Source organism: Phoxinus phoxinus (genome assembly GCF_949152265.1).
Source record: "Phoxinus phoxinus genome assembly, chromosome: 2".
Classification (NCBI taxonomy): Eukaryota; Metazoa; Chordata; class Actinopteri; order Cypriniformes; family Leuciscidae; genus Phoxinus; species Phoxinus phoxinus.
Genome location: NC_136877.1, coordinates 17488851 through 17633029, shown reverse-complemented (window position 1 = coordinate 17633029; position 144179 = coordinate 17488851). Strand labels below are relative to the sequence as shown.

The window sequence follows — 144179 nt, the reverse complement described above, 5'->3', positions numbered from 1 at the left end:
ACGGAGTTAAGCTAGTCACATTCAAAGCAATATCTAAAGCCCTAGCATTCTTACTATCCTCTATTAAAGTTTGGATGTGTGTCTCTAGTTCTGAAATATTTTCCATCCACCTGACTATCTCCCTGAATATATTTTTATTGGGCAGATTAGTGCAATATGTGATTGACAATATGTGCATGGCATATATAAAAAAAAACATCACAACCTGCTGTTTTTCTTTTTTAACATCCATATAAATTAATAAAGAAAAATTATACAAATATACAGAACACTTAACTCTACCCATCCCAAAGTATCCCACAAAAAATAAACATAAGAAAAAAGAAAAAAAGGGGAAATCAAATCTCCAATGAAGGTACAGTCTCAACAATTGTTTCATTATTTCATGATATTATAGAGCAGATATTATTTCATGATAACTCACCTGCCTGTATCTATCTAGTAATCATCAGAGAATGTCTAATATGAGGAGAACTGCCACTCTCAGTAAACGTCCAGCTTCTGAACTGGTTGCAGTTCCACTCTCGTTCCATATGAGGGCGCTCACAGGACGAATGCAGAATGAATGCCTATGGAGCTATACCCCTCAAAATCCACTTTTCTCAGGATACAATTTGTCTAGTAATTTTAATGTTGTATTCGAAAGGAGATGCAAAGAAATTACACATTGCTGGGTGATAGATTTTTTAGAGTCACTTATTTGCTTTAAAAAGTCTTTTAAAATGTCAATGACATCATACACATCGTACGACCAGAGATACTGCTTTACGGCAATCATTCAGTCACTTTGGTACTTTTGCACTCTGCACTTTCTTTTCTCTCGAGGCATCGACAACACAGCTGACACAGGTAAATACACGTGCTAGAAGAGTTTTTGCTTGAAGACATTCTTGTCCCGCTTCGGATGCCACGATGCCATCAAACGGTATCTCTGGTCGTAATCAGTCCTTCACTGACCAATCAGCGTTCATTAGCAGAATGCTAGCGTGTTATGGGCAACAACAACTCAACCTGTAAGAAATAGAAAGGACATAAGTACTCATTCATTCAACTTTCGACCTATAACCCATGTTGAACTTGCAAAACCTACAATCAAATCTGAGATTTCTCAACGGCAATCGGGTGAAAGAGACAAATTTAACCGTCTAGCTCCATAGACTCCCATTCATTTTGCACTCGGGCGATCGAGTGGAACTCTGGTGGAACTACAACCAAAATTCGTTACAAAAGGGCTTAATAGGGAGTGGCCAGACTCGGCTCTGTAATCCTGAAAACATTGATTGCCTTGTCCAGGTGTGTTTGATTAGGGTTGGAGGAACTCTGCAGGACAGTGGACCTTCAGGAGCAGAGTTGCCTATCCCTGATATAGAGTATACAGAGAACAGAGTATCTATAATGTAAATCATAGTTATGTGTTAGTGTCCGAGTTCTTGAAGTAAAAACAAGTGAAAAGTCGACTCATATAGGTTCACTTATAGAAGTGTAGTGAAATCAACCTAAATAAGGTGGGGCCTGGATTGGATTTGTTGGTACAGCATAGACTCTCTCATGGATGGATTGAATTTAAAAGCCAAGGCAAAACGTTGAACACTTTGTCATGATCCTCAGGCCCCGTTTACATGATGGGAAAACGCAGATATTTCTCTGCGTTTTGGACTGTCATTTACACGAAAACGCCGTTTTTATCCCAGAAAATATTTGTTTCTCTAAATACCCGGCTATGTGTAAATGTGGCCTCAAACCATTCCTGAAACGTTTTTGCACCCATGCCACCTCTTCCCCAGGTAAATGATGCACATGCACCCAGCCAAACATCCTCTGACCCAGGTTTCCAACCATCACTATTTAACCCTTGTCAAATTCTTAGATCTTTTCTCTTGACCATTTTCCAACACAAGAAATTCAAGAACTCAGTTCACTTGCTGCCTAATATATCCCACCCTTTGGAAGGTGCCATTGTAATGAAATAATTATAAAAAAATAAATAACTTAATGTTGTGGTTTTAATCAGTGCTTATAGCACCTTCCCAAAGCTCAATGATGCTTTATTACAATAATACCACAGTAATACATAGACAATGAACAATTGTAGGCAAACAATATTTTGATATCTCCACCAACCTGATTTCATGAGAAAACATAATTATTTTATGAGGTGGTAAGCTGTATGAATTCATACAATGGGATTGGCTAAAAAAAAACGTACATTTCCACCCCTAAACCTAATAATAAAAAAAATCAAAACATCATATTTAAGCACAAATCATTGTATAGGCTACTGGTGAAAAGAGACAATAGATCAACTAATTGTTTTCTACTTTACCGTTGTCAAATGTGCCTAGGTGCTCCAACTGAGATTGCAGGCTGCATAAGTGCTAAATGCACTCCTAGATCTCTAGTTGAACTCTGCCCGGGTCTGTAGTGAGAAATAGGGAGAACAAGCTACATTGAATTTGTGAGTATGTGGGAGCTATTATTTGAATGAGGAGCACATCATTGGTTAACCTCTGTTTGTTAATTGCGCCATTTTGGACATGGCTTAAAACCATCACTACGTAGTCTATACTGAAGTGAAAGATAGCCTGTCATATATGTGCTTATGGTTGTGCGTTTATTTGTGTTCTGAATAGGCTATTATATTTATTATGAAGGTGTGCATTTAAAGATGATGAAGAGTGTTTCAATTAATCTATATGTAGGTCCGTACATGTCGACAGGTGTGTGTTTGGATTTGTTATGTGAATTCGTGTTTTCTCCCCAAGCCGCAGCCTGCAACTCTTCCCCACCTGTGATGCATTAAGTACCTCAGGCAGCATAATGAGCTGCAGGTGCGCGCGCTGCTGGTCAGAGCTGAGTGGCACGAGGGTCACCTGCTGTTTGTTGTTTGGCGTCAGCGAGAGTGGGCAGCGCGCGAGTTAAAACAGCGCCTGGCAACAGCTCAGCGCTTTACTCGCGTTTACTCCCTTTCCTCCAAAACATTAAGATCCCCATGGTAAAAAATAAAATAATAATAATTCCAGCCTAAACATTTCTCTTTTCTTTCGTTGAATTGCCGTAGGCCTACTGGCGTTTCGCAGCAGGAAAATGACTATGAGACGCACTTTTAGATGTAAGAGTAAATGTGACAGTTGGTAAAGAGGAAATTGACGTTCACGTCCACCTAATTGCTTGATGAATAACTCGAGTTATATACACTGTCACCCACATATTGTGTTTGCCTCGATGGAGAATAATCTGTTCAGTAATTATGGTTTATGTTAGGCGGCCAACTTCTGCTTTTATACAATTAAGCCATTCAGTAGACAAAGTGGGGTGTTGCGTTTTGGAAAATTATAACCGCCTAGTGCTGCGGTTTAGACTGAAAATTGAAGTTTAAGCCTGTTTTCATCACCGTAAGAATTATTACAGATAGGCCTACATGAGGTTTTCTCTGAACAGCTTGCAAAACTCCAAATGGTGCCTCATGTATTTCCTTCATTTTTATCATCCTAGAAAAAAAGGGCACCACTCCAAAAGTCTTGTGTAAACAGCCCCTAATTATTAACTGCTCATATGTCAAGTCAAGTCACCTTTATTTATACAGTGCTTTTTCCAATACATATTGTATCAAAGCAGCTTCACAGTGGAAACATGAAAATAATACAAGTTTGTTTCTAGAAGAAAATTGCATCGTCATCATCATCCACCTGCAGTAAGGCAGATCAATAATATTGTTGAATATATGTCCCCAACTAAGCAAGCTCATATGATGCTTGCTTTTCCAGTTTATGCAATTGATAAAGTCTGAGTTAGAAACTAGCTCCAGAAGTTGAATACATTTGAGAAAGGTTTTAGACCACAATTGTTAATTAGATATTTAAGACTATCAACATCCTTTTAGCCATATCTCCTTTGTATGTAACTTTTTCACTCTACCAAAGCATAAAAATACCATCATATGTCTGCATATATTGAGGTAACATGCCAAGTTCACATACTAGGCTAATTCCTCTAAAAAACAGGGAGAAATGACTATCTCCGATATTTTGAATTGGACTGCAGCATCTATTTTGACCAGTTGTTATTCTTACAGACTGCACCTTCAAACAATTACAATGGATCACAACTTTCTATTGGCCTCCTTTAGCTTGATATGTACTTGTAGAAATTCTGTAGGAATTTGAGAATGTATTTGATGCTTGACATGAAAAAATAAATGATCCTCATGTAGCCTATCTTCAGTAGTCAATAGTCCTCGAATATCTTTAGCTAAATTATCCATTGCCCATGTAATTCTCCGAGTGTGAGCCAATATGGAGGCTGAAAGTTCAGGAAGAATCTACTTTTGAATACTTATTCCCAATTGGAAGCCCATGTGTGAAAGCACTTGACAGTTTTCCAATTCTCTGCCTTTCACCACACAAATCTCTGTCTCTGAAGAGAAGCTGACACATGATTGCGGCTCCGGTGTCCCTGACGCATGCACAGGTGCCTCTGGCTCTAATACTACAACCCTGTGCCAGATGTCAGATCCATTCAGTTGAGGGGCAAAACACGCACCTGTGATCGGTCTCTATCTGTCGACTGACATTGTCATGGTGCTGTGTGAAATAATTGAAGAGTAATTGTTGGTCTTGCCACAGATTAAGCAAATAAACCAATTAGTTAGCATCATTAATTATGTTTAGAGGTGAAATTATATTTTTAGTGGATCTCAAAGTGTTAAGAAAGGTTAGGAACGTGGTACATGCTGAGCTACCAAAAATGTTGACATGCCTGTTAATGCCATGAATGAAGACATTTTTAGTAAGTTCTCCAGTTGAATAAACCTCCATACAGTATTATAGTAATGTCATTTTACTTCTGTCATTTGAGCCTAAAATCACGATAAGACACGCAGCAACCATCACCTGTCAAATGCCCGTAATCATTTCTATACCATGTAAATGGAAGCCCAGATGTCCTTATGGCCATGCGTGAAGCAGAAAGTGGAAGAGGACCCTTTCTAGTGGGTTGTAAAAGCCATTTTTTTGCAGTCGTCTATAAAGCTCAAAAATACATCTGTGGTCAGAGCAGAAAGATTGTCAGTGTGCATATGTGCACCTAGACATGTGTTCATCTCAATGGAGTCACTGCTGGAGCTGAGGTATACAGAGAAATGAATAAATATTATGGTGATCAACATTTATTAGAGGTTTTAGAATCACCCCGTTTGGCTGTGGCACAACGATGTATTGAAGAAAGCATCATTATCATCTCATTATATCCACACATAACTATTAATGTCATCACGGTGACATGTTATAAAGAACTTCACTTACTGTATGTTACACATGTTTTAATATCTAGGATATTTCATTTATGTAAAAAGTAATAGTATGAAAAAAGATGTTGAGCAGTGACTACGTGTATTATTAGTAGCCTATTATCAATGTTAAAAAGTGACATTTTGAAAATACACACAAAAAAGTTCAGAGTTCAGACCAAGAAGAGACTTTTCACATATACATTAATAACATACAATTTATTATAGATTTATATTCTTACAATATATATTCATTTTAGACTGTTGTATGACGATATAATATTGACAATTTTATGATAACATTTATGAGAATTTCTCATTGAATAGTACTACAGTATGTCATTGGTGTTATCGTGATTCGTTATTGGTATCACCCTTCTTTATTCATGAAATAAAAAATAAAATGAAGAACAAAAGTCAATTTGTACTTTACAAATAATGTCAAGATGATAATACATACTAAAAGGGGAAAACTAAAATGCATTCAAGACTTTATGTACGAAAATTAAAACATTTTTAGATGACCTTTGTATCTACAGTTATTAAGACATTAGATTCACTTAAAAAATGCAAAACTATGGAAAAATTGTTCACATATTAGGATACTTGCCTGATGTAACTGCTGTAATGTTTACAGTTTCATGCATTCATGCTTTATCACCTTGTTTTTTGTATTATTTTACCCTCGTTTCATGTTTACATATTTCAGGCTTAACCATCCCGAACCAGTCCCTTTATAACCATTATCATAATAAAGATGTGCAATGCTGAAATAGAACAACAAACTCATATGCATCATATGAACAAGGGTAAAAAAAGACTGCCAGTGTTAAAAACTTCTGTTTTCGGTCTACCGTGAGAAATGACATTTGTTCCACGCTTGTTTTGTCTGTGTTGTAATTGAAAGCAGGGAGCAGAGAGCGAAACACATGGCACAAAGACAGTGAGTGTGGTAGCCAGCAGTCAGGCCTCTCTGGCTTGCCTCTAGTGTTGGCTGTCCATTCCCATCACGGCCCTGCTGCGTGGTGTCATCCATCACTCTGCCCCTGTTACTGAAAAGATGTGGGTGTAAACACATATTGCTCTTATACGCACAAACTTCTGCTGTACTATCACGTCATCTCTTTGATTCCCCTCTCAAATGAAACAAAACAACCCAAGCACGAATAATAACATGATGGCTGTATTGAATTTTAAAGATCAGTTCTTTCATTTTATGGATGTGAAACACTATGTTACTGGATACCCTTTGGATTACAGTAAATTTGTGTAACAGCACAAGAGAGGCCATACACTTACATATCATGCATCTCTGGAGATGTGAAGCTGTAGACCAGAATGGAAACCATTCTTGTGTCTTATTCCCTACTTACCTCTGGGGAACATCACCAAATCCCATGTAGCTAAGCCTCACTTTGCTTCCCCCTATAGCGTAGGTTATTTCATAATGGTCCGCATCAATTCTGCATAGGAGTCGGGAGAAAGAGGAATGGAGAAAGGAAACGAAAAAGAGGGAATGGAGCACGCCTGCAAACGTAGCCACATGTTCGACCTCGAAGGCCCCCGTATTGCGCCTGTCAGGTTGTGGGGTTCACAGGATGGCGTCTTGTTCCCACAGCGCGTTAGAGGGTGAGGGATGCCTGCAGAGGTTCGTCCAGCCCCATGCATGTGATATTAATACTGAACCATGAGGGGTCGAGGCGTTAGGATGACTGCACACCCATGCCTAGAAAACCACAAATAGAAAACCACTGATTACATACTCTCCAAACGAAACCTCTAGGCAAAATATAGGTATCACTCTGTTCAGTCTTGTTGGAAGTGTTAGGGACTCTCAGCATGTCTTCTGTACTTGTGTGCTGTGGATTCTTTTCATATTCTTATATAATTTGCAGCATACCTCTACTAAAGGAAGTCTTATCACCGCTTACTGTAGATCCACCTTAGACAACTCCCATCATTCTCTGAGCTGCAAAGTTATTCTTATCCATCACAGTTCACCTTAAACCAACTCTGACTCTCTTTCGTTCTCTTTTTCACATTGGCTCATAATTGGTTCCAGAATCCTGGAACGGTCTCCAGCGAGCTGCGCTGCATCATAACGTTGTGAAGGTCAGTGGTCCCTCCCTTCAGACGGCTGACTTTAAATGACTCCATTTAAATACTCTTTGCAACCCCCCAAAAAAAGTTTTAGGAGGGGGACGGACACAAGTTCAGCTACAGAGTGATGTGTGACGACCCATCTCTTGTCCTGTTCGCTTAGCTATATCAGGCTTCTGTGATTCTGGAGAATATCCAGACTTTCCCTTTCAATTTAACTTTAACAGCCATCCAAATATACACACTTATGCAACATAATATATTATGCCTCGTAACAGCAATAACGCAAGCCATATTGTAAACTACACTCAGATTTTTCATAACATTACGAGTCTATGTTCCATCCTCCTTGTGGACAGCTGAGCGTATATTACCCACTCAAGATGCAATCCCTAAAAAAAAGATAAAGCAACACAGCAGTGCTCTGAGGCAGCTGTGGAGTGTAACCTTGGCTTTCATGAGCTCACGGCAGAACCGGAGCCAGACCAGTGGGATCTTGGCTCACTCCTGGGCTCTTGGACAGAGTGTTCAGAATGCGTTAGGAGCTTCCACACTCTCACCCACTCCCATATGGTGTGCGAATCTGGCCTAAGCGCATGTTTGAGAACTAAAAAAACGTCCCATATGTGTGTCTGTTTCTTTTCATTTGCTTCCAAACCCAACAGAAGCCCATCTTCTGTGAATTTAACAACGTCTTATGTTTCCCCCCTATGTATTACCATAAAGAAAATATAGATAAGATAAATTTAATCAAATAGATTACATGCCTTCTGTATATTGTAGACATAATTAAAGAACATGCAAGCAGTGTTTTACATAATAAAATATTTGTATACAAAGTAGGGTGAATTAAGGTAAGTGGCCTAATTTAAATGAATTAATACCTAAATATAAATCTGTATTAGGTCGATTTTGCTTCTTTTTTTTTTACTGATCGGTATTGATCTTTTTATTTTATTTTTTACATAAGCTGTCACACAGCTGTATGCGCCCTCAAATGGGTTTGCCAACCAACAATAAAAGGAAAAGAAGAAGCTTAATGTAAGTGCATGAGTTTTGAGTGCATCTCAATCTAAATCTGCACCCTGGTTCAGTAGTCAGGGCACTGATCAGGGAGTTGGACATTTAAGGGCTGCCTCAATCGTGCCTCAAACCTTCCAGTGCATTGATACGTTCGCTACTTAAAAAGTCCCACATTACACAGTGAAAACCAGGGAGCATCGATGCTCACTATGTTCCCTTAATGGAAGTTCTGAAGCACGAAACCATGTGAGCCAACTCACTACACAGAATGACATGATGGATGTTTTTATTTTTTTAAATACAAACCATTATTTAATTCCATTTCAGCTTAAACATACATCTAGACATATAATGAACAATCTAGCTAACAGTGATGTTTTACAATGAGGACACTGAAAGAGAGTCAGCAGTGTCCCAAAGTAGTGACTGGCTCACTACACATTGGGGCACTGATGACTCTTTTACCTTACTGGAAAAGAGGGACACTCATTACTTATTGTCCTCACCGTCCTTACCAGTGGCCGAATTAGTGTACACGATAGACTGATTCACAACCTCGGAAGCTAGAGAGCTAATTGAGACGCACCGGAGGTGTGCGTCTCAATCAGCTCCCTCGATCCCAAGCTCATGAATCAGCATATCGTGTACACAAATCTGGGCACTGGAAAGAACCCTGGTTCAATACACATTGGGACAGTAATTACTCAATTTCTGGCGACATGATGTACAACGTTGTAGAACATTACCACTGGTATTAATCAACAACAGGTAGAACATTTTGTGAGATTATTTGTTGATGCTGTTTAAACACATTGTTCTGTAACACATCCTTACAACATTTAAACCAAATATTAATTACAAATGTTAAATATATGCTAACATAAAATACAAAAATAATTCATAGAATAATGGGCCGTAATAGGTAACTATGCAGGAAGTAATGCAGGACTAATGAGTAGTATCACATTAACACTTCAGCTACTACTGTTAACTATTAACAAGATTACCTAATCAGTTTATATCAAGTTCAGGACTGAGATTGGCACAATTAAGAACTAATAAGTAACGATGAAAAATTATAAAGAATTACTAATAATTATCAGAACATAAAAGTTTCTGAGATGTGAACAATTGTTTTCTTTTACTCTCAACGTGGTCATAAGATGCATCACTAATTACTAGGCTATTAGTCAATCTGCAGGAAATACTAGTAATGTGGACCATTATTTTAAAGTGAAAAATATGTTTAAAATAATGGTCCAGATCAGTTCCTGTAGAGTGACTGTAACACTTAAGTAATTAGTGATGCATTTTATGACCATATTCAGAGAGAAAAATATGATCGATTAAGTCTCAGAAATACGATAATGTAGTGATAAGTAATTCATTGGTAACGGTTAGGCAAATCTCATTTATAGTAATTATTGATTACACACAGTAATAAGGAACGATCTTAGTCCTAAATTTTAAATTACTTACTGATAAATGAAGGTCGATTCCATCGTTAATAGTACTAACTGAAGTGTTGATCTAGTTCTTCTCATTAGTCCTGCATCACTTCCTGCATCTGTTAATGACAGACCATGATTCTAAAGTGTTACTGATTATTTGTAAACTTGTGAGCTTGTAAATTTACAGATAATTTTTATCTACCGTCATCAGTGCTATAAAGTCATTGCCATAACGAGTTGTCTTGTTTCTCTGCACAGCCCTGTATAGACAGGATTGACTTTAATAACTTTAATGTAGGCTACTTGTGCATCAAGCCCTAGGAAAATCCAAGTAGGACTCAGTATCGGCAGATACATAATTGATGACTCGGATCTGATCAGTGGCACAAAAAAGATGATTGGGACATATAATATTAAGATTAACGCGCACACACACACGGAAAATCCAACACGAGACCCTCTAGTAATTTAAAGATGTACTAAATCAGCTATAGATTTCTCCACCAAATCATTCAAGAGAAAATAATGTACACTCACATGATGTCACATGTGTAAACAGTACGAAGAAGATTCAAAACAGTTTTTAATAACAATCAGGAGAATAGGAAGATATGCAAACTACTACACACAACATAACACTAACGAGAATGGACAGCGAATGAGGAAGAATGCAGGGTATAAATCCACAGGGACCCAGCGAGTTAGCTAATGAGACGACAGGTGAACTAAATGACTATTCAGACAACTCAGGAAAACTTCAGTCTCATCAGTAGCCTATATAGGCTATTAAAAAGCAAATAGGCTATATATATATATATATATATATATATATATATATATATATATATAGACATACATACATACATACATACATACATACATACATGCATATATATTTATTATTATTAATTTATTTTTTCTTATTATTCTGTTTTAATCTTTTGGTAAACTGAACATGATACAGTATGTACTTTTTGTATGTACTTCAGTATGTACTTTAAAAAAAAAATCATACATTACAAGGATTATGAAATTGGTCAATAGAAAGTTTTGCTTTTTGGTGATGCCGCTGTTATGACAGTAACAGTAACTGTAATACAGTATCACAAAGGAGGTATGTGATACCTGGATGAAATCTATTAGCATTGCCATTTATCCTAGAATCATGAAACATAGACTATAATGAAATACTTATGATTTTAATTAATTGTTTTTCTTTTGAATACACAGCCACTATTGAATGGCTGTCAATGGAGAAAGATGCATTTTGGCAGCAGAATAGTGTAGTAATGGCATCTACCAGCAGGAGTTAACTGGACCATGCTAACCAGCTTTCCATTGAGTGAAACATAAATAAAAATTACTCTGTGCTCTTTTAAATATTCCTTAGCAGTTCAGCATTTGCTAATGTTGTATTGGCAATAAAGCAAGTGAAATGGCATTATTGCTGTCTCAATTGAGAGAGGAATGGTCTCATTCACCCATTACCCGTGTTCATGGAGAACCAGGACAGATAAGCTGAGTCAAGCATTTTACTTAAGATATTCACTGAACTGTACAGTTTGACCTTTTCTCCCTACCATAACACTTAATCCATAAATAGTTAGATATGCCCTCTGGCCGGTGCCAGACCACAATCAATTAGCCCATCCTCATATGACCACATCTCCAATCACATTCTGGAAAACTCCTCAGGGGCTCTTTAAAAACCACACAGTGGAGGACAAAAGGCACTGCTCAATCTGTCACCGTGCACTTACTGAAAGAGCTCTGTGGTCGGGAGGCTCATAAATTTACTAATAGAAGGCTAAAATTCAAGTGGAACTTCCAAAGTGCTAGCAGACATTTTGTCCTGATCATAGTATTTACCTCTGTAGCCTGGAGGAAAAGAGTGTTGTTGGATTTGAGCTCTAAGTAGCACTATAATGTGGAGGTTGTGCAGATTATACATTGATCCTGTCAGCCCAAGGTCCTGGCCAATGTGGTTACGGTCAGAGAAAATGAGCGAATAAATTAAAACAGTTAGAGTTTTACTTTTTAAGTTTTACTTAATTTACTCACACTTCCCCAGTCTCATCCATGCCTTTGGTGCAGCTATGCATTCTTGTTTTCTTCTTTTTTGTGCACTTTCCCTGTTTGTAACACAGACAGGACATCAGTGTGGAATAGGTTAAACAATCCGTTTTTTTGGGGGGAGAGAATATGATTATCCGCTTGTGCTTAACCCCTTCTTAAATTAGAAAGGCAGCAACATGTTTTAATGTAGCCTACACATCTTCGACAGAAACGTAAAGTTAAGTGTTTTGTTAAGTTTTATGGTATTGTATAAATTGTATTGTATTCCTAAATTACATTATTATAATTTATATTTTAACTGCACTGTAGCCACAAAACACTTGATTAAAAACTTATTTGGATTTTTTTTATTTATTTGTATGAACACATTTTCAGTTTGCGCCATGTACAGAGGGTCTAAGTAAAAATAAGTGGAAATAAAGTGCCAAACTGGTATACAATGGAGGCAATAAAGTGTTTAATAGGTAAAGATAGGAGTATGTATAGGGGAGGGCTTTGGGATCCCAATAAGAATGCATCCATTTATGATCTTTAGAAATTTTATAATTTACATTGTATGTGAGATTATTGTTATTATTGGATATGGTTTAAAAATGAACTATACACTGATGTGCAAATAGTGTCTGCGCATTCTCTATGAGACCAACCGTTATAGAATACTACACCCTCTAATAAGAATATAAAAGGAAGAATGGACTCACTAGCAGTCCTCCTCCTCCTCCAGAGTATTTATGTTGGATGCTCTGGGATGGCGGATTATCCCTCACTGCCTACCTCACACCCGTCACGCAGCCAAGCCCAGCGCCCGGCCAGCCTTTACCCTGCACCCAGCCAGCCTTTACCCTGCACCATAGATACGAAGCGAGAGCCCACCTCAGACAGGGAGCTCAAACTTGCCTCGATGAACAAGCCATTGCCAGAGACTAGGACTGAGCCAGCCTTCGCCCCAGAGCCCCACAGAGAGTCTGACCAGGTATGAATTTTGACCACTGCCAGATTAATACCCCCCTGATTCCCCATTATAGGATTTAGGATTAGGTGTGGGGTTAGGATTAGGCAACCAGGTAGTAGCCACAACAAGGGCGGTAATAATTTGTCAGGGAATTAAAATTCAGCAACACCGTACATCATCATGGGACAGCTAGTGGAGTACGATGGAATGGAGGAAGACCCCGACCACACTCCCACCACTGAGGGAGAGCTGACGCTGACCTCCATAAATTGTTTTTATGACTTTATGAGAAGAGGATGCTTACCTCACGTCCCCGCTGGTGCCGTCCAGTTCAAAATCTCCTGTGTCCCCACTGGTTCTGCTCAGCCCGATGTCTCCTGTGTCTCCAGAGTTCCCGCCCAGCCTCACTCTCCTGTTCAAAAGTCAGCCAGTCTGTCAGCCCCGTCTCCACTAGTTCCTTTCAACCCCTCGTCTTCTCCTCTAACGCAATTATATTGTGTGGATTTGCATCGGGTCTTCCAGTCTCCAGCTCCACGTAGGTCAAGTCACCTTCATGTATATAGTGCTTTTAACAATATAGATTGTTTCAAAGCAGCTTTACAGTGATAATAGGAAATTAAAGTAACAGTGTTATTAAAGTAATTGTTTTGGCTTTACAGCAGCTCTAGAATAAAGTTATTGTCCAGCTAAAGTTACATTTGATTGATTCACTTACTCACAACGATCATTAGTTATTAACTTAGGGGTGTGCAAGTCATCACTAACACAACACCGTTCTAACAGAAAACTCCTAATGCGATCCGGCCGCTCATTTGCACAAAACAGTGTCCGGTGGCTTGAGAATGCAAACCATGAAATAGGTTCCAAGGTACAAGCCTTGAAAAATGTATAATACAGAATTTTTTTATCGCTTCCGCATAGCCATGTGAACCGGAATTATCCCGACAACATTTATCTGTACAGAGGTAAAGGAAAGGGAGGGAGTCCTTCACAGAGGAGAGACTAGTTGACACTTCAGGACTGCGTTGTCGTCGTGTGCAGGCGCAGGTCCTTCATAAGATCTGGATATGGCCTGGATCCAAACAGACTAACATTAGCGTAGACTGGCCGATCTAAACTATGCAGACTAACATTAAGTTATAGAATTCTATTATGGGTTATGTGTATGCTAGGCCAAAGAGATGTGTTTTTCGTCTAGATTTGAACTAAAAAGGAAGATTGTTTTTAGGAAGATTGTTTCAAAGTGTTGGTGCTAAAAAGGAAAAGGATCTACCGCCAGCAGTCGATTTTGATATTCTAGGTATTATCAACTAGCCTGAATTTTGAGATCGCAAAAGACGTGAAGGACTATAAATCGTTAAGAGCTCGCTCAAGTAGGCCTACTGGGGAGATAAACCATTTAGTGTTTTGTAAGTAATCAACAATATTTAAAAATTCATACGATATTTAATAGGTAGCCAATGCAGAGTTGACAGAACCAGGCTAATATGGTCATACTTCCTGGTTCTGGTAAGCATTTTGGACCAGCTGTAGTTTCTTTATTAAGCGTGCAGGGACACCACCCATAATGGCACTACAATAATCTAGCCTTGATGTCATGAACGCATGAACTAATTGTTCTCCATTTTTCATTGAGAGCATATGACATAATTTAGATATATTTTTAAGATAAAAAAATGCAGTTTCTTTTCGAAAGGGAACTCGCATTGCTTCAAAGCGCTAGGTAAACACCTTCGCGTGAACTGGTGTCTGAAACGCTTATCTAATCACGGCAATCCTATTGGTTAGCGACAGCCTATGACATCATCACTAGTGCGATCCGGAAGTATATAAGGGGAGTCCCTAAATCCATTCGTCTTTAGGGACTGTTTTGTTTGAATGCTTAAACCTGAAACTTCAAATTATGGCTTGTGAAAATCGCTTCAGGAAGTATCAATATCTAAGATATTAATACTTGACACACAACTTGTGTGTTTATTGTTTGGGCTCAGTGCATGCACGATCAGTTCCTGAGGGATCAGCTTGTGCCACTGAGAGTTTTTTTCCCCCTTGAGATAACTCCACTCTCGTCAGCTCTCTTCTTGAGGACAGAGGGACAGACATCTGTCCGAGGTGGTTCGGGTCCCGCTCACGCGGAGGCTTGCTGAGGAAGTTGAGAGAGTTGTTAATCTCTCACGCCCTTCAGAGACTTGCGAGAGTGAGCTGCAGGATGAGGATGTGTTTTGTTACTAACATCCTCTTATCCAGCAGCGAGCAGCTGATGAGGGTGAAGAGGATATACAACCCAAACCCTCACAGCCACCCTGCACCACGTATGTTAAGCTGTTGAGTGTTATAGAACGCGCTTCAACAAAGCTTCTAAAAAGAAGCTGTCGTTGGAGTACGTGAGGGAAGAGACCACTCGTGAACTTTCCATTATTGCCGGATCTACACAATGAGATCGGAAAGGCATGGAAAAACTTGTATTCAGCGCGCATTCATCGCCATCAGCGAACTACGCTGATGTTGAGGGGATGCGCGAAAACAGGTAATGTGTCAATGCCCCAATTGACGAGATGTTCGTAAACTTTCTCACGGCATGGAGAGGCATCGGCACTAAGTGCTCCGGCCCTGCCTCTTAAGTAAGTGCGCTCTTTCATGCTCTTATGGTGACAAGCCTTCGTTTTTGTGAAATGTCGTTTAGGCCATCGCTCTATGGACAGCAGGTTGAGCTCTCTAGGTCTTCTGCCTTTACGGGAGTTTTTAGTAAGGCTGAATGATAGGCCACGGTTCCCTGTTAGGAAGTATTAAGGGGGTGTTAAATAGGGTTTTCATAGGATGGTGAAATTAGGGCCCTGAAGTTCCCATATAGGTAGGCTATGCATACCCTTCCCATAGGCCTCCTCTTCTGTTAGAGTCGTCAGGCTTATATAACGGTAGTGTCAATCTGTAGTAGTAAACAGGTTGGCTGTATGGAAAAATATCTAGTGAGGACACCATTCATCCGAACACCTAAAATAAATTTGTGTGAGATGGCTTCCTCCCTATCGGGAGTTATTCGACTGAGGCCACTGCTCTGTAAAGCTCCAGATAGAACCACAGAGTCAATCATTGGTCCTCTTCGGCCCACCTTGATAGCCACCTTTTACTAGAGCAGCAGTTCTCCTCTCCCTTTAGAAAGTCGTTGAGATTATAGCTCTGAACTGCAGTCACTTATACTCGTGTGTCGGCCCTCATGGGGCTCCCTCAATTTCTGGCTTAGGCTTCATAACTAGGAAATTGGTGGCGGTTTGCTAAGCATTATTGACTCGAGCCTCTCAGTTTCTGAGTATAGGCTCCTCAGAGCTAGAGCCCATCAGGATAATTTATTCCTGTTAATCTAGTTGTTCCTAGTACTGGCCTCCTCTTACCACAAGAGTTGTCTAGCCTTTTGTACTAGGCGTAAAATGCTAGTGGTGTTATAGGGTAGATAGCAGCATGACTAGCAGGCCAGCTTCAAAGGCTCCCATGCAGATATCCCATGGGCGTTGTCAGGCCTTTTCTCTCTAGAAAGTAAGAAGCAATATGCTCAGGCCTCTGCCCTTCAGAGCCGAGTATGGTAGCTAGTTTATCCAGCTAGGCCTTACAATTTAAAAAAGGTTGAATGTCGTGGGCCGCTTATTGTGGCCTCCATTTCCTTGCGTTTAGTAGAGAATGTAAAATCTGTCTTGTAAAAATACAAGATAATAGGCCTCGACCCTGATACTTTTCTCAGGGTCATGCTGATAGTACTCCCCTTGTTAGGGTCTTTATTAGAGTACTTTGCTACCCATAGCTCGTATGATACCACCCTTCACCACCCAGGCTCAGGTAGAGACAGATTAGTTACTCCCTCCCACTGTAGGCCTCCTCGATAGTCCGGTAGCGCAAGAGTGTACTCCCCTTGCTTTAAAGGGTCGATAGCACTTCTGCTAAGTACACTGCCTGTTGGCAATGTAAACTTAGAGCTGGAGGCACTCCCCTTATTAGGATCCCTTCAGAGTGCCCAGCCTCCACAGGGCTCTAAAGCACTGTGTAGATCCAGGATCGAGTAGAGACTCCCCTCTTTTGCAAGGGTTAGTAAGCGATATGCTGAGTTCTACTCTCCAGGATGCCCGTCTCTATGATCCGGTCTGTGAGTGGTTACTGCCACTATCTGCAGTCATCCCTATCGGATGCCTCCACTAGTGAGGCAAATAGTGTTAGGGACTCTGTTTAGGGAACAAAGCAATGCCCGGGCTGACGTCTGTGAAAGTCGAAGCTGTAGGCCTTATAGTACAGTAGGTCTCCTCGATAATCCAGTAGCGTAAGATTGTACTCCCCTTGCTTTAAAGGGTTGATAGCACTTTTGCTGAGTACACTGCCTGTTGACAATGTAAAATAAGTATAACCAGGCCCACAGAAATGCCTGTGAGAGCACATGACTTAGTCAAGTAGTGATAGGCGTTGACAGGCCTCCTTGAAGACGGATCCCCAACGAGTTGTCACGAGCAGTCACGAGATTCTGGAACACTATACTCAAAACCTTATGAGGATCGTTCTGTATGAATATGTGGTTCCCCAAGTCTGGTCGGAAGGTCGAAGGACTCTCATGTTAGATTAGCCCTAGAGCTGGAGGCACTCCCCCAATTAGGCTCCCCCAGCCTCCACAGGGCTCTGAAGCACTGTGTAGGTCCAGGATCGAGTTACTCCTCTCGTTCCAGGGTGCCTGTCTCTAGACCATTTCTACTATCGACCGTCTGGTTGACATTTGGCTACATTTAATTTTTGAGAAAACTAAATATGTACCCATCTTATCTTTGAAGAGTTAGATATCTGTATATAGTATTCAGCCTTTTCATCTAGATCGTGTTGACTTGTCTGATTGATCTTTGGCTGCATTTAATTCTGAGGAAATTGTGAAATTCCTGGGGGGAAATGAATAAGGCCTCATTATATGGTGCCCATCTCCTTTCTGTGCCCTCAGGGGCCGTTCTGCCAACCCCATCATCTCGTGTGCTTCGGAGCGCAACGGTCTCCAGTGAATTCTAGTCTCAGGGAAGCCCTTATCTCAGTGTCCGCCCGGAAACATAGCGGCGCTGGGATTCTCGCACCCTCCGAGTAGGGTGTCAGAGCAATCAGTTCGGCTGTTCCCGGCCGGTGTGCCACTTCAGGGTACAAAATTGGTCGCTTGAGTAATACCAGAGACCAGTCTCGAGAGGCTGGTTCTCAAAATTTTGGGAGTGGTTAACACCTCACTATACAGTACCCATTTCCCTTCTATGCTTTCGAGGGGCAATTCTGCCAACCCCGCCACCTCGTGTGCCTCGGGGAGCAACAGTCTCAGACGAGCCCATATCTCTGTGTTCACCCAGAAATGTAGCGGCACTGGGATGCTCGCCCCCTCTGATGAGTGTCTCAAAGCAGTCAGTTCGGTTGTTCCCTGCTGGTTCGCTGTACAGGGCACCAAATTGGTCACTTGAGTAACACCTAGACCAGTCTTGAGAGCCTGGTTTTCTTAGTATATTTTTTTTAGCAGCTTGGGAAACTTCTGTCAATCATATCTCAACAGAAACAGAGTGTCTGATCCTGAGTCCCCACAAAAAGACTGGGGTTGGGTTGGCACTCTCGACCGCAGCCTTCAAGCGGTAAGACGGATCTGAGGACCGTTATTATTTCCAAGGCGGCTGCGGGGGAAAAGTTCCTGACCCCCGCACTTTCACATAATGCGTAGATGCAGATCTGGCACCACTGTGTCTGCAGGGTATTTGCATCATGAACTAAATCGATGATTGGTTGATTCTAGCTCAGTGGCAACAGTTGGCAGTTCGGCATCGAGATGTCGTTCTCGCCCACATGAAAGAGTTGGGGTTACGGCTGAATGCCTAGAGTGTGCTTTCTCTACTACAGAGGACCACTTTTCTAGGTGTGGTTTGGGATTCTATGTTTATGCAGGATAAGGCTATCACCGGCACACATAGAATCTATCCTGTCAGCTGTGAAAAGAATAAAGCTAGTCACTCACTGTCAAACAGTTGGGTTTGATTGCAGCAGTGTCCAGTGTGATACCTTTTGGCCTTTTGCTGTACATGAGACCCTTCCCTGAGGGGCAACCCCTTTCGCATGATCAGGGTTAAGAGTAAGAGTAAGAGTAAGAAAAACCTTTATTAGTCCCACAATGGGGAAATTTCGGTTAGTAAAAGGAGAGAGATAGATACAAATAGTATTTCATAGACAAGAATAACTGTACAATAATAAATAAGACTAAAATAGACTATGCCTTATACAATGTCCAGCAGCACAATAAATAAATACTAATAATATAAAAATATCGTAGAAAGGCACTGCACATAAGTCTGATATAGCAAACTGTATGGCACATGTGATATATGGCCCAGAATCAACAGTGATCATTATACAGTCTGACGGCCGCTGGTAAGAAAGATCTGCGGTATCTCTCCCTCACACAGCGGGGATGGCGCAGCCTGTCACTGAAGCTACTCTCCAGGGCTGACAGAGTATAGTGCAGTGGGTGTGACTCATGGGCCAGCATAGCTGACAATTTAGCCAGGACCCTTCTGTCTCCTACCTCCCTCACTGAGTCTAGAGGACAGCCCAGGACAGAGCTGGATTTCTCTATCACCTTATCCAACTTTTTTATGTCCCTCTCAATAATGCCACTGCTCCAGCAAGCCACAGCGTAGAGGATGTCTGACGCCACCACAGAGTCATAAAAGGTCTTTAGAAGGGGCCCAGACACTCCAAAGGACCTCAGCCTCCTCAGGAAGTACAACCTGCTCTGACCCCTCTTGTACAGAGCATCAGTGTTATGAGTCCAGTCCAGCTTGTTATTCAGGTGAACCCCCAGGTACTTATAAGTGTCCACTCTCTCAATATCCATTCCCTGGATGTTCACCAGAGGGGGGGGGGGGGGGGGGGGACACAAACCGCCGTCTGCGAAAATCAACCACCATCTCCCTGGTCTTCCCCGCGTTGATCAGGAGGTGATTTCGCTGACACCAGTCCACGAAGTTCTGTGTCAGTCCTCTGTACTCCGCATCATCATCCTCAGTGATGAGGCCAACAATGGCAGAGTCGTCCGAAAACTTCTGCAGAACACAGCTGTCTGTGTAGTGTCTGAAGTCTACCGTGTAGAGGGTGAAGAGGAAGAGGGCCAGGACAGTTCCCTGGGGGACACCCGTACTACACATGAGACGGTCAGACACGCCGTCACGTGCCCTCACAAACTGTGGCCGGTTCGTGAGATAGTCCAGGACCCACTGTGACAGCAGTTGATCCACACCAGTCCTCACCAGCTTGTCCTTCAGAAGCTTCGGCTGGATAGTATTAAAAGCACTTGAGAAATCAAAAAACATGATTCTCACAGTGCTGCCGGGCTTCTCCAGGTGGGCGAGGGCATGATGCTGCAGGAAGATGACAGCATCCTCCACCCCGATGTTGGGCCTGTAGGCAAACTGTAGCGGATCCATGGAGGGGCCCACTGTGGAGCGAAGATGTTGCAAGACCAGTCTCTCCAGCGTCTTCATCAAGTGTGATGTAAGAGCCACTGGCCTGTAGCTATTGGGGTCTTTATGGCGCAACGTTTTTGGCACCGGTACCACACAGGAGGTTTTCCACAGTTGTGGTACCACTCCCAGCTTCAGGCTCAAGTTGAAGATCCTCTCCATAACTCCACTCAGCTGGTCTGCACTGGACTTCAGAAGCCTGGAGCTGATGCCATCAGGACCTGCTGCTTTCCTCACCTTGATCTTCCTTAGCGCCTGTCTCACCTGTACTGCTGTGAAAGACAAGGGTAAGCAGGGGGGATCAGTGCTGGGGATGTGAAGAAGTCCATCTGAGGATTGAGTGGGTGAGAGGTGAGGTGAGCTGAAGATATGAGAGGCCGAGTAGGTGCCTTGTCCTGATGGTGTGGAGATGAGGTGGAGATCAGGTGGTTACGTGGTGATGCTTACGTGCCCTGGTTATGGGGAAGAAACCATGGTTCCTGTCCCAGGGTCTCGTGTTGGGAGCTTCTTGTCGTTGCAAGATACTAGCGACAGATGTCTCTCTCTCACGGGCTGGGGAGCGATCATGGATGGTCACTTGGTGCCCATGGATGGGTCACCATCTCACCTGGCACTTAATCACCTGGTGATAATGGCTCAGGCTCTACATCCTTGGGCACCAGATTCAGGGAGCAGACATCCTGTCGAGGCAGGGGCTGAGGACCAGGGAAGGGAGACTCAAGGTGGTGGAGCTCATATGGAGTTGCAAACGTGGTTGTACTGTACAGAGTTATGGAAGTGTGGGTTTGGCCTCCGTGGTGCGTTGGAGCAGGTGGAGTATGGCGGCTTTGTAGCCTTGTGTCAGGCTGTTCCTTTCCACACACACTCGTCGGGTTTACAACCTAGTTTTTTGGGCTTCACTTCTGGGTGCCAGGTGATTCTGTCTTTGTTGTGCTCGCCTGATTTCACACAAGAATGGCACTGGTAACTATGGTGGTGTTGGTAAAGACGTTCCCACAGCGTCATCTCAACGCAACGAGATTTCACTTTAAGGGGAATGCCTTCGTTACGACTGTAACCTCGGTTCCCTGAAGAGGGAACGAGACGTTGCGTCACCCTGCCATACAGGATAAAGGATATCCACCAAATCAGAATAAAGAATAAAATAAAAAAGTGTAAATAAAAAAATAAAAAAACTTTAACATGTAATTAATGTTTTGATTAATTAAGGGCCTAGAATAAATTTGTTTCACTCTCATAATTTCCAGCAGACCCTCTAGCACTACTTAGCATACCTGGCGCTTGCATTGCGCTAACATGGCATGAATACATAAAACCGCAGGGGACTTCAATAACGAAAGTATTTCAGAGTTAAGAGTGTATTTTATAAGAATGTAGAATGTATAGCATACATTACTTTTATACAATGGGAACTGATTGAATCATAAAAAGTTGGCTTTACATAACCATACCACAGTGAGGCCAGGTGATTTGAGAGCAGGGGTTGAAAAAGTGATTTGTTGCATCAGCCAATGAGATTTTTTTTTTTTTTTTTTCAGAGACAGAGTAAGGTATTACATTTCCATTAGAGAAGATAAATTAATATGATTCAAACAATATTTTAATCAAATGCACGAATGAACTGTGCACAATAAGATAAGGAAAATGAATTAAGTAGGGTTGATTTTGTCTTGCAGCAACAACAAAACAAGTCAAACAAGTCTAGCCACATTTAGAAGGTTGTGTCTGCCTGACTGTGGTGTATTCAAAGCTTTTCCTGGAAATGTTGGTCATCTTTGATTAAAGGGAACCCCTGGGCTCTGCAATTGCACACTAAGAAACACATTTACACACCAACATCTCGACTAGGCCAGGGTCCGGTCTCAGTCAGGAATCGCCCCCTTTAAGCCAAAAGCTACAGGAGTGTTGTGCCAAAACCAATGATTCAAGCCATAGAGAGCTGATCCGTTTGAGCGATTCCACACTGCTGCATCACACGGCCAGATCTGAGCTGTGAGTACGGATGGATTAGAAACAAACGCCCTGGCCATACTCACACAGTACTGATTATCAACAGAATAACTCTAATAGGTTTTCAGATTTTCACAATTTCCAAGCACAGGTTTCCTTTAAAAAAAAAAAAAAGGTTTGTTTGTCCACAAATTATTAAACTTTTATGATATAAACGGTTTATGATATAAAATAAAGTTCCTCTCATAGCAAAGAGGATTTGGTTTCTTCAACATCACAACGGGGTACGCACAAGGGTGTCAAACATCAGCTTCAACATTATTGGTATCTTTTGACATTAAACTATGTTGGCATGGCTGGTGTCAAATTCAGGTTTAATAAAACTCCAATTTAGCGAGAATGTTTTAGAGAGACAAAGCCAAACACTTATATTTGAATGCAGGTTTCTGGTTACCATGTGGGGCTCCAGTTTCTTATAATCCTGCTAAAATATTAAACTAATCATTAATTTATAACAACAAACAAAGAAATAAAGTACATATGTAAAATAATATCAAAATATTAATATCAAAGACCTAAGCAGTAGAAATGTTTTTGGAATCTGTTACATAACGGAATGGAACAGACAGGTAAGTGGATTAATAGATGTTTATTTCAGTAGAGGGTGGAACAACTGGAACCAGGTGAGTCTATGACAGCAGGAATTATCAAATTGTGACTTAGCTGGATGTTAATGGATGATTGTCTCTTTGCAGATGGATGAAGTCGAAGGTTGACAAGCTGGATCTGGACAGAGGATGACGGCACACAGGAAGTGGCAACATCATGCGAGTATGGCTGGTAAGGTTTGTAGTCAGTGCATCTAGGTAAATGACAAGACCAGGCAATGATGTGATGGTGAATATGGTAGATATAGGGTGTGTTGATGAGGGAGTGCAGGTGCAGTGAATCGGTGTTCAGGTGATTATCTGCAGCAGGTGATGATGGCTGACTGAGTGCAGATGTGGACCAGGAGGGAAGCTGGAAAATGTAGTGCTGAGAGGTTACTGGGCTGGTGACTGTGACAGAATCATGTCTGAACAGTTTAAGACAAATAGTTATTTGAGGAATGAAGCAGATAGAAATTCAAGATCAGGTTGCATCAGGTTCCTTTTTGTTGATGTATTTTGTTGTCTATGTATGGCTTTTTGGGGGCTTTTTGCTGTCATTACTTCAGATTCTTATACATGAAATTATTTTGTTGTGCTGAAACTAATGGCCTCTAAAGCTCATTGCACTGCAAACTTACATACAAGCGGTTATTGCCAGAAAAACCGCTATAGTTATGATGATAACTGGCAATCTGTTTCATGTTATTCATGTTTGCGGGTGCAATTTAACAGTGCGTTGATTCTTAATTTATTCTGTTATTTTGTGACATCCTCAGTGGAAATCATCGAACTATTAATTTTCCTTTAGAAAAAGATCACTTTTTTGCTTTACAGCCATATTGAAACAGTGTACTCTAAACAGAAGAGACGAAACCATCTTTAACTATACATGGTGTTTCAGTAATAAAAAAATAAAAATAATAATAATAATTTTACAACATGCCAACATCAAAATGCCATTCCCTCATAGAAGTAAAAAGTTAGTCACCCTTGTCTTTCTTAAACTCATTAAAACAAAGTAATAATTATGACATCTTGAATTCACATTTAAAGAACATGTTAACAAGTCATATTGATTGTGCCTGTTTTTGTACATTTTTTGGCCCCTCTTTGATGCATCCAGAATCACCAAGGCAAGTGCATATCTACTTGAGTGGGTTGTGATTCTCTGCACACATCTTTTTAAATTAAATCTTCCTTCATTTATATATGTGCATCTATCTCAGAACTGACTCACATTTACATTTATTGTACTTTTTTTTAATCACTGGCCAGAGGTATAGACATCAGAGTGAGTCAACAACTGTCCCATTTCTAGTTATACTATAAAAAATGATAATACTAAATAATCTTTCCATTTTAAAGACGCTGTATGTCTTATTGCTTTGCAAGAAGGTATTAGATGCACTATGAATGGCTGATGGTGAAACATATATGAATCCAGGGAAGAGGATTTATGTATTACAATAAGGACTTATGAAACTAATCTCTCACAGAAAATAAATGATCAAGACATTTGCTCTTTGAAACATAAATTTAAAGAGCCTGGGATTTCCTATCGTTTGCAATAGATTATTAATCCTGTTATAAATGTAAAATTAAATTCGGACAAATACATAAGCTTCTGTGTGCTTGTGATTTTCGATGCTGTTGCTCCTTTACATGCTGGTCATTTTGTGAAGGTCTTTAAGAAGATCAGCTGTTTGGTCATTCCACATGTCAACAGATGGAATGTTCTCTCTCCTTTCAGGCTTTCTGATTTAAATGCCGCAACACAAGCGCTGAGTAAAAACAGATCACACACACATGAAAGCCAGGATCAGCCATCAGATCCACTGCGTTGCTGCCTCAGCCTGTACGCAACTATTATAAAGGCTGATTTTAATACCCCCTCCCTACACGCACACAAACGCCCATGCCATATGAGGTGAGGTAGTGTACGAGGGTGGAACTCCCATCTGCTGAAGGCCTGTTGTGGCAGAAGGTGCTGCTAATGAGGCCTGATCTGCTGCTGCACCTGCCACTGATTTAAACACACTTATAAGCACACATACACACACTCACACAGACTCGCTCCCACACTCTCCCCTCCAGGTGTAATCATTGTTTATCTTAACGGGAGAGCCCAGGATTCCGACCTGGGGAATTCATTACCGAACGTAGAAGGCTTCCAGTGAAGTCGAACTCTGACCTACCTAAACCAGCACACACACACACACACACACACACACACACACTGCTACTATCCCCGTGAGAAAGAGAGAGAGACCGAGAGACCTACAGAAACTCAGAGACATGGGACATGTGGGGACATCTTTTTGTGTTCTAAAGTTTTGATGGAGCCTATTTTTCGCTTCTTGTAAGCAGGTCCAGAGGGAACCTATGACTGATTTTTGGGAAAATCTGAGGAATAGATTTAAACATGGTGAAATTTGTTAACTGGAGCTGAAAGATAAAAGCATATCAAATTAGCCAAAATATTTAATAAAACTAATAATTTAATAGAACTGCATGAATGTTGGCTGTTTCAGTTCTGTAGAAATCTGCAGACCTTTCTGGGGCGTCCTGCTTGAAAAACTGAATAACAAAAGTTATACAATTTCAAATAGCACCTCTTTCATATTTTGAATATGTTGTGGTCTGTGCGTCATGCTATATTGTGCTGAAAGACTTTTATCAGACTGTTTATGAGTGATGTCTGCAGAGTTAACAAATAAACATGTTTATTTATTTGTATTCGTGTAAACAGTGTTGTTTTTATTTGTCAGACCATCCCCCAAACAACAAAACTAGTGGTTATCCACAAAATCCTCATAATCAAGTGCTGCATCTACAAATAATATTCAAGTTAGGCTACACTTAGCACAATCTATAGACAAAAATAAACCATCTGACTCGTCTAATTCTGGTAATTAGAAAATGATCATAGTGTCAAAAAAAATAAAAGATGTTCTGACCTCATAACATTATCAGCACATAAATCAAACACCTTAAACAACGGCACACACAAGCTGTGCTGAAGCCGCAGCGAGAGCTTGAGAACAGGGCAGCAAAAGACAGCAGCAGGTCTCAAATCAGCTTATTAGCTCTTAGTATTTAAATTTCTCCCCGTCTCACCTACTCACTGGACACAAAAACAATGTCAGTGAGTTGTGTGAGTAGCAGTGCCAAGTGTATGTAGAGATGGGGACTGCCCTCTGCTGGAATAAAGTATGTAGACTTGTGATCCCTGCACTGGGTATTTAAAGAGGCTTATCTAATAATACAGTTCAGAGAGACTTTGTGAGGTTCCGGGATATTTTTGCATTTGTACACTAATCTCTACCATGCCACAAACACAACTGGGAAATCTCAATCTATTACACAACATTAAGCTGATTTACTCTGATGAGAAGTAGCCTATTCATAATGAATGTAAAACTGTGCAGGAAATTGTGGGGAAAGTATTTATTTTATGTCATATCATGTTCATATGTCTACCACAGTCTTTAATTTAATGCATTGCTCCAAACATTGTTCATTTTTCCAGCTCTGTGACTGTACTATAGACTGTGAGTTGGTAATATTCATGCGGTGAGCTCAGATTTTGGCATGCTGTGGTTTGGCTCCTGAGCGCAGTGTTAGAGATGCTGACAGTGTGACTGAGCACTTCTCAAGGACAGAAAGGACAGACACGTTAGAACTGGCATAAATCTGACCATTGAGGTCTCTACACCTCTCTCCTTTAAAATTAATGGCACATTTGAAATACAGAGTTGAATAACTGCCTCAATGCAGGTTCGTCTTAGAGACCTTTTAATTAATTGTATCAATTGAATCAATTTCTTGACCTTTACAAGCGATAGAGTAGTACCCCCCAAAAATGAAATTCTGTCTTCATTTACTCAACCTTATGACTTAATTTATTGACTATTTGCTGAACATATTGACTTCCACTCCAGCACGCAGAACTAAAGCTTTGTCAGCAAATCCCTTATTTTAGTCAAATCTTTTCCATGAATGATTCAGTCACTAATCATTTTGACCCAGAACCGAGGCACTCATAATTAGGTCACAATGGCAGTTTATTGAATAGTGACTAGTTTGGTCTGTTCATCACACAAAACATACATATCATGGTTCCAGAATACTTGAAATTTAGTGCATATTAACAAGTTTTTTAACAAGACATTTAATGGTGTTTTTGAATTTTTTTTATAATTTTTTTATTTTAAAAAAGTGACCAGCATTCAATGATTCACCTTTTTTCACCAAAGAAGTCATACAGGTTTGGAACTACATGAGGGTAAGTAATAAAGACTTATTACTTTTTGAGTAAACAATCCTTTTAAACACATTCATTGACTAAATTAGGCGTGGGGGGGGGGGGGGGGGATCTATTTTAACATACTGCGATATTTTACCTCACTATACTCAATCACTTTATATCAATATACAGTGAAATAATCGAAATATTTTAGGTTCATTTTAACATTAATACTTCTGATAAAGAGGAGGTTGCCTAGCATTCAGAACAAGAAGACAAAACGCATCGTAACATTAGGTCAGTGCACACAAAATTATTTGAATAACGCAGAGGAAATTATCCACTAAAGAATCACTATATTTTTGTATCATTATACAGAGAATAATATAATATTGATGTCAGGTGCCTGCAGATTCCCACCCCTCAGCCAAACCCTCCTAGACGCCTTTGTATTATTAAGTATGTGATCCTGAACCACGGTGAAGGGACGAGCCACTGGAAGCACTAAAACTCCAACCCATGGCAAAGCACGTCCCCTCACCAAAGAGCTCTTCAATTAGAACCCAAAGCCCATATTCATAATCAGCTGCCGCTTGGTGAAGAGGAAAGAGAGAGAGACACAGGAGGAGGGGGACCAGCTAACGAGCCCTTTGTGGAGCCTGATCTGCTCACAATAAAACAAGAGAGAAACGTATGACTTCTCAGGGCCCAAGTCCTCCATCCAGCGCTAACGTGCCTCCAGGCAGGCGCTCGAAGAACAATCAGGCCTGATTTCCAATTCTACGCTCATTAAGATGAGAGTGCGTTCGCACAGAGGGGAGGACCAAGGGGGAGTATCTGTGTGTGTGGGACAGCGGCTGCGTTTGGGACTCTTGAAGGCCTGGGAATCTTGACTCTCACAAGGTTGAGTGATTAGTCTTGGACCTCAAAGCCTGGGAGCGCACGGGTACAGCTCGAAAATCATAATGATACCCAATATTCCCACCAGCTGTCATCTACCCAACCTGGGGAATAAATTGAATACACTTAGTGGTTTAGTGCCTTAAAATTTTTAATTCTGTCATTATTTACTCACACTCATGTCATTGCAAACCTATTCGGTTATCATCGAAACACAAATTATGATATTAATAATGACAGAATTTTCATCTTTGCAACAAGAACACTTTTATTTTACGGTGTCCGTGATTCCATGAAGTAATATGCTCTATGCACGAACGCTGCATTTCCGGTAGAATATCAGCCAGTCGCCTTTACTTCCGCATAACGTGTTCTATAGCAAAGTGTACCGGTACTAGTGGCAAAACTTTAATAAAATTCATTTTCTCAGAAACGGAGACAATGATTTTAGAAACTGATTCGCTAGCCGGATTTCGCATGATATGAGAGAATACTCACCCTAAAAGTTGTCAATGTAGCTCGAAATATATAATTTAAAGCCCTTCTCTTTCTTACTCTTAGGTGTGACAGCTAACCTCCTCACAATATTGTTAACATCATTCACGTTAACCGCTGGAAAAGTTTTTGTAAACAGCGAGTGCCATTTGCCATTATCTGCACCTAATGCAAAAACGGCTTCTGACGCAGCACCGGATGTAACTGGGCGGGCTGAGACAAAACGCGGAAGCGATCGTGCATAGAGCCTATTACTTAATTAATTACTTAGTAGTGGAAAGTTGGGTAACACTTTATTGGTAACACTTTATTTTACAGTGTTCGTGATACAGAGCAATTACTTAATTAATTACTTAGTAGTAGACGTTGTAATAACATGCAACAAAATGTAATTAACATGTAACTAAGTTATGGAACAGCCTGTACTTACAGATTGTAATTATGCACATGTAATAGGCAGCTACTGTTACACATATGTAACAAGCTGAGATGAATAAGGTTTATAGATATAAGTACACTTAAGTACAATCTTAATACAATTTATTTTACGTAGCTTATCCCTGTGTAATATTATGTAATTTTAATGTAATTAGGAAATTACTGCATGTATTAAAGCTGTGAACTATTGAGTTAAATCAAACTAAGGCACAGATGGATAAGGTATGTATATACAAAGTTCACTTAAGTACATTCTTGATACACTTTATTTTACGTAGCTTATCCCTGTGTAATATTATGTAATTGCAATGTAATTAGGAAACTACTGCATGTCAAGTCAAGTCAAGTCATCTTCATTTATATAGTGCTTTTAACAATGTAGATTGTTTCAAAGCAGCTTTACAGTGATAAATGGATAATTTAAAGTAACAGAGATTGTTTTGGCTTCATAGCGGTTCTTGAATAAAGATATTTTCCAGCTAAAGTTAGTTTGGATTGATTCACTTCCGTCGCAACAATCATTAGTTATTAAATTAGAGACTGCTAAGACGACACCGTTCTCTCTACACAGACTTTAAACGCGAACCTGTGAGAAACGCTGATGGCGCTCACGTGCGCATTAATAATTAATTCTATAGTTATGCACATTTGAATATGTGCCCAGGTTTGTAATTCCATACAAACCAAGCCTTAAGAAACTATTTGTCTGGCCTTAAAAAGGTTTAGACAGAATTTTATCACTTCGGGGTAGATACACGAAACCGAAATTATCCCAACAACGCTTTATCTGTAGAGCATGTGTTTAAGTTGTGAACTAGAGAGTTAAATCAAACTAAGGCACATATGGACAAGGTAAGTAGATACACATGAAGTACACTTAAGTTCATTTTTGATAAACTTTATTTTACGTAGCTTATCCCTGTGTTATATTATGTAATTGCAATGTAATTAGGAAACTACTGCATGTATTTAAGCTGTGAACTACTGAGTTAATTCAAACTAGGTGCATATGGATAAGGTAGAAATTAAGTACACTTAAGTACAATCTTGATACACTTTATTTTATGTAGCTTATATTCTGTGATTTTAATGTAATTAAGAATCTATGTATTTAAGCTGTGAACTATAGTGGGTTAATTTAATTAAGATGGATAAGGTATGTAGATACACATGAAGTGCACTTAAGTACAATCTTGATACACTTTATGTTATGTTACTGTACATACGTGTAATGCTACAGAACGTACAAAATTACCATGTGTAACTGCAGGCTTTTCCTGACCTTAGTAGCCTAAGTACTTGTTGTTATATTGTGTAGTACTAAGTACTTTCTTATATAATTACACTGTACCAAGTCTGTAACACATATGTAACCGACTCGGCTTGTTACATATGTGTAACAGTAGCTGCCTATTACATGTGATTAATTACAATCTGTAAAAATTACAGGCTGTTCCATAACTTAGTTACATGTTAATTACATTTTGTTACATGTTATTACAACGTCCACTACGAAGTAATTAATTATTTAATTACTCTGTATCACGAACACCATAAAATAAAGTGTTATCAAAAAGTCTTTAAAAAAAGAATATATTTGTAAATTATTACAGTCTCCAGGGGTTAAATAATTTTGTAATAACTGTATGTTACACTTATATAATATGAAATATATTAACTGATTCCAAATGTAATAATTTCCTGTTTTATGTTGCATTTTTATTTATTTTTGAATAAATGATAAAGATGAGCACCATGTCACTGACCCTACATTATACTACTGTATTATTCTATATATGTGACCCTGGACAACAAAACCAGTCACATGGGTATTTTTGTTTAAATTGAGATTTATTTATAAAATATATAAGCTTTCCATTGATGTATGGTTTGTTAGGATAGGACAATATTTGGCCGAGATACAACTATTTTTAAATCTGGGGTTCTGCATTCACTCACAAAAATAAATGTTTTACATAAAAGAAAAATCGATCATTTTGACCCATACAATGTTTTGTTGGCTATTGCCACAAATATACCCGTGCGACTTGGTTTTGTGATCCTGGGTCACATATTATACTATATAATATTAACGATATTTCAGTAAACTAAGCTAAGAAAAAAAAAATTCTAATTGTCCCTTTGATTCTTACTTTAAAATAAAATTCAAATGTAGTCCATGTTTCACCATAATGTGCTATTTATATACAAACAAAGCTTAGTAATTACACAAAGACTTTAGCTCCGAATATGATTTATCCCAAATACAGCTTATAGCCCTCACCACCACATGGCATGTGATGAGACATTATGCATTGCTGTTACATTTGGCCTGTCTGTGGGTTTCATTTACATGCATTCTTGTCTTTGGCAAACACTTTTTACATTTTTTTTATCTCACCACAGCTGCTGGCCAGCGATACCTGAATGTCTCTCACTCATAAACACAAAGACAGAAGGTGGCACAGGCTGCCCATGTGGCTGACCTGGTGCAAGAGGGCACATGAAACACTTCCCTCCGATTGGATGCTTTCCTACACTTCTGATATGTTGTGATTGGCCATTCATTACCAAATGATGTAAGAGGTTATAGGAGGGACAGGCAAATGGAGAAGAGGGAAATGAATAGCTTAGCAGTGGACCTTTGCTAAGGTCCATTAGAGATGAGTCCCAGCGAGGACCTATTGTCATTCATGATATGCATTCTTAAATACACATTACCATTGAAAGCTGATTATTTAGGAAAAGTGAGATCATTGAATATACTTGACCTCTTGAAGGACAACATTTGGTCCTTAAAAATGCATCTGTGGTATTTTTTTTGTCAACTATAGGGCTACAGAGGTAAATCCTTTCCGTATTTTGGTATAATTCACCATATCAAATCAATCTAGACACCAAACAGTAACTATCACAAAGCTGTACGCACCGCACGCAGAGAGAGTCAACGGTCAAACTAGCTGAAAAGGAAAGTGAGAATTTAAGGACTATGATCCCTTTCCTCCCACCTCAACGCATGTTAGAACGTCTTGGAACTCACAAGTATTTCACACGCTCTTTCATGTGTAGACAGGAGAGGACCTTTATCCCCAGTGGGGGGCTGCTATTGAGAAGACACCCCCCTCCCGACGTCTCCATATGATTGCTGGATGGGGTCCTCGGCCATTCAGAGCTGAAGGGAAAGATATAGGCCTTGACGGGACTGAAGAGGGAAAAGGGCAACTGGGAGCGTTTAAGGGATCTTAAATGGAGGAGCGTGGGCTCACTTGCGAGGCTGGCATAGGTAATGGACAGATTGGTGTGAGGGTGTGTGTGAGTGGGACGGGGGGAGGGAATGACAATATGTTGAGTGGGAATGGGAGAGAGAGGGCCAGATGGCTTCGGCGAGGAATCACACAGTGAGCGGAGCAAGTGTGGAGAACGAGTACTGGGGTCAAGCTTGATGTTCAGTGTTCCCCTGAGCTATCTCATTCCATCCCTTCAAGTAGCCCCGCTCGCTTGCCCTCTTTTTTCTTTGCAGATCTCCCCAAACACTACAGACACCTCAAACGTGTCACGTTGCTTTGCTTTCACCTCCTTCTCTAATTCCTGACATATGTTATCAGATAATGTGGAAAACTCATACACACGTACAAGGACACATGTGTCTACTGCGCTACTCAAGCCATTGAGAATTTCATAATTCAAGGCTAGAGCTTCATCAAAATGGGGATATGGACAGGGAGAGAATGTGTCAATAGATTTTTTTTTTTACGTTCTCACTTCACAATGGACATGTGTTATCATAGTAGTTTCACAGAAACTCAGGGCCTAAAAAAAAAAAAAGGGAAAATAGAAACGTGCACCTGTCTTTCCAATGTGTTAGGCTGTAACTCACACCAGATTTATAGCCAATTATATTAGAGACAGACTCGGACCATCTGGAAGGAGAGATTAGGGTTTGGAAAAATAACTAGAATTTGGAATAAAAATATGCTTTGAAAGTCCTGATTAACAGCAGGGCAAGTGAGAATAATCCTTTTGTCATATCCATAGAACAAATCGCTAATTAACTTAAAAAACGGGGTGGGAAGCAGAGAATTCTGCACCTGTGTTTGCTAGGTTTTACTGATAGTGATCTCATCTATTACATTTTTAATAAAAAAGGGTCAGCGATTTCAAATATATACCACGGTATTCAAAGGAAATGATGTCAGTCTCAGTTTCAGTCTTTTTTAAAGTAAAAGATACAGCACATACCCAAATCTTTTTAGGCTAATGTTGTATAGAAATGTTGTGGGAGGAAAGCAGAAAGATGTTTTATAAAATAAAATAAAAATCTAAAATAAGATGAGGATGCATAATCGCTAATGAAAATTAAACGATGCAGAATGCAGTGCCAGTGAGTCAGTTACAGAACATACCTGCAGGGTCACAAGGCTGATCAAACCATCGCCCTCTAGTGGCTGAATCACACCATAACCACACTGAAGTGATTGAAACCATCCCTTCCAGTAGGCCTATATTACAGTATATGCCCTCCAGATGTTAGACAAATCAATATTGAAACAACTAATATTCCCTTCAGGAAATAATTTTGTAAATTCAGAAACACATAATTTTCACTACTACAGTAATTCCATATATTGTCCCTTTGGTTGTCAATCAGTCTTTGTTTAGATAATCTATTTCTACTGATGTTAGGCGTTTCCATGATTCCTGTGCTTTATAAACTTTAGTTATAATAAAGTGCAAGAAAGCCAATTAGAGAACACTTTTAATAACCACATTTTTGAACTTTTTGGTCATGAAGTTTTAATGGTCTTAACGAGTCATTGTGCATTTTTAATCAAGTACTAATTGTGTGCATTTATTCATTGCGCTTCCTTATAAAGCTATTGATTTTTTTAATTACCAAAATAACATTCCTTTGGGTCAATTGTAAAATTAAAGCCTGAAGCTTATACCATAAAGTGTGACAATCTGTAATCTAATATTTGGAAATCAAGCAGTAAATCACATGTTATTATGTATGATATTAATGTGACTACTGGACTCGATCTGAGAGTGATTAAGGTTACCCATATGAAAGAACAGCCATGACCGTTTCATCTCTCTCATTTCATTTCTTAAAGCTATGTTTCCTTGGGAAACATAGCTGTGGTTTGTAGCTGGTCCAGCTCTCAATCCTGCAATTCGTATTCAGGCTAAAATGCCATATTAGCTCAGATTAATTGTCCATCTGTCAAATTGGCAGTGGTGCCAGTCTTCCTCATCTTGCATATTCAGATTAGCATAGAAAATCTGAGGGGCATCTCCACTTCTGCTGGACTCCATTGTAATGTGGAAGTCTTGTTGTGACTGGTGGATTATCAGATGAGAAAGGTGGGGGGAGAGTTTGCGTGTGTGTGTGAGTGGGATTTGAGGGTGTATACTACAATGTCAGAGAGTGACATGTGCATACACAACTAAAGCAGAATACAGAGATTAGTTGCATTATGTTTATTTTATAACATTGTTATGTACTGTACTGCCATCTATCAACATGGACAAGGATGATCGTCTCAAAAGATGTAAATTACACTGATAGTAGTCAGTTTTAATGATGACCTAACACATGAAGAGACATGCCAAACCCTGCGAGAACTTCAGATGACGCCAACTCTGAATCAACACACAAAACTGCCATATTATTCTTTGTATTTTAATTATTATGTTCGCAACTGCTTTAATAAACTCACATTTTTTATGCTGAAAATTAATACATAATGTGTGCTAACTGCATGATTTTTAATAACTTTAAAAACTGTACATTTCTGACACACGGGCATCACTTTGACAGTCGCATGCATCTGATAACAGATTTCTCTAAATCTTTCTATAATCTTCGGAACTACATTTATTGTGAAAAGTGCTGTACAATAAATGTGAATTTAAAATATCAGTTAAAGATCGGTCTACACAAATAATGATCTTATCTGTGCAACGAAAAGTAAGCAACTTGCTGGTATCACTACCTAGGATTTTATGGATATTCATAAAAATGTGAATCGTGTCATACCGATGTCTATTGTTGTTGTTTTTTGTCTTGGTCAAAAAAAAAAAAAAAAACCTAAGAAATGACATTCAGCCAGAGATTTTAAATTGGCGTTTATAAACATGCCTCAGAAAAAAGACATTATTTGTGTGCATCTTGAGACAAAACAATATTTTAAGATATATATCAGTGCAAGTTACTTTCAGTTAAAACTGCTCAAACCATCTGGGACTAAAATCAGACATTTTTAAGTGTCAAAATACTTCATAGTCAAACCGCAGTTTCAGGTGCATACCACAAAGTGTTTTTAAGCAGCACACGGTGAGCACATGAGATATTATGAGCAAATTATATATAATTATATGTGTGAACACCAATTTATGAGGGTTTTGGACAGTTTTGATGCTGAACAACAATACAGCTGATTTGCATCTATACTGGGTTCAACAACTCATTCTGAAACACACCAAACAACAAAAGCAAAAACACATAATCATTGCCATAATCATTATCAGTACCTCTTCAATTGTAACAGAAAGACTATACGGATAATTATGAATAATGAGGAAAGAGTGCATTGTGAGGGGACAAAAATTCATTTGGATGGGTTTGTGGCGCAAGTCAATTATGTGAATGGAATCACTGGCAGCAGTTCAGCAGCAGATAAGACAGACTTGTGGTTTATGGTGAAGGCACGTGCGTTGTGCTCTGCTTAATATCTCTTTGTTTTTTTAAGGCAGCAGAAATTTTCATTCGGATGTATGAAAAGCCCTGATTATATAAAATGGAAAAATATCTATCTAGTCTGCAAGAAAAACTTTAGCATTCACACTTTCTAAATACTGCAAAACAAGGTCTCGTACAGAGGATCCTGTGTGAGTATGACTTTATTTACAGGTGGGCGTTAGGCCAGAAGAACCATTCCAGCCCTTGAGCTCTCACCTTATCTAACCTCAGTACAGGCAGGCAGTCTGCAGCGGTGCCTGTCCTCCCCTGCAGTCTCACATGCTAAAACAATCAACATCAATCCCATATCTCCATCCCAACAGGACCTCTCCCGAGCCCCAGAGGCCCATACAGAACCGGCCTATGGCTGCTGAGAAAATCTGGAGTGGAATGGTGAAGAGTTTTAAAACTACATATGGTTACCAGTTAAATCCCAACTTTCTGCTTTTGTAGTTTTTGCCAAATACTTAGAGGGACTCAGAATCACACTTAAACTGTTATTAAAACAAATAGGTTGTGTTCCTTTATAACCCAATGTATGCATTGACTTTCAACCTAAACCATCACTGAACATATTGGAACTTTCCAAAGACGGCAAAACCTATGAAGGTGGCTTAACCTGCACTCAGTATCAGTATCCCATCCATGGCAAAGTTTAGTATTATGTGCGTTTGTGTCGGGTGTTTGGTCTCTCTCCATTTCTTTCCCCATTGTGAGTTGAGGTTTTGGGGCTCTGCCCAGCACAACATTACAGTGATGAATAATGGCTGACAAGGGGAACGCCGCGAAATGGAGAGCAATGATGGACGCAGCTCACAGGAAATGGCTTTAAAAGCTCATTCCCAGCCAACAGTGGGCTCTCTTCACCACTCCAACCAAAAGTTGTTTAAAAGAAAATACTCTTGTCTGCATCGTGTGTTTACTGTACAGCTAATAAAGATTGAAGTTAAGTATCTTATCTCGTGCTAATTTTTTTTTTACAGCGTAAGGAACATTAGGATATATTAATTAGTGTTATATGTGAAGAATATTTCTAAACTCTTGTCCAAAATACCAGGAATATGCCTCTAAAATGTAGTAACTCTTCCCCTGATTAGAAGCTAATCACATTTCCTTCATGTCACTTATGGACAAGGCAAGCATGATTAAGTTTGTTTCAAGAAAGTGAAAAATACTAAATAATCAATTGTAGTTTCATTGAATGAAGATCAGTTTATCAGTAACGAATGATTAACATATGACTCCCTCATGTCTAAAGGCAGGGAGAAACCAGATTCTTAATATTAATCCTAAACCTTTGGCGGCAATGCAATTTTTTTCACCCATATTTCCGGAATGTTCTTTTCTTTGTGACAGCAAATCCGTAGGTGGATCTGTCTAATGTTGGGCCAAGATTGTAACAAATGAGTATTGCTGGCTGAAAATATCAGGGAGAGAGATCGAGAGAGCGAGAGAGAGAGAGAGAGAGAGAGAGAGAGAGAGAGAGAGAGAGAGAGAGAGAGAGAGAGAGAGAGAGAGAGAGAGAGAGAGAGAGAGAGAGAGAGAGAGACTTGACTTGTTAAGACTGATGGCGGATTTAGACCATTGTAAACTTATATTTAAACACAATTACTTTTAAAATTCTTCTCTCATCAACACTTTCAATGTATTTCATGACATCTTTGAAGATAAAAACAGTTCTTAAGCTCTTGAGTTGTACTCGACTTGGCTCTCATCTCCTCATCCCTCTATTTCAGACAAATTCATCCCCCTCCTTGTCAGGGCACACACAATACCTTAACTGTACTGCAGTGGCCCTCCACCCCTTCGCTGCAGATGGCAAACGGGGCATAACCGTACACACACTGAGATCACAGTGGCATGAGAACATACATTCTCAGTCCATCTCACCTAACACATTAGCATCCATCACACAGTTATTATTCATAAGGGCAGTGTGGGTTTAACACGTTAATCCTGTCAGAATTTTTAGAGGTTATTGAGACAATTCACTTTTTAGCCACATTCACTTATAAAAAATTGTTTATGCACTTTCTGCAAAAATAGGGCACAATGTCCATTTACCATATTGATTTTTTTACAGACATTTATTAAACCCTACTGCTTTGGGTAGTGATATTAGCAGCTGAAATCTTCGAGGGTTTAATTGCTTATGTTCGAAGAAGCTCAGTGCTTTTCCCATTATGATGGAATATGAAATCATTTTTCCTATCGGTCTTTCACAAATGTTTTTCCCTTATTTTGAATAGCAGATTATATTCGATTATATTATTAGATTGATAACACTAAATTACCTAAAATTACAGAGTGTGTTAAAGATATAAAATATTGGATGACGTGTAATTTTCTTCTATTAAATTCAGATAAAACGGAGGTATTACTGATTGGTCCAAAAAACTGCCCACAAAACCTCTTACAATACAACCTTAATCTAGAAGGACGTCCTGTAACTTTATCCTCTACAGTAAAAGACCTGGGTGTTACTAGACCTTTTGTCTTTGTCTTTTGAAAATCATATTTCAAATGTCACAAGAACAGCCTTTTTCCACCTTAGAAACATTGCTAAGCTACGTAACATGCTATCTGTTTCTGATGCAGAAAAGTTAGTTCATGCATTCATGACCTCGAGACTAGATTACTGTAATGCTTTATTAGCTGGTTGTCCTGCATCCTCAGTAAACAAGCTACAGTTAGTCCAAAATGCAGCTGTTAGAGTTCTTACTAGGTCAAGAAAATATGATCATATAACACCAATTTTATCATCTCTACACTGGTTACCTAATAAGTTCCGTATCAATTACAAAGTATAGCTACTGACCTATAAAGCCCTAAATGGTTTAGCTCCTGTGTATTTAAGGGATCTTCTATCGCCCTACAATCCATCGCGCTCTTTAAGATTGCTAAATTCGAGGCTTCTGGTCGTACCTAGGATACCTCCCACTAAAGGAGGGAGGGCGTTTTCACATCTAGCTCCTAAACTCTGGAATAGCCTTCCTGATATTGTCCGAGGCTCAGACTCGCTCTCCCAGTTTAAAACTAGATTAAAGACGCATCTCTTTAGCCAAGCATTCACATAATGCATCTCATACCTTTTATACTACAGTTAAATCAGATCAAATGCATTCATATTATGAACAGCAGCTACGCTAATTATTTCCCATCTGCCTTTTTTTGTTGTTATCTCGACGCCACTCAAATAGAGTTCGTCAGCTCCAGTTATGTATCCAGCCTCTCATGGAGACTTCAGATGCCCCAACGTCTGTGAAGAGACGACTCAACGCCTGTGAAGAGACGACTCAACGCCTGTGAAGAGACGACTCGACGCCTGTGAAGAGACGACTCGACGCCTGTGAAGAGACGACTCAACGCCTGTGAAGAGACGACTCAACGCCTGTGAAGAGACGACTCAACGCCTGTGAATAGACGACTCGACGCCTGTGAAGACACGACTCGACGCCTGTGAAGACACGACTCGACGCCTGTGAAGACACGACTCGACGCCTGTGAAGAGACGACTCGACGCCTGTGAAGAGACGACTCGGCGCCTGTGAAGAGACGACTCAACGCCTGTGAAGAGACGACTCAACGCCTGTGAATAGACGACTCGACGCCTGTGAAGACACGACTCGACGCCTGTGAAGAGACGACTCGACGCCTGTGAATAGACGACTCGACGCCTGTGAAGAGACGACTCGACGCCTGTGAAGAGACGACTCGACGCCTGTGAAGAGACGACTCGACGCCTGTGAAGAGACGACTCGACGCCTGTGAAGAGACAACTCAACGCCTGTGAATAGACGACTCGACGCCAGCGTATGTTATGCCCTAAATTTATACATGATTAACTAACAGTATTTTTCTATGTACATTTCTGAAATGCATTTTCTGTAAAGCTGCTTTGAAACAATATGTATTGTGAAAAGCGCTATACAAATAAATTTGAATTGAATTTAATTGAATTATATTGTGATGTGTTTCAGCGTTAAAATATTGTTCATAAACTTAACGGGTAATGTCCTGAACATTACCAGTACCTTTTCCATTTTTCTACTGATTTTTGTTTTTTTCTTATAGTTTGTACTAAGCAGCATGTGATATGTTAATGGGCTTCAGGTAGTGATATTAGCAGCTAAAATCTTCTGGGGTTTGTTTATGTAATTGCTTATGTCTGATGAAGCTCAGTGGTTGTCCCACTATGCTGTGCCAAGAGTAGCGACTTAATTAAAACTTGGGCAGTTTGCAACCCCCTGTCAAAACACACACAACAGTGTCTCCAGGGACTCTTATGCACACACGTGAGAGTTTGTACATATGGTTTCTTGCTGGATTAAATGTGTCTTTTAACATGCTTATATGTTCCTGTGTACACGTCTCTTGCATTTGGTGCTGTTGACATAAATTTCTTAATCAAACAATAAAATGAAAGATTATTTTGATTTCTAGTTGGATTGAAATGGACACAACTGAAGTCTCTGGATGAAATGACAAATAATGGAGGCTATTAACAACTGTCTGTAAAGATTATACTGCTTGGGATAAAAGTGTACATGTTTAGCCACATTAACATAAAATGTCCACACTTACATATATACAGGTGCTGATCATATAATTAGTATATCATAAAAAAAGTTGATTTAATTCAATAGTTCTGTAATATGGATCCACTGGAGGCAAGTTTTAAGAGAACCCAAGTGCAGCTTTAATTAAACAAAACATAACAATAAACATGGCGTGGCATGAAAATATGACATGGACAAAGACTTACTAACAGTGGTTTACAGGAAACAATACTTGACCAAGACACAGGCAAACATGAGGGCTTAAATACATACAATACTAACGACCAGACAAGGGACACCTGTGAACAATGATCAAACAATCAGACAATAAACTCATGACAAGACACATGGCAGGATCACATGACTACAAGGGATCACATGACAGACAAGGAAGCAGACATGACGTGAACAAAACCGTGACAAGTTCCATTCAAAAAGTGAAACTTGTATATTATATTCATTCATTACACACAGACTGATATATTTCAAATGCTTATTTCTTTTAATTTTGATGATTATAAATGACAACTAATGAAAAGTCCAAATTCTCAGAAAAAGAATATTACTTAAGACCAATACAAAAAAAAGAATTTTTAGAAATGCTGGCCAACTGAAAAGTATGAACATGAGAAGTATGAGCATGTACAGCACTCAATACTTAGTTGAGGCTCCATTTGCCTGAATTACTGCAGCAATGTGGCATGGCATGGAGTCGATCAGTCAGTGGCACTGCTCAGGTGTTATGAGAGTCCAGGTTGCTCTGATAGTGGCCTTCAGCTCTTCAACATTGTTGGGTCTTCACATCTTCCTCTTCACAATACCAAATAGATTTTCTATAGGGTTAAGGTCAAATGAGTTTGCTGGCCAATTAAGAACAGGGAAACCATGGTCCTTAAACCAGGTACTGGTAGCTTTGGCACTGTGTGCAGGTGCCAAGTCCTATTGAAAAATGAAATCTGCATCTCCATAAAGTTGGTCAGCAGCAGGATGCATAAAGTGCTCTAAAAATTCCTGGTAGACGGCTGCGTTGACCTTGGACCTCAAAAAACACAGAGGACCAACATCAGCAGATGACATGGCACCCCAAACCATCACTGACTGTGGAATCTTTACACTGGACTTCAAGCAACGTGGATTCTGTGCCTCTCCCCTCTTCCTCTAGACTCTGGGACCTTGATTTCCAAATGAGATGCAAAATTTGCTCTCATCAGAAAAGAGGACTTTGGTCCACTGTGCTTTATTAAATCCAGAGTTAACGCAGCTGTCTGCCAGGACATTTTCACTTCATGCTTCCTTCATTTTCCAGCAGGATTTGCACCTGCCCACACTAATTCATCTAAATCGACAACATGTATGTTAGACCCTATACCGTCTAAGCTACTGAAAGAGATGCTTCCAGGTGTCATAGATCCTCTTCTTAATATCATTAATTTGTCTTTGTCTCTAGGATACGTACAGTACCAAAAACCTTTAAGCTGGCTATGATTAAACCGCTTGTTAAAAAAACGCAACTTGACCCTACAGAATTAGTAAATTACAGGCCAATCTCGAATCTGCCTTTTCTGTCAAAGATATTAGAAAAAGCAGTATCCTCAGTATCCTTAATACGTTGTACGTATTAAGCGTGTTGAAATATATACATATATGTGGGTAGTTGTGTGTGTGTGTGTGTGTGTTGCAGATACCATTGGATCTTCAGCCTGCTAATCTTAATCAAGGATGATGACGTCTCTGTTTACCTGGCCAATCACATTACGCCGCCTTCCTTAAATGCCCGTATCTTCAGCACGTCAGGAGCTTTTTGCTCACTTGTCTCATTTTGGTGTTTTTGCGCTGTTACAGACGCTAGAGTGAAATAGTCTGTGTGTTTATCGAAAACCAGTTGTCACACTGTGGCTGTGAACAATGTTTTGTTTTCCTGTTTATCCTTGTTCAGTAATATGTTGTTGTGTGTAAGGCTGGGAAGGAGGAGGCAGGTAAGTAAGTCGCGCGACTTACATTGCGCACCACATAGTACTGGTTTGTTAATTAGACACACTAGGTTTAGAAGAGAGTGCCACCCTCTGTAATTTTGTTTTGGTAAGTTAGTGTAGATTTAGTTTGGGCGTTTTTTGACGCTGAATACTTTTCTTTTCTACATTTTTCTTTGATAGTTAGTTTAGCTGAATTAATTCTAGTTAGTTTGTTTTGTTTTATTTATTTATTTATTTTATTTGGCATCTCCCCAGCTCGTCTTCCCACCTTATTTAGTATGGTTATTCGAGTTGTTTGTTTTTCTAATTATCTGTTATATTGTAAATAAATTTGTTCTCTTTATTTTCTCTTTTTCTTGGCACGGTAATAATCAACACTTTTTGAGAGGACTTTTGAGTAAAATTTGGATTTGTTCCCCTGACCTTCATGTTGAGTTAAACACACCTAATTATTTATATGTTATACTCCCTTAACCCCTAGCAAATCAGTAGTCGATCTAGGGGACGTAACACCTCACAACTGTGTTCCTTTCTAGATAGAAATGATATCTGCAAGGATTTTCAGTCCGGATTTAGACCGTACCATAGTACCGAGACAGCTCTCGTTAGAGTCACAAATGATTTGCTCTTATCATCCGATCGTGGTTGTATCTCTCTATTAGTGTTACTCGATCTTAGTGCTGCATTTGATACTATTGACCACAACATTATGTTGAACATTATGTTGGCATTAGTGAAATTGCACTAGCATGGTTTAAATCATACTTATCTGACCGTTATCAGTTTGTAGCAGTAAATGAATAGATGTCTTATCGATCTCAAGTTCAGTATGGCGTACCACAAGGCTCAGTACTAAGACCGCTGCTGTTCACTCTGTACATGCTACCATTAGGAGATATAATTAGGAAACCTTCACTTCACACACACAGCTTTCACTCTTATGCCGATGATACTCAGCTGTATATTTCTATACGAAACCTACCAATTCACAAAATTAACAGAATACATAGCCGATATAAAAAATTGGATGACTAGTCATTTCCTACTACTAAATTCTGAAAAAACAGAGATTCTAATTATTGGACAAAAAACTTCCTCACAATGGCTGATGGCTGCTCTGTTAAGTCTTCGTCATCGGTTAGGAACCTGGGTGTGCTCTTTGATACCAATCTTTCATTTGAAAGTCATGTGTCTAGTATCAGTAAAACCGCATTTTTCCATCTTAAAAATATATCTAAATGACGCCATATGCTCTCATTGACAAATGCGAAACAATTAGTTCATGCGTTCATGACCTCAAGGCCAGATTATTGTAATGCTCTACTGGGTGGTTGCCCTGCACGCTTAATAAACAAACTACAGCTAGTTCAAAATGCAGTAACTCGAGTTTTTACCAGAACCAGGAAGTATGACCATATTAGCCCAGTTCTGTCAACACGGCATTGGCTTCCTATTAAACATCGTATACATTTTAAAATATTGCTGATTACTTACAAAGCACTAAATGGTTTACCTGTAGCTTTGCAGTACTTGAGCGAGCTCTTAACGCATTATAGTCCTTCATGTCTATTGCGATCTCAAAATTCAGGCTAGTTGATAATACCTAGAATATCAAAATCGACTGCTGGCGGTAGATCCTTTTCCAATTTGAACCAAAACTTTGGAACAGTCTTCCTACCATTGACCGGGAAGCAGACACACTCTGTCAGTTCAAAGCTAGATTAAAGACCGATCTCTTTGACCTAGCATTCACATAATACATTATAGACTTCTATAATTCAATGTTAGGCTGCATAGATTAGGTCAGCCGGAACTGGGAACACTTCCCATAAATCCTGATGTACTCGTTACATCATAAGAAGAATGGCGTCTACGCTAATTTTTGTGTGTTTGTTTATCCCAATGTTTTCCCGCAGCCTGCCGGATCCAGGCTGTATCCAGATCTGACGAAGGACCTTCGTCTGGTCCCAATGACAACGCAGTGCTGAAGTGCCAACTAGCTTCTCCCTATGGAGGATCCCTTTTACCACTCTACAGATAAAATATTGTCGGGATAATTTTGGTTTCGTGTATCTACCCCGAAGTGATCAAATTTTGTCTAAAAATGTTTAAGGCCAGATTGTTAGAGATGTTCGAATGGTGAGAATCCAATTTAGCTCTGTGGTTCTTACCTAATGAAGCAGCAACTGATCCCAGTTTTTCCCATCCACTTCAATCAGTTTCCTCAACATTTGCTTTAAGGTCTGATTAAACCTCTCAACCAACCCATCTGTTTGAAGATGATAACTAGATGTACGAATCTGGCTCACCTTTAATAGTTTACACATCTCTTTCAGGACTTTGGACATGAAACAAGTACTCTGGTCTGTTAGAATCTCCTCTACAATGCCTACTCGGCTAAAAAGTTGTAATGTCTCTGGCCACCGCTTTAGCAGTTGCTGCCTGTATGGGGTTTGGCCTTTGGATACCGGGTGGCATTATCCAGAATTACCAAAATGTATCGATGGGCCCTGCTGGATCTGGGCAGGATGCCCATAGCAATTCTGTGAAAGGGGATATAGATAATGGGTAAAGGAATCAATGGGTTGCGGTGGTTTACCTTGGGGCTGGTCTTCTGGCAGATTGTACAGTGTCTGTCTGCAATAATCTTCAACTACTCGCTTCACCCCTGGTCAGTACAACCTCCTCAGTATGCGTTCGTATGTCTTTTCTGTCCCCAGGTGGGCACCCAGGAGGTGGAAATGAGCCAAGTACAACACTTTGGAGATATAGGGTTTAGGTACCAGCAGCTGTTCAACAAGCTCATCTCCAATCTTAATGACCCGGTATAGCAAGTTATTTTTAACAGAAAAATGTGGATAAGTTAGTTCACTTACCCCCTCCAGTAACTGGTCGTCAACGACCTTGATGCTTCTCCACGCCTGTTCGAGGTTAGGGTCTTGTCTTTAGGGTCTTTAGGTCTGGGGTCAGCTGAGCGGTTCCAAACTGCCCCGGCTGGTCACTTTCTATCATTTATTGGGGAACTCAGAAAAGACTTCACTATTGGAGGGATTCTTTGCTACATTTTCGGATTGGTCATTCACTTCTCCTTTTTCTGGGATTACAGACTTGCTCTCTGATTCCCGGCCTGAGGGTGCCGGAAAAGCCCAGAGGAGCTGAGGTTTCTTGGAGCTTGGCACTTGACTTTTAGGACTTCCAGGGGGTATTCAGTTGACTAGAGGCCAGTAACGTTCATACACTGGGCAGTCCCTACCTATCAGGACTGGAACTGGCAGGCTGTCGACCACCCCAGCTTGGAAAATGCACACTCCTCTGGGAGTGACCATCTCCACATGCATGGTGGGGTAGCTTTTCTGATCTCTATGAATGTAAGACACCACAATGGGAGGACCTTTCTGGCCCAGTGCAAATTCTGAGTCTAGTAGGGCTTCTGTGTCTCGGTTGGCCAGTCTGACTGGAAGCCCCTGACGGGCCCAACAAGTTGTTCCAAAGTGGCAATCCTTACTACCAGAGTCGGCTGAGGGCATGGATTCTTCTCTTCCCGGGCAGCTCCAAGAGAGATGACCTTCCTGTCCACATGAGTAACACCTTCGTGGGCTCTGGTTGCTGAGGGGCCGCCATTGATATGGGTTCTGGCGCTGGGCTGGTGTGACAGACCTTGTCTCCTGAGAATCACCCTGGTTCTTCAGTGGCCCCCCTCTTTCTCCTCTGGTGCTGGGGCGGCCCATTCTGGGTGTATCCTGACGATTAACTTTTATTACCTCAACTGTCACTTGATGGTTTTCCAACAGCGCTATCAGAGTCTCAACATTAGTAGGACTGATTTGCACCCAGGACCATCTCTCTTTTGAGTGAAGCATAGATCCCAGATTTATAGTGACTTCCATGGGCCATTATTGGCTACAGCTGTGAGTGGTTCCATGTTTGAAGGGTGAACAGGTGGAAGTATTCATAATTTATGATTTTTACCAGCTGGGACTTACTTCTTTGCTCCAGAGCTGCTTTCTCCAACATTGGCGTGCCACAATATATATATATATATATATATATATATATATATATATATATATATATATATATATTGTATATATTGTTTTATATAATTTCATGACATACTGTTTATCACTTTATATTTCATAAAAACTATTTAGTTTGAATTCATTTTTAGTACATTTAAACAATATAATTATTTTATGTTTTGTTATTTTAAACCCCCAAAATGTCAGGTGGTGCAACTGTTCGAACAACTGAACAGACTAAGAAAACTATTTAAAAAAAAAAGCTAATTAAAACTATTAAAACATGAATAGACGCGCTTTGATGGATTTCCAAAGACAGAGAGCCATTCACTGCCATTATCAAGCTTGGAAGAGCCAGGACATTTTTTTATATAACTCCGATTGTATTCGCCTGAAAGAAGAATTTCATATACACCTAGGATGGCTTTAGTGTGAGTAAATCATGGGCTAATTTTCATTTGTGGGTGAACTATCCATTTAATGAGTAATGGGTGTGTTTTGGGCGTGACGTGAAATAAAACAACCAGAGTCTCATCTCCCAGTCCCTTTAAGAGCCAGTTGTGCTTGTGCCATTGCGGCTTGCTATTTACATGATGGAATTTGCAAGCGGAAAGACTGAACGCAAACTGCTGAACTACTTTTTGTGCTGCAGCGCATGTGTAATAAGGATAATGTACAAGCTTTGTGCACCCGCCTATGGGTGCACATTACTAATGCGCCCTTTAAATAAATAAATGTGGAAAAAAAACTGCGCTACTGACTTTAGACCAGGGTTTTTTTCAATGGCACAGTGTATTTCAGTGTGTTTCAATAGCAACGTGCCAACAATGCGTCTGAACACATCTCGATTTCAGACCAGCACGCCCATGGGCGCACAAATGGGTGCAAATGCATTTGCTATTTAAACAACGTGGCGCAGGACGTGAAAATGACAACTGCGTCGGGCTGAAGCTAGCAAAACACACTTGCGTCGCGCCTGGCACTGCATTGTGCCAGGTGTATGATAGGGCCCATAGTGACCAATGGTGCGGTAAACCCTAAAGAGTTACAAATTAGAAGTATGTATATGTGTTTGTTAGACGATACATGTGGTGCATTATTTATCTTCATGACCCTAGGCACAGTTGTCTTTACATGTCTCATAGCTGTCATTAGAAAAGCAAAATAGAAATGAATAAAAACAAAACATCAAACTATAGAACTTGATTCATTTGAATACACGACGATCAAATTAATTAATTACTAAACAAGTGCATATTTGTTCTGTGGAAGTTGCGCTAAATGAATAAACACTGTTACTGCCTTCCTGACAGGTAAATGACTTCTCACATCCCAAATACAGACAGTGGGTGCATCTTATTCATCTCCGTAGCTCCATAGGTCATGAATCAATATAGTATAATCACTAAGGAGAACGCTGATGGCTCTTTTTCCGGACAGGCAACGTCTGTCAACGTCTGTCAACGTCAACGTCCTCAATGTACAACGTCTCTACTGGCATTTTTTAACAACAGCAGATCCTTGCAGTAGATTCCAGGCAGCAGAAAGTTGATTCTGTGCTAACTTGATCTGATATTTCATGTTTTTTTTATGTTGTATATGTATGTATAGCAAATGAGAAACAATGAAATTATTGACTACATTTTGAAACAAATGTCTTCTTTCAATAAACTTTGTCAGTTTTTCAATAATGGAAGAATATGTAAAAGTATATGGTATTTTGGGAAAAATGCATAATTAACATGATAATAAACATTTGGCTGACTATTCCATTTGTTGACATGACATTGTTAGATTCAGATGGTAAATATCATATATTAAGTTGGGTGTCCACCTTAGAGATAATGGTAAAACTTTACAATTAGGTCTCATTTGTTAACATTAGTTATTTTATTTAACTAACATGAACTAACCATGAGCTATACATTTGTGCATTGTTACTAGCCACGTTTCCACTGTTGGGCCAGGGCCGGGCGTGCTAGTGCGTGCCAGGGCCAGTTACGTTTCCACTGTCACTTCCGGGGCTTGATCGGGGCTTACTTGGGGCCAACGGCCAGGATTTCTGGCTCATTGAATATGTTGGTACAAAGTGGCCAGCTCGGGCTAAAGGAGTGGTTACGAACAGAGGCGGAGTTTACCTGAGTCTGGAAACGGCAGCGCCGGATGATTCTGTCAGCATTTAAGACTTTTAAAATAATTTTACTTATGTTCATGTTTGAATGCCTTCTGTGTGTGATCCGATGTGGATTCTGATCACCGTATAGGTAGAAATATTTATACGCGATGCAAAAGACTATGCACGGTAACCATTACCATAGTAAATATGCTTAAGGATACCCATAGTAAAAAAAAAACAGAAGATTTCAGACAAATCATAAAGGCTATCACAATCATGTTTTTATTTTATCTGTCAGAAGCCTACGTCTCATCTCTTTATAATGGACTATCATAAAATAAAGCAAATTTATTTTCGGGAGCTTCCTCTGTTTCTCTGACTGAAAATATAACTGTAGCCTACTGGGAGTCGAGAGAGTGCTAAAGCTCCTCAGGTCGTATTTTAGGTGGCATATATTTGTAGAAATGATCAATTATCAGTAATGTAAATATGTCCGGTTACTGTCAAATAAACAGAAAAAGCCTCAACTGAATGAGTAAGTGTGTCCTCTTTCTTTTGTGAAATAGACCTAACAGTAGGTCTACTTTCTTTTGTGACTAATGTGCAATTTTTACATAAATTAATTAATTATGATCAATGTATCACTTTTTATTGTAAACCTGTTGTAAAACATCAATTATTGGGTTTTAAATATTCAAGTAAACGACAAAAATGCCAGCAAACGGTAGCTTTTTGTTTGTTTTGCGATCACGCTGATCACGTGATTTCTTTCTGAGTCGTTTTCTGATAAAACTTCCATTTGTTGGTGAAATGATGTAACCCATCATTTCACCAAGTGACGTAGATCCAGAGATGCATGTTACGGGCATGTTTTAGTGAAGCGCTGTGGAGCTTCTGGCCAGTGGACAGTGGAAACGCAGCAGATTTTGGGCCCGGTGCTACTGGCCCGAGGCTATTAGCCGGCACGGCCCGTTTAAAGCCCTGGTTCGCACTGGCCCCACAGTTGAAACTATTCTTTGTTAGTGTTAGTTAATAAAACTACAGCTGTTCAATGTTTGTTTATGTTTGTTAACATTGCATTAACTAATGTTAACAAATACAACTTTTGATTTTAATAATGTATTAGTATGTTGAAATTAAAATCAACAAAGATTAATACATTCTCCAGAAGTGGTTCATTATTAGCTAATGTTAACTAATGAAACCTTGTTGTAAAGTGTTACCTGTCACTGTGACACCTGTCTTGAACTTTCTTTTGCCTTCTGTGTTTGTGCGCCATGTGTTTTCTTGTTAATCAGTTTCACCTGTTACCTGTCATTATCCTCATCATAGTCATCATCACTCTCCGTGTGCACCTGTTGTCACTTAGTCTCCTCAGTTGTCTGTGTATATAGTCTCCCTAGTTTCAGTTCTCCTTTGTTGGTTCTACATCTACAAAGCTGGCTTAAAGGGATAGTTCACTTTAAAATTAAAATTCTGTCATCATTTACTCACCCTCAAGTTGTTTCAAACCTGTATTAATTTATTTCTTCGCTGAACACAAATAAAGATATTTTGAAGAATGTCGGTAACCAAACAGTAGACTGTACCCATTGACTTCCATAGTATTTTTTTATCCTGCTATGGAAGTCAATGTGTACAGTCTACTGTTTGGTTACCGACATTCTTCAAAATATCTTCCTTTGTGTTCATCAGAAGAAATAAATTAATGCAGGTTTGAAACAACTTGAGGGTGAGTAAATGATGACAGAATTTTAGTTTTAAAGTGAACTATCCCTTTAAGTTTGGTACCTGTCTTGTTCATAAATAAATAAATCAATCAATCAATCAAGTTTAATTGAATTCTGTCTTCCTGATCGTGCCTCAAGCAGCCCAAGCGTGACAGGAGAACCTACCACACCCAAAAAGTAGTGGTGGGCAGATCGAGGCTTCGTGAAACAATGAAACAGTTGAAGCAAATGTGCCATATTGTGTCAAGGCTTCGAAACAATCCGACACCCGTCTTAATGGTGACATCTAGTGGTCACTTACAGGTGTTGATCTAAAACAACCTTGACAACGAGCCATTAATTTATTTATTTTTTGTATTTTTCTAATATGTGAAGCTTGTAACCTGTAGGCTTTTCACTGTGCACTGTGCATCTATCTATCTATCTATCTATCTATCTATCTATCTATCTATCTATCTATCTATCTATCTATCTATCTATCTATCTATCTATCTATCTATCCAACTTAATCTATCAGTCTATATATATATTTATATCTATGCATCTATTAATGTGTCACTATATGTATACTCTGTCTGTCTCTAGCCTATCAGTCAATGTGTAAATTTAAATGTAAGCCTAAATATAACTAAACAAATCGCACTATAAATGTCACTATATCACCAAAAATCCGACCCTGTCAATCAAACGCTGATTCGGCGGACCATGCCACCTGTTGAAACACTTGTGAAACACTCCGAAGCTTCATTTAGCCGTAGTCACGTGACATGGGTGTTTTGAATCACGATTTGGATCAGTGTTTCGAAACATCTGCGCTTCGAAATCTCGAAAAGCTTCGGAACATCAGTTTCGCATCAGCCATCCCTACCAAAAAGTTGTTTTTATAGATTGACTATATTAAGGAGAACATGGGCATTCTCTGTACCATGCTGAATCCTGCATATCAGCTTGTAAACTATTTCCAGGATGGCCAACTGATTGAGAAATATGTCGAGAGGTTCTCTTAAATTTCTCACCATGTAGACTGGGCAGATGACATCCTAAAAATTGTCTTCTGGTACGGACTGGACGAATATATCCACCAGCAAGCTTCCGCAGCAGGGATCCCTGGTACGTTTGAACAATACCTGGATCATGTGCTGTATTCTGACATTACCGCTCAACCACGGTCTCCAGCCATCTTCATCGACATTAAGAATTAATATAGTTGTGCGCATTTGAATATAGGCTATGTGTGCAGGTTTGTAATTCCCTACAAACCAAGCCTTAACAAACTACTTGTACTTAAAAAAAATTAGACAGAAATGTATCACTTCGGGGTAGATACATGAAACTGAAATTATTCCAACAATGCTTTATCTGTAGAGTGGTAAAGGGATCCTCCATAGGGAGAGGCTAGTTGGCACTTCAGCATTGCATTGTCATCGGGTCCAGGCGAAGGTCCTTTGTCAGATCTGGATACGCCTGGATCCGGCAGGCTGCGGGAAAGCCTCGGGATAAACAAAGACACGAATATTAGCATAGATGCCATTCTTCTTATGATGTAACGAGTACATCAGGATTCATGGGAAGTGTTCCCAGTTCCGGCTGACCTAATCTATGCAGCCTAACATTGAGTTATAGAAGTCTATAATGCATTATGTGAATGCTAGGTCAAAGAGATGTGTCTTTAATCTAGCTTTGAACTGACAGAGTGTGTCTGCTTCCCGGACAATGGTAGGGAGACTGTTCCAAAGTTTTGGTGCTAAATAGGAAAATGATCTACCACCAGCAGTCGATTTTGATATTCTAGGTATTATCAACAGGCCGGAATTTTGAGATCGATGCGTTGAATGCGTTAAGAGCTCGCTCAAGTACTGAGGAGCTAAACCATTTATTGCTTTGTAAGTAATCAGCAATATTTTAAAATGTATGCGATGTTTAATAGGGAGCCAATGCAGTGTTGACAGAACGGGGCTAATAGGGTCATACTTCCTGGTTCTGGTAAGAACTCGAGCTGCTGCGTTTTGGACCAGCTGTAGTTTGTTTAAGCGTGCAGGGCACCTAATTTAGATATATTTTTAAGATGGAAAAATGCGGTTTTACAGATACTAGACACGTGACTTTCAAATGAAAGATTGGTATCAAAGAGCACACCCAGGTTCCTAACCGACGACGGAGACTTAACAGAGCAGCCATCGGCCAAGTGTTAGACAGTATTCTTGGTTATTACGTGAGGAAGTTTTTTGTCCAATAATTAGAATCTCTGTTTTTTGTTTTTTTGTTTTGTAGTAGGAAATTACTAGTCATCCAATTTTTAATATTAGCTATGAATTCTGTTAATTTTGTGAATTGGTAGGTTTCGTTAGGTTTTGAAGAAATATACAGCTGAGTATCATCGGCATAACAGTGAAAGCTAATTCCATGTTTCCTAATGATATCTCCTACAGAGTGAACTTCTGATCCTTGTGGTACGCCATACTGAACTTGTGATCGATAAGACATCTCTTCATTTACTGCTACAAACTGATAACGGTCAGATAAGTATGATTTAAACCATGCTAGTGCAATTCCACTAATGCCAACATAATGTTCGAGTCTATTTAAAAGAATGTTGTGGTCAATGGTGTCAAATGCAGCACTAAGATCGAGTAACACTAATAGAGAGATACAACCACGATCGGATGATAAGAGCAAATCATTTGTGACTCTAACGAGAGCTGTCTCTGTACTATGGTACGGTCTAAATCTGGACTGAAAATCCTCGCAGATATCATTTATTTCTAGGACAGGTGGAAAGAGTGGTGCAGTCTTGACTTATTATGTATCTGTAGAAGCAATGTTGCTGGGTTTTTTGAGGGACTCAATATTAAATTCATAGCCCCAAAATCCCCATCCACCGAGCACAGCATAAATCGGTTTTGACCAGGAGAGTTGCCAGGCACCCCCTTAGCTTTTGTCTTTTAATTAACCTGCGCTAGTTCTGTTCACTGTTCTAAATGTGCTTCAATTGATAAGGTGCCCTGAATGATTCATTAAGCACACACCCCCATGTCCACCACAAGATTTAGCATTTGCATTACAGTTTGGTTATACTGCTTTGGGTGAGCATACTTTCAGAGAGATGTGGGTTCAGTGGCATCTATTTTATTTTGAAGAAACAGTTTGAAAATAGATGTTTACCTAAAATGTACCTTCAAGGAAGAAAACTATAGCAGAGTCCTATGTTAACGCAGAAGCAAAAATAAATACAGAGAGCAGACAAACTACAATAATCAAGTATAAAGTGATTTTTTTTGGCTGACCAATGGACTAAATCCTTCAAAAGAAGTCTGCATGTGAGCAAATCTGAAGCAACCTTCCTTCTATGGTCCATTTCTGCCCACCGTAGATGAGCTCTGGCGGCTTCCCAACAGCCCACTCAATGTCTCCATCAGCCAGCACCGTGGAAACGGTGTGATTAAAATGGGCGCCACTGGCACACCCAGATGGGCCATTGTTCCATATACATTCCACCTGCGCCACCGAAACCCACGCCAAGCGCATGGGCACAACAGTCACTGATTGGGAGTTTCTATAGCAACGCTAGAAGCTGGGTTGGGGGTGGGACTTAAAAACCGCAACCCGGGAGTATTTTTCGCTCTTCTCACTCTCTTTTTTTAATAATCAGGCTGCCAAGTAAATTAATCACCATTAATAATAGTTTGCATATGGGGCCTAGTGGAAGTGTCACTAACTGCAGGTAAGAAAAGCTCAGCTTATCAAAACTAATGCAGTAAAGCTGGCACCCCGGGTGTATAAGCATGGTGTTAGAATCTAAATAGAGACAAAATTTTACATCTATTTTAAGTCTTAAGTCAAATTATTCTTCTCATTACAAGCTAAGTGTGATAAAAAGGACAAATTAAAGTTTCTCCAAAGAAACCAGCCTGATGTGTTGTTGGCAGTTAGGAAACAAATAAATGCAGCACTAAACAATATATTGTAAAACACAAGGGGATGTCTACAGATGTCACAGTTTAAAATTATTTGTAAAGACGGTAAGGTCAATGCCTCAACAATTAAACTTCAGTCAGTCTGTTTGGACATTGTCGACAGCTTGAGGGGAGAAACTGCTTTGGTGGTTTCGGCCCGAATTTTCCAGATGGTATGAGTTTGCATGTCATGGGATGGGAAGAGGGATCCGTTCTGCTGTGGGGCTGAAATAGTACATTCATTGATAACACGTCTAAAAGTTTGTCAAATTAAGTGCATATTAAAGTATATATGTGATACCAATTCATTTGCAGAATTTAAATTTCCCTTTCCTAAATTTGACAAAAATGTTCCCAAATGCATAAAAAACTACCCATATGCACGTTAAAATGCATGTTCACCTTCATTCCCCCCTGCTTTTCATATGAGCATGTATGAACTGTGCAGTGGTTCTGTAACTGGAGGGCAGCGTGTCAAGGCTGTGCTCAGCGTGCCTGCAGGATTGAATAAGAATATGGCGACCGTCCAGTAGAAGAAAGCAAAGGGATTGGCTGAACACCTGGATGAAGAGAGGCAGGGGGAGGTTCTTACATGATTCAGCTGCAATCAAATCCCCCTCACCTGCATCCAAGTGGAGAAAAGCCATTAAAGCCGCCTCAGGCTGAGAGAAACTGGGAAAAATTCCCAGTCATTTTATTCCTTTCATTTATTCCAAGGCATAAAATTAGATTGAGAGAATATTAAGTATCAAGTTTCCTATGCTTCCCTATTCAAGTTTCATTTACTGTATTGACAGCATGAGTATAACGAGATAAAAATGTGTGTGTGTGTGTGTGTGTGTGTGTGTGTGTGTGTGTGTGTGTGTGTGTGTGTGTGTGTGCGTGCGTGCGTGTGTGTGTGTCACACACCATTATAAATGGATTGCCTTCTGAAACTGTTGTGGACAGGTGTACTGCATACACATTTTCAGGTATAAGGACATCATGGCTATCTCTTACATGGACAAATGTCTATTTTTAGACCAGAGGCAATATCAGGCAGGCAGAGCACTTTGTATTGCCCACAGCCCAGTCAGAGTCACAAAGCTGACGGAGACCATTCAAATACACATTTGTTTTGTACACATTGGTTTCTCAATGCCCCAGTTCATGTTTACACCACATCCTTGGCACAGGTCTCCTTGAGGCGATATGTGGGCAGTCCTCATGTGACATAGGATGTCTTTATGGAACGATGTATGCGAGGCAGAGCTTGCCAAATCACCTCAATTACTCTGTGGACTGCCATTGCGCATTCGATTGGTTGGGCATGGAATCAAGCTATTATTGCACATGTGGTGGGACAATTAATCTCTTTCGTTGCTGAGGAGAGCAGCTAATTCTGATGAGACCCAATAGTAGTGGGGGTCTGGTTTTAAAATGTGGGTGATTTTGCCACCATTTTGTTAAGAGGGTTTTGTGTTGTAGTGATTGTTGTATCGCGGTGCTTCATTGTTTCATCCAAGAGTAGTAATGATGAAATTGATGCATTCACATGAGGAGAGTTCTTTTTTGTGTGTGTGTGTGTGTGTGAGTGTGTGTGTGTGTGTGTGTGTGTGTGTGTGTGTGTGTGTGTGTGTGTGTGTGTGTGTGTGTGTGTGTGTGTGTGCGATTTGTGTAATTTTTTCAATTTCACAATACTTTATGCTAAACTAAATTAATATACAGACATTAAAATACACACACCGGTAGAATCTACACTGTTAGCCCGGACAAGTTGAATCTACTTAAAAAATGTGAGCAAACTGGTTGCCCTAAAATATTTAAGTAATGGTAACTTTAAAAATTCAAGTTGATTTAACTTAAAATCCTTTGTAATATCAATTACTTTGCAGTTAGTACACATAGTATATTTAAGTTCAATGTACTAGCCCGTATACTTAAAAAATGTGAGCAAACTGGTTGCCCTAAAAAAATTAAGTAATGTGTACTTGATAACTTCAGTAAAATTTAAAAAAAAGCAAGCAAATAACTTAAGAAAATTTTCTCTCTCTTTTTATTTCAATTGAAACATTTTCATTTCAAAATACAACAGTGAAGAAACATAATTTCTTGCCTTCAAGTTAAAGAGGTTTCTAACTTTTATAATAAGACTGTCTACTCAGAAACTAGCTGTGGACTTTCTGAATCCAGGCATAGGATTCCCACTGGAATTTGGTGGTACGAGTCCTGGTCATTGACATCCTAACAAAGAAACAGATTGACACGGCATTATAATGACAGTTAGATAATACTGTGTTGTCAACTAAAATGTATATCCAATACAATGTAAACTACACTGAAATGCATTAAAAAAAAGTTATCACTTTCTTCATTAACTGGATATTTTACACACTTTCAGCCCCAGTTCTGCACAAGCTTTTATGGTTAGCTGCCAAGCCACATTCACTGCACTTTTGCTACAAATACTTGTAATGTATACATCTATTTATGGTAGCACTGTACTTCAAAATCAAAAGACATTAGTAAAAGGTATTACTTTCAGTTGTACTTAAAGGCTTCGTTCACCCAAAAATTTAAATTCAGCCATTAATTACTCACCCTCACATCATTCCAAACCTGTAAGACTTTCGTTCATCTTCAGAACACAATAAATATATTTTTGAAAGATATTTAATATCTTTGAAATCTGAGAGTTTTCTGTTCCTCCATTGACATTCTGCAAAACTATCACTTTCAAGATCCATAAAGGTAAAACCTCATTAAAGTAATCCATATGACTCCAGTGGTTTAACCAAAATTTTATGAAGTAATGTGAATGCTTGGTGTGCACTAAAATAATAAAATGTTGTTATTTACAAAATATATATTTCCAATGCACATTCACAAGAGCACCATGACGCATGGTTAAACCACTGGAGTCACATGGATTATTTTACTGATGTCTTTACAACCGTTCTAGGGCTTGGAAGTTGCGTAGACTGTCACTGAAGGGACATACAGAAACCCTCAGATTTCATTTGTGTTTGAAAGATGAACGAAAGTCTTACAGGTTTGGTAGGACATGAGGGTATGAGTAATTAATGACCAAAGAATGAGTAATGAATTTTTATTTCTGGGTGAATTAATCCTTTAAACTGCAGAAACAAATATTTTATTTTGAGCCTATTTCACATTTGAAGACAAATATTTTCAGTTTTTCATTTCATTAACCATTACAGATATTCTGAAATATTAAAAATACTGAAAATAAATGTCTGGGAGATACTGATAAACTATTCTGAACATTAGTAGCAGACAGGACTCTAATGGTAACAGTAACATTTAAAACCTATTAAAAACTTACAGAGCAGGTCTTAAAGAATGCAGAAGGGTCATCCCCCAAAATGACCGGCAGTCCACGAAGGCAAAGGGACCGAACATCTGTTGGCTCGGTGGTCTGGAAGATATTGGAGATATTGAAGTTTGTTAGGGATGCTCACCCAAATTTCCCCCAAATTTGTCAGATTTTGGTAAGTAAAGAACAGGGCAAGACAAGATGACAAACAGGAAAGGAGAGAGCAGAGAATGGAGGAGTAAAGGAAAAAAGACAAAACAAGAAAAGTGGAAGAGTATAGTGGTGAGGACATGAGAAAGAAATTTGAGATTTAAGACTGGAAAGAAAAAGAAAGTGAAGTCCAGAGGAAAGAGGAGAAGAAATTAGAGAAATTACAATAGGAAAAAGAGGGGGTAGACTGATGTAGACAAGTAAACCCACCTTTGTCTGGCGTAAAAGCTCAGCCAAAATCAGATTTGGAGAGTAATGATCAAGTGCATCAAAGAAGTTCTGAGATTTTTCCCCACCACTCTGTTGAACTCATAATAAACCTAAATAAAGGTAAACATAGCAAACAATATTGGCTGTCACCACATCTATGACCACAACATGATTTCAGTCACAGTTTATGACCTAAGTGGTCATAAATACCCATTTTCATTTATACATATATTTATTCAAATACTCAATTTAAAAAAATTAAAAACGTAGCAAAATGTACGTTTTTTTTTCTAACTTAAGCTTAAATTCACTCACCAGATTAAGTAAACTGTGGTCGGTCGTCGTGTCTCACTGGAAATCTCGTTGTATCTGTGTCGAACATGCAGGGGTTAAAATGGGACCACCGTGCACGAGTGAGAAAACCACCTAGTTAACAAGTGAAAATGTCACGACCTGTTTAAAGCATGTTATTGCTCACAAACAGCCCCTCAATAAAATAAAATAAAAACTCAAACCAATAACGTTAAATAGACGAAAAAAGTCAGATTAATTCGCCAGGAGATCGAGCGGGCTTCGTGTTCGCTGCACTCAAGTGAAAATGATTTTATGGGGCATATTTTTGTCCCAAACGGTTTAAAACAATGTTTATACACTACTCACAAACATCATTTTGATGGAGAGAGAGAGAGAAAAAAACAAATGAACAGACGAAACTATGTCTGCTAAATTCGCCTGTGTTTCAAGTTCAAGCGGGTCTAACGTTAGTGAAAAGAAGTCCAAAATTACTTAAAACAACGTTTTCACAACTCAAATAATAATCGGTGAAAAATAGAAACAATAAACCTGACTAAAACATTTGTTTTAAACTACTTACCAACAGCTCTACGAATTTGCATGCACTTTTCAACCACGAGAGAAAATGGCGTTGCTTGCCTGACTTGAAACAACTGTGTGTGCGTGCGTCACGTGTGTGTGTCCTTGTGGCGAGTGGGGGTAAGGGGCGTGGTCAGTACACAAACTCTACAATTTTAATCCATTAAACTTAAAGTTTTCCACACATTCAAATATGTCTACAAAAGTAGTAGAATTCACTTACATTTTTATAGTAATGCATTCAAAATTAAATAATTTAAGTGTACTGTAATTAAATTGTTAATTAGATATAAAATCCGGGCTAACAGTGTATGGATTGTACGTTACTTGGTTGATGAGTGAATGGCTGTCTGCCTGAGTGGATTGCATTAGTTGCTCTGTATAGCTTTCTTTTCAATCTCTATTTTCTATTTTTCCTTGCTGTTTATATGCTTAATATAACTTTATATTAAGTGGGTATTGGATCAACATGTTTATTAGATCCAATACCCACTAACCTACTGAAAGAAGTGTTACCTGTAGTGGAAGAGCCTCTTCTCTATATTATTAACTGATCTTTATCTTTAGGTCATGTTCCAAGAATGTTCAAGCTGGCAGTTATAAAACCTCTCATTAAGAAACCACAATTAGATCCAAATAACCTAGCAAATTACAGACCCATTTCAAATCTTCCATTTCTAAACTGCTAGAAAAAGTTGTGTCCGCTCAATTGTGCTCTTTCTTGCAAGAAAACGATATCTATGAACATTTTCAGTCAGCATTCAGGCCTCATCATAGCACAGAAACTGCGCTCGTTAAAATTACAAATTATTTACTTTTAGCTTCTGACCAAGGCTGTATCTCACTACTATGTCACAAGAACAGCCTTTTTCCACCTTGGCTGCGAAACATGCTATCTGTTTCTGATGCAGAAAAGTTAGTTCATGCATTTATGACCTCGAGACTAGATTACTGTAATGCTTTATTAGCTGGTTGTCCTGCTTCCTCAGTAAACAAGCTACAGTTAGTCCAAAATGCAGCTGCTAGAGTTCATTATAGGTCAAGAAAAAATATGATCATATAACACAAATTTTATCATCTCTACACTGGTTACCTATTAAGTTCCATATCAATTACAAAGTATTGCTACTGACCTATAAAGCCCTAAATGGTTTAGCTCCTGTGAATTTAAGGGATCTTCTATCACCCTACAATCCATCGCGCTCTTTAATATCTCTAAATTCGAGGCTTCTGGTCGTACCTAGGATATCTAAGTCCACTAAAGGAGGGAGGGCGTTTTCACATCTAGCTCCTAAACTCTGGAATAGCCTTCCTGATATTGTTCGAGGCTCAGACTCGGTCTCTCAGTTTAAAACTAGATTAAAGACGCATCTCTTTAGCCAAGCATTCACATAATGCATCTCATACCTTTTATACTATAGTTAAATCAGATAAAATGCATTCATATTATGAACATCAGCTACGCTAATTATTTCCCATCTGCCTTTTTTGTTGTTATCTTGGGACCAGTGTTGTTTTTGGCAGCCCTTTTAGTTTTAGTCTTAGTGTTTTTGACAAAAATGTTTTTTAAGTTTTAGTCACATTTTAGTCACTTATAAACTTGATAGTTTTAGTCAAGTTTTAGTCGACGAAAACGCAAAAAGGTTTTAGTCAAGTTTTAGTCGACGAAAACACAAAAAGGTTTTAGTCAATTTTAGTAAAAAAAAAAAGAAAGAAAAAAAGTAGTCTTTAATAAATTAATTTAGGTTAAAAAGTATTGGAAATGGGCTTAGGTTTGACAGGTTGCAGCAAGTTGCAATTCATAAAACAACAGTTAACCTTAAAACCTTTGCATAATAAACTAGACTTTCTGAATAATTCGATTGGTTGGGTCCTTACATGCGCTTTGTGAGGCACACACGCACACTAGCACACACACGCAAGGTCTCTCGCTCCCTTTCTCTGCTGTGCGCGCGCTACAGATGCGCGCTCTTGCTCGCTCGATCTAGATTACGGGAGATTTTAACTAATTTGCGGGCAATTCTGAAATTATCGTATATTATGGGATTTTGTTCATTATTGATCATACATCGTACAACAACGATTAGAATGCGGCATTGCTGATACTTTTTTTTAGCTCAAAACACACCGATTTCACGCAAAATAGGCAGAAATGACATGCATTGTGAACGTCAGACTTATAATCATTTTCGTTCCATCTCGTCTCGTCAACGAAAACTCGAAAACGTCTCGTCATGTTTTAGTCACCTTAGAGCCATTTTTAGCTAGTCATCGTAACGTTATCGTCATAAAAAAAGGTGCGTCAACGAAATAATTGCGTTATCGTCATCGTTGACGAATACAACATTGTTCGGGACGCCACTCAAATGGAGTTTGTCAGCTCCAGTTATGTATCCAGCCTCTCATGGAGACTTCAGATGCCCCAACGTCTGTGAAGAGACGACTCGATGCCTGTGAAGAGACGACCCAACGCCGGCGATATGTTATGCCCTAAATTAATACATTATTCAATCTAACTTAATTCATTCCGATTGGTAAATCTGAATGTAGTGTTTACATGAACGCTAAACAAGTGATCGGTTGATGTGCGTTTTAGCATTGCTAAGAACATTTCCGCTCCTCCGTGAGACATACGAGGTGCGTGCGTCTCATAGGTGCCGCTCATCAGTAATCACTTCTGGCTTTTCTCAGTCTAGAAGGCTCCAAATTCCCAATGGGTCAAATGACCCATTTTAAATACACATTTATCTTTCCAGAGGTTTGCTCGTATCATCCGATCGTGGTTGTTACTGTTAGTAACTCTCTATTAGTGTTACTGGATCTTAGTGCTGCATTTTATACTATTGACCATCTTTTAAATAGACTTGAAAATTATATTGGCATTTGTGGAAGTGCATTGGTATTGTTCAAATCATTCTTATCTGACAACTATCAATTTGTAAGAGTAAACGAAGAAGTGTCATAGCGATCACAAGTTCAGTATGGAGTACCTCAAGGCTCAGTACCAGGACCGTTGCTTTTCACCCTGTACATGCTACCCTTGGTGCATATCAGTAGGAAGCATTGCATAGCTTTCCCTGTTACACTGATGATACTCCGCTCTATATTTATTCGTGCACCGACGAAGCTTACCAATTCACAAAATGAAGGCAATGCATAGATGACATAGTAATTTCCTACTACTTAATTCTGAAAAAAAAACCAGAGCTTCTAATTATTGAACCAAAATCCCCCGCACTTAATAACCTTGAATACTGTTTAACACTTGATGAATGTTCTGTCAAGTCTTCGTCATCAGTTAGGAACCTGGGTGTGCTCTTTGATTTCAATCTTTCATTTGAAACAAATCTGTAAAACCGCATTCTTCCCTCTTAAAAATATATCTACACTATGACATATGCTCTCAATGACAAATGTGGAAATGTTAGTGCATGCATTCATGAACTGAAGGATAGATTATTGTAACGCTCTACAGGGTGGTTGCCCTGCACATTAAATAAACAAACTTCAGCTTGTCCAAAATACAGAAGATAGAATTCTTAAAGTAACTTTTCAACTACATGTCAACTAACTCTCCTTAGAGTATAATGGCTCGTTTCCATTGAGCGGTACGGTACAGTACAGTACGGTTCGGGTCGGTAAACCATGATCCAGCTAGCGTTTCCACCGCCAACAGTACCCTTACTTGATAGGTGTGGTGTTTGCCGGAAAGAAGCGATCAATAATTTTTGCGCGAAGAAGAAAGCGATAGTAAACAACAATGGGTGACATACAGCAGATCTTGTTCTTACTTCTCGACATGTTTGTCACAAGAAGACAAGCGACATTAGGCATTTCTCAATACCACCAAGTACGCAAAGTTCGGACTTGCCTAGTCCGACTCAGGAGAATGACTCCTGAGGATGCGAGTCTGGTAATTCTGCAAATGGAACAGCTCATTCTTGAAAGCGCCACTCAGCTCGCTCTGCTACTCCGGTTATATGTACATTTTAGGCAACAAAAACACCACTCTGCCTCTTCGTTTTCATTTAAATAAATTTGAAACATTATAGGCACACAAGGTTAAACAATGCGTATTGATTATATTCACTGCATGTATAACATTAGCCTATTTATAACAAAACGAAATATGAAACACACCCCAGGCAATTCCAGGCAATATGTACATTTGTACAAATGTTGCAATACACAACATTACAGTGATAATCTTGTAATAAAATAAAAAAATGGCAAAACTCAACACTATCTCTTTTTGTTAAATTTCAGTTTTATCAATAATAGCCATTATAAAAGTATACGTAAAAGGTACAAGAAGCTATTCAATAAGAAATAAAGCAAACAATTCAGTCAAATATACAAATTCAGCGCGCTAGTCTAACGTTACAACGGTAAAGTTAAATAGCCTAAATATATGAAACTTCACTTAGCCCTTAGCCAAAATGATTGGCCAGGGAACGAATAATAGATTCACGAGACCAAAGATCGACGTTAGGTCTACACAAAACAAATTATATCTCATGATTAACCACTACAGAGACGTCAGAGTCAGCGGCAAATGTCAGAACGACTAGCCGAGAAAAGGCTGTTCCAGGCGAGGAACATGAGCGCCGAGTGCCCGGTGATCGCCTGGAATGGATCTCATAACCTGGATCAAATTTTCATAAATCTTTATAAATAAACCACATATTTGAGCTTTTAACAACTACTTTCTCGCCTGAAAAACTCTTAAAACTACATTTTGTGACACAATAACAGTAGTATTACATTTCAACTGTATATTAAATGGCGTTTTTAATGTTGTCATTCCCTTGTTGCACGTGTGCAGAGAAGTGCTGATTATCTGTCAACCAATCAACGTTCTGCAGGGAGTCTAGCTCCACCCTTTAGTACCGTACACTGTGCTAGGTACCCCAACTGAAGGGTACCCAAAAAGTGGTACCATTCACAACTTTTGACAAATAATTGCGTACTGTAATGTACCGTACCACTCAGTGGAAACGAGCCATTAGTAGCCTAAAGTAGACTGTCAGTAGACTGTTAGTTTAGGGTTGGGTATTAGGGTTCGGATTAGGAGAATAAGTTGGCTTGTAGTTGCCAAATTACTTACGGTCTGTAGAATATCTGTGGGGGGACCAACAAAATATAGTGTTAGCAAATATTAAGCATACAGTCTACTATTACTCTATTGACAGTTAGTTGACATGCAGTTGCAAAGTTACTTATAGTTAGTAGAATGTCTAAAGTGGACTATCGAAATAAAGTGTTACCAACATTTTATATTAATTATTACCATACTTCAGATGTACTTCAGACACAATAGTTGTATTAGATGGGGTTATCAAATTTGATTGGCCGAGCGGTGATCAGAAAGCGTTGATACAGTCCAACATCACTGGAACTTTTCACTGGTTGTATTAATTTGTCTGCATTTGTGCACGTTCCAGACAGACTCTCAGTCTGTGTATTAGTGATGAGTTATGTTTTATTTTTGTTTTGTTTGTTTCTCATTGTCTCAAACTTTCAGCTTCACGCTAACCACAGCCGGAGCTGCTTTTCTTTGTGTATGAATATGATGTGACACAAACCTACAGTACCAATAACAAATGTATGCTTTTTTCCATTAAATTAGTCACTACAGCTCTAAAATAGAGCTATTTGGGTGGTGATGGCGCAATGGATAAGACACATGCCTATGGTGTGAGAGACCCGGGTTCGAATCCACTGTGAGACACCAATGTGTCCCTGAGCAAGACACTTAACCCCTAGTTGCTCCAGAGGCGTGCGACCTCTGACATATATAGCAATTGTAAGTCGCTTTGGATAAAAGCGTCAGCTAAATGAATAAATGTAAATGTAAACAGTATAATAGTGAAGATATGGTTAGGTCGTTTTTTCAACTCTCTAATTAATAACATTATGTTCTTTTTTCACATCCTGATAGCAATCAATAATATAAGTGGTCTAAATATTAAATAAATATATAAATGAGACATGAGATAATTTAACACCACCTATTGTGACACTTTGCAGACTCTGCTCTGGCTGTGGACGTTCATGTGATTTGAGAGGGTGTGAGCTTTTGCTTTCAAAACTAGCTTGCTATTGCTAGCCTCTACGAAGCTGCACACCCTAGCTTTAAGATTAGTCTGGAGCACCTTGACATTTGGCTAGGGTAAGCACTCTTGGAAAGAGTATACATATCACTAAGCCAAGTAAACTTTCAGTCTACATTCATTGCATGCAGAACTTCAGCATCCACAAGGTCTGGAAATGGTCCAAGCATTTATGAAATATAAATATGTTCTGCAATCAGCCCTTTCATGCTTAACAGTATTTCTTCAATCACTAAAACTCTTATAAAAATATACTAAATCAACCCTCCCCCAACATACCACAGCCCTTCATGAGGACATCAAGCAGTCAAAACATCCTTGCAAAAACACAACCATCAGCTTCAAAGACTCAACTCCCTCTTAGAAGAAACGGAGCGCAAATAAAAGATAAAGCCTTTAGCCATCCCTGTTTATCATCGTAGCCTTTGATTCAATCTGTGAGCGACTTTGGTGGGGAACGCAAGTAACCAGGCTTCCATAGAGATAGTCTTCTGGCTTTGCCTCAGCGGAAGTGACCTTTTTAGGGGCTGCTTAAAAATGCACAGCCGCTGACCTGCGGCGGAATTACTGCATCCCTGTGGCCGTGGACAGCTTGGCCTCGCCTGGGCGCTGCTGCACAAAGGCCCTGCATTGGGGAACAGTGCTGCTAATCTACCCAAAGCTCCAGCACAGGGGCTTTCAGCCACAGACTCAAGGGTACAGACACACTCCAGGGGTCTCTTTTGGCCCCTGATCAGACAGGCGAGGGGTCGGCAGGGGCTGTGCTGTCCTGTGTACCTTTGCCCTTGCACCAGATGCTGTTTTGCCCCTCGGGGAACGGAGTAGCTCTGGAAGGGGGCAACAAAACACCAGAACCAAGGCGAGAGGAGATGGAGGATTGAAACGTTCCGCTGGGGGCGGATGACATTTTAGAAAGTGCTTTCGAGGGACTTACTGAATTATAGTCCCTGCTTCTCCTGTGCCTGCGAAAGGTTTACAAAAGGAAGCACAGGCAGAGATTAAAAGCCCAGCTGGAACACCCAAGGGAAAGGTTGAGGGATTAAATCACAACAGAATTCTGTTCAGAACTACTTCTATCTCCAGAATATGTAAATTGATGGTTATCTTGTTTTTCTTCTTTAGCCAGATATTATTTTTAAAGGAGGAGAGACAGTTGTGCCCAGCTGTATTTAAGCATCCGGGTTTTCTAGTATCTCTCTGAACACATTCAGCCACAGGGATTTGATTTCTCTTCTTTTATACTTGATTAATGCTGTCTTTATTTTGCCAAGTGTAAGACTTATGCACCTCTAGTTTACTTTAAAAAAGGTGATTTGCAGGTCTTTTACATAAATGACTAGGCACTTAATAACTTAGCTGTTATAACAAACCCATTGTGGGAGTTTGTAAATATCAAATATGTTATACGCATTGCATTAAAATGACAAGTGAAAAGTTAGGTCAGTGCCTCATGCTTGATGATTTTCTACTGCCAGTATTTCAGCAAAGTCTTTTGTTAAACATCTGTTGAGGTGCAGTCAGCACTAACACACTCAGAGGACACCTGGCTCTTGTATCTGCTGATTGGCAATCACTCCATGCATTGTCCTTAGCATTACAAACACTCAGCATTAAGAGGACAAGCCATTAGCAACATGTTAATGAAGAGTGCCATTTACACTAATAAGAGCTGCGTGGTGACTGTGAGAATCAGTGCAAGGTTTGTGTCTCATTTAAAGCCAGGTTTAACTCTGAAAACATATTTCCATGCGACTCATTTCAATGCATTTCAGTTAATGTCAAACACTTCGGCATTGCTTCATTGCTCATTGATGTGCTGGTGAGTGTAAAGGTAGAATGGGGGGCTGGGGGTGGGGTGATCCTGCTGTGGTGGACTCCATTTAACGGCCTGGTTCTTCCCAGGCAGGAACCCCAAATCAAAGCTCTTCTTATCAACCGGAGGTACCCCGACAGCGACCTTGGCCCTTGTTGAGGAGGGTCACATGTACTGTACACATGCAGGGGGGATTATGGGATGAGAGAATGCCACTGGCTGTGAAATTGCCTGATTTTTATTAGGGTGCAAAGGGGAAGCAGCTGTGTATAATTCTGGGTATTAATCCCAGGGACAGGGACTAGAATGCATTTTTGTGTGCAATTGTGTTTTCGTAGACCCATGGGAATCTGCTATGCAAAAAAAAACTGTGGGAACTATAATTTTACATATCTGCGCAAGTGCTTTTTTACCACAGAAATTTGGAAAGGTTAGTTCAAATAAAATAAAATAAAATTATAAAAAGGAAATGGCGGATATATGCCAGAGGTATGGTTTGGGTTTACCATTGGTTTTGCAGTCGACTGTGAGCCTCAGCTGGGTTGGATCTCTATCAGTTTGTGGTATTATGAGAGTATTGTTGGTGCATTTGAATCCTAATCCTGCCCTTCACTCCCCCTGATAAAGCTCTATACTTCAGGGAAGACTTAATCCTTTGTGTAGGGTTTATCATCTCTCTTCCAGCTTGAGAAAAGTGAGAGCTCCTGATGTTAATTTCCATAAGAGGCCAAGGACTAGCGATATAAATGATCATATTTATTTTGGCAACTAACAGTGGTGATTATATGCTGCCAATTGATATTTATCTTGCATGAGAACTGAATGAGATCTAATAAGTTAGAATGTCATACAAGATGGAGGGCCTGTGTACTTCCCTTTCCTGTTCAGGCTGGTGCAGCTTCTTTTATACTGGATTGAACACTCTCATAGTTGAAGAAGGAATGCCGAAGCTTGATCCAGCCCAGGATCAGAAAGCCCATCTCTTTCCCAGAGCAGCAGGTGACAGGCAAACACACGGCACAAATGCCACCAAGGCTGCAGGAGCCGAATCATCTCTGGAGGCAGAGCTGGCTCATCCAAGCACTGCAGAGCAGCAAGGCTTTAATACATATTATTCACAAAGAGCATGATTGATAATGCAAATGTGTCCAGCTGCTAGGGTTGGCAGGCAGAGCGGGTTAGCAGCGCTGCTCCCGGGGTTTTGCCTCGAATCGCAGATCCGCATTAGATCGTGTCCCCTGACACAGAAGTGGTGTGTGGGAAGACCTCACTTCTGTAGATGCTTTCTCCCAGACGCTTGTCTGTGTCCTTACTTACAATCAGTGATCCGTATGGTACTGAGAGGTCCACTGGGACAATGGGATGTGCAATGGCTTTGTTTTTGTCTATCAAAATGCCCGTCAATACAACATGAGAAATCTGCGTAAACCAGAAATCCGATCGCCATGCTTAGTAGCACAGCACCCCCTTAGGACAAGAACATGCAATGTAACTAAACATATCCTTAAAACCATGAAACAGAAAACATTAAAACGACATCCTCCTCAAATTATTGTAAAATCTCAGGTTGAAGGTTCTTTATTGGATATAAATATTACATTTGACAGCATTTTAAAGAAATTATAAATGTAGTTGTCCAAATAGAGTAAACAGTGGTGGTGAAGGCTACAAAAAGATCTAAATATAAACCAATTACTACTACTAAGTCTACTACTAAAGTCTCCAGAAGTCAATCACAGTTCATTTTATGAAGCAAAGTATAAACAAAAAACAAACAAATATTGGGATAGCAAAATAGTGAATCATGGGATATGACAAAGAGTCATTTGATTTTTGTATTGCTCTGATGGACTGGATACTAACCAACCTGATCTCATGGGAAATCTATTTTACTTGCTGGCACTTTCGTATGAATGTGTATGAAGTGATTCATATGAAAACATGATAAAAATAAAAAAAGGAAGCATGATGTTCCACCCCTAACAAATTTGGGATTGTACGAATTCATACAAATTAGCCACCACTTCGCTAAAATGTAAAATAGTTACAAATTGTCGTGATATTGTGCTAATATTACCTACAAGGTATCAGTTCCTGTTTAGTGCATTTCTTCAGAGCAGCATTTCTAGTCTATTAAATCCTCAAACAGGATGACTGAAATGAGACAAAATAAATAAATTATTTAATTAATTTGAAATAAAGGTGACAACACATTGTGGCAATTATTGCATTACAGTTGTGTTATGTTTTGGCTCAATCAATAAAACTTACAAAATCACTGTGCATATTTTTATTTAAAGAAAATGATAAATGGTTTGTTTGTTACTTACTTTTACTGCTTGTCTGCCTTCTTGAAGAAATTTGACTATTAAAAAAATAATAGATAATATATAAGACAACTAACTGTGTAAAACAATCTGCTGGGTAAGTATTATATAATTATTGAGGAACAGTACATGTACAAAATGTCCCTCATAAACTCACATTCTGTCCTTTATGGGGTTTACTGTAGAACTCTGTATCCAGTTGCTGGCTCGCTCTTCGACACTCCTTTGAAGATGCAGCTACACAGAATACATATACATACATACATTTAGCACCACATGGATACTTCCCCACCTCAGCCCTTCAATAAACTATCAGACACTTTTATCATGAGTATACAGAGCTTAGTAAGGGGTGGCTGGCTCTAGATGGTACTTTGACAGTCACATAAATCACAGAGACACTCTTACAGAAGTATATACTACGTCTTCTCAAAGACTTCCATTTTGCCCAGACACAGAGACTAAAACCTTTGTGTAAAAGCCATTCTTCTCGCTAACAGTTCCCCAGAGACAAACAAAAAATATGCCGCATTGCCACAGATATGGAGGAGACAGATACAGAGATAAAGTAACAGCAACAAAGAAAGTTTTCTTGCTTTCATGACAGGGCACTTACTTGACGTGTGATGAATAATGCTGATTTTATCTGATGGAGAGAAAAGAGGCCTGTTAACTCACATACTATTTATTTCCATTTAGTCTTGTTCACCTACGGTGACTTTATTTTTTCTGTCATATTCTCGCTGTAATCTTTACAGCAAGGATTATATCTCGCTGATCCATAATATGTTTTCTCTCAACTGATTGGCTCTGGCTCTATTTTGAGATTGATTAATAATTGTGCAGAATGAACAACACATGCAGAGAAACAGTCTTTTTGATGTCTATCCAATCAGAACTTATAAAAACATATTTTTGTAAACTCTTGAAAGCGTCAAATAGAAATTTCTAGGGCCTTTTTATCAGACTTTGTGATTTATCTCAAATGTATTGAACAGGTGCAATAAACCTACCATAGACACTTTCATCATCCTCTCTGTTGCTGATGATACTTGCCCTCATCTGCTGTATTTTCTCCTGTGGAAAATTTTTTTGAACAGGCTTTAATATTAACTTTTTAGGAGCATACCAAGATGATTCAAACATGTATTTTTTGGTACCTCTTACCACAGTAATGATGGTGATGACTCAGGTGTGCACTCTCAACTAAAACTCTCATCTACAGTAATTATACACTAGTATATACTAGAATAATATATACTATAAGTATAATATTTGTGTATAAGTCCCTTATACACAGTATAATTACACTATTTCGACAGTCCACTTTAGGCATTCTACTAACTATACAGTAAGTAACTTTGCAACTAGGCCTACATGTCAACTTACTCTCATTATAGTATTAGTAGACTGTTGGGTTAGGGTAAGTAGAATAAGTTTACATGTAGTTGCAAAGTTACTTATAGTTAGTAGAATGTCTAAAGTAGACTATCGAAATAAAGTGTTACCCATGGTTTTTATACAGTACATTTAGAGTCCTTGTGTCACTGTTATGTTCAGTTAATTTCAGTTTTCATGGAGTTTGAAAAGTTTGTTTTTTCAAACTAGTTTGTTTTCATTTGTCACATGTGTTCCTTTCTTTAGATTCCCACCACTCTTTAGTTTCCACGGTTACTGTTATTAGTTAGGTTTAGCTGTGTTCACCTCTTTATCTTTAATAGATAAGTTCCTATGTGTTTCCTTTGAGTTAAGTTGTTTCAGTTAAGTGTTTCCCGCTACATGTTTGGATTTTTACCTATTTGGATTCTTAAACCTTGTATTAGAACTTTATTCGTCTTTGTCTTCATCGTTCTGCTCGACGCACACACCTTGTATATATTACATTTGTACCTACAATATGCATGATCAACTGCTGTCAGGTAGAAATATTTTTATTTCATTCTTGCCTTGTGCTTTAACTTTAATAAGAAAAATTACAATAAAATTGACTTATAGTTTTTCTTTACTGCAGGTACTTTTATGTCCCAGGAGTGACTTGTATTAAAACTAAAAAATGTTTCTTTTGTTATCAAGAAACTTTTATGGTTTTACATATCAGAACAAAATAATAATAATAATACAAATGTGTTAACATGTCTTAAAAATTGGGTAAATGCAACCTCAGATAAAATAATAATAATAATAAAAAACATATTACACCGTCCGTGTCATTATTTATCTTACAAAAATAAAGCTAAAATGGAAAAGCCATGGGTGACAAACTAAGTACACCCTATGATTCATTTGTATCATTCTGGAGGAATTTTGTCCCACTCTTTTTTACAATGTTGCTTCAGTTCATTGAGGTTTTTGTGGGCATCTGATGCACTGATATCTGATAAGCCCTCTTATGGTCCCGCCGCATCAGACCGGGCTGAGGTCTGACCTTTGACTGGGCAAGTGCAACATCTTGATTATTTTCTTTTTCAGCCATTCTGTTGTAGATTTGCTGGTGTGGTTGGGATCATTGTCCTGTTACATGGACCAATTTGAGCAAAGATTTAGCTGTCGGAGAGATGGCCTCACATTTGACTCTAAAATACTTTGGTATACAGGGGAGTTCTAGTTCGACTCAATGACTGCAAGGTGCCCATCAGGCCCTGTGGCTACAAAACAAGTCAAAAAGCATCAACCCTCTAACCGTTGGTGAGGTGTTTGTGCTGATATGCTGTGTTTAGTTTTCGCTTAACTTGGCGCTGTGCATTATGGCCAAACATCTCCATTTTGGTCTCGTCTGTTCAAAGGACATTGTTCTAGAAATATTGAGGTTTGTTCAGATGCAACTGTGCATGTCATACTTGTCCCGTCTTTTTCTAATGGTACTCCCATGAATTTTCACATTTATCATGGTAACTGAGGCCTGTGAAGTCTGAGGTATAGATCTTGGGTGTTTTTACAATTTCTCTGATAGAAATTGTCTGACTTTGATGTAAATTTGCTGGGACATACACTTCTGGGAAAATTGGCAACTGCCTTGAATGTTTTCCACTTGTGAATCTTCTAAAATAATGGACTTCAAATTGTTTGGAAATGGTCGGATAACCCTTGCCAGATTGTGTGTGTATATATATATATATATATATATATATATATATATATATATATATATATATATATATATATATATATATATATATATATATATATATATATATACACACACAAACACACACACACACACACACACACACACTTTCATGAGATCGAATGCTATTAAACAAAATTTCAAGGTTTAATATGTGAAATATGTGATTAAAATGACATGTTAAAATATTATTATAATACACAAACTATTGTGATATTTTAAAGAGAGATACTTGAAGAAACACATAAATATATATTTGTAATAGATTTGCTTTCCTCACCTGTTGGACGCTGTCCATTCCCTTCTGAAGCCTTTGCCAGTCATTGAATCGATCCAGAGCATCATCTATACTTAGAGTGCCCATCTTCACCTCCTCCTGAAGTTTGATCAGCTCGTCCAGTCCTGGCGACTGACTGGGCACAAAGGTGTCATAAGTGGACGAGATGCTATCCCTCTGCCTCGCTGTCACAATGGAGACCACAAAGCAGTTAAAATGATGGACGTATGATTTATCAATATTTAGTTATTATTTAAACACAGTAAGAATATTAAAATCTTACAGCAGATCCAAACCATGAAATCCCCATGCACCTCTCATTTCATAGTGTATACTGTAAAACTACCGTATTCCATTTTCAGACAAACAAATCTTACCCTGTCTAGCAGGAAGGGAGTATAGTGTTTCAGCATCTCCTTGGGACTTTTTCTTTTGGAATACTGTTTAAAAACACAAATACAGCACTATTATAGTTGTGGTTATTGCTTCCACACTGCATCAGTATACTAAACACATCAGCTCTACCAAATGAGTCTGCATTATCCTGGAAAGTCCACAAGGTGGAGGCATGTGTTCAAAAACATTCACCTCTCCCAGTCTCACAACAAACAGCATGAATTCTGTTTCAAGATATGAGGTGTGTCAATATTGGATAATAATAAAATGTTTAATTCTATATATAAAGATGAAACAGTTTCACAATCCTCATTGAAATAGTTGAATGAAATATAAGGCACAATGAGATCAATGAGGACAAGCAAATGGATTTAAAGTGAAGCATGCAGTCAATGGTGAAACCGATCGTTATTTAAACTATATGCTGCATGCTCTCTTTGTCCCACTGCCATACGACTTTGAACCTGATTCTTTTGTCATTGTTTGAGGAAGTTGTGGTTCTCAACTCCGGTCCTAGGGACCCACTGATCTGCACATTTTGTATGTCTTCTTTATTTAACACACCTGATTCAGATCCTCAGCTCTTTAGGAAAGAGCTCTATTAACTGAAATGCGTGCGTCATATAAGGGAAACAGTGAGTTGTAAGAAGTTGAGAGTCACTGCCTATAACATACTCATGAAGAGCACCACAATGTCCCAGCATTCAATTCAACATAGATTTCAAAAGTAGCTGCAATAATGGGGAATTTTATGTGTCAATCCTGCAAACTTGGGAATCCTCTTTCATTCTGTCATTGTCCCCTGAGAAAATCAATGGTGCTGGTTTTCATTCTCTGTTATCAAAGGTTTCGTTACACTTGTGAAGTCCAAGTTGCCGTAGTTTGAGTCCAAAGGCACAGCACACATTGGCCCCTCCCCCGGAGGCTCTCTACCTCGTGAGTAGGCGAAGAAATCTGATCAGTGCGTAGGCGAAAGACCCTCTGTAGGAATGGATAGAAAAATCTTGCTTTCTTGCACTTAGTATTTTCATGTTGTGGAATAAAAGAGATGGAAAACATATGTAATGTGCAATGCTGACCCTACTTGGCCCCTGCTCTAAATGATTGCAGATGTTGTCATAGTGGTCTAAATGGTGTGTGTGTGTGTGTGTGTGTGTGTGTGTGTGTGTGTGTGTGTGTGTATCATATAGAATGTGTTTTTTTTTCTTTCTTTGAAAATGTAAAAATGCAGAAAATTTTCTGTTAAGGTCCTTGCACACTGAGTCCGAAATTCTCGTCCAAAATGTATGTATGTTAATAATAATAAGACCTCACGTTGTGTCAATCACTTTTAAGGTCCTTTTTCATATTCGTCATTCGATGGCTCTGAGTTGTCAAAATTCCATTCAAAATGCTTGCTACGGATGCGAAAAACATAGGAAAATTTAACCTGATCCGAATTGTTCGAGACGGACAAAAGTTTCAGAGGCAGTGTATAAGCGTGATTGACAAAACGTGAGGTCGTTTGCATTTTTTAACATGCACAATTTTCAGACGCGAATTTCAGACTCAGTGTGCAAGGACCTTTAAGGTTGTGTTTAGGGATACGGTTAGGGGGTAGAATATACAGTTTGTATATTATAAAAACCATTATGTCTATGGAAAGTCCCCATAACATAGTCCCCCATCCCGGCTCTCAATGTAAAGTCCAGCACATTATGACACACAGTACTCCCAGCAGCGAGACTGATAAACTCTTCCCAACCCCCTCTGAACCCAACACACGCATACAGTACACACACTCATCTTGCTTACCGCAGCACTGCCACACAGACACAGCATAATGACAGGGAAATATGACTCTAAAACAGTAGCGGTCCCTGCACCCTAAAGACTTGTTCAACACTCTGTGAAGAGAGTGTATGATGTACTTGGTTTCCTCAGTTTCAACCACTCATGTAACAAATTTAATACCAATGGTTCATGGAAAATAACATGCCTCAAGTTTTTTTTTTACTTTGCTTTGAACATTGTGCACACTATATCTAATGTGCTCTGATGGTGTAGGCCTATGTGAAATATATACAAGGTCATTTAAACTGGTCCATGTTATTCTTTCTAAAACTTTCACTAAATGTCAGTGATTACTGGCAATCAGTCGTTAAAATGAACTATGAAGACTCCCTCCATGATATAAATACAAATGCCCCGATAATATGAATGTGTAATGTAAGCCTGTTGTGATGTCTGTATATAATACAGAAATACAAAAGGAGTTTGTATCAGAAGGAGGGGATTTCAGAGAGAAGCTGATAATAACTATCCTGAAAAAATAGCACATATCTTTGGCCTTCTTTTTGTCCATCATTCTTATTTTTTCTTCTCCTCATATTTCAGTCCAATAAGAAACATTAGCCAATATTTTGATTGTCAAACAAAAAAAAACAGTCTTCAGTACTGAACTACTACAACCGAGATTTTAACATCTGAAAAAAATACAGACAGATAGGCAGATAACTGTCGACAGACAAGCAGATAGAGACACTACTACATACAGACATAAATATATTCATATAGATATAGACAAACAGGCAGAGAGAGAGAGAGAGAGAGAGAGAGAGAGAGAGAGAGAGAGAGAGAGAGAGAGAGAGAGTTTTCTGAATGCGAGTCATTGCAGTGCATATGTTTTCATCTACTCTGCATTAAAATATGAAGCTATTACAAGGCGACCATAGCAACACTAGCTAGTTATCTGTTTCATGCAAAATAGCATCCGATATTGTTGTAAATATATCTTGTTGCTTTGCCTTACAGTGTCGTTTGAAGGACACATATATCGAGCAAGCGTATAGCATCAGTTCTGGCAGGTCACGTTAGGTTACGCAGGTTATCAGCTGACTGTCAGCCAATCCACATCTACCTATAGCAATATGACGCCTATCACTGTATACATAAGCTCCTTCAGTATTATCAGCTATCGCGTTCTCAGGAGCCAATTCCCTCCTCCATCCCCAGGTCATCCTCTTGTCAGTCAGGATTTGGCATTCTGATTCCCCCTGAATCAGACTAAAATTCTCTAATTATGTTGTACAATAAAATTAATTAATGATATCTACAATACGTTCCTGTTGGTTCTGTTCTGTTTACCCTAAGGCGGGTTATTGCTCTCCCGGCTCTTATTCATGCTAGGCTGCATGGATGCGCAGGAAGTTCTTTCCCAGAACAGAACCATACCGCCAATCCAAACTGTATGCTAATTGTCAATCGTATTTGATGATAGTGGTCCTGACAGAAACTGGCTCACTCACAAACAGGGTTTGCTGCTTAGACTCTAGAGTTAAATATGAGAATACTGACAAATATAAGGCTATTAAAAATGCTATATGCCTCCAAAGAAACAGTGGTAATTAGCTAGAGACATGGAGGTGGACACTTGTTAGAAGTTTGATGTGTTGTAACTTTTAGTTGCTAAGCAATTGTTCCCCTGTGAGTGCTGGTCAAAGGTGATGCAGGAATTGCGTGTTGTATTATTTCACAAAAATAAGACATAAGTTATATCTGGAATCATGCTCTGAATTTGCAAGGAATGTCTAACAAGGGTTGAAAACTGTTGTTCATGAGATCTTTCTGTCATAAGAAACTAAAATGATTGTGATCTAGGAAGAGTGCTTCTTTTATGCTTTATGAATACAGCTCAAAACTGTAAATTATGTATAAAGCTCTAACAATACAAGTCACTTGGAACTTTCATCTAAATGAATTATTAATGAAACTGAAATTGAACATTTAAGAATGCTGCCTGTGATGAACGGTCCATATTAAGGTCTCTTTTCTCCCAGTCTATTAAAGGATTATAGGGGAAATAACAGTCTGAAATATTATTAAGTATTTATAAACACTGAGAACTGACTGAACTGGGCAAGTACAGCGGCACCATCCATTGCAATAGGCAAAATTGAAGTAATCATTAGACCATAAACCATCATAGACAAGCATCAGCTCTTGGAATTATGTTTTAATATGTTTTAATTTCACAACAGATATTGAATAAGTGAATTTGCTGTGAGTGTCACCAATCCATTAAAGGTCCTCAATTGGTCAATGACAAAAACAAATACTGCATAAATAATAATAATTATTTCTTAATCTTAATTAAAATAGAAAATTCAAACCTTGTGCAATGAAGGGAGTCTTGTCCTCCGGGGTGGGAAGTGAATCAGGCCGTGGGGTCGGTGCAGGGGGGCGGTTCACTATTACCACAGGGCTGCTGGATGTAAGGATGGTGTCATACTCTTCCTCATTTCTACCCAGAGGAGTATAGACATTCTCATCTTCATTGTTTTGGTGTTCCTCATTAGGATCACCCACCCGAAGATTATCTGTGTAAAGAACAGCAGGGGTAAATTTCTTGTCTGTGTTTGCGTGTTACAGACTGACGGTCAATATATTAAAAATACTATATATTAAAGGGCACCTATTATGGAATTTTGAAATTTACCTTTCATGTAGTGTGTAACATAGATCTAAGTGAACAAAAACATCCTGCAAAGTTTGAAATATGAAAGTGCACCGTATATAAAGTTATTGTCTTTCAAAAGTAAGAGTCGACTCTGAGTCATTTTTATGAATCATTAGAAGACCGAAGCTTTTTCTCTGACTAGATGACGTCAACTTGTCAAGTTATTTGAATACGATACGCCCACTTATTGCGCTCCAAGCCCAGGGAAAATATCATGGCGACGAGACGCTGTGTTCTGAAGTGCGGCTCAAAAGCCAACTTTTTTCATCTGCCCAAGGAGGAGCATTTGAAGACTAAGTGGCTACAATTCATATATACAACTATACCACAGAAGTATTAGTCCGAGCCTTGTGCTTTGTTCGCGCCATTTTGAAGACGATTGCTTTACCAACTTAAATGCACTCAAACTGGGATTCGCGAGCCGGCTGATATTGAAGGAAGGTTCAGTTCCAAGTGTATTTGCATCAGCTTCCTCCTCCGTATCACAACCTGTAAGTGTTATTAATAATTGTTGCTTTTATGTTTTATGTAGCATGCTTAATAATTATTTTGTTTGTTGTGTAAGCGCCGTTTAGCTTCTAGGTCTTCAATGACAATTGTATTGAGATATGTGAAGTGTTTGTCGTTGTTTTCGGAGTTGTCTTAAAGAATAGAGTAATACCTCGTAGACTAGTAACGTAACTGCATTTTTTTTTTTTTTTTTTTTGTAAAAACGTTATGTTTATGCATCGGGCTAACGCAAACAAAGACTGATTGTGCTTTTACAATATGAACTCTGGGCTATGCTCGCTAACATTAAATTCTTTATCTTATTTTTTGTTTTGTTTTTACTACAAAATAAAGCAGTGGACTATAATCATTATTATAACAAAATTGAATTGATAAAAGCATAACTCCGTGTTAAACAATAAGTATTATCTATGTAAACACTGCTGGGTCATCTGACCAATCAACGCAGATTAGCGTCGTGCAAAGGAGGGGTTTGAAAAACGAGTCGTTGAACGAATCATTTGGGAGTCGGTGAGCAAATCAGGTAAAAATAAATGCATATTATACGACAACAAAAGTGTTTTTTGTCATTGCATGCATGTAAAACTGTTGTTGGGGACTCCCTAAACAACATTAGGAACATTTTAAATGTCATAATAGGTGCCCTTTAAACAATATTTTTTTTATATGATCTTACTTTTATTAATACGATACAGTGAGTGAAAATCCTCTGTTGTCTTCCAGAGATTTACAACTTAGGCAGTTTTGCATTATGATTAATATACAGCACAGCAAAATATATATATTTTTTAAATTTCATAATGAACTTGGGCAAGCTCTGTGCTGACTCCGCAAATATTTTTTCGTGACTGACATGTGGTAAAGGATTTACACAAGAATTTGAAGGATAAACTTCAAAATATGCTGAATGAAGGAAGTGAAATGAAGTTTTCCTTTCAAGGATACTACAAATTGAGACGACCTTCTAAGATGCTAGATTATGTTGGAACTGAGATATGCAGCCTTACTAAGACACAGCCTTACAATATAGAAATACTCAAATGACTTACTTAATGAGTGAGCCACTGAATCATTTACTCATTCGATTTATAAAAAAAAACGCTCATTCATGGTGAAACACCACTGTGTGTTGCTTACAGGAGCACCGGTTAATTTTGCTGTGGCTTCTTTTGTAACTATTTTCACTGACAAAGGAAAAATAAACAAAGTAACTGGCAATATTGTGTCTAAAAAGTTAATGAATTACTGTGTTTCACAATTGCTTTGACTCAATTCTCAAATGAAATTTTCTCAAAACAATACCTTTCTTGTTCCCTTTCGAGGGAACTCGCGATGCGTCGATGACGCTTTGGGAACGCTTGCGTGATTACGTCTGAGCACGTATGTCAACTAGTCCAATGGAAAGAATGAGCGTCACGGGCGGGTGACGTCATGACCAGGAAGAGATATAAGCACATCCGGTGCGTTACTCGCGTTAGCTTTCGTGTCTCAGCAAAGCGCTCTATGTCAAAACTGTCTGTATTATTTACTGTTGTCTGTCACTTTATATATATATCATGGCGAAACAGCTATTCAAGTCTTGTGCTTCTCCCTGCCCTCGTTTTCTTACGGGTGGGGATACTCATGAGCTTTGTGTAGTTTGTTTGGGAGTGGAGCATGCTATGTCAGCCTTCGAGGGGGCTGACTGTTTGCATTGTGAGCGTCTCCCGCTCCGCATGCTCCGCTCTCGCTTGTCCACATTTGAGGATGATGGACAAGCTCGCGAACCTCAGGGCGCTGGACCCGCTGCTGCCGAGGCAGCACGGAGAAAGCACACCTGGGGTTCGCAAATGGATCTCTCGGCGGGGTTGGAGACGGGCTCTGCCTTATCTCCGCCTTTACCCGGGGGATCCATCGCTCGCTTGCCGGTGTCGGAAGCCCGCCCAGCGGCTTCTTCCGCCCGGGAAGCGAGCCCAATGCTTCAGTGCTCTAGTTCTGAGGAGGTAGAAGTACTGAGCATTGAACAAAGTGACACATTAAGCACACGTAGGGGGGAGGATTCGCCATCTATTTCCCCCGCATATGAGGAGTTAGTGGATGTTATATCTCGTGCTGTAGATAAATTGAATATTGACTGGCCAGCAGAGAAAAAAGATACTCGTCCTAAGAGCAAGTTAGACGAGCGATTTTTATCTTCAGATATATCATCTCCATCACGGGCCCTTCCATTTTTTCCTGATCTTCATAGTGAGCTAAGTAGATCATGGGATAAACCATATTCATCTCGTCTTTTTAGTCCCCATGTTAAAACATACTCTGAGATTAAGGGACTGAAGGAACATGGTTATGGGTCGATGCCCCCAGCGGAACAGACGCTTGCGAGCTATCTGTCTCCTGGATCAGCATCGTCCCTGAAGGCTCCCGTGTTGCCCAATAAGCCGTTAAAAACGACATCGAACTTAGTGGGCAAGGCATATACGGCAGCAGGTCAAGCTGGAGCCTGTCTGCACACGATGGCAGTGCTCCAAGCCTACCAGGCAGATCTGTTGGGGGATATTGATAAGAGTGAGGGGGTTAGTGCTGACGATATTCGAGAACTTCGTCGGGCTACAGATCTTTCTCTCAGGGCTACGAAGGAGACCGCTCGTGCTATTGGGCGGTCTATGGCAGCCCTCGTAGCTACTGAGAGACATCTTTGGTTGAATTTAGCCGATTTAAAAGATAAAGATCGTGCATTTCTGTTAGATGCCCCAATGTCTCCCTCTGGTCTTTTCGGTGACTCGGTGAACGCTGTGGTTGATAGGTTTCAAGAAACGAAGAAACAGTCAGAGGCTTTTAAAAAATTCCTCCCTCGCCGAGTCCATCCCCCTGGGGATGCTGGGCGTGAGCATCCCCAGCCAAGCTCCTCGCACCGTGTGCAACAAAAAGTGAGTGTTGCGTCTCGTGCTCCTCCTAATAAATCTTGGGGGCCGAGCCAACACTCTCAGCCGAAGTCGTCTAAGTCTAAGCCGGATCTGAGGACCGTTCTTATGGCGAAGAAGGCTTCGGCTCAAAAGAGGTCCTGACGCCACGGGCGTCAGACCGTTGAGGACAGCCCCACCCGGGGTGGAGCGGTGTTCACCTCATTATACGGTGCCCGTTCCACCTCGGGGTCCACAGGGGACCGTTCTGCCAACCCCGCCACCCTTGGTGCCTCGGGGCGCAGCGGTCTCCAGCGAGCTCTTGACTCAGTGTCAACTCGACATTGCGTCGGACTCGCTCCCTCTGAGGGGGGTTCAAAAACAGTCAGTTCGGTTGTTTCCTGCCAGTATGCTTCAGGTCACCGAAGTGGCTGTTCCAGTAATACCAGAGGCCAGTCTCGAGAGACTGGTACCCTTAGTAGATTTTCTGACAGAGTGGAAGAATCTGCCGAATATATCTCCTTGGGTCCTGCAGATAATAGAGAAAGGTTACAGAATCCAGTTTTGTTCTCCTCCACCTCGTTACAACGGGGTGTTACTCACGCTAGTACATCCCGAGCAGGCTCTGGTAATGGAGCAAGAAGTAGAGTCTCTGTTAGCGAAGGGAGCTATAGAGCAGGTGTACTCGCCCGACATAGAATCGGGGTTTTACAGCCGCTACTTTATCGTTCCAAAAAAGGATGGGGGGTTGCGTCCCATTTTAGATCTTCGTTTGTTGAATCGTGCAGTCATGAAACTCAAATTCAAGATGCTCACTCTCAAGCAGATCGTGACGCAAATCAGATCCGAGGACTGGTTCGTCACGATAGATTTAAAGGACGCTTACTTCCATGTCTCCATCCTCCCTCAACACAGGAAGTTCCTGAGGTTTTCTTTCAGGGGCAAAGAATACCAATATCGGGTGCTTCCATTCGGTCTAGCTCTATCACCCCGCACGTTCACGAAATGCGTAGATGCAGCTCTGGCCCCGCTCAGGTTGCAGGGCATACGCATTCTGAATTATATCGACGACTGGTTGATTCTGGCGGAATTGGAACAGTTAGCGGTTCGGCATCGAGATGTCGTTCTCGCTCACATGAAAAAATTGGGGTTGAGACTCAATACCAAGAAAAGTGTGCTGTCTCCATTACAGAGAACCACTTTCCTTGGTGTGGTATGGGATTCAGTCACGATGCGGGCCACACTATCGCCCGTTCGTGTAGCTGCTATCCTCGTAGCCACGAAAGGGTTGAAGCTAGGCCAGTCACGCACTGTGAAACAGTTCGAGAGACTGTTGGGTCTCTTGGCAGCGGCGTCCAATGTGATACCCTTTGGCCTGCTGTACATGAGACCCTTGCAGTGGTGGCTCAGAACCAGGGGGTTCTCCCCGAGGGGAAACCCACTTCGGATGATCAAGATCACACGGCGGTGCCTCCGTGCCTTGGTCATATGGAGGAAACACTGGTTCCTATCCCAGGGTCCGGTGCTGGGAGCTCTTTGCCATCGAGTTGCGATCTCGACAGATGCTTCCCTCACCGGCTGGGGAGCGGTAATGGAAGGCCGCTCAGCTCAGGGTCTGTGGAGGAGTCATCATCTCTCTTGGCACATAAATTGCCTGGAGATGATGGCTGTCTTCAATGCGTTGAAATATTTCCTTCCAGACCTGAGGGGCCATCATGTGCTCGTCCGTACAGACAATACATCGGTGGTCTCTTATGTAAATCGTCAGGGGGGGTCTGCGTTCGCGTCCACTCTGCAAACTGGCGCACCAGATTCTCCTGTGGTCCCTGGGGAAGATACTCTCTCTGAGGGCAGTGTATATCCCTGGCCAGAATATCGGAGCAGACATCCTGTCGAGGCAGGTGCTGAGGCCAGGGGATTGGAGACTCCACCCCGAGGCGGTGGAGCAGATATGGGAATTTTTCGGCCAAGCGGAAGTGGATCTGTTTGCGTCTCAGTACACGACGCACTGTCCACTATGGTTCTCCCTCACTCATCCAGCCCCTCTGGGGCTGGACGCTATGGTACAGGCGTGGCCGAGGCTACGTCTGTACGCCTTTCCCCCTGTTGTTCTGCTCCCAGGAGTTCTGGAGAGAGTCCGCCAGGACGGAATAAGTCTACTTCTGGTAGCACCACGCTGGCCGAGTCGGATTTGGTTTGCGGACCTTATTCGTCTCCTCGACGGCCCTCCCTTGGAGATTCCTATCAGGAGGGACCTTCTGTCTCAGGCAGGGGGCACAATATATCACCCCCGACCAGAGATTTGGAATTTATGGGTTTGGCCTCTGAGGGGGCCCAACTTATAGAGAGTGGTCTTTCAACTGAGGTTGTGGAGACCATTCTTAGCTCCAGAGCTCCAGCCACGAGGAAATTGTATGCACTTAAGTGGAAAGTTTTCACTTCTTGGTGTCACCAGCATCAGCGGGATCCAGTCAACTGTTCAGTTAACACAGTACTTGAATTTCTCCAGGATCGCTTTTCATCAGGTTTATGTCCATCTACCTTAAAGGTCTACGTGGCGGCCATTGCGGCTTTCCACGCCCCGGTGGGTAATACATCTTTGGGTCGAGACCCCCTGATTATTCGTTTCCTTCGTGGCACCTTGAGGCTAAGGCCTGCAACACGTACTAGGGTGCCGGCTTGGGATTTGGCAATAGTTTTGGAAGGCCTTTCAGGGGCTCCCTTCGAACCCCTTGAGTCGGTTTCAGAGAAATTTCTGACATTCAAGACCATCTTTCTTCTGGCTATTTCGTCCCTAAAAAGAGTCGGAGACCTTCAGGCCCTTTCGGTTTCTCCCACCTGTCTCGAGTTTGCTCCTGGGATGGTCAAGGCATTCCTTTACCCTAAACAGGGATATGTACCTAAGGTGCCAACCAATATTCCGAGGCCTATTGTACTGCAGGCGTTCTATCCTCCTCCGTTTGCCTCTTCGGACCAGGAAAAACTGAATCTCTTGTGCCCAGTGCGAGCACTGGACACTTATGTCCACAGGGCTGCCCTGTGGAGAAGATCAGATCAGTTATTTGTCTGCTTTGGATCACCTAAGAAGGGTCTTCCAGCTTCTAAACAGACAATTAGCAAGTGGATAGTCGAGGCTATTTCTCTTGCTTATGAGTCCTCTGGCCAGCCATGTCCTCTGGTGGTCAGAGCTCATTCGACTAGGAGTATGGCGGCCTCTAAAGCCTTATTATCGGGGGTTTCCCTTCAGGAGGTTTGTGATGCGGCAGGCTGGTCCTCACCGCTCACATTTGTGAGGTTTTATAGCCTGGACCTGGACGCTGCCCCAGGGTCCCAGGTGCTTTTATCTTAGTTTGCCGACAGTTTTGTCTGCTGGCATTTTGTAAGTACGGCGTATTGGGTATTCTCGTTCCCAAAGCGTCATCGACGCATCGCGAGTTCCCTCGAAAGGGAACGTCTCAGGTTACTATTGTAACCCTAGTTCCCTGAGAAGGGAACGAGACGATGCGTCGCCCTGCCATACTTCCTGCATCCCTGCGATCGACTTTGCTTCGACTCTTTCAAGCTAACGCGAGTAACGCACCGGATGTGCTTATATCTCTTCCTGGTCATGACGTCACCCGCCCGTGACGCTCATTCTTTCCATTGGACTAGTTGACATACGTGCTCAGACGTAATCACGCAAGCGTTCCCAAAGCGTCATCGACGCATCGTCTCGTTCCCTTCTCAGGGAACTAGGGTTACAATAGTAACCTGAGACGTTTTTTGCTATTATTAGTTTATTGTGTGTTGCATGTGTTTTGTCATTAAAGAGTCATTTTCTCAATAACTAAATGCACATGACTTTCTAATCAAAACTGACATTGATTCTCAGTTACTTTGTCACAACTTCTAAACATTCTTTCATTAAGTGAGCCATCACATGCAAAATGATCAATTAAGTTGTCAAAATCTGTCAACATACATGTATATTCTATAAAATGTGCATGACATGGAATGTAAAAATGGCAAATGGCTTGCTATAATAAAATATTAATCACAATCTTACTAATCAACCAATCAAGTTTGGAAGCATATATAGGGAGGTCATGTTCTGGCAATTATTATTATTTTTTTTCACTATATGTAAGATTGACATGCAAATTAGAATGTTTACATGTAACAAAATAAATGGTTTTGTAAAACAAAATGTACCTACTGTTGTGATACACAATATCATTCAGCTACACAAAATTAAATGTTTAGGGCAAGTTATTCACAGAGTTGTGATGTCCCACAAAAATAATGACTAAAAATAATGACAAATGTATTTGAAACGAAAAAAAGCTTGTTAAATTGCACGATTTTTTTTTTATTGCATTAACCATGCTTGTATTTTAAATCGTTGTATTTTTAGGGCTTTCATTTTCATAGGATGAAATTCAACATAGTCGTAAATTTAAACTGTGAATATTTAAATTAAAAACATTTCAGACACATTTTCAGTATAAAAAAAAAAAATCCATATTCACCTTTCAGACTTCATTTTTAAAATATTCGTTCTGTTTAAAAATACAACTTATTTGACGAGAAATTTTCAGTCCATTTTATTTCACTTTACAAATTAGCTTCAACAAATTCAGTGGTTCAAAAAAATAAAAATAAAAAAAAAATCAATTTAATGTCTTCATGGTTACTTTCCCTGTGTATATGCTGTAATATGACTGGGGTTGCCCTTATATGTCATACTCCAGAATATCCCAACAACTTTTAATGTGAAAAATTCTTAAAGTGGCTTAATGGACTAACACAGTGGCACCTTTTTGGGGAAGTAGGCTATACTGTATAAGCTTCAGGCAAGCAGATGGACTCAGAATTTGAACGTAACACAAAAAGTTTCACACTAAGCGTTGAAATACCGGCATACAAGTTGGTTGATATTTATTAATATAAATATGAGCTCATGCGGTAGTGAAAAATAGTAATATTTACACAGTTTATTTGATTAAATTTCAAGTTTAAAAGGTGTGCATCATGCCTGACACCTACATGAACACTTTACAGTTGGTTTTATGACTGTAAGTCATTCTCTTTAAAATGCTATTGAAGTTAGAAACGTGCATACCAATGTCGTATTTAACTTTAGAGACAGTCCCTAAAATAGTTAACATCGAACAAAGCATTTTCCCATAAATAAAACGCTTAATGTGGTTTACTGTGATGATAAAAGACCAAATTGGGCATACTATACTATATACAGTTTAAGCAGATGAGCTCAGAATATAAACGCAATGTGCAAAGTTTCAACTTTACCATTTTCATCACATAGAAAACCATTATAGAGAAAATGCTTAGCGAGTTTGGTCTCTTTATAGCATATGCATTAAGCCAAGTTAAGCGTTTTTTTTAAAAACAAAGATTTAATGATTTTGCATGGCAAAGCACTTTCTTTGCTCATCTGCTTGTTGTTTATATAGTGTGTATATCTATGTGTATATCTGTATACGTTTAATAAGACACGTTAAGCCTTTTCTCTGGGTTTACATAGGAGGGAAACTTGAAAACTTGCACGTTAAGTTCATATTCTGAGTTCATCTGCTTACCTGAATATATGCACCATCAATAATGTTTCTACTGAGTTTGGTCTTGTATTAGTTTCATAATTTCATTATTTTACTTCCATTGAGAATGTTAAGACTGTTTAAAAATGAGCCAAAGGAATTAAGAAAACCTGTAACTTTTTATTTATGGAATTGTATAAGCAATGTTACACTTGCTACTGGTCTAAGTATCAGCTGATATTCGAAAGAATAGCACTCTTGCTCATGATATTGCTTAAATATACAAAAAATTCTTCATATTTGCACTAACATACCTGCTCTGCCCATCAACTCATATACACCGGTGTCAGTGTTGCCATCGTTGTCATCAAAAACCTATGAGAACATTGTTAATGACACATAAATGACAAATGACAACATTTTAAAATAGAATATATTTGACCAAAAAAGATCAACACAATCCTTGTTAAATGTTTAAGGCGAGACACGGCAGGCAAAAACATAGTTTTTTTTTCACTGGTCAATTTTGAGATTTTGCGCTATTTGTCTTCAATAACATGTCTTCTTTCAGACTTGTGGTGAAAAAAAGTCCAAAATACACATTTAGGTCTTTATTTTACTACACTTTGTCTGTTTGCGTCTGTAGATTTTTCTGAAATTCAACAAAAGTTGCCGTTCTAAATCAACGCGCTGCTCCGCGATCTCAGTGTTCTTCCTTTAATCACGCACACCGCTGTGAAGCTCTCTCTCTTCTGTACAATGCTGTCACATCAAAGTAACAAGCATTTGTGCAAGTGCTTTAGAAAAGAGTACACTGTTTGGTTAAACTGCTGATGTACATCAGGTCTTCTATGATGATACAGATGATGTTGTATCATCATAGATGTTGATGATGTTTTCAATGATGTTGAAATTAGCTTGAATATGACAGTATTAGAAAAGACAAGATAATATGTTGTTTACTGACAGATTGTAAAGTTGGTCAGTTCAACCAATTGTAAACAGTTCAAACAATAAATACAAAATGATAATATTAGGCACACTGCAAAGTGTTAACTTAAGTGTAATGCACACTTCTTTCTTACTGCCACTCTCTGTGTTCTGTTCCTTAGCAACCTGCTACTATTCACTTGTGATAGCCTCCGCTTCTTTCCCTTCAGTATTGATTATGCACATTATGCATTCAGTGTTATGAATATATTCATTAGAGTAGGGAGAATTAACAGATAGACAAGACAAGCTAATTACACATCACAAGTTGAGGGGTTGTGAAAGACAGCTGCTTTGATGTTGGACATGAGTGTAACATTATAATTTATCCACAAGTGCTCTCTTGTTGTGATGGATCATTTAAATATTCTTCAGTTGTCAGAGAAATAATCTGACATGTCAACAAACTGATTGACAGACAAGCAATAAAAAGACCAAGCCGTGGGTTAAATCACCATGTTCCTTATTAAAACTATATTTGGGAATTATTTGATTCAGTTTCAGTTTTTAATAACCATGTTTTCAAATGCATGTTTATGGCACTGCTCTTGTCCTAAAGTATGACTAAAGTGTAAGCTACAAAAAAACTTTCAGCTGAGACTGACAATCAAAGTGTCAATTACAAAGTGTATTCCTAAATAATTTAATAGATATATTAATATTTAATGTTTGCCAAATACTTTAATCCGAAGCAAATTATAGTGATTTTCACGGGGAATCAATTAAGCCATAACCTTTGCATCATTAGTGCCATTCTACAGGAATTACAAGGCATTTCATAGGGCATAAACATTTAATTTTCCTTTCTGCCGGTTGCTTCTCCATATATATATATATATATATTGGAGTATGTGTGATTCTATGTAGAAAACAAATGTTGTTTAAGCTTGATTTCTCTTCAATCAAGGAGCAATTATGGTGACGTTGCCAAATGGTATAGTTTATAAATGGTATAAACTGTATAGTTTACCAACAATATATCATGCTTCAGGCTGGGGCTTCTTTTACCCCCAGAGTGGGGTTAAAGTGCCCCCTCTATAGCTTTTAAATGTATGATTTTTAAATCAAAACAAATTTATTTTACCATTTATTTCAACACAAATTATGCTGTGTTATTAATAACCAATGAAAATAAATATATTTACATTAATATGGATTCTGCCATATTGAAACCTATATTGTGTACCCTTCCTAATGACATTTAAAGACCTCATTGTGGCATCGCATCACATCACACCAAGTTACACAAAGTTTTTTCTGTGAATGCAGTTTGAGTGACTGAGAATGGAAATGTATCTCAATAAAATCACAGTAATATTTATTAGCGTGAAAAATATTTATCATATTCTCATAATCTCATATTTGAGATCCAAATGCATCAAAAAGCCCACTGCTGAATTGTGATAAGACCATGCTACTCATCTATTTTGTGAATATGTCCTTTGAGTCAGAAAGTGTCAACAACGATATACTTTAAAGCAAGCAAAATGTCTTATCGGGGAAATGTGTTGATTTGACTATTATACATTAAGTGAAAGCCCCCACTGTTAAACACTACTGAGGAAGATGCTGTGAGGCTGTTATTCAAATATCAAACAAATCTCAGTGCCATGCCAGTATCCTGCTGGTAATAATGCATTCATTCAATGACTGTGCTAAAGTTGGACTAAAAATTCAATAAAATTGAATGGCTGTTTGACGAAGGATCATTAGTAAAGATGCAACACACCATGGATGTTCAAATGTAAAGGGAGACTGTTCTTTCTCTGAGAAAGTAGAGGCGATGATATTTTATCTGTTCTTTTGTACCTGTTTCTTCTTCTTGATCGTTCTCATCTTTGGAACACAAATGAAGATACTTTTAATGAAATCTGAGCGATTTCAGTCCCTCCATTGACAGCTTTGCATTGCAACTAACATTTTGATTCTTCAAAAAGTTAATAAACGAATCCATATGAATTGAGTGGTTTAGTCCAAATGTTCTGAAGAGACTTGGTCACTTTATATGATGAACAGTTTTATTGTAGGCTTTTATTCATATAAACATTCATCAGTATATCAGAGCTCGAGTTGAAGCTGCTTCATCGAGCCAGTGGACAGCAAGCCAAATAAGTTTAACTTAATACCTTAAAGACAATATGGACAAACTTACTCATTGAAAGGCCCTTAGAAATCAATCCACCCCTCCGATCAATAGACCACAAACATTAAGTAATTCCACTCCTCTCCATTCAGGATTCAACCTACATATTGAGTGAATGTCAGCCCAAAGGGATTCCTGCAAAACATGGCTACCTTATAAAATTGATAATATGCGTTTAATGGAAGCATTATACTTTAAATTTGAGGTTATTCAATATTTCCGATGTTCTTGGTACTTTGGGTCTATCAACACTGTGGGAGTTGCATTCGTGTGGGTTGTAATGTTCAAGATGTGACATGCTAATGTAAAGCCCACACACACTGAGCTGTCAGTGAAAGCTTACTGAAGTTAATTTAAATTATGTGGTGTTTTAAGGGAGTTAGCACAGATAACACTTTCTTTAGTCAAAATAGACCGTCTTGATCCATAACACTCCATCAAATGCAAAATGGAATACTTAAACTTCAAAATGTTGATGGAATACATAAAACCAAAATGTTTCTGTTTGTCAATTTCAGGCAATTTTTTTACCAGTACTTACCCTGAAGGGCTTAAAGTGCTTGCCCCTGTAATGGAGCTGACCTGATGTTTGTTTATGTGGAATGTGTGATGATTTACACAATTTTTACCAAATAGAATGTCAAAATCTGTGAACCAGCCCTTGATCTATGGAAAATATGACGTATTTACATGGTAAAAATAATTACTGCAATACAATTTATCTGTTTTTTTGTTCCCCAGTTCATAACCTCCACAAATTAGCAGGGGTTCTCAGACATTTTGGAGCCAGGGACCCCTTACAGGGGAAAAACATTTCCAAGGACCCCCTCATATATTATAACAGTGATTGAGCCCAAAGTTGATGTGGTCGCGGCTAATTAAAGTCCCTGTAAAGGCAATTCTAAAAAGAAATTCTACACACATTATAAATGTTAGAAATGTATTGCTAAAACATATTACAAAGACTGTGAACTGCGAAGTACTGAATTGTGGAGTTAGACCGTTAAACAGTTTTTCACCATTGCTATTTTCCGGATTTTTTGGGCGGGGCTAAAACGGGGGCTCGATGACGCACTTGAGCCCCTGAGCTGCTGGACACGCCCCTACTTGATGACGCACTGGAGCCCCTGAGGCTGCCGCTCTCTAACAATATAAATAGAGCACATTCGCATCAGTTTGGCGCTCAATCGCGAGTTACTGTCAGTACTATTATTACTACAGCCTAGTTTGCTATGCCTTCGTCACGGAAATGCGTACTACCTGGATGCGATCATGTACGAAACAGATCGGTGTCCTTCAAAAATTTCCTAAAAACGATCACATCAAGAAGAGGTGGATTAATTTTGTGAAGAACCACCTTGATGGAGAGCTGAGGATCACCACCAAAACCCGCCTCTGTAGTGATCATTTTACACGGGATAGTTTTATAAACTTTCGTCGGAGACAACTGGGATGATAATCCGCTGTTACTGGTGAATGGGGCCGAACCGACTATCTCCCGCCTCGGCCTTCATCCTCCCGTCGCGCCGACAACTGTGCCATCCTCAGCAGTGCGTGCCCACCAATGAGGGTAGGCTGCCTTGTGTGCTTATGTTATAATTATAGTAGGTAGTCCACGGTATAGGCTACGTACTAAATTCTGCAACCCTCTAACGTGATTTTTTTTTTTGTTTATTTATATGATCAATATGATTCCTTAGCCAAGTAATTTAAACTATTATCTGTTCACAAAGCAGTCCCTTCCGACCACAAAAGAGACCGAGTCTTTCATGCATAAAGTCACTCGAGAAGTTGGATGTCAGTCAGACAGGTTTCAGCGCAGCCGGCGGACACGCCCCCAGCGTTTGAGAGCAGAGACCACTGCTCATTTTTTCAAGATTTTGATAGCTTAATTTATGTACTTGCTGGCTTTTTTTATCATTCAAATTTGGCTGGGTGGCTAGTAACACATTTTTCTGTGATATGACAAACTCAGAACACATACTTAATTTTGACTTTACAGGGACTTTAAGTATTTTTGCACAAATGGTCTCCACCCAGGGTTGTATGCAGGGTTTTCTGAATAGCCTACTGAGGTCCCAAAATTGATCTTGCTAGGGGGGTTCGGGGGCATTTTATTTCACAACTTTCATTATACACACATAGAAAAATTACAGAGGTCCGGACCTCGGGGACCTCAATTGTGGGTACGGCCCTGTCCTATGCACTTTTTAATAATAGCTACAGCACAATTTTATAATTTACCGTATTTTCCAGAAAATAAGTTGCACCTGAGTGTGTAATACTTTGTTGCGTTGTTGAGGCGTATTAGCCTTCCCCTCACTCCACAGCAAATCCTTAAATTAATGGTATTCAGAACAAAAAGTGAATGAAAAATAAGTAGGCTACCCTATAAGATAATAATACAAATAATAATAATAATAGTATACAGACAAAAAAATTTTTTAAACATCAAGTCTAAACGAATTAAGTTGAATCGTAACTGAAACTGCACAGACTTGGAATGCCATAAATCGAATGAGAGATGCTCGTGCATCTCTCATTCGGTCCAAAGTTTCCATATTTGCGATGTAGCCTAACATTTGGATGCTTAACTATTTATGTAAAGAAAGCTGCATGCTTCAGTCCCAATATAGGCCTACACATATCAGCATCTTCACATGCGGAGAAATGAAATTGGAATAACAGAAAGCAAGTCGACAGTATAATGATTGACAGGCACTGCCTTCATAGTGTACAACAGACAAATTACATTTATCAGAACTTTTTATAGGTTCGGTTGACTGTATTTTATTGTGATAATGAACAGGCTGCAATGTCAAATTAGCAGTGCTAGAACTGACATATTGTGCGGGCACGCGAGACGCCGTCGCGATTAATTGGATTTTTTCCTCAGCAGTGGAAACAAAGGAATACTCTTATTTATGGTCATACAGATAAGATGACAAAATGTCATGCCTTTTAAAAATAAAGAAAACAAAAGGATGCGGGTTCTGCCGTCTCTATCTCCTTTCTGGCGCACGTGACCCAAAATCAACCAAAACACAGCGAATAGTCTACTTGACGCACAGACATAAGAAATATAGATATATTCTCTATCTATAGAAACCTTTAAGTGTCTACTTTTTTATTATTTAGTCTACTTGACGCACAGACATAAGAAATATAGATATATTATCTATCTATAGAAACCTTTAAGTGTCTACTTTTTTATTATTTGACGTTAGATACATTATAATTATATAAGTCACTTTACAATAATAGCATTTATAATACTATAAATAATAGTTTTCAGATGATAAAGAAAACATGATTTATAGTCCGGAAAAAATGGTAGGCTGTTATAAATTATTTCGCGGACCCCACTTTGAGAACCACTGCTCTAGAGCCCTCCTTCCAAGAAGTGTGCGATGCAGCAGGATGAAGCCTTGTTTATACTCGACGCGTCCACACGAGCGCGAGCCTCCGCTGACTGCGCGTGCACCTCTCCAAACGGCCGAGGCGTTTATACTTGACGCGCTCGCCGTTGTACTATTCTTTGAAACTACAGGGGGCGACTCGAGTAGTTGTCCTCTCTAAACCATCAGGAATCGGTGAGAAGAAGAAATATAAACACGTGACAATGTTTATTTTAGTTACCACCACCAATACAAAAATAATCATGTAAACCCTGAGATTTTTACTTGTCACATTAGAACTAAATATAGGCTATGGAGGCTAGCCTATAGAGCTGGTAAGTCCCGCCCCCTCCGCTAACCCCGCTGGACCTCAAAGTTGAAAAACCGTCAATGCAAGTGAATGGGAGAAAATAATTATTTTCTGGTCCCGTTTGAATTGTGCCATGAATTTGAACATATGTTGACTGTGAATTTTTTATATAATCTTTCGTGTGAAAAATGCTACAATTTAGCGGGTAGAAGTTTGATACGGGTAGACTTTGTGTGAGAGCGCTTTGTGGACTACAACTCTTCACTGCTTTCGGCGCGTTTGAAACGTCAACACCACTAGCTCACGGCTCTAGCTCACGGATCCCGCTAGACATGGCTGTCTTTGGTGCACTTCACCGCCTTCTTTCAGGGAGAGGACAAAATCATTGAGATTGGCGAAAACCACGGGTAAGTCAACTTTATGCGGTGACGTCACATAGGCGACATGTCTTTCTCGTTATGTCTTTTCCACAACTGCTAGCCGACGAATCATACCATATACTGTCAAACTTGTAACATGAAAGATTATATAAAAAATTCACAGACAACATATGTTCACATTCATGGCACAATTCAAACGGGACCAGAAAATAATAATTTTCTCCCATTCACTTGCATTGACGGTTTTTCAACTTTGAGGTCCAGCGGGGTTTTACGGAGGGGGCGGGACTTACCAGCTCTATATGGAAATACATGTAGCCTACGTATACAATAAAGTAACAATTTCTTAAATATTTTCTAAGTTCACTAAACATTTAACTTTCGTGTAGGCTACATTGTTTTAACCATGGACCTTTTATGTTCATTAAAAAGGCTTTTTATACTATTGTATGCTCATTTTTTAAATGTAAGCAACTACTTTAGGGGTGCTGGTGTGATGAGAAGTTCGTGCTCGGCCAGATTCGGCTCGAAGTCGTTCATCTTCGGATGCGGAGCCGCGCGCGATGTTACAAAATCTGCCGTGCACACCGCCAGGCGAAATGGGCCCTTGCGCACCCAACGCGCGCGACCGCCCACACCGCAATGACGTCATGTTTGCCGCGCGCACTTCGCGCACTTCGCGCTCTTGCGGACGCGTCGAGTATAAACAAGGCTTGAGCCACCGCTCATACATTTATCAGATTCTATAGTCTGGACATTCTTTCTACGCCAGCCACTCTAGTCCTCTCGTCCTAAGTGTCGGCAGTCGACGCAGTTTGAGTTCCCTCGAAAGGGAACGTCTCGGGTTACGACTGTAACCCTTGTTCCCAGAGAAGGGAACAAGACTGCGTCCCTCCGCCATGCCTTCCCCTGCCTGGGAGCGACTTGCTTCATCGCAGAAGCTAACTCTGTTATGTGCCCTTTATAGCTTCTGCACCAATCAGGATTGGATTAGTTTCATTCATACATTTACATTTACATTTATTCATTTAGCTGACGCTTTTATCCAAAGCGACTTACAATTGCTATATATGTCAGAGGTCGCACGCCTCTGGAGCAACTAGGGGTTAAGTGTCTTGCTCAGGGACACATTGGTGTCTCACAGTGGATTCGAACCCGGGTCTCTCACACCAAAGGCATGTGTCTTATCCATTGCGCCATCACCACACCATACTTCAGCTGCGTTACGGTAAGGGCGTTCCCCAAAGTGTCGGTAGTCGACGCAGTGTCTCGTTCCCTTCTCAGGGAACAAGGGTTACAGTCGTAACCCGAGACGATTTGTGGGGGCATATTTGAATGAAGTGTTTTAGGAAGGCGTGGCTGAGCCTTAAAGGGTTAGTTCACACAGAAATGAAAATTAGCCCATGATTTATTCACCCTAATTTCATCCTAAGTGTATATGACATTCTTTCAGACAAATACAATCTGAGTTATATTAAAAAATGACCTGTCTCCCACAAGCGTCATAATGAGAGTGAATGGCTGGAGAAAATTTGAAGCCCAAAAAAGTGCATCCATCCATGATAAAAAAAAAAACACTCCACCTGGCTCTGGGGGGGTTAATTAAGGCCTTCTCAGGGAACAAAGAAAACATCATGATCATGCGTAATAAATCATAATTCATGATTTAGTTAGTTAATGTTTTAATTAAGGTGTTGTTCATCCATGAAGTCATGAATGAAAACCATTGAACTCGTGTTCAAAAACACCTCAGACCCCAGAGGGTTAAAGGGGTCATATGATGTGATTTCTTATGTTCCTTTTTCTTTAGTGTGTTATGTAGCTGTTTGAGCATATAGAAGACCTGCAAAGCTTAAAGTCTCAAACCCAAAGAGATATTATTTGTAAAAGTTAAAGGGATAGTTCACCCAAAAATGAAAATTAGCCCATTATTTACTCACCCTGAAGCCATCCTAGGTGCACATGACATTCTTCTTCAGACGAATACAATCGGAGTTGTATTAAAAAAATGTCCTGCTTCATAATGAGAGAATTGAAGCCCAAAAAAGTGCATCCATCCATTATAAAAGTAATCCATATGGCCTTTTTAAGTGAAGTCATGCGTTTGTGTAAGGAAAATACCCATACGTTGAACTCGTGTTAGTTCCTGATGATTCATGAGATATTAATGCATTAATTAATGCATAATTCATGCATGAATTTATACATGAATTCATGATAATTCACGTACCCTTACCGTGAAGGGTTACCAAAAACTATCACAGCAATAAGGTCATATAACACATACTGAAAAGTTGTCCACAAGACTTGTAAGTCACCATCCTTGTAGGCTAGAATTTCTACTACAAAATTATGTGAAAATCAGTCTGACCACTCTTTCACAAACAACAATATAACGATTTAAACTTTGTAAGTCTGTTTTTGTGTCAGCACTGGTGTATGCGTGGGAGTGTTAATGGCCATGCACATTAATAGAATTCACACCAAGGGAGACTAAAGACACTCCCCCAATGACTAATGCCCCACCAAGGTGCTGTGAGGCAGCCTGAACTAAGAATGATTCACTGATTAATAAAAAGTAAACAGCATTTAGTCAAAATAGAAATATTTCTAACAATGGAAAGACTTAAAGTCATTACTATCACTTAACACACCCTTTCAAAAAAAGAAAGAAAAAAAATGACCCCAAAATATTTTTATTCATCAAAGAATCCTGAAAAAACTATCACAGGATATATAAACATAACCTATATATAACTATATGGACCTACACATAGTATAAGTCAACTGACTTTACATAAAACTTAAGACATATACTTGAATTTACACATGAAACAACATGTGGTGGTACAGAATACTGTGTACATATGGAGAGGCGAGAGTATTACAGAAGGTGGTTTGTAAATAGCCAACTCACCCACCTCTGCGTAACCTACTCGCTCACATAGTGTTGCGGCTGCTCATGCAAGGAAAATGTCCAAGATGGAGGGGAGAGGGACACTGATGATATTTGCAGCCTGATGGTGGTCAGCAGAGCACACACATCTGAACACAGTCACGCATCGTTATGTCACTCTTGAAAACAGTTCCTGTTCAACTGAAGACATAAGTGAACATTGCATGCCTGGCATTTCCATGGTGTTGATTGCCTTTTACTGCACACTGCTGTGCAATGCACACAATTGCGGCGACCAACTGTGGCAACATCCCTGTCATCTGATGTCAGCTCGGCTCCTGGAACCAGTACATGGTCACTAATGGTGCTGATTTCTGTGACACACGACAGAGCTCTGCGATAAGTTGCTCCATAAACTCTTTATGGGACAAGTTACCATGTAGCTCTTTGTGCACAATGAAAGAGTTGGTGGAAGTAATGTCCAAGAAGTGTAGAAAGATCTTTCTGTACCACTTCATGGTTTTGTGCTGTGTTGTGCAGTACTGTAACAGCTGATCAGACAGGTCAACGCCCCAATATGTTTGTTGAATGCAGTCACAGGTGCAGGAGATGGAAATGTCTTTGTCCTCCATGTATCTTGTGTTTTCATCCTCCTCTACGCAGTGTCTCCTGTATAAGCAGGATGGATGGTAGAACAGACAGATACCTCTCGTGTGTCCATCCACTTCACAAATACAAGAGGTCCATCCCGAATCCACCTGATTGATCCTCTGGCAGATTTTTTAGAGAGTGAATTAGCTGCATTCTGAGGGCAGTCCTTCCTGTTGTCAATGTAAGTCCCATGTGCACTAGAGGATGGATACCCGACCCGAGCCCGACGGGACCCGCCGGTACCCGACGGGCCGGGCCGGGTTCGGACAGATATTTAGAAATGATGTTCGGGTTCGGGTCGGGCTCGGTCACATCAGCGCGATAAGGCATTGAACATTTTAAATTTAAAACAGCTTATTATGTAGGTAGCCGATGTGCCTGATGCTTTCACTTGATGCAAACGTTTGTTTTTGTGATTAAAATACATGTAAAATATTACCATCGGTCTTCCTGTGTGCGGACATTTGTTTATGTAGCCGTGACAACGAAACGCGTGCATAATGTGCGCGCGCCACCGCCAGGTGTTAAGAGCGATTGTTGCTCCGCGCGCTGATGCGCTTGTCCTGTTGACATTTCCGATTGCCTTCCTACAGTTGCTTAATAAAAGCGGGCTTTCCACACAAACAAACGTACAATTGTCATTAGTATGAGAAAAAATGGGATTTTAACTGTCGGGCTCGGGTCGGGCTCGAACATAAATATCTTGATGCCTGTCGGGCTCGGGTCGGGTTCGGTTACTGCTCTGTCGGACGCGGGCCGGGCTCGGACTGAAAAAGTCGGCCCGATCCGCACTCTAATGTGCACCAAGCTTCATTGCAAACAAGTCTTTTAGGAGCTTTGGACTTGTATAAAAATTGTCCATGTACACATGGTACCCAGAACCCAAAAATGTGTAGTCCACAAGAGATGTTACAGCATCATATGACAGTCCATGGCCTGTGGGAAAGTTGTTCTTTCCTGTGTACACAGAAAAGTCTACATATCCACTCGATGAGTCTGCAAGAACAAACAACTTGAAACCCCACCTGTTGGCTTGGCTTTCATGTACTGTGTCATACCTGTGTGTGCTTTGCATGCCACCATTCTTTTATCCACAGCTAAGTTTCTTTTAGGATAATAGATGGCTTTACAAGCATGACGAATAGCATCCATGAGAGGTTTGACCCTGAAAAGACCGTCATGTTCAGCTGTGCCCCTCTTTCTGTCATTATCCTTATCTGCATCTGGGTGACTCATGTGCACATTCCATGAAATTGTCCGGTATCTGTCCCTAGACATAACTAGCTAGAAAGGGTACGGAGAAAACACTGCTTTGCCGCCAGTAGTCCCTGATGGAGCTCACCTTCACCATGGCCATGTAAAACAGCAGCCCAATGTAGCGGTACATCTCACTGATACTGACATCTGTCCATTTATATTTGCAGCCCTTTTCAGTTGCCTTGGCAGCCTGAGCATTGGTGTTGTGGCACAGAGTTGACACAGCACCTTCTGAAAAAAGATTGTTTGAACTAGGGCTGGGCGATATGGCCTAAAAAAAAAATCCCCAATTTTTTCATAAAAAATCCGATTTACGATTTAAATCGATTTTTTCCCCCCCCTATTTAAAATCAATCTGCAGATGACAAATAAATTGTTCAAAACAAGTTTTACTTTTATTTAATTATATAAAGTGCAATCAGAAACAACAAGCCAATATGGCAGGCCCTGCCTTTGTAAAGTGAAAATGTAACATAACATAACCTAACATAACATAAAATGGGTGTAAATGTAAAAAAAAAAAAAAAACCTGAAAAAAAAAAAACAGAATTTTATTAAGTTTAGTGACAACACAATGTTTACATGGTACACTGACTGTATGCTACTGTTTTTATTAGGCTATTGCTTGACACAAATTTCACAATTTAAATTCTTGTGATTTGATTCTGATCTTGATTCAATATCGATTCCTTTGGATAAATATTAGGTACAGTATACATTAATGTGTTGTTAATTTTTCTCTCCCAAAAAAAAGGCACCTAACGTTACTGTAAACATACAGAGCCCTGTCAGCTGGTATTATTATTAGCCTAAAGGTTAAAAATAACATCTCAAATTTATTTTAATGCGTTTTTTATAATGACAACGTTATAATATTTTAATGATATAGGTAAAAAATATAATAAAAATGTAATATAGTTATCATATTTAGCAAAATACTCCTCTCTACAGACAATTGTTTAAGTCTAACTAACGTGTTATGGTTATTAAATGGCTTTCCTGAGGTAAACGTTACCCGACTGTTCTCCAGCTGTTTATGGACCTCTGTCCGCGGTTGAAAACCCCATGATCGATCGTTTTTATTACATTCCGGTAAGTTGAACTGTATCTTTCAAATTAGCTATTGATCATTCGTGTTTATTTATGTTAACTAAGTTAATAGCAACAGATGACCGGTTCACGTGCCGCTTGAACTGAGATATGTCTGCGATCTGTCACGTCACATTTACAAGTGCCAAAACGGTGTTTATTGTTTGAATTTTGTAAGTAAATTGACAGAATCTGAGAGCTGAGAATTTGTTTTATATCAATAGTACCGTAAACCTTCTCTGTCGGTGTCACCGTCCTCTTTGCTTCGCGATTTTCTCTGCGTGAGAAATAGATGTGTGGCGTGAGAGCGTGTGGAAAGTGACAACTGCGTGAGTCTCACGGTGAATGCGTGAGAGTTGGCAGCTCTGCAGATTCAGTTTGTAAATGTTTTTGGCGGGTGTGCTTGTGCAGCCGCGGTCTTGTTCATTTGCCATGTTGTTTGTGTAGCTCTATGGCAAACGCGCTGAGCGCGTTCGGAACTACGGGAGCCCAGAGGGGAGCGTCGGCGGATATTATAGAGAAAACCGATTTTCATTCAAACACATCGATGTACACTACACACTCGAGTTAATCGATAAAATCGATTTATCGCCCAGCCCTAGTTTGAACAGACTCATGGGCGAATGTCAGTTGCGGCCCAGTTTCCCATGCAGGAAGGAATCGCACAGTCTGTGGAGCCATGTCAACATCAGTCTCTGTTTTTCATGGCAGATTGGACTGCCTGTTTGCCTTGGCTCTCTTCGCAACAGGTGCTTGGACATGTTTATTTCGGTTCCCGTAGCTACCTACCCCGAAGTGAGAAAATACAATTAAATTCTGTATCAAATTTATAGGCAAGACAAGTTTTTTTTAAGGCATGGTTTGCAGGGAATTACAAACCTGCGCATATATTCAAACGCATATAACTATAGAATTAGTTATTGATGCGCAGGTGAGCGCCATCAGCGTTTATCACAGGTTCGCGTTTAAAGTCTGTTTAGAGACAAACGGTGTCGTCTTAGCGCCCCCTAATTTAATAACAAATGATCACTTCGACCGAGGTGAGTCGGTCGGGGCTGGCTTTGGCTGGAAAATATCTTTATTCAGGAACCGCTATAAAGCCAAAACAATCTGTTACCTTAAATTATATGTTTATCTCTGTAAAGCTGCTTTGAAACAATCTACATTGTTAAAAGCGCTATATAAATGAAGATGACTTGACTTGACTTGACTTATCAGAAAAGGAATTATATAACACTAAACAACTTACTCAGAACTTGTATCCTCGACGGGATCAATTCGCTCTTGAAAATGCAGCCGTTCGTCGTCTGAGTTGCAATCTTCCTCTGAGGAAAAGGTGAATTCTTCCTCACTGTCCAGAATCACCTGAAGGGCGCCTTTACCATAAAAGCGTGCCATCGTCAAAACGCAATGACCCATCGAAGAAACTTTGTGTTTTCATGGCATTGATCGGGGGGCGTGTGCGATGCATATAGATCACCTAAACTATTTACCATGTGAATAGGACCAGAGGCGCGGTGGCCTCAGTTCATTAAAGATAATGAAGGGAGAACGAAAAAACTGTACCTCTCCTTTGTTTCAAACGGATTACATAAACTGAGAATATATTTATATATTTTTATATAAATTACTTCAATTAAAAGAAGAGAGTTCAAGCTTCATAAAGACAAATCTCTCGTGCATGTGTGACAAGTATTCGCTGAGTTACAGTTAATTTTCAGACGCGTTTCAGAATGGACTTCACTGACAGAAGGCAGAACTCGCATCATGTTTATTTTTCTTTATTTGGCGAAAAGCACAACACTTTGTTTTTATTGTGAATATACACAAAAAAATTGACACTGAACATAATCTAATGATGTACATATGATTACACTTATATGTAAGATCAAAATCAACAGAGTATTTTGTGTCTCTTTTGCACTGATAAGAAAAAAAGCGAGCCCGTCCCCAGAGGGTTAAGTACACCAGAGGCCAGCCTTAAGAATCTGGTTCCCTTAGTAGATTATCTGGCAGAACGGAGGATTCTGCCAAACATATCTTAACGGGTCCTGCAGATTATAGAAAAAGGTTCATGTCCACTGCAATACAACGGGGTGTTTCTCACAGTAGTACATCCAGAGCAGAATCTGGTGATGGAACAAGTAATGAAATCTCTATGAGCAAAGGAAGCAATAGAACGGGTTCCTTCACCCGACAGAGACGCAAGGTTTTCAAGCCGGTACTTCATTGTTCCCAAAAAGAATGGAGGGTTACGTCCTATATTAGATCTTTGTCTTCTGGATTGTTCTATCAGGAACCTCAAGTTCAAAATTTTGACATTGAAGCAGATTTGACATCAAATCAGATCCAAGGACTGGTTTGTCACAATAGATCTAAAGGATGCATACTTCCATGTCTCCATCCTTTCTACAAAACAGGAAGTTCCTGAGGTTTGCTATCGGTGGGGAAAGAAAAAAACATGCGTGAACATCCAACGAAAAGCGTGGATGCAGCTCTGGCGAATGAATGGAGACTTCACCCCGAGGTGGTGGAGCACATATGGGAGGTTTACGGCCAACCAGAAGTGGATCTGTTTGCATCTGTTACAGTCGTAACCTGAGGCCTTTTTAAAAAAAAATACTTATCTAACTCTGGGGGATACGGTGAATAAGCTAAAGTCCCAAAAAGTCGGTTTGTTCCTTTAACCAATGTTTTTTTTAATTTTTTTTATAATCAATTTTGCTCCTGTCTGCCTCGCTGTGACTGTGTCACAGTGTCTGGTTTGGGTATTCCTGGTGTCCACTAGAGGTCCTCTTCCCCACGGTGTCATCCACATTATACTACATTTCCCATAATCCTTTGTCTGTTACCCATCAATGTTAATTTCACACAGCTGTTCCCTGTCTTCATTGTTCCCAGCTGTTCCTTGTTAGTGTCTGTGTATAAGTACCCTGTCTGTCTCAGTTCATGTCACGGAGTCCTTGCTATACGTCACCACACTTGTTGTTTGTCGGTTTCTTGTTTGTTGCTTTGTACCTTCGGATTGCCTTATTGTATTTTGACCTTTGCCTGGACTGATGTGAGTACGGATTATCCTAATAAATTACTGCTATTGGATCTACCTTTTCCTGTGTGTGTTCCGTGACAGAAGGACTCCGTCACACTTAGATCCAGCGGTATGGATTTCCGTGGCTCTTCCGCAACTTACGAGAGTTCGCAAGCTAGAGAGGCACCTCGTATGAACATCTTTCAATGCTTTGCGTTGTGGGCCCGTCTGACTGAGGAGAACATGGCAGTTGGATCTCCCGAACCCCCTTCCATTGGACACGGACAATCCTTTAAGGGAACCCGTCTGGCTAGGTTTTCTGGGACCCGTGGAGGTCGCAGGAGAGGAGGGGCTAGAGATGAATCCCGGCACCACTCTCCTCCCCGGTCTCGCTTCGTCCCTGGGCCGGGGATGCCCAACCCAGAGCTCCTTTCACCGTTGGTTTTTTCCAGCCCGGAGCCTGCACCTTGCCGTCAAAGACGGCGGAGGGGGAGGAAGCAACCCGCTGTCGTCCCGGAGGCCGCCCCCTCCGAGCAGCCCGCTGTCGTCCCGGAGGCCGCCCCCTCCGAGCAGCCCGCTGTCGTCCCGGAGGCCGCCCCCTCCGAGCAGCCCGCTGTCGTCCCGGAGGCCGTCCCCTACGAGCAGCCCGCTGTCGTCCCGGAGGCCGTCCCCTACGAGCAGCCCGCTGTCATCCCGGAGGCCGTGCCCGTCGAGCCCGCTTTCATCCCAGAACTGCCCATCATCAGTACTGCCATGGTCAAGAAGGTGGTCTTCCTTTTTTATACATTGGCGGTTCTGCATACATGGAGGAAGCACACGTCTGCCGACCCAGTGTCTGCTCACGTCACGTCTGCCGAGCCTGAGCCGGTGGTGTCTGTTGCAGTTCCTGAGCCGGTGGTGTCTGTTGCAGTTCCTGAGCCGGTGGTGTCTGTTGCAGTTCCTGAGCCGGTGGTGTCTGTTGCAGTTCCTGAGCCGGTGGTGTCTGTTGCAGTTCCTGAGCCGGTGGTGTCTGTTGCAGTTCCTGAGCCGGTGGTGTCTGTTGCAGTTCCTGAGCCGGTGGTGTCTGTTGCAGTTCCTGAGCCGGTGGTGTCTGTTGCAGTTCCTGAGCCGGTGGTGTCTGTTGCAGTTCCTGAGCCGGTGGTGTCTGTTGCAGTTCCAGTTCCTGAGCCGGTGGTGTCTGTTGCAGTTCCAGTTCCTGAGCCGGTGGTGTCTGTTGCAGTTCCAGTTCCTGAGCCGGTGGTGTCTGTTGCAGTTCCAGTTCCTGAGCCGGTGGTGTCTGTTGCAGTTCCAGTTCCTGAGCCGGTGGTGTCTGTTGCAGTTCCAGTTCCTGAGCCGGTGGTGTCTGTTGCAGTTCCAGTTCCTGAGCCGGTGGTGTCTGTTGCTGTTCCAGTTCCTGAGCCGGTGGTGTCTGTTGCTGTTCCAGTTCCTGAGCCGGTGGTGTCTGTTGCTGTTCCAGTTCCTGAGCCGGTGGTGTCTGTGACTGTTCCTGAGACGGTGGTGTCTGTGACTGTTCCTGAGCCGGTGGTGTCTGTGACTGTTCCTGAGCCGGTGGTGTCTGTTCCTGTTCCGCCTTGGTCTTCACCGCCGTGGCCGCCCGAGTGGTCGTCTCCGCCCTTGTCGTCTCCGCCGTGGCCGCCCGAGGGGTCTTCACCGCCGTGGCCGCCCGAGGGGTCTTCACCGCCGTGGCCGCCCGAGGGGTCTTCACCGCCGTGGCCGCCCGAGGGGTCGTCTCCGCCCTGGCCGCCCGATGGACTGTCGTCTCCGCCCTGGCCGCCCGATGGACTGTCGTCTCCGCCCTGGCCGCCCGATGGACTGTCGTCTCCGCCCTGGCCGCCCGATGGACTGTCGTCTCCGCCCTGGCCGCCCGATGGACTTTCGTCTCCGCCCTGGCCGCCCGATGGACTGTCTGCTTCGCCCCGGCCGCCGGTTAAGTCGTCATCCCCTGTTCCTGTTCCCCTTCATGGTCCTGATCCTCCACCATTCCACCTCCTGCCTGGACTCTCTGTTTTGTTTGTTTTTTTGTGAGTCTTGGAGCGTCTGGTAGCCGCTCCGTAGAGGGGGGATTATGTCACAGTGTCTGGTTTGGGTATTCCTGGTGTCCACTAGAGGTCCTCTTCCCCACGGTGTCATCCACATTATACTACATTTCCCATAATCCTTTGTCTGTTACCCATCAATGTTAATTTCACACAGCTGTTCCCTGTCTTCATTGTTCCCAGCTGTTCCTTGTTAGTGTCTGTGTATAAGTACCCTGTCTGTCTCAGTTCATGTCACGGAGTCCTTGCTATACGTCACCACACTTGTTGTTTGTCGGTTTCCTGTTTGTTGCTTTGTACCTTCGGATTGCCTTATTGTATTTTGACCTTTGCCTGGACTGATGTGAGTACGGATTATCCTAATAAATTACTGCTATTGGATCTACCTTTTCCTGTGTGTGTTCCGTGACAGACTGTTGCTGCTGCTGTTTGAACCATCATTTAGCTACTATCATTTCTAGTTCTTTATACTACTAAATACAGCTTACCCAACATCTCAGATTAACCCGACATTGCTAGCTTCCGTTATTGTTAGCACAACACGCTAACTCGCTCGCCTGTTAACGCACCACCCGTGTGCTCAGTTATTTATTTTTCTCTCGTGCGCTAGCGCCTTTGAGTTCATAAAAGCCCAGGTGAGTAAGAATCAGTCAACAAACACGGTGAGTAATGTCTTGTCCTGTTATTGTCCCTGCACTTCATGTCACATGTTTACCATAGCCTTCTCTGTCGGCAATATAGGATTTATACGTGATAAATGCAAGGAAGATTTCAGAACTAGAGACACGCATCCAAACTTTAATCGAGAATAGTAAGAAGAGTGCTAGAGCTTTAGATACTATTTTGGATGCGCCTAGCCTAGTGAACTCTGTACATGAGTCGGTTCCGGCTGAAGTAGAGCCCGTGCAGCAGGGCAGATGGGTGACAGTGAGGGATCGCTCTAGTCGCGGATCAAAAAAACACTTTTCCGTTCCGATAACAAATCGATTTGCCCCGCTCAGTGAAACACCCACTGAGAATTATGCTGATTGTGCCCTGGTAATTGGTGATTCGATCACACGGAACGTGAAAATAGAGACACCAGCCACCATAGTCACATGTTTGCCGGGAGCCAGAGCGCCTGACATCAAAGCAAATTTAAAAGTGCTGGCTAATGCTAAACGTAAATTCTCTAAGATTATTATTCACGTCAGCACTAATGATGTTCGACTCCGCCAGTCGGAGATCACCAAAATTTATTTTAAAGAGGTGTGTGAACTAGCAAGTACGATGTCAAGCACTGTAATTTGCTCTTGCCCCCTTCCTGTTCGCAGGAGTGATGAGATAGTTAGTAGATTGTGTTCACTCAATGGCTGGCTGTCTGGGTGGTGTCCGCGAAATAATATAGAATTCATAGACAATTGGAAAAGTTTTTGGGGCAAACCTGACCTGTTGAAAAGAGATGGTATTCATCCCTCCTGGGATGGTGCTGCTCTTCTCTCTAGTAATTTGGCTCATAGTCTTAGAGATAAAACATGACAATCTGGGGCTCAGGTCAGGAAGCAGACAGACTGGCTTAACCGACCGTCTGCTAGCGGCCTCACGTCACCAAGGTCAGATAAATTCCATCACATAGAGACTCTTTCACCTAGATATCATCATATAGAGACCGTGTCTGTTCCCCGAATTCGGAAATCCAAAAAAAACGTTACAACCCATCTTAGGTTAAAAATGTAATTGATGTTCAACAAATAAAAAACAGATACAATACGGATGAGCAAATTATAAAGCTTGGGTTGCTGAATATTCGATCTCTTACTTCAAAAGCGTTAATAGTTAATGATATGATTTCAGATTATAACATAGATGTGCTGTGTTTGACAGAAACCTGGCTAAAACCAAACGATTACAGTGCTTTAAATGAGTCAACCCAACAAGATTACGGTTAAAAACATGAACCTCGTCTGAAAAGCAAAGGAGGAGGTGTTGCTGTAATTTATAGTAATATTTTCGAAACCACTAAGAAATCTAGTTTTAAATATAATTCTTTTTAAGTGTTGGTGCTTAATGTAAAAATATATAGTGTAAACGATAAATCACGTTTGAAAATTCTGCTGGCTACTGTATACAGGCCACCAGGGCACCATATAGACTTTATCAAAGAATTCGCGGACTTTATATCAGAATTAGTATTGGCTGCAGATAAAGTGCTAATTGTTGGTGATTTTAATATACACATAGATAATTAAAAAGATGCATTGGGATTGGCATTTAAAGACATTGTAAACTCAATTGGAGTTAGACAACACGTGTCAGGACCTACTCATTGCCGTAATCATACTCTAGATCTAATACTATCACATGGAATAGATGTTGATGCCATTGAAATACTGCAGCAGAGCGATGACATCTCAGATCATTATCTAGTCTCATGTAAATTACATTTAGCCAAGGCTGCAAAGCCGACTCTGTGTTATAAATAAGTTAGACCTATCATTTCTGCTACTAAAGATTGCTTTATCAATAATCTTCCTAATCAGTTTCATCATCTCAGCATCCCGGATAGCTTAGAAGAACTAGAGGTATTTCGGATTTCATGGAAAGAGAGCTTGATTGCTTACAGAAAGGCTTTAAAAGCTGCTAGATCTGCTTATTTTTCAACCCTATTAGAAGAAAATAAACATAATCATAGGTATTTATTTGAAACAGTGGCTAAACTAACGAAAAAGAAAGCTTCAAGCCCAGAAGTTTCCAAGCAACACAGCAGTAATGACTTTATGAACTTCTTTACTTATAAGATCGATAATATCAGGGACAAAATTATAACTATGCAACCGTCTAATACAGTATCGCATCAGGAAGTGCATTGTAGTCTCCCCGAGGGAAAATGTGATTCATTCATTGCAATAGGAGAGGAAGAATTTTGCAAACTCGTCAAATCATCTAAATTGACAACTTGTATGTTAGACCCTATACCGACTAAGCTGCTGAAAGAGATGCTTCCAGATGTCATAGATCCTCTTCTTAATATCATTGATTCATCTTTGTCTCTAGGATACGTACCTTAGCTATGATTAAACCGCTTGTTAAAAAAACGCAACTTGATCCTACAAAATTAGTCAATTACAGGCCAATCTCTAATCTGCCTTTTCTGTCAACGATATTAGAAAAAGCAGTATCCTCACAACTGTGTTCCTTTCTTGAAAGAAATTATATCTGCAAGGATTTTCAGTCCGGATTTAGACCGTATCATAGTACCGAGACAGCTCTCGTTAAAGTCACAAATGATTTGCTCTTATCATCCGATCGTGGTTGTATCTCTCTATTAGTATTACTTGATCTTAGTGCTGCATTTGACACCATTGACCACAACATCCTTTTAAATAGACTCAAAAATTATGTTGGCATTAGTGGAATTCCACTAGCATGGTTTAAATCATACTAGTCTGACCGTTATCAGTTTGTAGCAGTAAATTAAGAGATGTCTTATCGATCACAAGTTCAGTATGGCATACCACAAGGCTCAGTACTAATTCACTCTCTAGATGCTACCATTAGGAGATATCATTAGAAAACATGGAATTAGCTTTCACTGTTATGCCGGCGATACTCAGCTGTATATTTCTTCAAAACCTAACTAAACTTACCAATTCACAAAATTAACGGAATGCATAGCTGATATAAAAAAATTGGATGACTAGTAGTTTCCTACTACTAAATTCAGAAAAAACAGATTCTAATTATTGGACAAAAAACTTCCACACGTCATAACCTAGAGTACTGTCTAACACTTGATGGCTGCTCTGTTTCGTCGTCTGTTAGGAACCTGGGTGTGCTCTTTGATACCAATCTTTCATTTGAAAGTCACGTGTCTAGTATCTGTAAAACCGCATTTTTCCATCTTAAAAATATATCCAAATTGCGTCATATGCTCTCATTGACAAATGCGGAACAATTGAATCATGCGTTCCTGACCTCAAGGTTAGATTATTGTAATGCTCTACTGGGTGGTTGCCCTGCACGCTTAACAAACAAACTACAGCTAGTTCAAAATGCAGCATCTCGAGTTCTTACCAGAACCAGGAAGTATGACCATATTAGCCCCGTTCTGTCAACACTGCATTGGCTGCCTATTAAACATCGTATACATTTTAAAATATTGCTGATTACTTACAAAGCACTAAATGGTTTAGCTCCGCAGTACTTGAGCGAGCTCTTAACGCATTATAGTCCTTCGCGTCTATTGCGATCTCAAAATGCTGGCGGTAGATCCTTTTCCTATATAGCACCAACACTACAGTGTTGAAAGAACAGTCTTCCTACCATTGTCCGGGAAGCAGACACACTCTGTCAGTTCAAAACTAGATTAAAGACACATCTCTTTGACATAGCATTCACATAATGCATTATAAACTTCTATAACTCAGCGTTAGGCTGCATAGATTAGGCCAGCCGGAACTGGGAACACTTCCCTTAAATCCTGATGTACTCGTTACATCATAAGAAGAATGGCATCTACACTAATTTTAGTGTCTTTGTTTTTCCCGAAGTTTTCCCGCAGCCTGCCGGATCCAGGCCGTATCCAGATCCGACGAAGGACCTTCGCCTGGACCCGATGACAACGCAGTGCTGAAGTGCTAACTAGCCTCTCCCTATGGAGGATCCCTTTACCACTCTACAGATAAAGCATTCTGGAAATTTTGCGTATCTCCCCCGTAGTGATAAAATAAAATAAAATAAAATTCTGTATCAAATTTATAGGCAGAACAAGTAGTTTAAGGCTTGGTTTGTAGAGAATTACAAACATGCGCACATATATTCAAACGCACATAACTATAGAATTAATTATTGATACGCACGTGAGCGCCATCAGCGTTTCTCACAGGTTCGCATTTAAAGTCTGTGTAGAGAGAACGGTGTCGTCTTAGCGGCCCCTAATTTAATAACAAATTTTCGACGGAAGTGAATCAATCAAAACTAACTTTAGCTGGAAAATAACATTATTCAAGAACCGCTATAAAGCCAAAACAATCTGTTACCTTAAATGATACGTTTATCTCTGTAAAGCAGCTTTGAAACAATCTACATTGTTAAAAGCGCTATATAAATGAAGATGACTTGACTTAATAACATTATTACTTTATAATCTTCAATAACTTCAACTCCACCAAATATTTGTTTGTTTCATTATTGTATAGTAAATGTCATTAGTTCTTATTTTGATTTGTCATGTTTGTTGTAGGAAATTACCATCATTGTACAGTATTTCATCCTTATTGTTAATTTATGACATCAGCTCCACTGACATTTCAAAATGCAGCAATTGCAGCTGTTTTGCACAATGTCCCTTTGCGCCCCCTGACGGTCATTTCATGAACGACTTTGAAATGCGAATGGTTTATTTACCTCAGCAGTTAACGCAGCGGTTATAGGAATTCTGGTTGACTACCAACTGTACATATGTTTCTAATGCTACACTAGACATATTCTACAGCAGCACAAACCTCTATAATTTCATCCTTGTTGTTTTCATCAGTTGTCTCTAGGATTTGGGGTTTAATACCTATTATTAAATGAGAAGGGATTTTAAAACATCACTGTGCTTTAGACACTGATCATTAACAATAATATGACAGTCATGGTGGATTTGCCTGTATACATGCTGTGTAACAGATTGTTGTCTTGTACATTTTTATGCGATTATGTATTAAGAGAACCAAGCTAAAAAAAAAAGGCTTCCTCTCGGTTCAACTAATTGTTTCTTAGATAAACATTTGGATACTGAATGAGGATTGTGTGACGTTAGAAACTAAACGCTCCATGCAAAACAATCCTTCTTGCTTTCATCTTAGGCATATATAGAGGGTTAAACATAACCAAGCTTTCGCATATTAGCAAAATGATGGGGGAAAAAACACCATTAGTCTGAGCATTAGCATTCTCCCAACCCCCCTTCCGAACCTTTTAGCCAAAAGACTACAACATTCAGTGCATCCAGGCATAAAGTAAACAATGCTGGAATGCACTGGATATCTTTTTGTCTTTCTTCAAACATCTGTTTGAGGGGTTTTACTAGAGAAGAGACATGTATAGAATATTAATGAAATATGGAGTGTAACCTTAAAGGAGTGTAACCTTAAAAGTCTGCTTATTAAAAATATGCTCTGTTCTTTCATGTATTTACTAATATGTCGTCAACTTCAATGGTAGAGTGGAATGGAATGAGAAAAAAAGCAGGAAATAAAATGTAACCTCACTGGCCCTTTTTTCATGAGTCTTCTATCTGGATTACTTCTAATAGCATAGTTACATGCTCTTACGTATGTGAATTATCTCTTGTGTTTGATTTGTCATGTCACAGTGATTTTAACTTTGGCTTGAAAATAGTGGCATGATTACAATAGTATGAGCAGTATGAGAAACTCCAGAGAATCTAAAAATCTGAACAACTGAAAATTCAAACTTGATAACACTTCACTTTCATAAAAATGTTATTATATGTAATACTCTATTTTTGTAGTAGTACACTTCTAGCAGACATAGCAGGAGGTTTCAAATGTAGAGACACATATCCAAACTTTAATTTGAGGACTACTTTTCAAATCCCAAAAACTTTGAAGATGACTGTTATTAAGCCTCTCATAAAAATAAAAAAATAAATTGATCCTATAGAATTAGTTAACTACAGACCAATCTTGAAAACATTTTCTGTCAAAAATATTAAATCACATATATCCTCAGAACTATGTTCTTTCTTGAAGAGAAATGTATTTGTGAGGACTTCCAGCTGGGATCCAGTATCAACGTACTGAGACAGCTCTCATCAGAGTTACAAATGATTTTCTTTTATCATCTGATCACGATTGCACTCTCTATTAGCGTTACTGGACCTTAGTGGCATGGTTCAAAACGTACTTCTCTGACAGTTATCAATTTTGTAGCAGTATCAATTTTGTAGCAGTAAATGAAAAGTTATCATATCGATCACAAGTTCAGTATAGAGTATCACAAGGCTCAGTACTAGCACCATTGCTTGTCACACTGTACATGCTACCCTTGGGATTATGGGAGTATTAGGAAATATGCCATTAGTTTCCACAGTTACACTGATGATACTCAGCTCTATATTTCTTCAAGGCCCAACAAAGCATACCAATTATCAAAACTAACAGAATGCATTGTTGATATGAGAAATTGGATGACTAATAATTAATTTCATACTACTACGTTCAGAAAAAAATCAAAAACCTCTGCATGTAATGACACAGAATACTGGTTAACTCTTGCTAAATGCTCTGTCAAATCTTCGTCATCAGTTAGGGATCTGGGTGTGCTATTTGATATCAATATTGTATTTGAAAGCCACATTTCTAGCATTTGTAAACAAGACAAGCCCTCAGAACAGATCCTCAGCAAAGTCCTCAGTGAATAGATGAGTCCTTGGCACAGATTCCCTGGCCATCTATGAACCATGCCAGCACCATGCCAGCACCACCTAGCACCATGCCAGCACCACCTGGTCCCTAAATTGAGTTTTAACAAGAAGAACGTTCATTGTGCTTAAGGCCCAATGGCAGCCATACCTTCATGTTTCAATCTGCTGGGCAGACTACAACTTGTTCTCCATTTATATCACCTAAAAGAGTTTGGGTTCCATGCCACTGTCACCTTTGGCTTGCTTTGTTGGGGACACTTAATAATATTATTGATTTGACTATAATGACATTATCGGATGAGAACAAAACTTGAACTGCACTGAATAATGACATTATTGTCTTCAGAAATCTTAAAAAAATTAATAACTATGTTTAAGAAGTTTCACTCACCAATGACTCCTGTAGGAGGATGTAGAGCTCGTGTCCATGTACATGTGCAAGATCCAATGGCGTATTTCCATGACTATTGGAGACCTTTAGGGCCTGCCGGGATCCAGGACACTGCAGCAGAGCACTGGCCAGATCTCGCAATCCATGCTGGGCAGCAAAATGCAGGAGAGTAGGAATGTCCTCTGAGCTACACTCTGGTAAAGAAAATCAATGCAGTCAGGTGACCTAGAAAATGTGCTTCATGTTGTAACATTTTATTTTAATGGTTGTATTTACTCAGTCTAACTGATTATTTTAGGTTATACCAAAGAAAATAAAGTTTGACAGTGTAGATCTCATTAAAGGTGCTCCATTGAAATAAGTTGACTTTCAATAATTTGTCACGGTTCAGGTGCATTATCGGCTTCACCCTGTTGTCTATGTTTGTCCTGTCATTTTCTGCAGCTCGTTACATGAGCAATCAGTGCTGATTTTGCAGCACGGGTGCGCACAGATCACAAGCTGATTTCACTCACCTGTCGCTTGTTCCCTTTCCCCCATATAATCTCTTCTGTGCCTGCCCCCTGTTATCAGGAGATAATTTTGTGCTTTGTGGCATTTTTCTGTGTGGTATCTGTGTCAAACCTCTGTTCGCTGCTGTTCCAGGACGCTTGGATGAGGAGTGACAACTGGTTATCCTCGCTGTTCTCTCTGTCTCGTCTCATTCCCTGTCCTGTGTGGGTGTGCACCTTGGGTGATCTCCATATGCTGTCCACTGAGCACTGTACGGACAGCTCTGGAGCTCCCAGATTCATGTCGTTCCTTTTTATCTCAGTGCTCTCTGACTCAGAGCTCTACAAAGGTGACCTATTTTATTCCCCTCCCAAAATTGCCTTCAGCTAGATAGACAGCTTCTGTTCTCTTAGATCACATTTTCCATATTCATGACATCCCGGTGAATGTGGTCTCTGACAGGGGTCCCCAATTTGTGTCTAAGTTTTGGACTTAACTCAGAGCTCTGTCGACCACTTGGGGCAACTGGGAGTCTATCCTCCAGGTATCACCTGCAGATTAACGGTCTGGCCGATCGTGCTAACTAAGATCGGGAGAGGGTCTTGCGCTGTGTGGCGTCTGCGGAAGCGTCATCTTGGAGTTCCAGATTAACCATGGTCGAGTACGCGCATAAATCCCTCCTGGTTTTATCTACGGGTTTGTCTCCCTTCCAGTGCTGTTTAGGCTACCAGCCACCATTATTCTCCTCACAAAAATCTGACGCCATTGTTCTGTCCGTGCATGCATTTATTCAGAGATGCCTCCATACATAGAGGATCGCCAGAGAAGCAGTTATTCGGACTGGCGACAGGAACAAGGCATCGGCGGACCGCCACCGTACTAAGCCCCCACTTTACATGTGTGGTCATAAGGTCTGGTTAACTTCCCAGGACATTCCTCTCAGGCTTCCTTCACATAAACTGGAGCCCAAATTTATTAGACCATTTTTTTATCACTAAGGTGCTAAGAACGATGTCGGTTCAACTCAAATTAACCCCCATTTAAATATAGATGAAGAATATCTCTAAGATCAAGCCCATCATTCGTTTACCCCTTTAGCCCCAGACCTCTGTCCCTTAGACTCATTGAGGGGTCACCAGCTTATATGGGACGGTGGCTCCTTGATGTCAGACAAAGGGGTAGAGGTCATCAATACCTGGTAGACTGGGAGGGCTATGGTCCGGAGGAGAGATAATGGGTTCCAGCTCGTGACATTCTGGATTGCGCTCTCATTGACCAATTCGTCCTCCGGGGCGTTTGAAAGTGATTAATGCGCATATTTTATTCAGCACGGCATCGCACATCAAGTTCGTAGAGAGAGCTGTATTCGGTCCATTTTAAATTCTGATTTTGGCCACCTCTGAAATGGGTCAAACCATAGACATTACCTGAGAAGTTCAAGTAAATACACTAGAAATCTGCACTCATTCAAGGATGTAAATTTATTGCATGGATGTAGAAAGCATGAACACCGGCAGGATTTCATCTCAAGGTACGAGAAATTGTTTTTATTTAACACTAAAAAGTTAAATAAGCATAAATAGTCTAACTATACGCACCTTTCGAACCGTCAGTGAGTAACGGTACAACAGAACAAGTGTAGCCTACTCTCTCTAGACATTTTAAACGTGTTTAGATCTGAAAACTGCAAAAAGCAAAATGTTGTTCACAGAGGAAAACAACTGAAAAACAGCACTGGTTGTTCTCTCGATACTGTCCGTTTGTTTTACTGAGTGAGAAATCGTTTCAGATGTTTCAGTGAGAGAGAGCAGTCTGAAAAACGCAAACGCATTAGACCAATTCATAATTAAGAACATAATTTAAGCGTCAAAAATATATGTGTGCAGTTCACAGCTGTTAAATTTAATAAATGAAGCGTAGCAAACAGACAACATATTCCCAGCAAACACAGAACGTTGGCACAACATACCAAACCTTCTAACAACGTTTTAAAGACATGGCCATTGCTTAAGGTTGTGCCTATGGTGTCAGGACAACCACTGGACGACATACTGTACTCGTCACTGCCCTGAAGCGCGAAAATCATTCTTTTAAATTTCAACTGCCCGTTGGGCTCATTGTGTCTTCTCATTCTTCGTCGAGCAAGGATACGTGAGTATTCCGTTTAATTTGGCCAACCTCAGCTAAATAAGATACGTAATTATTCAAATACAACCTACAACTTGATTTTCTAATGTGACTAATGTAGCCTCGCTCGCACTGTTTAGTTTTTCATTTGATTTGTCTGCTATTTAGTCTCATTCGTTTCTCTGCTCCTCTGAATTTGTTGATGTTTCCTGGACTGATTCCGGTTACCGACCTTTATCAACAGGCTTTCAACTACGCTCCCCGGTCTGCCATACACAGAACCCGGTTTTGTTGAGAAGTTCATTAAATGTTCTGATCTTTGCTTTTATGTTTTATTTATTATACTTAAAATAAATGTTTATATTCGTTTATTTTATCTTTTTCTTTTTTCACAAATGTATGACTTTTGGAAGTTCAATTTGATTACCATATGCAGTTTTAATAGAGTTGAATTAACGTATCTTTCTGTAATTTTTACTCTTCAAAGTGTACATTTGCAGGTGTTGATTATAATTAGGCAAAATGGGGGATATCTATAGGCCTATCTAGCATTAAAGAAAATTTGGGTAACACTTTATTTTACAGTGTCCGTGATACAGAGTAATTAATTCATTACATAGTGGACGTTGTAATAACATGTAACAAAATGTAATTAACATGTAACTAAGTTATGGAACAGCCTACAGATTGTAAATATGCACATGTAATAGGCAGCTACTGTTACACATAATGTAACAAGCTGAGTCGGTTACATACGTGTTACAGACTTGGTACAGTGTAATTATATAAGAAAGAACTTAGAACTATGCAATGTAACAACAAGTACTTAGGTTACTAAGGTCGGGAAAAGCCTGCAGTTACACATGGTAATTGTGTACATTCTATAGCATTACACGTATGTAAAATAAAATAAAGTGTATAAAAATTGTACTTAAGTGCACTTTTTATCTATCTATCTATCTATCTATCTATCTATCTATATATATATATATATATCCATCTATCTTAATCTATATATCTATCTATTAATCTATCTGTCTATATATATATTTCTATGCATCTATTAATGTGTCACTATATGTATACTCTGTCTGCCTCTGGCCTATCAGTCAATGTGTAAATTTAAATGTAACTAAACAAATCACACTATAAATGTCACTATATCACCAAAAATCCGCTATCTCAAAATCAAACTCCTCTCACAAAAACCCACGAGGTTAACTTCACTTGACTTCACTTTTATACAGTTGTGCGATTGTGTGGTCTGTTCCCGACCCTGCCAATTAAATGCTGATTCGGTGGACCATGCCACCTGTCGAAACACTTGTGAAACACTCCGAAGCTTCATTTAGCCGTAGTCACGTGACATGGGTGTTTTGAATCACGCTTCGGATCAGTGTTTCGAAACATCTGCACTTCGGGATTTCGAAAAGCTTCGGAACGTCAGTTTCGCGTCAGCCATCCCTACACAGGGATAAGCTACGTAAAATAAAGTGTATCAAGAATGTACTTAAGTGTACTTTGTGTATACATACATTATCCATTTGTGCCTTAGTTTGATTTAACTCACTAGTTCACCTCTTAAATGCATGCAGTAGTTTCCTAATTACATTACAATTTACATAATATTACACAGGGATAAGCTACGTAAAATAAAGTGTATCAAGAATGTACTTAAGTGTACTTTGTGTATACATACCTTATCCATCTGTGCCTTAGTTTGAATTAACTCACTAGTTCACAGCTTAAATACATGCAGTAGTTTCCTAATTACATTAAAATTACATAATATTACACAGGGATAAGCTTTGTATGATTCTTAATAGGACTGGTTGTTAAAGATCCCTAAATTTCAGCACAACAATTGAATGGAGATGTCATCTTGGGTGGGGTGAAATTTGGCACAGAACCCATGGTGCCACCAGTGCGACACATCTTCAGTTGTGTGCCCGACCTCATTGGGTGTTTCGGCCACTTATCACAAGACACCCTCCGCCGGTGTTGGCCCACACTACGGGTTGATCAGACCCGGGTGTGTGTCGCACGGTGGTGGTAGCATGCGATCATTTGGCAGCCCATGTTGCATCCCTACGTTTCAGCCACAGCCAGTGACTGCTCCGTTCCGCTGCAGTGGCAAGTTCTTTGATTGCCCTCCGTTGGGACTGCCCTCTGATCCCTACTTCCTTCAAGAGCCTTGTGGTAGAGCTGGCCACAAAACCTCTGCATCCCACCTCCACTGGCCACACCTTCACATTCCAGCCCAGTAAAATAAAGTGTATCAAGATTATACTTAAGTGTATTTCATGTGTATCTATAAACCTTATCCATCTCGGCTTGTTACATATGTGTAACAGTAGCTGCCTATTAATTGTAATTGTAACTAATTGTAAAGCTGCTTTGAAACAATCTACATTGTTAAAAGCGCTATATAAATGAAGATGACTTGACTATTACATGTGCATAATTACAATCTGTAAGTACAGGCTGTTCCATAACTTAGTTACATGTTAATTACATGTTGTTACATGTTATTACAACGTCTACAACTAAGTGATTAATTAAGTAATTACTCTGTATCACGAACACCGTAAAATCTTTCCAAAATTTGTCAGGACGTCTTCTCTCAGTTGCTAAATGTCGCGCAACAACGTTGCCAGCCCTGTCGTGTCTTACAATTCTAAGTTGTTACAATGTTGCGAGCACGTAGACAGCGACGTTGCCATAGCAGAAATGCAACGTGCCACAGATGTTACCACAACATAAATGTGTTTGCTGGGTTGTTCGTCACTACAGCAACAGTAGACCCCCGTCACTATAGCATCAACATGTGAATAGGATGTTAAAGTCAACATGCATCGCATGTCACAACCCATTTTAATTCCCTAATCTAAATGTTCAATAAGAAACCGTAGCTTGGGACCTGATTTTATCCATCAGGAATTCACTCAGTGATTAAAATAGGGTGTAACATCCAAAATGGATAGAGGTGGTTGGAGGGGACAGGCTAAAAAGTAATAGGAATGTGTGTCATCAGTAAAGGTGCAATTACATGAGTGTATTTTGGCACAAAAAAAAAGGTAAATTCTCAATGGTGTAGTGATGCAAGAAGCCCTAATATCACAAAAGTCACTTTGAAACCAAGCAGCTTTCTGTTTGTCAACTTTTTTACTCCTGATTATGCAGATTTCTAATGAAATGCCTTTATTTCTATTGAAATGCCTTTGCGTGCACAATTTTGCTACTGTAAATGTGAATGCACGTTAATAATGATAACAGCATATACTGTGATAAATCCTAAGAAGGTTGCAGAAGAAGGTACTTATTTTTTATTTCTTATACTTAGTTCAACCTATTGACTTTTCAGCTTTTATTGTGCACTGTTTTGCAGACAGTTTTTTGTGCACTCACAATAACACTGCCAATTGCTCCATGTTAAACTGCAGTGGATCTGGAACATGCTGTATTTATGTGGGCAGGGAGGCACATGACGAAGAAACAAGTGCACAGTAATGCACTTCAGTGGGCTGAGGTCACTTCCCTTCATCATTTATTCATGCCTATAACAGACTGTAAAATAAAGTGCTAGTAGTATTAGCCTTTTAGTGCTGATCAAGAAATGGCTATCTGCAAGTGGTGGGTGAGAGTGAGACCGAAAGTGGGTTAAAAGAGCTAAACAGAATTAGAGAAGCCCTTACCCCCAGCAGGAGACTGATCATACTGCAGGCCCTGGAAACCTCCTGTCGGCATTCTGTGCAGCAGACAAGAAGCTAGAGTTTTATCCAGCTTTTCCAAGGAAGACACCTGAAAGGCCTTAATATGAACATAAGAAACATTATAAACCTTTACAATTCTTGAAAGCCAAATAGTGTGACACTAGCATAAGTGCAGATATTATTCCCAAACACTCCCCCATTTTCTATTGGTCAGATAAACAGATGGCCCTGTCGCAAAGTCACTCCATTAGTTGAACCAAAGCTGACACGTTGGCTGCTCAAACAAACAACAAGTTTTGATAGCACCACATGCCCACTTTTCAGGGGAATCAACATGTAGTACAAATGTCTCATTTACTGTTGTTTCTACATATTCAACTGAGATACAAGGACGTATTTTAACATTGAAAAGTGATACAGCTTTAAAATAAGATACACCTTGAAAACCAAGATAAAGATACCAAGAAACCAAGATACACCCAAGATAAAGCCTGAAAACCAGCAGTTGACTGCAATCAAGCTGAAAGTGTGAAGTTTTCAGCTTTATGAATGATTTGCCATCTTTGCTTAAAGGGATTGTTCGGAGTAATTTCAACCATTGCACCATGACCTCGAGCCAAACAGCCCCCCAGAAGCTTTTTTTTCCCTTGATCGAACATTATTAAAGTTAGAGCTTCTTTAGAGATATCAGCCGAATGGTTTAGTGCAGGCACTAATGTATGTCATAAATTACCCCACTAATAATGCCCAGAATGGTACCAAACGTCTACAGTACAAATAGGTTCTGAACTCATAAAACGAGGCATTGGAAAGTTTGTAAGTACATCAGGAGTTTATTTAAATAACACTTGCCTGATGGCGAATGCTACCGCTTACCTGGTCATCGAAATCACTTCCGTGAAGTGGGAAATTCCGTGAGTTATTTCCCGTAAGGGAAAAGCTAGTGAATTTAGCACCCCGTAAAAATGTTTTGATAACTGGATGATATTCAAATTACTTTTTAAGTGTTGATCTAAAAATACAAGCATTTATAAAACTTTTGAATTTCAGCAACAAAAAAAATTATACTCTCGCATGAAGCTTTGTCACTGTGTACACGTGACTGAGCAGAGGATTGTTGTGAGACAGTCAGACACAGTTACTTCAGACTACTCCAGCGTGATTTAAAAGATAGGTCAAGCTGCCGAAGCTGCCGTTTCACCTTTGTTCAATTCTAGAGAAGTATCAATTCCTAAGTTTTGAAAATCTTAAAGTTTTTAAAAGTAGCTGTCTTATCTTTAGGTCATTGAATGGAATGGCCCAACCACCCCTGGGGGATTTTATCAAAAAGAGAAATAGCAAAACTAGTACGAGGTCAATTACTCGGGGGGACTGTGAAGTACTTTTTAGAAAGTCTAAGTTAGCACAAAATGTCCTCTCAGGCTGCACAAATTTGAACAGTATGCCATGGACAGCTTAAAAGATGGCTGAATAATAATACAAAATTTGAACATTAAAAGGTAGATTTCGATAGGTAGACAGATTTATTTATATTTTTATACAGTAACAAGCATGGGATGTCTATGCACAGGCATTTACGCACCTTAAATAAGTAGTACTATTAGTATGTTATATAGTATAGGCACTTTTAAAGTTTTTTAGCTCTATATGTTTATTAGTTGTTATGCATGTTGTTTGTTTGTTTTTGTTTTTGTTTTTTTTGTATGTCTGGGACTACGGATGGAAATTAGCATTGTGCTAAATTCGGCGTATTTACATCAACTTCGATTGTACGTTCATTAATATGCACTGTCCCATCTAAATAAATAAATAAAAAGAAAAATAAATAAACACATGTATCTGTCATGGAGCGCTCTTCGTCGCCTCCTCCTGGTCTGTCCAGATCACTTTCCTCCGAGTATTAAGGACTGCATTTCCCATCACTCCCTTCACCATCTCATCACACTCATCACCATCCATCCCTGCCTGGTCATCATCATTACTGTCTTCTCTGTCACCTGTGCACACTCAGCTCCCTTTTATCTGGACCCTTCTCCCCTTTGTTCTCTGCGAAGTCTTGTTTTGCCCATGCATACATTCTCAGCGTTTGCTCCCTGTCTCCCAGTCCTAGTCTCCCTGGTTGCCCTGGTTCCTCTATCTCTGCCTGTTCCCTCGGACTCTGTTCAAGAACGTTTGCTGCCTGCCTCGTCCATTGCCTGTTTCTGACCATGAGTTCTGGATCGCTCCTGTGTTTCATTGCCTGCCTGTGTTTAATCTTCTGTGTGTTTGTGTTCATGTAATAAAGTACTGCAAATGGATTCGAACGCCTCTGACTCCACGTTACAGTATCTATCCCGGCTGCGGTATAAAAGCTAAAAGGTTCAATCCGGAGACCTTTCATGGTCTGCCGTTTTGCTGCAAAGACCCGGAGCTTCTACAACAGTGGCTTGTCGTTCTCAAAATGGACATCACGACAACAGTCGAGACGCTAAAGAAGAAGCGCTACCGTGTCTGTAGTAGACATTTCGATGAAGACGACTTCTAATTTCCTAGTAAAGTCAAGGACCCAAAAAACACGACTAAATTACCTGAAAAGGAACGCTATTCCACGAGTGGGCCCAGCGGCCGCGGACATGTTAGAGGTAAGTTTATTAGTATAATTTTGCTCTGTGCGGGATCTTGCGCAATCAGTGTTGCTGAAAAAGTTTTTTTCAGGGGGACGGACTCTAGGTTGATATTACTCCGAACCATCCCTTTAACTATGGCTATACCGTATTATTCGCTGAATTAATATAAAAAAGAAATTGTAGTCTTTGGACCACCAGCACATATTATACAGATACACAACAACCTGGGTCCTTTATCTGTGAATTATCATGCTCATGCTAGAAATTTGAGAGTGATTTTTGATAACGGCCTAGAACTCGATAAACAAATTAATTCAGTGTTGAAGAGTTGCTTTTATCATCTCAGATCCATTGCAAAATTTAAAGTGTTTTTATCAGTAAAGGATTTGGAGACAGAGATTCAAAGCCTATTTAAAAGCCTATTTAAACCAAGACACAACAGACATGTGGTTACCTGGCACATAAACTTCACAGGATCTGCAGCCTGCTGGAGGAATTGGGCAATATCTCCCATGATGGTGTAGTATTGTATGCAGGCATTGCCTTTAACCTGGCCTTTACTGTAAAGTGTCACAATCACCTCTCCAGCAGTAAAATCTGCAAACACGGATTATTTTAGCACCAAAGAATAATATTATGAATACTATATAGCCGTTTCATTCATGATCAAAAATTCATCAAAACATGAAAAGTAATTTACTCACCATCATGTCATCAACATATTGGTCATTCTTTTCAGAAAAATTACAATGAATAGGAACTGATTTTAGATTTGTGCCGTGTGAGTCATATGACAGTTCTACTTTTTTTCCCCAAAGCTTGAAAGCTTTATTTCCAATTCATTGTAATTGCACGGAAAATAATGAGAACAAGAAAGTCATAGAGGTTTGAAATGACATTAGAGTGAGTAAATACTGACATTTTTCATTTTGTGGCATCCATTGCTTTAGAATGTCAAGAGAAGTCAAATGTCTGTGTATAGCTTTTTCACAATACTCGTTGTTTCAAAGCGGCTTTACAGAAAATCATGTTAAAATGTATAATATATGAATTTTTCATGTAGCATAGCAGCAACCATATTTTTTTTTTTCACCCTGTCATTAAAAAAAATGCCTTAAACATCTATGTAGGCCATTTTACCAGGTGCAGTGACACTCAGTGTGCTCTCATTCCAATTCGCAGGCTTCACTCTCACTCTCTGCTTGTTCCCACTGAACTCAACCTCTGCATCTTTGCTGGCCATGATCTCCTGCAGAAGAATGAATATCTTCCCTGGATTCTGTGAAGACACAGAGCATGGCAATATTCAGTCTAACCTACAGTACACACTGTGAAGAGCTCTATCTCAGTTAGATGACAGTGTTAAGCATTCGCAAACAGAGTGCTCTGCGATCTCCTGCTTTATATGCCCTTGACTAGACTGGCTATGAATGACTTGTAAGATATATAATAGCAACATTTCTCAAACATCGCAACCAAGCAATTTATAACGTGTTCAAGATTCATACAAAACTGCCAATGCAGCTTTATTATGCTTACCTGCTAAATGTAAATGCTTAAAGGGATAGTTCAACCACAAATTCAAATTCTATCATCATTTAATCACCCTCATGTCATTCCAAACTCACAAAACTTTCATCTTCCAAACAAAAATAGATATTTTTTTAAAGAAACCTGAGAGATTTCTGTCCATTAAAAGTCCATTCCATCCAAACTTTCAAGCTTCAAAATGTGCAAAAAAATATCTTCTGAAGAAACACGATCACTTTGTATAATTTAAAGTGTTTAATTTAGCCTTTTATTCACATATATTCATCAACACACATACATAGAGCACAACAAAAACAATTGCTGCGTCCGAATATGCTTGATTTCATACTATATAGTAGGTACAGTATACTAAAAAAGAGTTCATAAAAAAAGTAGGTAAAAAAAAGTACCCGGATGACCTACTACTTCTGGCGAGATTCTGAAGTTCTCATTCGATGGACACATTACTATCCCATGAGGCCACGTGAGAGGATTTGTGAATGGAGGTGAAGCAGGTCACATGTCAATGAAAACATGGCAGATGAAGTATGTCCGAAATTCATTCATACTACACACATTAATGAATAGAACATACTTTTTTAACCTAAGTAAGTTTCAAACAAAATGTAGCACTTACTGTAAAGTTTGTTACTTCATATGCAGCAAATATCTTTATTAACTTTATGAAGCACGAGAAATATAAAATCTAAAAAAAAATATCTTCTTTCTGTTTTGATGATAGACGAAAGAATTATGGGTTTGGACAATATGAGGGTTAGTACTTGATGGCAACATTTTCTTTTTCGGGTGAACCATCCCTTTAAGTAGCTGAAGATATTTCATGATTCAGAGAATCGTCCATAAGAAGGTGAATAAAAAAAAATAAAAAACTTTGTTGAGTCTTACCTCACATGGTACACGGCTGGGTAGGACCAATAAAGTCTGATTGGCGACAAGAGTACCACTTGACAGTTTATTTTCTACTTTCAACTCCTGGACTGATCTTCCATCCACTGCTGCTGTCTGTACACCTGGAGAAGCATGCCCTATTAATGAACTACTGATTATATAAACTGTGAGGAAATATGAAGGCCTGATATCTCTTACACATTTACTGCACATTTGTTTCCCTCTGTTGCAGGTTATGAAATTAATTTCTGTTATTGAACACATTGCCTTACATCGAGACTTACTGCTGTAATACATTTCTGGCTTACTGAAATGGTCTTTTGGGTGGCTTGCCAACAAATATCAAATACTTACATCAAAGAATTGAGCTGTATAGAATGCTGACTTTGTTCTACACTGAGGAATCAAATTATTCCAGAATTAAAACTTACTATGAAGTAAAAATGTACCCTTCCAAGTTTGTTTTATGGAATATTTATTATAAATTATTTTTCTTTGCACCTCATTATTTTAATTAACAAACACCATCGCACACCTGCAGGAAAAGAAGACCAAATAGGTAGGTCGACAAATCTGTCGCATGATGCCTGATGAAGGTTGTGAGACTAAAACGTTGCTAATAAAAGTTTTTTTATATAAATTTGCAAGTACCAATAGTGTGCGGGAGTTCCTTATTTGCACCTCGTTATTTTAAAATTCATGTGCCCTCATTATTTTTAATCAAAATAACATGGGAACGCAAATATCCTTGCGAGGGAATGTAAAAGTGTTGCTTGGGAACGCAAATAACTCTGCTTAAGTTTTCTTCAATCCCAATTTTTTTCCACCACCCTTTAGGGGCTCCGTAGATATATGTCACAATAGGGGCAAAAAGACTACCCAACTTTCATTTTATGTTGACTTTGAATGTCCTCACTGGTGACCTCTTATTCATTTTAAAATGTACTTATGGTGTTCCCCCATACCTCAGCCAAATTATTATTATATACAGTAAACTCCAGCTAGATCATTCACATTGTCACAATCCCAGTATTGTGCCTTTTATATGGACTTTATTGTCCGTTCTCATGGATTTTGTGCACCCTCCCTGCTTTTTTGTTTCTGTATCTCCCTTTCGAAAGGGAACTAGCGCTGCGTCCTCTAGGGGTTGCTATGGGGAATGCCTCTGGCATGACTGGTGTCTAAAGCATTAGTCTAAACATGACAGTGTTTATCATATAGAGACTGTCTGTTCCTCGAATTAGGAAATACACAAAAATTCAAAACCCATCTAAGGGTATACATTTAATTGATGTTCAACAAATAAGAAACAGATATAATACAAATGAACAAATGATAAAACTTGGGTTGCTGAATATTCGATCTTTCACATCTGTCACGACACACACAAGAGAAAAGGTAAGGTCCAGGCGCTGTATTTATTTGAGGGGTAATCCGTACTCACAAAACAGTCCAGGCAAGGGTCAAAATCCAGTAAAGCAATCCAACAGACACAAGAAACAGGCAGAAACAGGAACGGAAGTGTGGGGACATTAAACAAGGACTCCGTGACAAACACTGAAACTGACAGGGTATATATACACACAAGTGCTAACGAGGTGACGAGAGACAGCTGAAGGAAATGTACAATCAGTGACAGACAGGATTATGGGAAGTGTAGTGAAAATGCCTAGACACCGTGAAAACTGAGACCTCTAATGTTAAACCCAGGGAACCACCAGACACTGTGACATAACCTCCCCTCTACGGAGCGGCTACCAGACGCTCCAAGACCACAAGAAACAAACAAAACAAGAGTCCAGGCGGGAGGTGGAAAGGCGGAGGATCAGGGGGTGGGATGGGGGGCCAGGTCCATGGAGGGGAACAGGAACAAGGGGGAACGGCTTAAGCGGCGGCCAGGGCGAAGCAGACAATCCATCGGGCGGCCAGGGCGAAGCAGACAGTCCATCGGGCGGCCAGGGCGAAGCAGACAGTCCATCGGGCGGCCAGGGCGGTGAAGACCCCTCGGGCGGCCAGGGCGGTGAAGACCCCTCGGGCGGCCAGGGCGGTGAAGACCCCTCGGGCGGCCAGGGCGGTGAAGACCCCTCGGGCGGCCAGGGCGGTGAAGACCCCTCGGGCGGCCAGGGCGGTGAAGACCCCTCGGGCGGCCAGGGCGGTGAAGACCCCTCGGGCGGCCAGGGCGGTGAAGACCCCTCGGGCGGCCAGGGCGGTGAAGACCCCTCGGGCGGCCACGGCGGTGAAGACCCCTCGGGCGGCCACGGCGGTGAAGACCCCTCGGGTAGCCACGGCGGAGACGACCAGGGTGAAGACGACCACTCGGGCGGCCATGGCGGTGAAGACCAAGGCGGGACAGGGACAGACCCTGGCTCAGGAACTGGAACAGGAACTGCAACAGACACCACCGGCTCAGGAACTGCAACAGTCACCACCGGCTCAGGAACTGCAACAGACACCACCGGCTCAGGAACTGCAACAGACACCACCGGCTCAGGAACTGCAACAGACACCACCGGCTCAGGAACTGCAACAGACACCACCGGCTCTGGAACTGCAACAGACACCACCGGCTCAGGAACTGCAACAGACACCACCGGCTCAGGAACTGCAACAGACACCACCGGCTCAGGAACTGCAACAGACACCACCGGCTCAGGAACTGCAACAGACATCGGCTCAGGAACCAGGGCGGGTAACTGGGACGGTCCCGGCAGGGCGAGCAGCTCGGGCGGGGCCGGCAGGGCGAGCAGCTCGGGCGGGGCCGGCAGGGCGAGCAGCTCGGGCGGCGCGGCAGGGATGGCAGTTACCTCCGGGCTGGTCTCTGGGTTAGAACCCACCAGACGACCCGATGAAGAGGCTCCTCTCCTTCTCCTCCTCCGTCTCCGGACCACCGAAATCGGAACAGCAGACACTGGCTCCGACTCAGGAACAGCAGACACTGGCTCCGACTCAGGAACAGCAGACACTGGCTCCGACTCAGGAACAGCAGACACTGGCTCCGACTCAGGAACAGCAGACACTGGCTCCGACTCAGGAACAGCAGACACTGGCTCCGACTCAGGAACAGCAGACACTGGCTCCGACTCAGGGACTGGAACAGACACGGGCACCGGCTCAGGCTCGGCAGGCGTGACGTGAAGCTCAGGCTCTAGCTCAGCAGTCTCAGCGGAGGGAGATTCTGGCCTGGCGGTCTGGGAAATAGATAGCACTGAGACTTGTGAAAATCTCAGACTATAGGCTGCTCGGACTGATCTCAGTGGCTGATGGGCCAGCTTGGACACCAGTCCATTCCACCCTTGGATGGTTCCAATGGGAGTGATTGTGCTGGCTGATGGTGCGATCTGCGATGGGCCACGCTCCGCGGCCGACGGAGACATTGGCTCGGCGATGGACCTCCTGTCCGGGAACACCGGTGCAGGGTCAGTCCTCCCATCAGGAGACGCAGGCATATCCCACTGACTACGATGACGAAGATAATCTGTGAACCCCCAAAAGTCCAGAATCTCCAGCCCCTTCAATTCCCACTGAGGCAAAGGGTCATCCAGACAGACATTGAATAAATCCTTCAATGCTGCCTCATTGTAGTCCATACCTCTAGAGAGTGTCCAAAAAGTCTGAGCCAGACAATCCACCGTCTGGCCCTGCTGGCGTAGGGCCATCAAATTTTGGACTCGTCCCCTCCTCTCCTTCTCCGTCTTGGGGGAAGAGATACGAAACCCCATAATGCTGGATCTTTAATGTGACGGAGTCCTTCTATCACGACACACACAAGAGAAAAGGTAAGGTCCAGGCGCAGTATTTATTTGAGGGGTAATCCGTACTCACAAAACAGTCCAGGCAAGGGTCAAAATCCAGTAAAGCAATCCAACAGACACAAGAAACAGGCAGAAACAGGAACGGAAGTGTGGGGACATTAAACAAGGACTCCGTGACAAACACTGAAACTGACAGGGTATATATACACACAAGTGCTAACGAGGTGACGAGAGACAGCTGAAGGAAATGTACAATCAGTGACAGACAGGATTATGGGAAGTGTAGTGAAAATGCCTAGACACCGTGAAAACTAATGTTAAACCCAGGGAACCACCAGACACTGTGACAACATCAAAAGCACTTATTGTTAATGATATGATTACAGATTATAACCTAGATGTGCTGTGTTTGACAGAAACCTGGCTAAAACCAAACAATTGCATTACTTTAAATGAGTCAACCCCCCAAGATTACGGTTATAAACATGAACCTCATCTGAAAGGCAAAGGGGGAGGTGTTGCTGTAATTTATAGTAATATTTTCAGAATTACAAATAAGTCTAGTTTAAAATATAACTATTTTCAAGTGTTGGTGCTTAATATAACAATATAGTGTAAATGATAAACCATGTTTGAGAATTGTACTCGCTAATGTATACAGGGCACCATAAAGACTTCATCAAAGAATTTGCGGATTTTCTATCAGAATTAGTATTGGCTGCAGATAAAGTAGTAATTGTTGGTGATTTTAATATACACATAGATAATGAAAAAGATGCATTGGGATTGGCATTTAAAGACATTGTAAACTCAATTGGAGTTAGACAACACGTGTCAGGACCGACTCATTGCCGTAATCATACTCTAGATCTAATACTATGAATAGATGTTGATGCCGTTGAAATACTGCAGCAGAGCGATGACATCTCAGATCATTATCTAGTCTCGTGTAAATTACATTTAGCCAAGGCTGCAAAGCCGACTCCGTGTTACAAATATGTTAGACCTATCACTTCTGCCACTAAATATTGCTTTATCAATAATCTTCCTAATCAGTTTCATCATCTATCAGTTTCATCATTTCAGCATCCCAGATACCTTAGAAGAACTTGATATTGCAACAGAAACTTTTAACTCTCTCTTTTGCAGCACTTTAGACAAAGTTGCTCCGTTGCGCTTAAAGAAGATTAAAGAAAATAGATGAGAGCAGCCAGAAAAATGGAGTGAAACTGGAAGAAAACAAAACTAGAGGTATTTCGGATTTCATGGAAGGAGAGCTCGATTGCTTGCAGAGAGGCTTTAACAGCTGCTAGATCTGCTTATTTTTCAACCCTATTAGAAGAAAATAAACATAATCCTAGGTATTTATTTGAAACAGTGGCTAAACTAACGAAAAAGAAAGCTTCAAACCCAGAAGTTTCCAAGCAACACAGCAGTAATGACTATATGGACTTCTTCACTTATAAGATCGATAATAGGGACAAAATTATAACTATGCAACCGTCTAATACAGTATCGCATCAGGAAGTGCATTGTAGTCTCCCTGAGGAAAAATTGTATTAATTTGTTGCTATAGGAGAGGAATAATTTTGCAATCTTGTCAAATCATCTAAATCGACAACTTGTATGTTAGACCCTATACCGACTAAGCTACTGAAAGAGATGCTTCCAGAGGTCATAGATCCTCTTCTTAATATCATTAATTCAACTTTGTCTCTAGGATACGTACCAAAAACCTTTAAGCTGGCTATGATTAAACTGCTTGTTAAAAAAACGCAACTTGATCCTACAGAATTAGTCAATTACAGGCCAATCTCTAATCTGCCTTTTCTGTCAAAGATACTTGAAAGAGCAGTATCCTCACAACTGTGTTCCTTTGTAGAAATAAATTATATATACGAGGATTTTCAGTCCTGATTTAGACCGTTTCTTTCACCAGAACTGTCTAAATTCCTTGATTGTTTTGTTGAAAGTTTTTATTTATTTTTTTCTGCATGTGGACGCGCGATCTACCAACAGATTCACACATACTTCATACTAGATACGCGAAACCGAAATTATCCCAGACAACGCTTTATCTGTAGAGGGGTAAAGGGATCCTTTACAGGGGAGAGACTACTTGTCACTTCAGCACTGCGTTGTCATCGGGTCCAGGTGAAGGTCCTTCTAATACTAATACTCTTCTCATCGCTGCCTCTTCGTATATAGTCTGTATGGGTTCATATTGTTTTATTCCTATGATTTTCATGGCAGTTTTGTGGATATTGGCCAATTTATTTTTCAATTGAACAGACAAATTTCCAAACCAGACTGTGATTTCATAGCGGATAAGACTTTCAAGTGTGGCTCTGTAAAAAACAAGCATGACAACTATCACGCGTGTTCTGTGTTTATTCTCACACATTCAGTTCCACTAATGCTTACAAATAAAAAAAAAATATAACTGTAAAATCTCTTTTCATGTAGTCGTGATGTTATATTATCTCATGTTTATCAAAATGAAACTGATTTTAAAAAACGTAGACCTCACTTCATTGATAGTATAGGATTATGTTGATCTTTATTCTTGTACAAACAGACGCTGTATTAAGCAGTATATAAAGTATTGAATGAAAATGTCTCTGAAAAGTCTTATTTCACTTCAGCTGTGGTAAAGTATGCAAGTATGTCTCTGTTTTCAGCTCCTCCCTGCCTGCACGCGGCAACTCTCGCCGATCGGTTACATCCAGCCGCAGCCGATGTCGAACACACCTTTTGTATTTGCTTTCTGTTTTCACAGCCTCCAATTAACTTAGTTCATTAATTTGTCACCATAGTTAGTCATTTGATTATTCATCAAGTTCAGCTGTGGTCTAATTAGTTCTCCTTGTTTCAGTGCTCCTTTGTCGGTTCTCGTTAATCCATGTCCTGAGTTTGGTGTCAGTGCCCAGGGGCACCAAAGAGTCTATATCTTCCACTGCGAATAGCTCTCAATAACTTCCTCATTTAGACATGTTATGCCACCAACTGGCAGTTTTAATTTCTTATTTAGAGTATCATTTCATTAAAATAAAAAATAATTATTTCATATTTTGGGGATAGTTTGTCCAAAATTCTAAATTCTGTTTATTTACATTTATTTTGAAGAATGTTAATCGCTTGACAGCCCTAATAATGCTGACAATGTTGTGACTATGCAAATGTACTGTAAGTAAATGTACGTGTGGCAGAACAAATACGTATGAGATCACATCATTTGGCTGCATCAGATAGGGTTAATTTATGAGCACTTTATTACTGTATACTTATTATAAAATGTTACCCATCTTTAAATAATAAAAAAAAATTCTTACTAACCATTGAAAAGGTACTTTCAAGTACATTGTAAAATTCCTTTACCACCCCTGTTATCAGAGGAATTATTTTAAAATGTACATATTTACATAATTTTTCAAAAGCATTTGTTGCTACTATTACTATCTTTTAAATTGATCTAATAATAAAAACTGCTAAAGAAAACATTTACCTCATTGCAAAATGACCATTTTCACAGCGAGGTAAATTACTCCCAGAGGCGGTGATCAAGATTTACATATACAGTGATAAGTACTGTTGACGCATGAGGAAGTGCAGACATTTGCATATTGTTTGTCCTGTGCTGAAGCATTCATCAGCAAAAAGCAGCACTTCTTACCATATCAAACTGTAAAAGAACAGTGAACAGGCACATCGCTGCATTTCTGTCATTATAATATGAATAATGTTTAAGGCTATACAATATGAGTAATATGGTATGCTAAACTACAGGTGAAACTAACCACTTTGTTCTTTAGATAGCTGTTCATTTGCATAACAGTTTTTTTAAGATGGAGCTTCAAGCAGCTGTACAGGCATTACATGTGGTGAAACTCGTCTCCATTACACATGAAACACTGGTTTAAAAAAGGGTCTAAGTCTCAAAACTGATGTAGCAAATACACTATAATTACACTCACCGCTTCTCACTCAGTGGATAATACAGTACACAGTGTTCTCATATCAACATGTGTCAAACTTTTCACTGCTGCAGAAGGGATTTCAGAAGCATTAATAACAAAACCAGTTCAGGTTCATGAATGGTAACCTCCTGACTCGAGATGTGTTCCACTATTGGGTAGTACTGTCAAGTAAGGAACTGTGTGTAATACGCCCTGTAATTAATAGTCATAAAGATAGTTTAAATCCAATCTCACTGTCTGCAATTTCATACTCTAACAGTACATCCAAATTGGCTGAGCTAGACAGAAGTAAAAATGTACAACAATGGGCTGTCTGTACTGTATATATGCCCAGTTCGTAAGTATGTTAACTACATTATTCTCAAAAGAACTGCAGATTGTGATGTAGTTAAGGGATGATAGTAATTCCCTTTCAGAGGAGGGATAATGAAGTCTCACGTGTGCCAAGAACAGCTCTGTCTCTGGCCCTCTCCTCACACTATTCCATAATTACAGTCAGGACCACCAATTATTGCAGCAAAATGTAAACCTGAATAAACTCCCCCCCATATGTGCTTAACCTGCAACAAGCTATTTGTCACAATGCAACTTCTTCATGGGGGTTAATACTTTCAGCTGGGTAGACCAGCAATTCAATGTGTAGTGTATAATTCCCACTCTTACTAAATCAGACCTCCTTATGTCACACATCAGGATTCTGAAAGCCACAAAGTCACAGTAGATTTACTAGTGAGAGTTTCAATGGCAGAGCATTACCTTTTAAGATTTACCTGTGAGATGATTAAGGTCCTTCGAGGGAAACATTAATTCATTCACTATTAATTATTCAGAGTGACGTATGCTACTTTTTACTACAGGGAGAGCGCCCGTGGTGTAATCTACCTAGCAACTTCCAAAAAGACCCCAAACCTTCACCTCCTCACCTTTGTGTACAATCTCTGCCACAGCCAATTGATAGTCCTGGGGGTCCTGCTCGCTGGAGATCTGGAGGCACTCCTCCCCCTTTAGTGGAACTAGCTCCAGTAGAGGATCCAGGCTCTCCACCCCACACAGAAGAATTATCACACGGGTCTCTGGTCGCAATACACGAGCCAGAAAGAACCGCCGGAGCTGGCATAGCCCCTCCAGCATGCCACGCGACAGGATAAGCAGCTTACATTTGTACTCTCCCAGTCTCAGGAAGTCATCCTGGCGACTGGTCACCATAGCAATATCATAACAACAAATACCAGTCTCAGGAATGGGGCCTTTTAGGTGGAAGCGCAGGTACGATGCCCACTGCTCTGCCTCCGCCTCATAGATGATCAGGAGATCTTCCGCTAAAAAAAGATGGTAAAATATGCATCAATAGTTCTTCAATTTTGTTAGAAATGTAAAGAGAGTTTAATTTGAATTCTGAATTGCCAAACATTTGTGAAACATGTAGTTATGTGACATATTTCATTATTTTTGTTCTAGTTAGTGGTTCTTATGATGCAAAGCATATTACTATTGTCCTGTATACTTGTTCCAGACAAAATTTCAGCTCATAAATTATCCCACAGGTTTGTCATAGAACCATGAATTTTGACTTAGAGAGGAGAGATGTCCTATGGCTTTTATAACCCATGGGGAGTACAAAGTTCATAGAGACATGGGGGTTGACTTATTTGATTCAGGCAGCCCACCGCTCTGGAAGTATCACCTGGACAACTGTCCCGCCACACCCTAGCAACATGCAAAAGCCACATCTTGGCAACAGAACTGGACATGGGAGTTGGCTCTATTGAAATCAGGTCACCACAACATATTTTGTTTATCCTGGAACAACATTCCTGTCCAAAAATTTCGTCTTAACCCTATACCTACCCATTAACCTAACCCTAAAACTTCCCTACAATAAGAGGGAAATGATTAGGGATGGGAACCGAGAACCGATTCTTCTTCAGAACCGGTGCCCAGTGAATCAATTCCTTGGAACCGTTAGCATGCCTGCGATTGATTCCGCGTATCGGTTCCGCTCGTTGCAAATGTGTCATGACGTCACACACACGCTGCGTTGTTTTGATTCAGAATGTGGCAAACATGGCAGAGGCAGAAGTTCGACGCAGAAGTATAATGAGGCCTTTAACGGGACGCCATGTTGCTTTCCGACCAGCCATCGCGTGCCGGCACACACATCGCACACATACATACGCACTCACTGCACACACACACACACTCGCGCTCACTCACTCACACAAACGCACATATACACTCACTCACTAGCGCTCACACGCTATCTCACGCTCACGCACACACTCTCGCTCACTCACTAGTGCACACACACACTCTCTCCACTCACATACGCACTCTCTCACGCTCACTCACTCACACACACAAATGCACACATGCTCACTCACACACTATCTCGTGCTCACTCACACACTCTTGCTCACTCACACAAGCTTACACAGACACGCGCGTGCACACACTCTCGATCACTCACTAGCACACACACGTTTTGTTTCAGGTTGAATCCAAATGAGCACTGTTAATATTCCAAAAGGCACAAGCTCTTCCTTGACTGGTTTCAGTCTGTGTTTTTCGATTTTATGGCACATAAATGACAGTTTGTTTGTTTTGTTTTTTTGTTTTTTTTGGACCAATGAATGTGAAGGCACTAAGGCACTCTTCTTGATACTCGTTCAAGGCACACACTAGCGTCCATGGCATACTGGTTGAGAAACACTGCCCTAGGCTATTGGTCCCTGGACTTTCCTTTGAGAAGTAGCTCACCTACTTTTAGGTTTGTTCTGAGGTTGCTACACATCATTTGTGTATATGTGCTCTGTGCTGTGTCTTCTGATCAGATATTAAAGCGAGTTAATACACACAAACAAATTTGTACTTATTCCCTCACCCAATGAGAATCGATAAGATAATCGATAAGGAATCGGATCGATAAGCAATATCGATAATGGAATCGGAATCGTTAAATTCTTATCAGTTCCCATCTCTAGAAATGATAGGTGAATAACACGGATGTACAGTAGAAGCACCTAACCCTGGTTGTAAGCCTAAACTTGACATAAACTGTAAACTTGACCCCACAAATCTGATTAATTGATTGGAATGTTGTTCCAGTGTCAACAAAGATGTTGATCCAGGAACATGTACTTGGTGAAATCAGGGTCACCGTTATATCACTCAGAACACCCTAGTAACTGTCCAGAGCCAAGTGTTGGTATGCAAAGCACTACTCACATTTTTTTTTTAATGTACTTAGTACAGTTTATTTTAAATGATCTAGTTTAAATGTATATTTTATGAAAGTATTCAACTATTATGTAGCTCATTTATACATTTTAAGATACAGTTAAATCTATTTAGGATGTAGTTAGATTTCACTGTTTTTATATAATACAATTTAAAGTTGTTATTTAAAAAATGCATTTTAAATATCTCGAGTTAAAGCAAATATTGTGAGTAACAGACATTTACAATATTTTAGGAATTTAGTAAATTAACTGAACAACAAACAACTGAACAAGTTAAAGACTCAAACACGATAAAGAAATAAAGGTAAACTTACATGTGTTGCTCATCTCTCTCTCTCTCGCTGTACCGATGTGTGCTGCTGTGTTCTATGATGGTGAGGGTGTTTGATCAAACAATGGCACCTTTGTGCACTCTGACCAATCTCTCTACGCTCTGCTAGTTTCCGTGTCATGGAGGCACAGGTGTCTGAATGGTTTTAACATGCATGTTTATTTAAATATAGGAAGTCGAAGTTGATCATTTTAATGTGCCATTTGTCTGTTCATTAACAGAAATTATAAAATAAACAATAAATAAAAATATTCAGTCTCCATATTTTGATACTTTATAAAGCTTTGGAAAGGTTTTAAAGAAAGTTTAATAGAAATTATAACAATATAGTCTGGTTCCAGCTGTTCAGAGTAATGAATATCGAAAGATACATAAGAGTTAGAATGAGTGAAGGAGAGTTAATCAGAGTGGGCACAAAATCCTCTAAGCACATACCTGTGTTGCCTGGAAAATCGCACATGGCCAGCAAGTGACATGGAATAATCATACACAATCAAGCAAGATAACAAAAGGAGTCATGGCATTCCCTCCTACAACACTTCAGTGTTTTCCTGCAGAGTACTAATCCAGCATGCTTTACCTCCTCTATATGCTGTCGAAAATGTTATGATGCCTTTGCATCTATTTGAAGTTGCTATTCATTGTAATTATGAAGACTCTACTCCCTTTCGGCGCCCGAGCGAGAGGCTCTGGAAAAATATCTCACAGAGTCTCTCGACCTGGGGATCATTGTTCCCTCCTCGTCTCCCGCCGGTTCTGGGTTTTTCTTTGTAAAGAAGAAGGATGGGTCTTAGCGTCCCTGTACCGACTATCGAGGGCTGAACGACATGACAGTCAAGAACCGTTATCCATTGTCTCTTATGTCGTCTGCTTTTGAGATCCTACAGGGCGCAAAGATATTTACAAAGTTAGACTTGCGCAACGCCTACCATTTGGTGCATATCAAGGAGGGAGACAAGTGGAAGACCGCGTTCAACACTCCCGTCGGACACTTTGAATATCGGGTTTTACCTTTCGGTCTGGTCAACGCTCCCGCTGTTTTTCAAGCCTTGGTTAACGATGTCTTGAGAGACATGCTTAACGTTTTCGTGTTCGTTTACTTGGATGACATCTTAATTTTCTCACCATCCCTCCAGGTACACGTGCAACACGTTTGCCGTGTCCTGCAGCGTTTATTAGAGAATTGCCTATTCGTTAAGGCAGAGAAATGCGTCTTTCACGCCCAATCGGTTACGTTTTTCGGTCCGGTAGCTTTAGCAATGTAAACTATGCTAATGGAGGGGATTAGCATGGACCCTGACAAAGTTCAAGCAGTTCTCGATTGGGCTGTTCCTGATTCTTGAGTCGCGCTTCAACGGTTTGCAAATTTTTACAGACGCTTTATTCAAAACTTTAGCCAGGTTGCCGCTCCCCTTACCGCTCTCACCTCATCCAAAGCTAAGTTTGCAATGGGCAAGCCGAAAGGACCAATCAGATTCTTGGTCGCATGTTGTGCAGTCTCACCTCTCAGAATCCCGTGTCGTGGTGTGTTCAGTTGCCCTGGGCTGAATATGCCCATAATTCTCTTCCGCTACTGGGTTATCTCCGGTTGAGGGTTGCCTCGGTTACCAACCTCCTGTTTTTTCTTCACAAGAATCTCAGGCCTCAGTTCCGTCCATCGAAGCTTTCATTCAGAGGTGTAAACGTACCTGGAGGAGGGTGAGATCTGCCTTGAGTCAAACTAGGCAACGTACTCGTCGAGCCGCCAATCGCCACAGAATTAGACCTCCCAGATATGTTTGCTCTCAGAAGGTGTGGTTATCCACCTGCAATTTACCCATTCAAGAGACGTCTTGCAAGCTCATGCCTCGTTTTATCGGCCCTTTTACCGTTGTAAAGGTTATCAGTCCAGTCGGTGTTAAGCTTAGACTGTCTGGTCAGATGCGCCGTGTCCATCCGGTTTTTCATGTATCTTGCATTAAACCCGTTATTCGTGCGCCCGCCCGCCCCTCCCTTCCTCCTCCTCCTATTGACGAGGCGGCCTCTATCTACAGGGTCCGTAAGCTCCTCGACGTTCGTCCTCGGGTGCATGGTCTCCAGTTTTTAGTGGACTGCGAGGGGTACGGTCCTGAGGATAGGCGGTGGATTCCAGCCCGGGACGTCCTGGACCGCTCGTTTATTGATGACTTATACCGGTCCTGTCAGACCTAGAGGCGCTCTTTGAGGGAGGGGTACTGTCATGAGTCAGGTTTTTCTTCCCTTTGCTACACACACACACACTTTATTTGCTCATTATAGATTTAGACTTTCTCTCTTTCTCTCTTCTGCTCTGTTTCCAGGCCTCTCTCTCTCTACCTGCACCTGTTAGTCATTGCAATCAGCTCGCGCTGATTTGCTTTGACACCTGTTTCCACTTTGCCCTAAGTGTTCTCCCTTTATCTTGTGTTTGTTCTTGTAGTTCTTTGTCGGATTATTGTTGCATGTCATACATGGTGTGACTATATACACCACAGTGGCCAGTATAAAGCTAGGCCAAGCCATCATTGTAAAACATTTTCAGAGAGTGTTAGGGCTCATGGCAGCAGCATCCAACGTTATTCCATTCGGCCTGCTGCACATGAGGGCCCTGCAGTGGTGGTTGAAAACCAAGGGGTTTTCCCCGATGGGGAACCCGTTCCGCATGATCAGGGTTACGCGCAGATGCCTTCGTTCCCTATCTATGAATAAAAAAAAAGCTTGGTTTCTGTCCCAAGGCCCCGAGCTGGGAGCGTCATGTCGCCAGAAAGCCACTTCGACAGACGCCTCCCTCACAGGCTGGGGCGCAGTCATGGATGGCAGGGCTGTGAGGAGGTCTTCTACTTGATTAATCAGGGGGTTCTGAGATTGCGCCCTCAATCCAGGTTGGTGCATCAGATCCTCCTGTGGTCCCATGGGAAACTGTTATCTCTCAGAGCAATGTACGTCGCAGGGGACCAGAATCAAAGAGCAGACATCCTGTTGAGGCAGGGGCTGAGGCCCGGGAAATGGAGACTTCCCATCGAGGTGGTGAAGCCGATATGCGAGAGGTTCGGCCCAGTGGAAGTGGATTTGTTTGCGTCTCGAGAGACCTCCCACTGTCCACTATGGTTTTCCTTCAACCCATTGGGTTTGGATGTTTGTACGTGGCCGAGGCTACACCTGTACGCTATTCACCCGATCAATGAATTTACTCTGCCCTGTCAGAGCTCTCAAGATTTATGTCCAGAGGTCTTCATCATGGAGGAAAGTCAGACCAGTTGCAGTTCGGGTCGCCCAAAATGGGGCATCCCGCATCCAAACAGACCATCAGTAACTGGGTCGTTCAGGCTATCTCTATGGCCTATCAGGTGCGCAACTTGCTTTCACCTTTGGTCGTGAGGGCTCATTCAACCAGAGGCATGGCGTCCTCTAGAGCCCTCCTTTCAGGGGCCTCGATCCAAGAAGTGTGCGATTTAGCAGGATGGGCCACCCCTCATACTTTTATCAGATTCTAAAGCCTGGACATTCCCTCTACACCAGGCACTCTAGTGCTCTCATCCTAAGTGTGCCTGTGCACAGCTTCACTATGGGACAGGCAGGGCTCGTTGTTGCATAGTGGGTACTCGTTCCCCAAAGTGACGTAGTTGACGCAGTTCGAGTTCCTTCGAAAGGGAACATCTTGGGTTATTACTGTAAACCCTGAGAAGAGAACGAGACACTGCGTCCCTCCGCCACGCCTTCCCCTGCCTGGGAGCACCTTGCTTCATTGCAGAAGCTAACTCTGTTCTGTGCCGGCATCCCTTTGTAGCTTCGGTGTATGCCGTCACATGTCATGTCTTGACGCAGCACCAATCAGGATTGGATTAGTTTCATTCATACTTCTAAGGGTGATCCCTAAAGTGTCGTAGTCGACGCAGTGTATCGTTCCCTTCTCAGGGAACAATTGTTACAGTCATAACCCGAGATGTTTTCTCCAGAGCAGCTAGATATATAAATTAACTAAATAATAACTTTTTACAACAAAAATTAACCATCATTGAACTTAAGCTGGACAATAATGCCATTTTTCTTCTAGAAACAAACTTTGTTGCATTATTTTCCTGTTATCACGGTAAAGATTGTAAAAAGCGGCAAATAAATAAAGGTGACTTGACTTGAATTGACCTTCAGTCAAGTCTTGAACACCACATTGTTCTTGTGAAAAATTTGAACACTTTCCATGCATTCAACATTTATCTATAGAAAGTCGTCAATTAAAATTAGATTAAGAATCTCAATGTCCAAGAGAAATAAGTGAAAATCTAGTGCCATGCTGCCTGCACTTATAACCATACAGTAGTCACTGGGCTGTCTGAAGTCTGAAGGCTTTTATCCTTGACTTTATGTCCACTAAACCTTGAGCTCCTTCTTGCCTGGGCAAAAACAATACTGGTGCTCTCAACCAATGTTGTCCAGACCAGAAAAAATCTATTAAATGTTTTTGAATTATTTGTATAAGATCTTCAGGAGGTTCAAGTATGGTCATCTTACGCCACAAAGCCGAGGCCACCAGGTTAATAAAAATTAGGACCCTTCCCCTATATGACAGCTGGGGTAGCAGCCATTGTCAGCGAGACCTAGCACACTTTTTCCAGTTTTCTGTACTCCTCTGTACCCACGAATACTTCAAGATATTTAAAACCGTTTACCCCCCACAGCAATCTAGCTGGAAGCAGTGGTCCCACATCATTGGAACTGCACCAGTATTAGTATTTTCCAAATTTATTTTAGCCGATCCAGCCTTTGCAAAACTTTCTAAACACTCCTTCAAAAATTAAACATCTTTGCTGTTCCTTATAACAACTGTTACGTCATATGCATATCCACTCCTTAACTTAAAGGAACCGTATGTAAGATTGTGGCCAAAACTGGTACTGCAATTACTTTCAAATTACTGTAGAGTGGTGTATCCCCTCCCCCTCCCCCCATGACTCAAGGATGCCAGATAGGCTGCAGGATCCAGGAGGAACGTAGGCTGCTACAAGGAGCTTCCAATGGCAAGACTAGAGCAGAGCTGGCAAACCGGATGCCAAAACACTACTGACTTCGTGATTGGTAGATGGGTGGAGGGTGGCGCATCAGGCCAAAACACAACATGACAACATCAACATCAGTTGAGGGCTGCAACTTCACTTTTAAATGACAATATCCTGGCCGGACTTCTGTTGTCAGTGATATAAGTATTTGAAATTAACATAATTTCCTAATGTCTACTGACATATCAGGGCCATTTTATGATTATTTGAAATACATTTCTTACATACGGTTCCTTTAACATAAGGGTTCGATAGCCACAGTATGCTGTAAAGTAGTTGACCCTGAAAGTAAGGCAACCTTGTCTTATACTGTACCTCTCTTTACTTTTATAGGAGTACTCAAACCCCCAGTCATTACTATCATGCACGAAGCATCAGTATAAAGTAACTGAATAATTGAAAGAATATTTTTGCCAAAAATTCAAAAGATTGTAGAGTTTTAAAAAGAAGACATTTTTTCTTGATCGAGTGACAAAATACGACTTTACTGTTGTTACAATGAGTATAGCCTAATCTATAAGATCTCTCATTAGAAGTAAATTATCTGTGATAGATCTATCTTTAACACAGCATGTCTCGTCTTTATGTATTATTCCACAGAGTACCTTATTTAACCTATTAGCTATACACTTGGATAAAATCGTATAATCAGAACACAGTAAAGCCACAGGTCTCCAATTTTTTAACACTGTTAAATCACCGTTCTTTGGTAGTAATGCAAGTACTACCCTTTGACAGCTCTTAGGAAGAACTCCTTTAGAAATACAGTCTTTTACTACTTCAAAATAATCAGAACCAATTTATTTCCAGAAAGTCTTGTAAAAGTCTGTGGGAAGTCCATCAACACCAGGTAAACGACCCAAGGAAAGACTCAAAACTGCAGCAGTTACTCCCACAAAAGAGAGTTCAGTCTCTATAACTTATTTATGCTCTGAGGAAATGCAAATCTTGAATTTTCTTTTTTTCCATGTTTCCCAAATGTTTATTTATATTTTTATTTTATTTTACTCAAGTCATTCAAGAGTTTCACATTGAAATGCCAATAGCAGGTCTTATAAGCTCTATTTCCACACTACAGTCAACTGTAATAGTACCCCACATAACAAGCAGTCTTGGCCCGTGTCCTCAGCCTGGCACTGCTGGCCTCCTGTCAGCAATGGCATGTCACCAGTCAGCCAGAGCTGGGCCATGTGTGGCAACGATGGCACAGCATGATCACGGCAAAACACACAAGGCCCGAATGTTGGTGTGAGGAGTGCGGCCCAGATCAGTCCATTGATTATCTGGCCCAAATCAGGTGTCACGGGCCGAGACGAGCCCCTTTGATATGTACCACCTCGAGGAGTTACCCAGCGACACCACAGACGGACAACAGGATAAGTAATAAAAGTCAATTTATTGAATTAAAATCCTATTTGTTAAAACACGTAGTAGAAGAGTTCCAACTCCGCTCTCCTCTGTCCAGCAGAAGGTCGACTCGTTCGTTCCTCTTCGGCGGAACCAGTGAGTAGCCGTTTTGGGCGACGGATGCAGACAACGATAAGGGTCGAGCACACGACGGTGCGTCTTCAGACGGATCTTCACCCAGTGGCTCCTCTTCAGAGCCGACAGCGGCAGACAATGAACAATTGCGGTGAGGAACTCTCATGCAGTTTATCTCCAGGATAGACAGCAGCGGACAGTAGAACAACTGTGGTAAGGAACTCTCATGCAGTGGCTTATCTCCGAAGCAGGCAGCAGGTAAATGTATAGACTTCCATGCAGCAGAGCAACTTCTCTCCAGAATAGACCGCGGCGGACAATGGAACAGGCTGTGATAAGAGGCTTTCACGCAGCGGCTCCTCTGCGGAACAACAGCGGGTAATAGAGCAGAGAATGGCAGTAAGATCTACTCGCAACAGCTTCTCTCCAGAATAGACAGCGGCAGGCAATGGAACAGGCTGTGATAAGAGGCTTTCACAAAGCGGCTTCTCTGCGGAGCAGACGACAGGTAATAGAGCAGAGAACGACAGTAGGATCCACTCCCCGCAGCTTCTCTCCAGAATAGACAGCGGCGGACAATAGAACAGGCTGTGATAAGAGGCTTTCACACAGCGGCTTCTCTGCGGAGCAGACGACAGGTAATAGAGCAGAGAATGGCAGTAAGATCCACTCACAACAACTCCTCCCCAGGATAGACAGCGGCAGGCAATGGAACAGGCTGTGATGAGAGGCTTTCGCACAGCGGCTTCTCTGCGGAGCAGACAGCAGGTAATAGAACAGAGAATGGCAGTAGGATCCACTCACCGCAGCTTCTCTCCAGAATAGACAGCGGGGGACAATAGAACAGGCTGTGATAGGAGGCTTTCACACAGCGGCTTCTCTGCGGAGCAGACGACAGGTAATAGAGCAGAGAATGGCAGTAAGATCTACTCGCAACAGCTTCTCTCCAGAATAGACAGCGGCAGGCAATGGAACAGGCTGTGATGAGAGGCTTTCACACAGCGGTCTTTCTCCAGAGCAGACAGCAGATAAGGGGACAATTGTGAAGAGGCTTTCACACCGCGGCTTCTCTCTAGATATCAGACAACAGACAATGAAACCAATAATGGCGATAGATTTACTCACAGCCACTTCTCTCCAGAATAGACAGCGGCGGACAATGGAACGGGCTGTGATAAGAGGCTTTCGCGCAGCGGCTTCTCCGCGGAGCAGACAGCGGGTAATAGAGCAGAGAATGGCAGTAAGATCTACTCACAATAGCTTCTCTCCAGAATAGACAGCGACAGACAATGGAATGGCTATGATAAGAGGCTTTCACACAGTGGATCCTCTGCGGAGCAGACAGCAGATAATAGGGCAGAGAATGGCAGTAGGATCTACTCACAGCAACTTCTCTCCTGAATAGATGGCAACGGGCAATGGGGCAGGCTGTGATGGGAGGCTTTCACACCGCGGCTTCTCTGCGGAGCAGACGGCAGATAATAGAGCAAAGAACGATAGTAGGGTCTACTCACAGTAGTTCCTCTCCAAGACGGGCAGCAACAGATGATGGCAGACCGTGGTAAGAGATGTTCATACAGTGGCTCGTCTCCAGAGCAAACAGCAGATAATGGAACAGATTTTCACACGGCGGTCTTTCTCCAGAGCAGACAGCAGATAAGGGGACAATTGTGAAGAGGCTTTCACACATCGGCTTCTCTCTAGATATCAGACAACAGACAATGAAACAAATAATGGCGATAGATTTACTCACAGCCACTTCTCTCCCGGGCAGACAGCAACAGACGAGGGCACAAGCTGTGGTAAGGGATTTTCTCACAGCGGCATCTCCTCAGAACAGACAGCAGATGATATAACAGACAATGGTAAGGGATCTTCTCACGGCTCTGCCCACTGGGCCAACGGGTGGAAGCAGAATTATACACCCACACTTGTGCATGCAGGAAATCACTTCAAAGAGTCACACGTGTTCACTCCACACTAAGCACTGCAGTCCACAACAAACTCACAGTGAGTAAGGCCCCCACTCGCGATCCCAGCCGACGTCCTCTCACACCAATAGTTCTGAATATCCAACGCTGTAAATAGTATGTACCGTATACACGATGTGGATGCTCAGCCACCCTCCAATCCTCGTCACCTTCACTTCATAGATCCTTTCATCCAGTCCCCCAGGACGCCGAGAATAAAGTTCCGCCTTTCCGCCGCGTTAATCTTTACCGCTCCATATCGCGCCCTCTTCACGCCAGAATGCCCTTCTTATAATCCTCAATGTGGATGTGTGTCCCAATCACTGTTAATTTTCCTCCTCTCGCACAGCTGACGCTCGTCTCTTCATTTAGCGGCTCCGCCCAGACCCAAAATATTGGGGGACCGGTCCGGTGTCACACTATAACCGCTCCCACTCGGAAACATTTCCCCGGATGATAGTTCCATTGACTCGTCACCTTGTGACATCCTCCCCCACCATTCTGGTCTAGTCCCTAGACTGGGGGAGTCGTAACCCAATCCCCATACCTCGCAGGGGGTTGTCCTCGTGTCTCTCGTTGAGAGCGTCTAGTTGAGAAACAGGGTCCACTCTCCTCGCCTCCACCTCTGGGCACCTCGGGACCACCGCCCACCCCACCAAGGGTGGTCTCGGAGACACCGGGACCGCAGGCATGCCTGCCGTGAGTTTCGGATAATTTGGGCAAGGGCGAAGTAGGTTCCGATGCAATACTCACTCAGGACCAGACTTCCCTTCGG

General features: G+C 40.6%; 1 protein-coding gene and 2 long non-coding RNA genes across 4 annotated transcripts; all 3 read right to left on the bottom strand.

The window, feature by feature from the left end:
- Nucleotides 1-56243: 56243 nt before the first annotated feature.
- Nucleotides 56244-57965, bottom strand: LOC306985274. The gene is made up of 3 exons (XR_013794780.1): nucleotides 57896-57965; nucleotides 57485-57577; nucleotides 56244-56382 (listed from the first exon to the last, which is right to left on the bottom strand). It is a non-coding gene; the product is annotated as an uncharacterized lncRNA (long non-coding RNA).
- Nucleotides 57966-59073, bottom strand: LOC306985277. The gene is made up of 3 exons (XR_013794781.1): nucleotides 58770-59073; nucleotides 58211-58321; nucleotides 57966-58005 (listed from the first exon to the last, which is right to left on the bottom strand). It is a non-coding gene; the product is annotated as an uncharacterized lncRNA (long non-coding RNA).
- A 9175-nt stretch (nucleotides 59074-68248) lies between these two features.
- On the bottom strand, nucleotides 68249-134934 carry LOC306994451 (B-cell scaffold protein with ankyrin repeats-like). Of its 2 annotated transcripts, none has more exons than XR_013796684.1 (16): nucleotides 134885-134934; nucleotides 132255-132650; nucleotides 123600-123724; nucleotides 122304-122442; nucleotides 121618-121760; nucleotides 118540-118654; nucleotides 112226-112419; nucleotides 86557-86617; nucleotides 76970-77176; nucleotides 72800-72862; nucleotides 72426-72603; nucleotides 70035-70098; nucleotides 69638-69667; nucleotides 69179-69258; nucleotides 69025-69059; nucleotides 68249-68848 (listed from the first exon to the last, which is right to left on the bottom strand). XR_013796684.1 is itself a non-coding variant. In XM_079604958.1 (16 exons), the coding sequence occupies exons 1-15, from the start codon at nucleotides 134895-134897 to the stop codon at nucleotides 69027-69029; spliced, it is 1845 nt and encodes a 614-aa protein (XP_079461084.1). In that variant the 5' UTR covers nucleotides 134898-134934; the 3' UTR covers nucleotides 68249-68848; nucleotides 69025-69026. The 2 variants fall into 2 exon arrangements, 1 of the variants encoding a protein (XP_079461084.1); XM_079604958.1 differs by having other exon boundaries at nucleotides 72426-72607.
- Nucleotides 134935-144179: the final 9245 nt, after the last annotated feature.

Excerpts from the sequence above, each read along its gene's own strand:
- LOC306994451 (XM_079604958.1), bottom strand. Across the intron at positions 118,655-121,617 it reads CTGTGAAGTTTATGTGCCAG|GCCTTTCAGGTGTCTTCCTT; the intron begins GTAACCACATGT and ends GTTCATATTAAG. Across the intron at positions 69,668-70,034 it reads GGATGATGAAAGTGTCTATG|ATAAAATCAGCATTATTCAT; the intron begins GTAGGTTTATTG and ends TCTCTCCATCAG.